This window comes from Notechis scutatus, chromosome 3 (assembly GCF_049901735.1).
Source record: "Notechis scutatus isolate UNSWTSFEM ecotype Mainland chromosome 3, rNotScu1.2, whole genome shotgun sequence".
Lineage (NCBI taxonomy): Eukaryota > Metazoa > Chordata > Lepidosauria > Squamata > Elapidae > Notechis > Notechis scutatus.
Window position 1 is genome coordinate 104804119 of NC_142011.1, and position 144179 is coordinate 104948297.

The following is a 144179-nucleotide window of genomic DNA, read 5'->3' on the forward strand; positions in this document are numbered from 1 at the left end:
ATACATATCTTCCCATTCACTTCCATGGGATTAACTCCTAGATTTGTATTTGTAAAAGTATAATGAGCCATAATTCATTAATTTCTTTGTAAAGAACTTAATATAAAAATTCTGGAGCAGAACACCATGAAGTTCATGGTGGCTATCTAAAAATTTCTCACCTTCACAGTCTTTCTTTGTAGTCTCTGCAGAGCGCCTCTTTCTCGTCACTTAGTTGAATATTTTTGAACGCCAGCATCTCGGTCTGGATTAGAAGCTCTTCTTTCTCTGATATCAGTTTTGACATCACTGCTGTCTTTCTGTAAATTTTGAGGACCAGAGAGATATTAGCCCTCTTATTTTTTTTACTTGAATTAAGCATACCTAACATTCCTAATTATTTTTGCATTCCATTATACCTATTGCTCTTCTTTTATTCACTTATACATACTTAAGAAAGAATGGAATACTTCTTTTATCCAGTGTATCTGGCCTCAGGGCTCTAATAAATAAATTTAAATTTGAAAAAAAAAGTCAAGGTTGCTATCTAAACATTTCTCATCTATAAAGTTCTTCTTTAAGGTCATTATTTTCTCATAGATGCTTGTCAGATTTTGGCAGCACATCCAACCAGCACGCAATTAAGTAATTCTGCAGGATTCATCTACATAAGAAACTTCTTTATATACAATACCATAGAGCACAAGCCAGCATACAAAATCATGAACGCAGAAGCAATATTCATAGAAGCAACTCAAATACAGAGTAGAGTTACAGAGGCCAAACCTGTTCAGCAAGTCTAAGCCACGCCCAGACTCCAAACTGTAAACAAATACTATGTTTCAGTTTCCAAACAGTCCCCATTGGCTGACCTGTTACCATGTCTATACCAGCTCATAATTACTTACTGACAGAGCTCAACTTTTTCTCCAGCGTATTTTTGAATCTTGCAGTTCAGAAAGCTCCTTTTTCTCATATCCGTTAGTTCAAGATTTTTGAATGTCATCATCTCAGTCTTGATTTGAAGCTCTTCTTTCTCTAATGTCATACCTACGTTCCTAATTGTTTTTGCATTGCATTATACCTCTTGCTCTTATACATACTTATATACATATTTACGTATACATACATATGAATGAATGGAATATTTCTTTTATCCAGTGTATCTGGCCTAAGGACTCAAATACATAAATTTGAATTTGAAAAAAATGTCAACATTGCTATTTCAATATTTCTCACCTATAAAGTTCTTCTTTAAGGTCATTATTTTCTCATAGGAGGTCCACTTTTTCTCCAGCGTATTTTTGAACCTTGCAGCTGAGACGCTCATTCTCCCGTCTGAGTTTGTTCAGCTGCCCAGACTCATCGGAGCTACTTTTCCCTGTAAAATATCAAGAGCAGAGCAAAATTAGCCCCCTTAGTGTTTTTTTTATTTGAATCATAAAACTTGTTTAAAATTAACATTTTAATTGAAATAGCTGAGAAAGGAAGAAAAAGTCAGAGTTGCTATCTAAAATTTTCTCACCTGATCAGCTTTTTTTCATACTGTTTGCAGAGTTCCTCTTTTTCTTTGGCCAGTTGGAATTGTTTATTTGTAAGCTCCTGAATTTTTAATTCCAGCTCCTCTTTTTCTGTCAGCAGTTTTTACATTTCCATTGTCTTTCTGCAAATTATGAAGGCCAGAGAGAAATTAGCTGCCTAATTTAAAAAAAAAAAGCTTTTTTACTTGAATTATCAACCTTTTTCTTCAATTAAAACACATTAAAAATATCTTCATGGGTGTGTTTGTGTAAACACACAGGAAATATTCTTTTATCCAGTGTTTCTGGCCTAAGGGCTCTAATAAGTAAATTTATATTTGAAAAAAAAGTCAAGGTTTCATCTAAATATTTCTCACCTATAAAGTTCTTCTTTAAGATGATTATTTTCTCGCAGGAGCTCTGCTTTTTCTCCAGTGAATCTTTGAACCTGGCAGCTGAGATTCTCATTCTCCCGTCTGAGTTTGTCCAGCTGCCCAGACTCAGAGGTATAGGGGATCTCCTATACATATACATATCTCCTATACATATCTTCCCATTCACTTCCATGGGATTAACTCCTAGATTTGTATTTGTAAAAGTATAATGAGCCATAATTCATTAATTTCTTGGTAAAGAACTTAATATAAAAATTCTGGAGCAGAACACCATGAAGTTCATGGTGGCTATCTAAAAATTTCTCACCTTCACAGTCTTTCTTCGTAGTCTCTGCAGAGCGCCTCTTTCTCGTCACTTAGTTGAATATTTTTGAACGCCAGCATCTCGGTCTGGATTAGAAGCTCTTCTTTCTCTGATATCAGTTTTGACATCACTGCTGTCTTTCTGTAAATTTTGAGGACCAGAGAGATATTAGCCCTCTTAACTTTTTACTTGAATTACTAAGCATACCTACATTCCTTATTATTTTTGCATTGCATTATACCTATTGCTCTTCTTTTATTCACGTATACATACTTATGAAAGAATAGAATATTTCTTTTATCCAGCGTATCTGGCCTCAGGGCTCTAATAAATAAATTTGAATTTGAAAAAAAATGTCAAGATTGCTATTTAAATATTTCTGTCCTATAAAGTTCTTCTTTAAGGTCATTATTTTCTTGTAGGAGCTCCGCTTTTTTTACAGTGTAATGTTGAAACTTGCACCTGAGATTCTCATTCTCCCGTCTGAGTTTGTCCAGCTGCCCAGACTCATCGGAGCTACTTTTCCTGTAAAACAGTGAAATTAGCCCCCTTAGATTTTTTTTTAACTTGAATCATAAATTTTTTTAAAAATTAAAACTAATTGAAATAGCTGAGAAAGGAAGAGAAAGTCAGGGTTGCTATCTAAAATTTTCTCACCTGCTCAGCTTTTCTTCATATTCTTCGCAGAGTTGCTCCTTTTCTTTGGTCAGTTGCTCCCTTTCTTTTATATTTATGAGCTCCTAAATTTTCAATTCTAGCTCCTCTTTTTCAGTGAGCAGTTTTGACATTTGCATTGTCTTTCTGCAAATTATGGAGACAGGAGAGAAATTAGCTCCCTTAGTTTAAAAAATTAGCTTTTTTACTTGAATTATCAATCTTTTTCTTCAATTAAAACACATCAAAATACCTTCATATGTGTGTGTGTGTGTGTGTGTGCGTGTGTGTAAAACACACAGGAAATAATGCTTTAAATGTTAAATATTCATGACTAATAAATATTCATGTATTACATATTCATGTGAGTGGGTCTGACGTCAGACTCATTGGAGCAGCCACTGGCGGGAGAAATAATGTCCTGTTAGTGGCTGAAATGTTGGACAGCGCCGGGGCTAAAAGCTGGCGCTGGCTGCCGCTCTGCTGCTTTTTGTTTTGGGATCTTCACAACAAAGGTTTTAAAGGAACTGGTGTGTCCTGCCTCTCCCTCCTGCCTACAAATACAACACTGGCAACGAAGATGGGATATTGAGGAAAGAACAAAGGACAACCTCGTGGCATTCGCAACCATCTTAGCAGACCCCTTGAGGAATCCTGCACCAGCTAAACTAGGATGGCCCACCACCTGACATCTATACCATATGACCTAGCAAAAGAAAAGTAGTCATATGGGCCGCTTTAAGATGCACATGGAAGTAAACTGTCTCCAGGCAGCACCGGATGCCAAGAAAAAAGCACTTTCCTTGACCTACTGCAACTCGGAGCTATACAAATTAACGGAAGCCCGCGTCACTAATGAATTGGAAACTGTCTCTTGAGATGATATACAAAGGGCTTTAAAGGAACACTTTGCATTAAACCAAGAGAGAAAGTGAATGTTTCTATATGAAACTTATTGTATAATGATTTGTTACATCCAGATAAACATCTATGGTAATCTGTTCCCCTCCCCCCATACACACAAAACTTGGTTAAGATTAAATTGTTATTCAAAAACTTTTGACCATGAGCACAACTTTGAACCTCTCGGCATGCACACAAGCATACATTTTCACATATCTTCTTCTTAAAAATAAAGATATAATCAGAAAGGAATGAGATTCAAATCATTTTTGAACCTAGGATATCAGTATCAGTTGCCTAATGATTGCTGAAAAAGTAGTGATATTTTGACCATAACATACATATAGTTGATTTTTTACCTTCAGCAAGAATTTTCCTTATTGCAGCAAACACCCACCTTTTATTTGTTTATTAACAGACTCAAAATATTTGTTTATTGTGGCCTTTTAATTGTTTTACTTGGTTTGTTTTTAGCTGTTTTATATATATAGATATATATGTGTGTGAGAAATTATCACATAATCTAAACATGCTCATTATTCATATGTTCATTATTAACACGAGTGAAGATGGAAATTGGTCCTATTGCCCAAGTGGGAAGTGGCAGATAGTCTGTTGCTTCACTCAGATGAAAGAAAAAGGCACAATAATTTGTGTAAATTTCACTGTAAGGCTTGTTTCTGATACACAGAAGTTGGTAGAATCCTTTCCTAAAACATTTGATTTTGAATCAGCTTTTGATATTCCTTCAAGCTACAGAGGATTGAAAAGTAATTCCTAAATGTTTAAATGCCTTAATGTGTTTGGTGGTACTTTTACTGTCCATTAATGAGTATGGCTAGCAAGCCTTTTAGTAAAAGCTGTTATTTTTATTTTTTTAAATAGTTGATTGAAGGCTTCCTTTCAATAAAATATGCAGCAGCCTGAGAATTTGATCTATTATTCATTTTCTTCATCCTGGAGGAGCTCAGAATCATTTACAACAGAAAAATGAAAATAAATTAGGTTTTTTTGCACTCAATAATGCATACAAAAAATGATGCAAAATTCATTTTAAAAGAAGCAAAGTAATAAGTAAACTAAAAGTTATGCTTATCTGCAATTGTCTTGGTAAACATGCATGTTTTTACTTATTTTTTTTTTAAAATGTGAGTGGGGACAAGGCAGCCAACATATCTTCAGAAGAGTTCTATAATTGGAAAATGTTCTACTGCTGCCAATTGCAGTAAAAGTTGAACCATCTGTGAGATTATGAACAGTTTATTTTACTTTACATTCATAAATCCTAAATCATTTAAGGCAGTGATCCCCAACCTTTTTTATGCCGCGGCCCGGTACCGGCATCAGCTGGGTGCCGCGGCCCGGTGCCGGCATCAACTGGGCGCCGCCATCTTTTTTTGATGAAAAAGTGCTTCGGTGACCTCACCGGAAGCACTTTTCATCAAAAGATGGGCGGCGCCAGCGCTCGGTGAGCTTTTCCGGGTAGAAATGGCTTTCTACCGGAAAAGCTCACCGAGCGCTGCGCCGCCATCTTTTGATGAAAAAGTGCTTCCGGTGAGCTTTCTACCCGGAAAAGCTCACCGGAAGCACTTTTTTATCAAAAAAAGATGGCGGCGCCCAGCAACCAGCAGCCCGGTAAGACTTGTTCCGCGGACAGGTACCGGTCCGTGGACCGGTGGTTGGGGACCCCTGATTTAAGGGGTAATTGATTATCAATGCTTCCATTAAACTTGTACTATAGTGTTTTTAGGAATAGTGTTACGTAGTCTTGTTTAGCTTCCAGTTTAACAGTCTAGCAACTACATCCTGCTGTCAGCTCTGCCATCTTCAGCTGCTACCCTTTGCTGGCATCCTGTCATACACCACCCAGAACCCTGGAAGCTCAGGTGCTAGATTGGATGGTCCTATTGCAGTTCCTGGCCATCCTATCCCTAGAGATGCAGAGCTGAATTTGAGAATGTGGAGCAGAGATCTGTTCCCAGATAGTGTGCCTAGCACAGGGGTGGGCAAACTTTTTGGCTCGGGGGCCGCATTGACTTTTAAAATTTGACAGACAGGCCGGGTCAGCACAAGATTTTTTGGGAATCGCCCCCCCTTCCCCCCTCTACTCCTCCTTCCCTCCCCTCGGAGGCCCCCTGAGTCAGGAGTTGCTACCGCCGGCGCGGCTCCGCGCGGCTCCAGTCCCGCGTTGCCTCGGGAAGGGAAAGGCAAAAATGAAGAGCCACGGCGGTGCTTTGCAACGGGAGCAGCGGCACCGGAGGCTCAGGCTCAGCGGCTCCTGGTTTTGCCTTTTCCTTCCCAAGGCAACGCGACTGGAGCCGCACGGAGCTGCGCCGGCGGTAGCAACTCCTGACAGCCCCAGCCGGACACCTGAGCGGAGCCCGGGCGAAACTGCCTGTTGCTGCTGCCGGAGCACCGCCGGGTCGCCTCCTCCAAGCAGCCTGCCCGCCCGCCAGGCTTCCCCTCTGCCGTGCGGCTCGGGGCCAGGCGCAGCGCCCGCGAGTTAAAAGGAAGCCGAAAGTTGCTGGGAAGTTGCTCGGGTGCTCGGAGCAGGCTTTTAAAGTGCCGCCCGAGCAAAGTTTAAGCCTGGAAGCCCCGGAAATCTGAGCAACTTCCCAGCAACTTTTGGCTTCCTTTTAACTCGCGGGCGCCGCACCTCGCCCCAAGCCGCACGGCAGCCCGCTCCAAGCAGCCCGCCCGCCCGCCGGGTGGAACCCTTCCCGCTCCTCGGCGGGAAGACGCTCCAGCCTGCAAACTTTGCCTTTGCAAAGCCCTGGAAGCCCTGGAAAACCAAGCAACTTCCCAGCAACTTTCGGCTTCGTTTTAACTCGCGGGCGCTCGCGCCTCGCCCCGAGCCGCACGGCGGAGGGGAAGCCCGGAGCGCCGCCGGGTTGCCTCCTCCAAGCAGCCTGCCTGCCCGCCCGCCGGGCTTCCCCTCCGCCGCGCGGCTCGGGGCCAGGCGTGAGCGCCCGCGAGTTAAAACGAAGCCGAAAGTTGCTGGGAAGTTGCTCGGGTGCTGGGAGCAGGCTTTTAAAGTGCCGCCCGAGCAGGACCGCCGAGCCGGGAAACGGGACACCAAGGCAGGGCAAGGCTCCACCAGCAGCGCCCTAGCTTTAGGTGGCTCCAAGCAGCCTGCCCTGCCCGCCGGGTGGAACCCTTCCCGCTCCTCGGTGGGAAGACGCTCCAGCCTGCAAGCTTTGCCTTTGCAAAGTTTAAGCCTGGAAGCCCGGGAAAAAGGGGGATCGGCGGGGACTCACCTTCGGAGAGGTCGCACTCGAAGGTGATTTCGAACTCCCAGCCGAGGCCTTTGCAAATTTCTTTTCTTTCCTACCCCTAGATCGCTCCACACTGTTTTGCAGCTTTGGGGGCCACACGGCACAGGGCAATACGCCACGCCCAGTGATTTTTTTTCAGGGGCGGGCTGGATTGGACAGACCAATGGCAGCTATTTTTTTTCAGGGGCGGGCCGCATTGGACAGACCAACGGGCCGCATGTGGCCCACGGGCCGTAGTTTGCCCACCCCTGGCCTAGCAGAAGACTTCTTCCTCAGCCAGGAAGAGGACAAGGAGCTGGGGGTGAGAGGATTTTGAACAGGCGATAATAGTTTATCAATTGTTATTTTTTTCTGGGTCTAAAAATATAAAGAAAAGATCTATCTTTTCTGAATCTAAGAATGCAAAGAAAAGGTCTCTCTTCCCCTATATTCCTTTGCTTTGCCCAGATGATTTCTCTTCTCCCAGCTTACACACAGCTGGCAAAATGGCAGCAGAGTGAGAGAATTCAGTCCTTATTGTGTGCTGCCTTCTAACTCCTTTTTTTCTTTGCTTCCAAGTGAAGAGCCTGCCAAGGAGGCAAATTGCCCCATTCCTCCCTATCCAAAAATTCACAGCCTCCAAGCACTGTGTAAGCACATGAATAGCATCAGAGGTGGTATTCAGCAGGTTCTGATCAGTTGTGGAGAACCGGTAGCAGAAATTTAGAGTAGTTTGGAGAACTGGCAAATACCCACCTCTGACTGGAGATTTTACAGTATCCTTCCCCTACCACGCCCACCAAGCCATACCCAAAGAACTGGTAGTAAAAAAATTTGAATCCCACCACTGGATAGCATGGTCTGAATGACTAGGGTTTGTTGCTGCTCCTTTTTAATACCAGCAGCAGATGAAATCATTGGGTGAGGTCATTTGGAAGGACGTGGTTTAGTACAGTATTATGTGGTCCTTTGCAAGCTCTTTTCTTTCAGTTTAACCTAGAATGGAAGGAATGGAAGGCTTCTTTTGCTGGTACCCAAATATTAGCTGTCTTTGCTGCAGAATCAGCGAGCCTGCCCAGAATGCCAGTTTTAGAAAAAATACCTTGGGTGAAAGACTTTTCCTGGCATGAAAATGACATGTTCCATTTCATGTGGGGAGAGCAGAATCTTGCCTTAGAGAGGTGGGGTGGCATTGGGCTCATGCCATGCTCCTCTCCAGCCTCTTTGCTCAGCTGGGTAGAAAAGCAAAGCTTTCCACTCTTGGCACATGCCACAGTCTGGTTTGATGGCTTGGTAGTGCTGCAGCCTGCTTTGTTTAGGGGGAAAAAAATGTTTCCGCTTTATAACACATAGAAACAAGAGGTGTGCATCTAAAAAACAAATGTCAGTGCTGACTGTTCTACTTTCTAAACTAATGCTTAAATGCACACCTTCAACCAGATTCTTGGTGGTTGCTTTTCTGACATCTCACTTGATAGGCCATCACTGAGGACTATTTAACTTCGATGATTATGTTCCGGCCCTTAGTCACCCAGCTCTCACTGGCATAATTCACAAGAACCTGCTGTCTAGGTTAGTATAGGTGACAGCCTGTGTGTCATGTGCAGTCTTGGTCTATGTTTATCCTCTGCCTACAATTGTCTATTCATTTTTGGTATTTTGGCATAAATCATATTAGTTGTTTGACCCCTTTCCTTTTCTTCCTGCATACCTATCTTTTTTCTTAATTTTTCCTTCCACCCTTTTTCCCCCCCTCACTCCCACCCAACTTAAAATAGCATCTAGATAATTACAACTGTTGATGACAAGTGTTCATTGATTATGAAGCTCATGTTGTATAGTCTGTCAGGAAAACAGTATGTCACTCGGTCCAAAAAGGCCCAAGAAGTTCTGGAAAACCGCAACAGAAAATACTTGCTGATATGCTTCCACTTGGTTTATTTGGTCAGCTTGAGGCTACTTAACACTAGAAGCAGCAGAAATAAGAGACAAATCTACACCAAGGCAGTCATTGGAAAATTGTATCCACCTCTGATTTAGCCTAAGAATTCAAATTAATTCCATATTTAATTATGACAGTTATTGAAAAAGGAAAGGACATTTTCAACTTTCCACATGAGAAACAGGGTGGAAAATTCGATGTCTTCATTTCTGTTTTTGCCGGATGAGATCCGAAGGAAGAGAATCTCTATCTCTAGGTTGAAATGTGGAGTCCTTGGTGCTCTCTAAGCTTGGTTCTTTGCTTGCTGATGTTTCATTACCCAACATCTTTGATCTTTAACATAATCAGTGCCAGTGCATGAGATTTGCGCCCTATTTATATACAGTACAGTACAATTAGTCTTTGATTTAGTTATTTTTTTTTTAGTGACCATTTGAAGTTACGGCACTGGAAAAAGTGCCAACTGGTAGTTTCAGTTACAACCGGGGTGGGCTTCAAAAATCTTAGCAACGGGTTCTCTGCCCAGTTGCTGGGTGGGTGTGGCCACAGTGGACGTGGCCTAGTCAGCCTCCTGCACCACCGGGGGGGAGGGGGGCATTTTTGCCATCACAGGGCTCAGGTGGCTTTCCTTGAACCTTCGGGAGGGCAAAAACAGCCTCCCCGGGCTCTGGAGGCTCCCTGGAAGCTGGAAATGTGCCAGTTTCCGGCCTTCCCAAACTTTTGGGAGGCCTGTTTTTCACCCTCCCCTAGCCTCCATGCACGCCCTGCACTTACCTGCATCCAAAACGGGCCACGTGGGAACTCCTGGAAGGGGAGAGGCAGGGTGGGTGGGGTCAGCCAGGAGTGGGATTTGGAGGTTCTCCAAACTATGCAGAATCTTAGCTAAAGGATCTCCTGAACCCCCAGCAACCCACCCCTGCTTACAACCATTGCAGCATCCCTATGGATCCCCATTTGCAACGCTCCCTGCTAGCATCTGACAAGTCAATCGGGAAATTCATATTTGGTCATAAAAGGTCATAAAATTGGATATGACTCATTTAACAATTGTCTTGTTTAACAATGGAAATTGTGGTTTCAATTATGGTCATAGGTCAAGGACTATCTGTATTTTGCCTAGCCCTAGCCAGTGTTGGTTGTATAGTTTTCTTCTCGGTAGTGCCTTAGTCAGAGTATTATTTTCTGCTTGATTGCTTATCAGCATGTAGGCTGCTGGAGGGGATGGATTCTGGTCTTTTTGTTTCCTTCTTAGCCTTTTTTATTGTCTCTTTTGAATTGTGTGTAAATGTGGTTTATCTCTATGTTTCTATTGATGGCTGGTTTGTCTGAATGCCAGGCTTCCAGAAGTTCCCTAACACTTTAGGATTTGGCTTGGTCTAGAGCAGCGGTCGCCAACCGGTGGGCTGTGGCCCACTGGTGGGCTGTGAGAAAATTTTGGTGGGCCACAAAGAAATCTCACCCCCAAAGCAATTAATCCAAGCTGAACAGAAACATGAGGCCGCCCACATGGCCCGCGGGAACCTTCCCTGCCCACTCACTCTTTACCCGGAAAACTTGCCTGCTAAATTGCTATTTTTCCTTTTTCGACCATCAGCTGTTCTGCTGTGCCGGGAGATTTAGATTAGCTAGGAAGTAGGAAATGGTTGGATTTCTTGCTTTCTAGCTAGTCTTTAGATCTTCAGCTCTGCTTTTAAGCACAGCCGAACCTCCCTTAGGACTGAAGGTTCTATTATTCAGTGCAGACTCACGGCAAGCAAATTTGAGAGACTGAGCTAGCCGATGGCAAATAGATAGATCACTGATTCTGTGAGCAACTCAATCTGCCTGCCTGCTTTGCCTGATTTTGGGTAAAAGTTGCTCTTTCTTTAATAAAAAAAATTCAACATTTATATAAATATTTATAATATTTACATACAAGCCATGCCCAGCCAGTCACATGACCATCAAGCCACACCCACAAATTAGGCCACACCCACAGAACTGGTTAGTGGTCCCTGGGTTTTAAAATTATGAGTTTGGTGGTCCCTGAGGACCCCTGGTCTAAAAGACTAGAGAAAACTAAAATATTAACTAAAAACGTTACAGAGATACAAAAAAAAAGTTGGTGGAGAAGATATTCGGATAGTTAAGAAAGTTAAATACTTGGGAATTCAGCTAACAGTAAGATGTGCAACTATTAAAGAAGAGAACTATATGAAACTGTTACAGCAAATCAAATTAGACCTGGAGAAATGGAAAAACCTGCAGCTATCATTGATAGGAAGGATAGCCACAATAAAAATGAACATTTTGCTGAGACTGTTATTCCTATTTCAAACAATTCTGATAAAATTAGAAAAAAAATATTTGAAGAACTTAATAAATTGATATTAAAATTTATCTGGCAAGGGGAAAAAGCAAGTATAAGATTGAAACTGCTACAGGACACTAAACTTAAAGGGGGCTTTGGGTTGCCAGATTGGAAGCTATATTACCAGGCCTCTGCACTTGCCTGGGTGAAAGAATGGGTAAATTTGAAGCATAAAAGATTATTAACTTTGGAGAGACATGATCTCCAACTGGGCTGGCATGTTTTTCTATGATATGAGAAAAATAAAATACATGGATACTTTCCAAGACACCTTGTTAGAAATGCACTACTGTTAGTATGGGGGAAAATTAAAGAAAGACATTATATGAAAATATCAGTTTGGCTCTCCACGATGGAGGCACTGATACATCTGAATATAATAAATATGGAAAAAATTGTAAGGTATAAGGACATTTTGAATGATGAAGGGGAACTTCAATCCAAACAAGAACTGACTAATCAAGGGATTGATTTAGCATGGTGGTCACTAGATCAGATATTACTACCCTGTTTCTCCAACAATACGGCCTCCCCCAATAGGAAGTCCCAGCATGTTTTATAGGCATGAAATGAAATTAAGCCCCTCCCCCCAAATTAAGGCCTGTATTAAAACATGCAAAATGGGGGGGAATGGTGGGGGGGCTTGCCGTTAGGAAGTACTTTAGTTGCACACCCGGATATGGTGCTGCCTGCGTTGACCCCAATACAAAGTGCCCCACCAATGCCGAGGTCAACATCCAAGCCGTCGCTGCCCGCCCGCCCGAAGATGCAAGGGGGGGAATTAAGTCACCCCCGAAAAGACGGCCTAGCCATTTTTTCGGGGCTCAAAAAAAAATAACACCCGGCCTTATTATATGAGAAACACGGTAGGGACAGATGAAAAATTAATTAAAAATATATATATAGCTACTTACTGAGAATTAACATGGAAAAACAGCAAGTGAAAGAAACAATAAGATGGGTTAAAAACTTTGGTTATTCAATAGAATTCGATAAATGGCAGAAATTGTGGGATAGAAATTGCAAGCTAACAATGTCAACGACTTACATTATAAGGAAAACTTATACAAAATGTTTTATAGATGGCATTTACCACCAAAGAGGTTGGCAAAGATGTCTGAAAATCTATCAGCTAAATGTTGGAAGTATAACCATATACCAGATAACGTATTATCATATGTGGTGGACATGTCCAAAGGCAAAAAAAATATTGGACTAAAATACATACTTGTTAGAAAAATGATAAAGCAATATACAGATTTGAAACCAGAAATATTCTCTCTGGGTATACTACCAGAACAGTATAATAAAGGGAATACATATTTAATTTTGCATGTAGTAACGGCAGCAAGAATAGCGTTTGCACAACAATGGAAAAATGACAAGGTCCCGACAGATGAAAGTGCAATAAAAAATGATTAGAATGTGCTGAGATGGATAGACACTTAAGATAAAAGGAAGAAACAGAATACTTTTTAACATGGGATTTATTCTACCAATGATTAACAGAAACAGAGAAACTAAACAGAATCTAAAAAGATAATAAAAATTTGTATTGGAAATTTTGCAAGATGGATAAACTAATGGTTTTATTATGTTTAAGATTAGTATGATTTTTGTTATCGTTGTATCTTTACTTAAAATTAATTGTGCCCAGACCACATGCTGTTCAGATAGACATGGAATTTTTTGTTTTTTAAAAGGAAAATGTATCAATAAAACATATATTCAAAATAACCAAACTGATTAAACATGTAGTCCATATTTATGACTATATTAGATTTTTGTTAAAAAATTAAAACTCTTTGAATTGACCAAAGTTTTCATGAAGTGACTCAAACCTATACACTCCACAATCAATGTAGTGTTAATATCTGCAAATATGGTTTTATTATTTATGAAATTTGCCCAACTCTACAAAAAAGTGGCTTCACAAAGGTTAAAGCAATCCATATTTTGTGTTAATATTTGCTATTTATAGCTGCAATTGTAGAAAATCCCAATGTTGCTACCAGTTTGTTTAACAGGAAAAAAATGATCCAGTTTTGACTGTACAGTACGTCATGAGGATTGCTGGACTGCTGTAAGACTGTGCTAGATCTCTGTTGGACCTTACTCCGTGTTTTCCTCTCTGCTTTGCATAAAACCCCACTAGCTGAGCGAATATATACCTGTAACAATGGGAAAGTTGAAGATAATATCACGTCTTATTGTGCTGCATTTTACAGGGACATCAATGTACATACTCCCTCTAATAGAGAGATTTCTAGGGGAATCAAATAATTATTTTGCAAACCATCTTCTTCAGTATTTGAATCCATGCACCACTCAAAATTTTGTGCTGCTGCTACAATGATAAAAAGGAAAAACTAGTTAAAGCGCTACCGGTCCTTACTCTTATCAATACTTTGCTTAGTTATTTTTTGGTAATTTTTAGAGAACACATATTTTAATGTATAGTTTCATTATAAGGTAGTCCTTAACTTATGACAATGGAGCCCAAAATTTATCTTGCTGAGTGAGACATTTGCTAAGTGAGTTTTGCCCCATTTCATGCCTTTTCTTTCCACATTTGTTAAGCGAATCACTGCAGTAGTTAAATTAGTAGCACGGTTGTTAAGTGAATCTGGCTTCCCCATTGACTTCCTTGTCAGAAGGTCGCAAAGGGTGATCATGTGACCACAGGACACTGCAACTGTCATAAATATGGTCAGTTGGCAAGCATCCAAAATTTGATCACATGACCATGGGGATGCTGCAATGGTCATTAAGTGTGAAAAACAATGCCATTTCTTTCAATGCCATTGTAACTTTGAACGGTAAGTAAATGAACTGTTGTAAGTTGAGGACTACCTGTATTACTTTTATCAGTAATAATAAAGGAGAATATTTGTATTTGAAATGAGGGGTCCTTGGTACTCTAGTCCCAGCACTGCTGTTACCTAGTTAAGGTAATGAAACGTCTGCAAGAAAACAAGGAAGTTCAGAGAGCACCAAGGGAATCCCCCCCCCTCTTTATCAGATAAATAAATGGGGTATTATTGTAATTAGATGTTTATGGAGTATACCATATTTGATTTCTTTTATAGAAATCAAATTTTATATATAATGCACTTATCTCTCCTTCTCAATCCTGATTGCATTTCCTATCGCTGTTTTATATAGCCCATTTTATTATTTAATGTTGCTGGTCATTGACCGAATAAAATTCAAATAAAAAAATTCAAATTTCTCATAAATCTGAAGGAAGCCTTTGGTTGTCTAGTACTGATAGTCTAACTGAAGAGGCTTGTGTTTTTAGATTTAGGCAACTATAATTATTTGAAACTATACATATAACATATCTATAGGCTGTTTTCAAATGAGAAAAACAGCCTATCAGTCAACAGGTTTACATCTTACATAATTTTGTAGCCAAAGCAGAAACTTACAGAATATACAGTTACAAGATTTTTTTTTAATGCAGTTTTGGGAAATGGAGTAAGACAGAATTAAATCTTAGACGATAGGAAAACGTGGTCTCAACTTCAAGTTTGCAGTCCATTAAACTTCAAGCAGAAAGATGAAATCTAGTACTATCATTTCTTACCTTGTTGCCCACAATCACAGTAAGGATTTTGATGCTTTAAAAAAATTCATATTACACAAAGTTGGGTGGGCCTGAACAAGATTTCTCCCCCCCTCAGTATATAGAATCTTGATTTCCAATAAACCACTAGAATTGTGTTAAAGATCTAAAAGTTCTTTATAGATTATCAGCTTCCTTATAAAGGAGAAATCTTATTCTGATATTGAATCACCTATAACTTCAGTAATTCTGATTAGTAAATTGCAATTTTCTCATTATATAAACATTCACAGATTTATACAATACATGTTGTGTTGCAACGTATTTTCTTCTTGCTCCCTCTTCTTATTTCATCTGCAAGCATTTCTCTCGAGGGAGGGAATTTTCTGGCCATATAGGTAAGACTAGATGGGCTATGCGACTCCACAAGCCACTCAACTTGTCTGTGTCCATGTGGTTATAAGACTTTGGTGTGTCTGAGTTAGTAAATTTAGCCCAGAGGAAATCTTTCACTCTCTCCTCGACTTCCAACAAGGAAAAGCTCTTGTTTAGGGACTCCCCATCCAGAAGAACGGTTAATAGTAAAGCCACATCTTTAAACGCTGCATTTTCATGATCACAGTACTTGTAAAAAATCAGGGTGGAACCTGCGGGTAATGAGTCAAACCGATGGACTACCGCTGCTTTGTTACCATTCCCAAAACCAGAGCTCAGCTTTTCATCAACAGTAATTTTGACAACGTCACTATCTTGACCTCTTGTGCTGGCCCCATCAATTATTACTGTAAGCGCACCCTGAGAAGATGAGAAAGCATCAGCAATCTGGTTGCTTAAACACTTCAACACATCTTCAGCTTCTTTTGATGCAGTGAGTAATAAAATAGCTGGTTCCAAATGAGGGTGAGAAGAATTTAGACGTTTCTCAAAAGTACCTTGGATTCTGTTCCACACTATTGCATCTTGACTTGGATAGGTGTTCCTGAGCTCTTTCATTTGTTTTTTAAATGTTTGTAGAACTTTAGAATCAATTTCCGAAGCATGGATTGATGAATGCCAAAATATATACCACCCACCAGCAGCAATGCAAGTTGCAATGAATATCACAATTGCTGTAAGTGAGTATCTTCTTTCAGGTTTAGAAACTGGTACATACACGTAAGAAGGGAAAAAACAAAATTTTCAGTAATGCACTCATATTTTATTATAGTAAGTGTATATCTTTATTTACTTGAGTCTTTCTAAACATTTATCCTAAGAACTTAAGAACTCAAGTGTTCCACAAAACAGACTACAAAGAACTCTAACTCATTAGGAAAGTGTCAACTAAACATTTCAGTCAAAATAAAGTATATACTGTAGTTTAAACACTATATTTTAAACACACCCTACACAACTAACCAAACTGATTTAGTTTATTTATCAATATACAGTATATTAGGTTGTTGCTAATATATTGACCAAACAACCTCTTCCATGGAAGTGACTCAAACCTATACCCTCCATAATCAATGTACATTAATATCTGAAAATACAGTTTTATTATTTATTAATTTCTAGATTGCCCAACCCTATAAACAAAGTGGTTTCACAAAGTTAAAATAACAACCCCATAAAAACAACATTAATAAAACAGCTACCCAAGGGAACAAAATAATCTCTCTTTAGTTCAAAAGGACCTACCAATCACTCTTAACCTAAGAAAAAGCTGGGATTTTAAAGAATACTTGAAAATGGGCATGATGGAGATCATGTGGATCTCAGAGGAGGAGAGATGTTATCGCACAGCATAAATGGAGCAACAGTAAAGGTTGTTCTCTGTTTCCTCTTAATGACACTGTTTGGCAGTGACACCTGAAGCAGGTTAATGCTGTAGGAGCACACAAAGCAGATGGACACTACAGGACTCTGGCAACCCCTCCGTTAGGGTCTATGCCATTAAATGACTTTATAGATGATAACTACCCACAGAATTACATCCAGAAGCCTAGTAAGGGCTAACTGTAAATTGTATTTTTTAATGCTCCTTGCTGTCCCATATGTACATCTTATCACTAGTTGCTTGTCTCTGGCAGTTGAAATCTAGTTATTAGATTGTATCCCTAGTCTTCAAAATAAAAAAAGGATGTTAAGACATTCTGCATAACCAAGCACATCTGAATTTGTCTCATTACAGAGAGTTCCAGATTCCTCAGATATCTCAGAAATCAGGGCATATATAGACTATATTGGTTATCACTATATAGTTCTAACAGATTAAAAATGAGTCTTACTTTTTAAAGTAGTTTGTAGATCCTTCTTCTGTACAGCACTGAGCTTCTCACGCTTTGTGATTCTATGATCCCCTAATATTATGTCAGCCTTTGCTAACAATTTGAGCAAGAGATAAATACATCACTTTCAGTAATTACTTTTTAATTTATATAACAAAACAACAATAGAACTTTGCAACTTTATACTGTAAAAGATTTTCATTAGAAACAAGCAATAGTACAATCAAATTTAAAAACAATTTTAATTTGAAGGAATTGGAGTTCATTTTTACATAATTTGTAAAATCTGTGTTTTAATTCTTAGATAACTTCCACTTTTGGGTTCCACATATATTTTGTGTTGATATTTGCTCTTTATAGCAGCAATTGTACAAAATCTAAATTTTGCTGCTACTTTGTCTAGCAGGAAAGAAACTATCCAGTTTTGGCTGTAAATGCCATGAAGGTTGCTGGACTTCTGTAAGACTGTGCTAGATCCCTGTCAGACCTTACCCCATGTTTTCCTCTCTGCTTTGCATAAATAATTGAACAGTCAGCATGATCTGGCTGTGACAGGGTTCCAGCTTGTGAGACAAAGAAGGATCATCAAAGAACTTGCTGCTACCCTGACAAGGTGGTTATCAATTTTTCCAAGCAAAGTGGGGGAAAAAATGATAGATAATAGATAGATATGGTTTGCGCTTTGTTTATCCAGGCAGAGAGGAAAGGGGTAGTGCAAGTGACCTGCTTTGCAGAAGCTAGAGCCCTTTAAGACTATATTCTGAACTTTCCAATTTGCTTAAACAGGTCAATAGCCATTTATCCAAGCATATTAGGAAGTAATCCTGGTAGAGCTCTGGCTTTATGTGCACAGGTAACTCCCACCCTCTCAATCGTGGTCCCTCTCAAATATTTTTGTGTTTCTTAAGGAGTTGAAATGCTAAATATTTTAGCACATGAAAAAGTATTTAAAACATATTCTAATCCAACTATTCTAAAATCAAACCCCATTAGTTTAATTAAAAAGAGGCTTGTTTGAAATGTCATATATCTTAGATCTAGCAGAATAACAAAGAAATACGACAAACCACTGCAAGCCAGCTGGTGCAAAGCTACTGTAGTTCATTCTCTGTGGTGTGCCATGGATGGAGCGCATGTGTGAACAAAACAAACTAGCAATCTTAGACTGCCAGAGTAAAAAGGATTATAGACTTCCCTGGCTATATATACCATACACTAACACACACACACACACCCAAAAAATTATACATCTTTTTAGATATATCAAGGGTAAGACCATAATTTGCTATGATTCAGACAAAATTGATATAACTGAGATTAGATAATCTGATGAATCATGGGAATGCTTAATTTAAGCATTTAACAAATCTGTGAATTTCCTTTATAACAAGAAAAAATCTTTACACTTAAAATAACTTGGGGGCACAGACTTTTGTTTGATTTTGAAAATATCTACTAGAGATGCAAAATATGATTCCCTATCCCTATCCTTGAAACTAGACCAGTACAATGCTAAAGATTTACTTTTGAAGAATTACTTCAAAACATGCAGAAAACCAAGAGAACAATTCATTAAACTGCCACCTCCATTTCCAGGATTGCACAGGTGTTACCTTGGCATTTCAAAGCAACTCTTCCAAAATCAAATCCAACAGTCTATAGTACTTAGAAAATACTATAACCTCTAGAAATGAATGAAAATATTTTAGGTCTGGATCTGCAGATAAGCATTTTATGATAATAAAAAAGAACATTTAAGTTAATACAAAATGGTATTTACATTTTTTAAATTTAAAAAATAAAGCTATAGTCTTAGTTATTCAATTCCAAAAATAAGAAAGACAGAAAAACCAATAGAGGGCCTGTCCTCTATTATCGTTTAAAACCCAGTCAACGTGGCAGTTTAATGATCATTTATAGTGGCAGATCATAAAAAGTACAGTTAATATAGATATGCAAATATTATATATTAAATCAAATAACATAATTCTACATGACAGAGCACAACATTAATAAATACCTTGTTTTCTGTGCTTTAATTCTTCCAAATTCTGCACTGAATCTGAAAAAGAACCTGAATAGGAGAACAAATGATCATATTAGAGATATAATCCAAGAGGTCCCATCTCTTCATTACTACAGTATGTCTAAATGCAAGAACAGATACCGATTAAAAATATTTATTCACCAATTACAAAATTCCATCCAAAATTAATTTGCTAGTTAATTAAACCAGCAAAAAATAAGATAAAACACAGCAACCATGTGTACTTAAAACAGCTTCCTTAAGATTTGATGAAAAATATCCATAATAAAAAAGCAGGTCTTAACCTAGGAATTGCCAAGATTAATGACAGTAGGATGACTAACCATACCCTACAATATTCTACTACTGTAGTTGAATAGTCAGGTATTTAAACCCTTTTTAAAGTTCTTCCCGCTTTAAGGATCTCATTCCTTTAAGAACACAATATGAAGATTGTATTCTTGGAACAGCGAACAGAAAGAAAGCTCTACTCGAAGAAACCTAAAGAGTGAACAGGACTGTAAAGAGACATAAGGACAAATAGATATTTGAAGTTTGTGACTGGATTACTTTAAACACAAGCATCAATAGTTTTAGCTGCTTGTCTAAAAAAAAAAAGGAGTTAATAAAAAAAGCCTGTACTGTGAAACATGAGTATTCACTGGCAGGCCCAAAACAGCACTAAAACCAGGGAACAGAGCGAGGAATTGGGAATAGTTGTCAAAGAGACTATTGACATAATCTAGGCGTGCACAAATAAAACCAGAGATTCCTCTGTCTATCTGTCTCCTAGAACCCACCAATATGTATCAAAGGCAAATTAGCAACCTTTGTTATCACTTGTTATCAATAAGTGACTACAAAGTCACCTGATTTCAATCTGATAAAATACACATTGAGAGTTGCTGGGAGATGCATTATTTCCACATGTACTATTACATGGGCTTGACCGATGACCATAACAGAACCGGCTTAACAACCTCCACTCCCTGATGCTGTTGTTAAATGACTGTGCAAGTCATTAAGCAGGGCATGAGGAGCCTCTGCTCCAGGCCTTCCCCACCCTTTGTGCTTCACTTCCCCCGCCAAGCAAGATCCCTGCAACTCCTGGGCCCGCTCCCCCTCCCACTGGGTTCCTACAGGTCTCAGGCCTGCTTCCCATCCACCAGGCCCTAGAACCTCTTCTTTGCTTACCTCTCAAAGATCTCTTGAGCTCAGGAGTTACGGGCGGGGAAGGAGGATTACCTATATAGTAAGTCACAGTTAGTGCAAGTTCAAAAAACCTGTGACATTTGATTTAATGAGAATTGTAAATTGATACTAAATCACATTTAATGTGATACCAAATTCAGTTAATGGGAATCTAGTGTTTGTGCAATTAAAGCAAGCATGTGCATAGTGAGAGTTTTAGATGCAGCTAATCTTTATTTGAACAAAATGGAGAAAATTCCTGTCAGAGGAAAACATTACACACTTAAAAATAAGAGACTCATTATTACATTAGAGCAAAAATTTGATGTAACCGAATGACATGAATGTGGTCATAAGATTAAAATAGGAGATGTTGGAATGCCTCAATTTACAGATTTTTTTACTTTGTTTTCTATAACTATTCTGTGATTTTGTTAACCACAAACTTTAATTTTAGGTATATTAATTTGTATCCTTTACTGTAACATTTTGTTAATATTCATATAAAAATTATGTTTAAAAAGTTATCATTGTTTATCTTTCTCAAACTGAAACTAATTATCATATTTTCCATAGAAATACCATGAACAGTGTGGATTTGAATAACGTCACCATTTCGTAGAACTTATTAACCTCACTGAAACCTCCTGTATTAGGAAATTGTTATGTATCAGCTGAATAAAGATCAATTAGGTGATGAAAGTTACTTTCATTTTTAAGGTTAATACAATTTTGTTTTGTTTTTCCCACAGATTAACATGGGTAGTCTTTTGAATTAAAATGAAAAATAATTGGATTTATTCATGCAGAGTGTCTTGTCTAATCTTTATGATAATCCTAATAAGGGACTCCGTGTGAACATGGCTGATGGTTGACGCCCCCAGAGTTTTTTCTCTCTGGACTGTTGTTTTTTTTAATTTACTGACAGAAGGATCAGGATTCCTTTTGTTTATACGAATCTCCTGGATTAGAGAGAGTCCTAGAATCACCTCACAAAATCCTCCTTATAGCAAAAGTATTTAGACTTATGTACCACTTCTGAAGGATGGAAGGTTGAGTCCTCAAGGCCTGGTGGGATTTGAACTGCCAAATTGCAGGCAGCTGGCTGCAGAAGTAGCTTGCACTACTGCACACTCTAACCACTACGTCACAGAGGCTCCTTATGGCAGCAGTCTGAAAGAAGCTTTAGAAGCTGAGCTTTGGAGCAACGTGTGAGGCGTTCAGCTGAGGTACAGAGCTGCAATTATTTCATTGTTATAGCAGATGTTTGGGAATTTATTTTTCAAACAGAAAATAAGTTGTGCCTTCATTTCTTAATCAATTTATGGAATTATTATCTGTATTAGCTAAAAGACATTCTTTTTAGTCACAGCCACTCATTCCTTTTTGAAGCTCTGCACCATTTTTGAGACTATATTGTTAAATGACAAGAAAGAGGGTTGCTGGAAGCAAGCTAAAACAAAGAAGCATGGTGTTTGAAGATATGAATATTATAGATCAGGGGTGTCAAACTCAAGGCCCATGGGCTGCATCCAGCCCACAGGGTGCTTAGATCTGGCCCCCAGGACCACCCTCTGCCAGTGAAAATGGAGTTCAGGAGGGCTGTGCACGGCCTTCTTGCGCTCCGTTTTCCCTGGCAGAGGGCTGCAGGAGGATCCCCCCACGCTCACCCGGGCCATCACAGGTGTCTGACAGGGGTGATGTCGAGCTGGCCATGTCCACTCTGGCCACATACACCCCCAGGTCAAACACAACTCTGATGCGGCTTTCAATGCAATTGAGTTTGACACCCCTGTTACAGATGATATAAAACAAGAGCAAGAGATGCAATTATGAATAGAAGGTTATCAAACAATTGAGGCAATTTCACAAATATCTGACAATGCAAAGGATTTAACTGCAATTTTGGAATACAAATCTGATATCAATTTTTATTATGATGATGGATTAAACATAACCCTATCAGCGCAACTGAAACAAGAGCTCCAAACAAATCCACAATTCTCAAGAGGACAAGTTTAGGATTTTTTCTTTATGGATACTAACAAGGTTGAGAATTCTTTGAGAAAAGACTTGATAGACATTCCAGAGAGATGATTTTATGCTATGAAGATAAACTGGAGAGAGTGACTTAAACTTAATGAGGCTACTGGAGTTAGGATGGATTTTTACAAGTCTAATATATGTAATTGAATGAAAGTTCCAATGTAGTTTTCTGTTTATAAAGTGATTTGATTTTTTTCCATTTACAATGCTTGAATGGGTCTTAAAGTTTGTGAAATGAAAATAAATTTGAAAATATGAATGTTAGAAGGAAGTAAAAAAGATGTGCTAGAATTTATTGATTTTAGAAATATTTTCAAAGAAAAGTCTAGACTCGTCTTAAAATGTGTTTTTTTTAAAAATTGATTTTCTCCTTTAAGGTTAAAGAATTTGAATTAGTAAATGTTGTTAATATAATTATGATAGTTTATAAAAATATGTACAAACAGAAATATATATTATTTCTCGCAGGAAGGTGGGGGGAGTGCAGATTGTTAAAGTGATTGCTCTGTTCTAAGTAAAGAACACTTAATGAATGAAACTTTGATTTTGATGATTGATGGGTTTGTTGTTATAGAAATGGCTAGTACTTATTATTGTCTAAAAGTAAAAATTTGAAGCTATAGTATTACTAATCTTCTATTATGCTAAAAAAAGTGGGAGGTCAATGCCTTTTTTTCCTTTTCCCTTTTTCCTCTCCTAGTTTCTCATTATTTTCATTTTCTTTATATTTTACATTTTGATAAGCTAATAAAAATTTTGTAACTGACAATCCTAATAAGAGAGGAAAAGTAGTCCTTGACTTTTGAGCACAATTGAGCCCCAAATTTCTGTTAAGTGAGACGTTTGTGTAAGTGGGTTTTGCTCCATTTTGATCTTTTTTTGTCATAGTTGTTAAATGAATCATTGTAGTTGATAAATTAGTAACACGGTTGTTAAGTGAATCTGGCTTCCCCATTGATTTTGCTTGTCAAAAGTTGCAAAAGGTGATCCCCTGATCTTGTGACACAACAGTCATAGGTATGAACAGGTACCAGGCATCTGAATTTTGATCACATGATCAAAGGTTTTAAGTGTGAAAATGGTCATAAGTCACTTTTTCAATGCTGTTATAACTTTGAATCATTAAATGAACTACTGTAAGTCGAGTACTATCTGTACAGCGTGAGGCAAAAGAAGGCAGACTATGAGGTAAAATCCAGGATCAAGTAAATAGAGGTAGACTGTACTCAAAATGTTACAAGAGGAATCATGTTTGTCTCAAAACTAATGTTTATCTTCATAATCCCTTGGAAGGTGATGAAAGTTACTTGCTGAAAATTAGTTATGTCAGGATCATGAAACTGCTGGTTGAAGAAAAAAACTCTGAAATCTAAAATATTTCAAGGCGCCATTTTAGGGGATTCTGTATCAAGGAGTCAAATGAAAGTCAAATTCTCAAACTATTTAAACAGAGCAATATAAATGGAAACTTGGTGGAAACATGAATCAAAAACGTGGTTAAACATATTTATGCCATGTTTTTCTCCTGTTATACAATATTTTTATTTATTTTTATTTGTACAATTTCTATGCCCACCATCTTGGTCAATGATTCTGGGCAACTTACAATTTATTCAATATAACATATACATTTTAAATACTCCAGAATTACCTGTGGAAACATTTATCAAATCGAAACGGAACCTAAATAATTGTGCCCTTTAAATGACAGAGATTTTTTGTTAAATTGCCACAGGTTTTATTTACCTTCTCTTGAAGTCCTAATAGGCGGTCGAGTGAGAGTGACACCTGACATTTTGATGTTAGTATTTTCTGTCGAAGAAAAGAGGAACAAATGAAATAAAAAATTGTTCCAGCCTAGACCTATCTGACAAAACAACCTACAGTTCTAGTTCCCCCTTGACAAAATGAGAAATAGTATATACATATTTATATATTAAAAAAATCACTAGGTTTTTTAATAATATGCCTTTTTCCTACAAATTTATACATATATAAAATAAAATACATGTTTTTGTGTGCTACATTTTCCTGCAAACTTATTTACATGTACATAAAAGTGCATCTGTTGTGCTATGTGTGTATCTCTCTTTCTGAAGATACACATCCATACACACTATATGATCTTGGCACCAAACACTGCAATACTGATCTCTTGAAAAAAAAAAGATCAGAAATTGTATATGTTTACTTGTTGATACCAAAGCAAAAAGATCAATACAGATAGTTGCTACTTATGACAATTGGGATTGGAATCTTGGCTGGAGAGAGAAGTGGCGTTAAGCAATGACTGTTTTGCTCAGTCTGCACTCCTGGTTTTGCTTGTTAAACAGTCACGGGTAAGGAATACAGTATGCCTCAGGGAAGTGGGGAAAGCCGTAGATGGCCTGATGCAGGATTACATGAGTTGGAAAGGTGCTGCCCACTTGCCCCCTTTGCCATTTTTCTCCAGCTGCTGACAGAAAGGTCCAGTTTGTGTGAGGTGGTGTCTTTACTGTATACCAAGGCCACATAGCACCATCCTTCATGCAGGCTCCATGCTTGCAATCCTTCAGAAGCCTCCTCCAAATTGGATCATTTGAAAGATCACAAAAATGGAGCCGGCTCCTGTGGTGTTTCAAAAGGCCCCTTCTCCAAATTGGCCAATTTGGAAAAAGAAAGCTTCTGAAGCACCATGATAGTGGGCTCTATTCTCATGGTGTTTTAGAAACCTCCTTCTGCCTTGCATAGATTGGGCAACCTATCAGCAGCTGCAGAAAAACGACTAGGATTAAGTGGGGCAGTTTGCTTGCACTCATAAGTTTGCCTTACTTAACCTGGCAGGCTGGATGGCGATGAAACTTCCTGGATCTGGGCATCTTTACTTGGGTTAGCAGGTCCAGTGGGCAGCTGAGATGTGTGTGTGTATGTGGGGGGTGGGAGTGGGGGGTGGGAGAGATATACAGATAAGATTTGCAGTGCCACTTTGTTGTAAATGCAGACAGATTGCCAAACGCCTGAATTTTTAATCACATGGCTGTATGGATAACTGTAACAACCGTATTTTCAGGTTCAGGTCATAAATCCCTTCATTCAGCATCATAACTTTGAGTGGTGGCCTCCATAATTCTCAAATGGAAGAAGTTTGGCACAACCAGGACTCTTCCAAGAGCTGGTTACATGGTCAAAAGGAGCAATCGGGGGAGAAGAGCCTCAGTAAGAGATGACCAAGAACCTGATGTTCACTTGAGAGATCTGTATGGAGGATGGGACAGAGTTCCAGAATGACAAGTATCACTGCAGCTTTCTCCCCACTCCCCCAATCTGGGCTTCATGGCAGAGTGACTAGACAGATGAATGGCCGTAGGTCAAGGATTACCTGTATATTAAGTCCGCTTGTCTAAGAGGAAGAACTACTATGAATGTTTACAATCCTGAATCACTTATAAAGATTTTTTTTTAAAAAAAAAAATATGTAAGAACAATTCAGACTAGGAAAAAAAAATCCAGTATCTTCTACTAGCATTAAACTTGTACCTCTTCCCATCAATAAAAATAGTAAGAAAATAAATCTAAATTACCTCTTTTAAAGGATATGCAACTCATATAAGACAAATAACATTTTTTCAAGATTTTACTCACAATCCATCCTTGTCCTTACAACTCAGTATGTTCAATATTAGATAATGAAATGGAAACTGATCCTTGTACAGGTAATTCTCGAGCTACAACCACATTTGAGCCCAAAATTTCTGTTTTGTGAGACATTTGTTAAGTGAGATATCATTAACAAAATGTTCATTATCATAAAGAAAATCCAATATTACCTGTCTGTATTTGCATTTTGCCACTAAATTTTTTGTTGGACACTCTGTTTTTGGCTTCACTTGAGGAACATTCTTCTAAATATAGAAGGGAAAGTATTTTAAAAATAAAGCATAAACAAACAAATAATATCCAGATATTTATTTGATTTGTGTGCCACCTATCTCTTCTAGAGGTGACTACACTGCTCAAAAAAATAAAGGGAACACAAAAATAAGACGTCCTAGATCTGAATGAATGAAATATTCTTATTAAATACTTTGTTCATTACATAGTTGAATGTGCTGACAACAAATTCACACAAAAATTATCAATGGAAATCAAATTTAGCAACCCATGGAGGTCTGGATTTGAAGTTACACTCAAAATTAAAGTGGGAAAAAACACTACAGGCTGATCCAATTTTGATGTAATGTCCTTAAAACAAGTCAAAATGAGGCTCAGTAGTGTGTGTGGCCTCCATGTGCCTGTATGACCTCCCTACAACGCCTGGGCATGCTCCTGATGAGGTGGCGGATGGTCTCCTGGGGGATCTCCTCCCACACCTGGACTAAAGCATCCCCCAACTCCTGGACAGTCTGTGGTGCAACATGGCGTTGGTGGATGGAGAGAGACATGATGTCCCAGATGTGCTCAATTGGATTCAGGTCTGGGGAACGGGCGGGCCAGTCCATAGCATCAATGCCTTTGTCTTGCAGGAACTGCTGACACACTCCAGCCACAAGGTCTAGCACTGTCTTACATTAGGAGGAACCCAGGGCCAACCGCACCAGCATATGGTCTCACAAAGGGTCTGAGGATCTCATCTTGGTACCTAATGGCAGTCAAGCTACATCTGGCAAGTACATGGAGGGCTGTGCGGCCCCCTAAAGAAATGCCACCCCACACCATTACTGACCCACTGCCAAACCGGTCATGTTGGAGGATGTTACAGGCAGCAGAACATTCTCCATGGCGTCTCCAGACCCTGTCACGTCTGTCACATGTGCTCAGTGTGAACCTGCTTTCATCTGTGAAGAGCAGAGGGCGCCAGTGGCAAATTTGCCAATCTTGGTATTCTCTGGCAAATGCCAAATGTCCTGCACGGTGTTGGGCTGTAAGCACAACCCCCACCTGTGGACGTTGGGCCCTCATACCACCCTCATGGAGTCTGTTTCTGACCGTTTGAGCAGCCACATGCACATTTGTGGCCCGCTGGAGGTCATTTTGCAGGGCTCTGGCAGTGCTCCTCCTGTCCCTCCTTGCACAAAGGCGGAAGTAGCGGTCCTGATGCTGGGTTGTTGCCTTCCTACGGCTTCCTCCATGTCTCCTGATGTACTGGCATGTCTCCTGGTAGCGCCTCTATGCTCTGGACACTACGCTGACAGACACAGCAAACCTTCTTGCCACAGCTCGCATTGATCCTGGATGAGCTGCACTACCTGAGCCACTTGTGTGGGTTGTAGACTCCGTCTCATGCTACCACTAGAGTGAAAGCACCACCAGCATTCAAAAGTGACCAAACCATCAGCCAGAAAGCACAGGAACTGAGAAGTGGTCTGTGGTCACCACCTGCAGAACCACTCCTTTATTGGGGATGTCTTGCTAACTGCCTATGTTTTCCACCTCTTGTCTATTCCATTTGCACAACAGCATGTGAAATTGATTGTCAATCAGTGTTGCTACCTAAGTGGACAGTTTGATTTCACAGAAGTGTGATTGACTTGGAGTTTAAGTGTTTTAAGTGTTCGCTTTATTTTTTTGAGCAGTGTATTATATCATTCTTAGTCCTATAAAATGCTATAGGTGCTAAAGTATCTGTGGACACCTCTTGTGATTTTTACCAGCAAAAATCACTTTTGTCTCATATTTCAGAAATGTTTTTAAAAAACTGCTATTGCTAGCAAGATGTTAAATAATTGCACTGGAAAACAATATACTGGGATTACCAATAGTTTTAAAAAGAATCAAAAACAAAGATATATTACCAATTCATGGTGTCTTTTATTATGTATTCCTACAGAATGTAACTATCAATTCATAAATCACCAGCAGTATAATTTTATTTTTGGAAAGTTATGATGAATAGATTCAATTGGGTATGGCCGAACCAGAGGCAAGCACAGTTCCTGCAAGCTTCTTAGAGCAAATTTCTAAAAAAACAGAACTATTACAGTACATCTCAGTTCTGCAATTAACCGAGTCAGAAGATTTGGCTTGCATTTTCGATTCCCATAAAGGGAGAAGGACAAACTTAACTAAACTGCCCCACAGTTCTCTTTAGCCCACTATGTCACACTGTTAAAATGCAAGCTTTTTTGAAATTTTGAAACTGAGCACCACTGTTTTCAGCAGATGGCAGCATCTGGCCAGGGATGCCTTTTTAAGGCTGTTTGGCCTGCATTACTTGGAGGGGAGGTCACCCAGAAAATACAGGTAGTCCTCAACTTACAACAGTTCATTCATTGACCGTTCAAAGTTACAATAGCATTGAAAAAAGGGACGACCATTTTTCACACTTACAACCATTGCAGCAGTCTTGTAGTCATGCAATCAAAATTCAGATACTTGGCTACTGACTCACATTTATGACAGTTGCAGTGTCCCAGGGTCATGTGGGATCACCTTTTGAAATCTCCTGACTAGCAATTGGGGAGCCAGATTCACTTAACAACCAGTGATTCACTTAACAACTGTCTCACTTAGCAAGAGAAATTTTGGGCTCAACTGTGCCCGTAAGTCGAGGACTACCTGTAGATGGCAATAGACTGAGAAGTCGAAAAATGAGAAATCGAAACATTTCCTAAAAGAAAGACACGGACTGGCATTTAAATTAAACAGTACCAAAATAAAAAGCGAGCGTCGAAGTACCAGCAGACTGGCCTCCGACTGGTATCAGTGAGCGTGGAAAAGCCAGCGCTGATTTCTTACCTTTGAAAGATCCAGCTAGTAGCTCCTCTCTGAGCTGCTGCTGCTGCTCGGTCCTTCCTTCCTTCTCGGCCAGCCATTCCGGTTGGAACCCCATGCTACGTTCTTCTTCCTCTTCAGCCGCCGCCGCCGCCGCCGCCTCTTTTTCATCTTTCGCAGCCTTTCTGGTAAGCCGTCTTTCCGACATCGCAAAGCCTTGCGGGCTCGGCGTAGTCTTCGGGGTCGAGTGCTCGATTACTTCCTCAGAAAACCTCACTTCCCGACGACCACGATGGCTTCCGCCGCTGCCCTGTGGGGTGGAGAAGCACGTTCGAAAGCTGCCGCCGCCGCCGCCATTTTGCGAGTCGGTTTTCCTCAGAGGCGGCCTGGGCGTCACGTGCCACAGGAACAGCCTCTCCTCGTCCCCGCCCGCCTCGCTCTGGCGGGGGGAGTCCGAGGTGGCTGCTAACTTTCCACCGGGCATAGTCGTCTCTCCGGCCCCTTCTAGCCTCCCCAATCCTTTCTGGGTGGTTTTTCTATCGCCGGTGTGCGCGGCCACCCCGGGGACTGACCTGCAGCGTCGCCTTCTTCTTTCTTACTTTTTAATCGATTTCCACCAACCAACTTTCACTTTACGCTGCAGGCTGAAAAGAGAAATGAAGGCCAATATTGTAGTAGTTTAATTCTTTGCACTTGTTCCTTACTTCTCCTCAACTCTTCCACGTTTTTTCTACCCCCTTACTTGTCGTCCTCTTCCCCTGTATCTTCTTACCAGAAGCAAAGCAGTCGATTTAATCCTTTCCCTTGGTGAAAGTTAATTTGATCCTCTTCAAGGTCCTATATTTTTGACGGACAGCCGCTCCTGGCCCGGTCATCTGTGCTTTTTCCTTTTCCGAGGAGAACAACAAACAGGATATCAACAAAAAAAGAGAGTAAGACCAGCTACATTTTATTCTCCTCTTATGGGTTGTCTCGAGAAAAAGGGTTGCCCCGAAAACTAAGCCCAGATAAGTATCTCACATAGTATCTAGTACACAATCAAGTAAGGAGTATTGGCTCAGCCCAGCATCTGCTTAAAAAAGTAAATAGGTCAACAGGAGGTGGCAAATTTTAAAGTAACCTCCCAATTGATTCAGCCAAACCAAATAGATATTTTAATTTTGCATCTTTGTATACCATCTGTTAATAAGGAAAACATTATTTGGAAAACAATATTTTGGAAACTGCAATTTCCAAAGAAGGCTGCTGCAATTCAAATTCAAGGAATAAAGAACTATTGTCTATTCTTGCTACTATATAAACCAGAATGATAATACTGAGATTCTATGGTCTGGACTAGCAACTGGCTAACTTTGTCAAGGCTGATATTCACCACACTTATTAAAGGGAGACAAGCAAGGGAATTGAACAAGAACCCCAGAAAAAGGTAATGACAAAAAACTTGGGCATTTAGGAGCCAAAAAGACCTGCATCAACGTGTCTAATAGTCTCCAGGAGCCAATATCAACTTAACTGGACTTTTTTTAAACTCTTATGTACATTTAACTTCAATAGGTTTATTATGCAGCAATCCTTGCATGCTCAAGGTCTCAGTATTTTTTGAAGTTCACAGATGTGTGCTGGACAATGCAATCATTTTTCTAAAATAAATAATAGATAAGACATCCATCTCAGATCCTGCTATACACACTGAAATGATAGCTTTATTCAATAGTACCTGTTTTGATTACTATGAGATTCAACATACCAAGCTAAATATTTAGCATGTTATGGTAGTTATTTCTTGCCTTTTAAATTTCTACCAGGGCACATTTATCTATCAATTTCTATGCACAACTGTGATTCCAAATCAGTGTGCACAAGACTATATATGTAGGAGTGCAGAATTAATACTTTTCTGTATTTAATAATATATTCTTTTCATGCTTTGCTGTCATTATTGTATTGTATCTTAATTTTCTCAAGTATAATTCTTCATGGTCAAGAGTTTATTTAGCCTGGACATAGCCTTAAATCTATTTGCAATTCCAAAATTCCTGTAAACTCAGTTTGAATGTAACTGTTCTTAAATAAATTCTTATATGTACAAAAGTTTATTTTATCCCCAAAAACCTGAATTATTCAAAAAATTTACCCCCTCAAAAGGCTACCTAGAAATATGTAATTGAAGTCAATTTTATTACTGTCACAAACCAACATTACAAATAAAGCATTAAAAATAGTAGAAAATAAATGACAAAATAATATATTGCGATGGTGGTGGGTTATCAGTGGACAGTTAGAGTCTGCATTCAGCATAACAGAAGTAGTCACATTCAGAAAAACTTCATATTGATATGATAACAGCAGTTGCACATAAAAGTGATCAGTATTCTCTGGATATTTTATTAGGTATGGTATTATAAATGGAGTCCATGAATCCTTATAGAATGTACAGTACAATAGCAGGATGTGAGCTATCGTTTCAATGGCCCCTTGTCCACAGGAGCACAATCCCAGCTGCTAGGAGTTTTGGTTTTTTTTGTATTGGCCCTCCAAAAGTGCTGTGGAAAGTGCTGTTGCAGCATGGTAAGGTTAATGCCCATTGAATGTTGGGAAGGTTATTTGATATAAATATCCCACTGCTTTAAAAGGAAAAGTTTGATTGCTCAAATAAAGATTCTTGGGAAGGATAGTCCAATCTTGTTGGATTTCCAGATCTTTAGTGTGTTGCTTAAGTGTACAAAATGGTTATCTTTTTCCATACCTCAAAGGTGATAATTTGATGATAAGTTAAGACAATAAAATCATAATGAATATAAAATAATGGAAAATAGAGAAGGGAGCAACCGCAAAGGCAATAATTTCTATAGGAAAGGTTCTGCTATCTTGTATTAAATACAATAAATGTAAATTTGCACCAAAAGGGATAAAGGTAGTCAACCAATGTAAACATCAACCTTTGGGGGGGGGGGGAAATCACATAGATGTACATGTATGTACATGTACACATAGATGTACAAAGAAATGTTTTGTATAATGATCTGAGCTGCCTTTTACTTACAGCATTTAATTTGAACCTCTGTCCCAAGAATGAAAGAAATAGCTGAAAGTTTCCTTCCTTGTTCCAGCATCATTTATTGGCTATTTGCACCAGTAAGAACAAAGTCCAGTTTAGGCTCAGGCCAACAACTACATATCATACATCCTGATACAGTTCTTGTAAACAAATTCAGAGAGGAACAAAAACTCCATAGTGCAACCCTCTTCTATTGGGACAATTTCTTGCAGTTTTGAAGAAATGGCTGAGAAAGGAACAAAGCTTGGAAAATATGGCCTGTTTCATCTATCCCTGTTTACCAAAACTCTGCAGAAAGATTGAAATTAAGACAAGCATGATAATTTCTCCTTTCAGTAATTCTCATCTGCCATTCATCCCCAATCTTCCATTTTATTTGGTATTTGACTTCCGAAGGAAGTCAGACAAGAGTATTGGTCTTTGTGAGACCCAGCTGTCTTTACATATTTGCATATTCCTACTTTCATGTGAGCTATGATCCATCATAGCTGAGTGCAAAGACCCATAATTCAGAATTCTATATCAAAAGTTTATTTCACTGTCTCTTTTGCAAACACACCTCCTTTATGAACAGCAATCACCTTGGGACAAAGAATCAACAATGCATTTGCTTTCAAAACTCTACAGTTCTAATTTACCCAAAAGCAGCAACATTTCGATTGTTTTCATCCATATGTACATAACTATTAAAAAAGCAGAAGCCCTGTTTTACTTATCATTTTAAGTCAATATTTTGTCCTTCCAAAGACAGCTATCAGCACTCTATATAGCTATGCCGTCTTTGCTCAAGAGATAAGGCATAACACTCGGCGCTGCTGAGTGAGGAAAAAAATCCTCCATAAAACAGAATGAACATTGGCCGAGGAGACAACCTTACAACGAAACGTCATCGAATCGGCTATTGAAAAGGCGGCTCCCATGAATTGCTTTCTCTCATAGTCATGGAAGAACGGAGGGAAAAACTACACTTCCCAGCATCCCTCTGCAAGGCCTTGTACTGCGGAACAAATCATTCGGACGATAGTAGGAATTAAGGATTCTGGGATAGTTGTATGTTCGGATTCAAGGAAGTTATCTAAAGTTTCAGTTTAGTTTTAGGAAGATAGGATCTGAATATAATCTTTGTCTCCTTTCACACGACGAAGGACGGAGCAACGTGCATGACTAACTTTCTGCGGAAAGGTAAGTCTCGGTTTTCCCCCTTTCATTTTTTTTTGGGTGGGGGAGGGAGGGGAGGGGAGGAGAAGGAAATTCCAAATTCCAAATTCCCACAACTGTTCAGAGAGAGATATACTTGCGCTTATCTAACGATCCGTTGCAGTTCTTCTGCATAAGGATGGCCTTTGCCGTGATGCCTTTCTGTTCCAGCCTTAGGCTACGAGTAAGGACTAAGCTCGAGGTAGTTAAAAGCTGAAAAAGTAGCACCGAAAGTACCACTGGAACCCTCTGCAGATCAGCCAAGGGGATCCTTTCAGTCTCTTGATAGAAATGTGGGTTCACGGATTGGAGGAAGAGGACAGTAAGAGGCGTTTTGGACTTAGTTCCCGCCGAAGGGTAACGAGCTAACGTGGCCAGGGCGAGTTTAAGGTGAGAATTGGAGGCAATTTCCTGGAGGCTTCCTGGGTCAATACACGTGAAAGGCTCTTTAGATAATTCCCCCCCGCCCCGTTTTAGGGTTAATTCCCAAAACTAAGAAAAGACCATTCTCTTTTCGATTCAAGTACTTCTCACCGGCTTGGACAATTATGAATGTAGTAACTGGACAAACCTAAAATACTGTTTCCAACTATGTTGCTCTTGCTTTCCGTAATAGTTACCCTGTTTTAGTTCTCCTGTCTTCCGTGGTGCATCCGTGTCTAGAGATAAACCACACCCCAACTTCAAATATGTGTGACTTCTGCATAAATCAGGGAATAAGGCTTCCTGCATCCTAGGGCAAAGAATTGAGGGGGAACTGCCTGGTCAGGATCTCCCATTAACTTTATTATTCTCTATATTATGGTCATTCAGGGATCTTCAAACTTGACAGCTTTAAGACTTGTGGACTTCAACTTCCAGAATTCTTCCTCCAGTCATGTTAGCTCAAGAATTCTGGGAGCTGAAGTCCACAAGTCTTAAAGCTGTCAAGTTTGAAGACCCTTGACTAGTTCATAGTTTTCTAACCTTTGGCTTACATGGGCTGCATTGACTGAAGAGAAATTGTCTTGGGCTGCCCATAAACTATAATATAATTAATATATATAGCTAACAAACTTTTTTGTTACATTTTTTGTTTTGTGAGGAGCATTACTAGCTATCCAGGGCCACAAAAGGGCTATGTGTTGGACACAGCTGATCTAATTCATCCATCCGGATCTACCTTTTTTTAACGAGGTGAGACATGATCTGAGTCACTTGCAATACAAAATATTTGGGCATCAGCTAAAGGTACTTTAACAGTGTGTGGTAGGTGCCTGTTTTATAAATCTGGACATTTCCACTATGAAGTGGTTTTTTTTTTCCTGTCTAAATGTGAGGCAAATTGATAGCTGCAAGCTGGAGGAATTGTGCTTAGATCATTTATTCAACGAGTCAGTAAAAAATGTCTAGTTTGAAGTAACTGGAGAGTCATAAGTGAAATCAACTCTATCTTTAAAATCCTAAGACAATTGATTTTTTCTTAAAAGTTTAAAAGAAGTTTTACAGCTTTGAAATCCTTGACAGAAAGGTAGGATATAAATATAGAGAAAGCATTGATTGGCAAAAACAGATTTTTTTACTGTTATAAAATATTTGTTAAGCTGTGTTCAGGCAAAAGTTTCCCACTGGCCTCTGAAGAATAACAATGTGAAAATTAAAATTATTAAAACGCTTAAAGAAAACTAGAAACCAGTGAAAAATAATCATTTATAATAATTCACTGGAAATACAGTGCTTTGCTTCCTTTATGCTGGGAAACAAATAGTTTTGAGCACATAACAACTTAAAAGTTACTGAAACCATATTTTGTATGTTGCCTCATACAGACTTCCCTGAAGAAGAAAAAGAAGTCTATGTCAGAGAGGCAGATGACTCTTCAGCCCCCCAATGTAGAAAATATCTCAGCCAGTCTTCAACAGGATGAGGCAGAAGAAACGAAAGAGGATTCTTTGGGAGAAAAACTGTCAAATTCTGATAAACTCCTACTCGGAACAGAGGATAGTGATGCTACAGAGTGCACTGTAAGACTTCCATATGATTTTGCTGATTTACCTGATAGTTGTGTAGATACAGATTTGTTGTGTTCTACCCATACTGACCACCTAGATTCTCAGAAAGAGGAAAAATCTTTAACAGAGACTGCTCCAGAAGATAAAATCAATTCACAGGGCCAGCAAAGCCAGCACTCTCCGAAACATACTGAAGAAACAAAAGAAGATGGTTTGGACAAGGAAAATGAAACAATTCAAAATCTTAAAGACATAGAGAAGACATACCCAGGTAAAACAATTAATGAGAAAATACAACAACATATTCTATTAAATGTATCAAATATATTTTAACTGCAAACATAAGACAAACGGGGTTGACAGACTCCCATGTAAAATTAGACAAGTGGAATAAAATATTTGACATTGGTCAAAGTTTCATAAACATGATGCTAATTACATTTTTCTAGTTGCAGTTAGTGCTAATAAGTAAACTTGTTGCAGTGCTTCTTCAGATAAGAACTTTGCTAAGATTTATAAACTATAAAGAGTAAAGCTTGCTAAAAATCCCTTTTTAAGGTAGTACATGTTTTAAGGAAAGATATCACTGCCCAATAGACTGAGTGTCCTATTTAGTTCTGTACACTTACTATAAAATCAAAACAAAGCTGATCAAATAAGCCATGCAGTAATTAATTAAATTCAAGTCTTGATAATATAATTTGTAGTAGTCATAACTGTTCATTTACTGTGTAAAACAAAGGGTGTTACACCTAAATCAAGTAAAATGAAAAAAAAATCTTGCTATAACTAGGGACCATGAAATCTTCATTTAAAAATGGTATTTTAATAGAGACCTTGCAGTCCAGGAAATGTCTAAATTGAACTATTGTGAAACACCATAAGATTTCATTTACATCTGCTGTTTCAATAGAATTGCAGATGTTGGGCTTCTTAACTGCTGCATATCTATAGAAAACAGTAAGACTGGGACACTGAGATAATTTGCTAAGCTGTGACTTGCTAAATAAATTATGGTGACTGGGTTCACACAACAAACTAGGAGCAAATCCAAAGAAATTATCAAATGGTTTGGTATGATGTTTCAACTAGGAACATAGAATGGCCACAAGACGTGAGAAGGTTGAACTATTGCTGAATTTTCACCGATTACTTAGAGATTAGGGCAGGGGACCCCAACTACCAGGCCGTGGCCCACTACTGGGCAATGAGCTGTTAAGAACCAGGCCACAGAAGCAGCTGGCAAGTGTGGATTTGCGCATCCCCACTTGCACAAGCAGTAGGTAAGCCCGTATGTGCTCCCATTTGTGCGAGTGACGTGCGCATGCCCACTGCTCGCACAAATGGAGTTGCATGCGTGTGCTTGCTGACCACTCACACAGAACCATCTCTTCCCCCCCATCTGAAAGGTTGGGGAACTCTGGATTAGGGCAGGTTTCTGGACTTTGGCTCCTCAGTTATTAGACTGTAATATTCATAACTCATATCCATTGACATACTAGTGAGGAGATCTGGGACCAATGGTTGAAAAATCTTGCTGTACTGATTATTAAAATTACATAATTAGATTTATAACTGGACAGGTTGTTTGTCATAATACTGCTATGCTTTTTTTTCTTAAAAGATGTCCAACATACGACATCCAAACTAACGTCTGAAGTCTATTCTTGGGAGACAATTGAATGCCTTACACCAGAAGTAAATCAACAGAACTCAGTTAAAAAGCTGGTAATAAATAATTCCCAGTCTCATCAAGATAATGGTAAGTATATTCTTGATTTTTTACAAAGCTGATCAAATAAGCCATACAATAATTAATGAAATTCAAGTCCCGATAATATTTGTGGTAACCCTTGCTCTTTTATTTTATTTTATTTATAGACTTATTTTCCTGGGTAAAAAAGGATGTTACAGCTAAATCAAGTAAAATGAAAAAAGCAATATCTTGCTCTAACAAGGGACCATGAAATCTTCACTTAAACATGATATTCTAATACATTAGAAGCTTTGCAGTCCAAATGTATAAAGAAATTCTTTGTCTATGCATGTGGAATTTCATAAAACAAAGGAATACTTCATTTATTCTGCTGTTTTGATGAAATTGTACATATTGTGTTTTAACTGCTCCTTGCTTATAGAAGATAGTATGACATAGTTGTTAAGCTGTGATTTGCCTGGGTTCACATAAAAACTAAGGGGTTTGGTGGGAAAAATTCTCTTGAAGCCAAACAAAAGATATTAATACTAAAAGGGGGAATTGAACCTGAACTGTTTGGGGGTGAGAATTAGTTACTACTACTGTCTCGAGATTGTCTCCTTGTCTTTGAGATATTTCCATTAACAATAAATTACTTAAGTCTTAAAAAGTCTTAAGCATGTGACTTATGTCCTTGTTTTCTGATTGGTTTTCTGTGTCTTCACTCTCCGTTCCCTGCCCTTAATTATTAGGCTTTCTCGGCTATGGAGTTTTTCTGGCAATAATGGTGGCGTTGATTGCTATTTTAATAAGTTGCCGTTGTTACTACACTTTACACCCTCCAAATATACCGAAAAATCCAGTGGTGGAAGTCTTCCTATCAAAGTTCAATCCACTGAAAGATATCTTCCCAGGTCAGAGTCCTCAGCTGTGGGGACGAGTACGGAAAATATTGCAGAAACACCTTAATACATCCTACCACACTGAACCAGCTATCTTAATCTTTACTGCTGCCCAGGAAGCTAAATCAACTCTGAAGTGCCTGAGCACCCAGATTGCTGGTGCCTATTCATCATCCCTGGGAGGCAGCACAGTCCACGTAGATGGAATTTCTAAATCCACTCTAAGCAATGATCTTGCAAAGCTAGCAGTTGATGAGGAGCTGAGTGTTGGTTTCCACGGAGAAGGAAAGGCAGCAGTAGTACATCATTTTGAATCCTTGCCTGCAAGTTCCACCTTAATCTTTTACAAATACTGTGACCATGAGAGTGCTGCTTTCAAAGATGTGGCACTGATTTTGACAGTTTTGCTGGAGAATGAGAAGTTGGATCCTAGCATTAGCCTACAGACTGTGGAGGAAAATGTGCGGGATTTCCTCTGGGCCAAATTCACAAACTCTGATTCACCCAGTTCTTATGACTTTATGGATACTGATAAGCTAAGTGGGCTCTGGAGCCGCATATCCCACTTAGTCGTGCCTGTTTGTCCTGTGCCATTTATAGAAGATAATGGCTGCTTTCAACAAGTGGGGAATAAAGAAGACTTCACTTTTAAAAATTAAAGGAAAAAGAAGAACCAACTTTCCATCTGCAGTCTTCTGAAAAATTTGCACAAATCAGATTTTTTTTTGATTGCCTGAAAGGACTAGAGGTATTAAGATAAAACAAACTAATTTTAAATAAATCATGGATTGTGATGTTGATTTTGATTATGGCTTTCATAACAAACCAGAAAAGAAATTACTGAATTATTTTTATTGTTGAGTTGGCATTTGCAATGTAATTTAATGCAATATCTTTAACGAGTATAGTTTGCACATTTATATATTCAGAACAAGCTTGCCATTGGAGAAAAATGGAAAGCCTGCTCTTAAAATTTTTCCTCAGTGTCTTATGAATAGAATGGATAGCTTAACCTAGAACTACTAATTGGCATGTGAGAATTCTAGTAATTAACTAGTGATTATGTGAACTCCTCCTCCTAAGCCAGGGCTGTCAAACTCTCGGGCCGTGGGCCAGAAGCATTATGTGCTGGTCATGCCCACCCCCGGTTTAGCGAAGGGGAAAAAAGTCACGATATGTCACATGACTCGGCCATGACGACATGAGTTTGACACCCCTGTCGTAAGCAAACACCAAAGTTCAGCATATTTGCACAAGATCTCCTTATTCAGTCAACTTACTGAAAATTAGAAGTTGATATTAAGCTAATTGCAAAATAACTAGGTAATTTTCTGAATTTATGCAGTTAATATATTGAATTTATAAAAAGGTTTTTTAATACAGACTCCACGGATTGAGATGTCAAATAAGTCAAATGCACTGTATTTGTGCATCTAAGCAAATTTTCTAAATGGTAATTCTAAAATTAGCTTTTACTATAATGTGATATACTACAGTATTTCTATATATAAAGAAGCTGTTATATATTGATTTCGTCTCAGTTTTGGTGATTTTCAATTTATGATGTAAACTGCAATTCCTTCCAAAGATACAATATAAGTATCCTATTGGGAACAGAATATGATGTCAGTATACCATTTCATCTAGTTTAGTATTTTTTTCAGCCATTGATTAGGACTGTTCTACTTATCTGGCTATATTGACACTGAAGGTGACTAAGAATTCTTACAACTACTATTGTAAAAAAAAATGACGGGTATAGTTGGAAAAGCTACCTTAGAAATTACATAAGTATAATACAATTCCTTTCTAGTAATAAATTGGGACTATCTAGTTAGTGACTACAAAGTTCAGAGAGTTAGGAAAATTATGTAGTTGCTTCACTGAAGTGATACTGGGTTAACAAACACAGATGCCTGTAAAGAATTGACAGCAAACATATGGTAGCTGCAGTACATAGAAATTATTTTCATTTTATTTAACTTTATTGAAAATGAAATTGGAATCTTCCCTTGCAAACCATGCCACATATATTTCTATACTTTGTGACAGTTACAATCTATATGAGAATCTCCATTCTATTTTAGTAAATATTTCTCCTGGACAAACAAACTGAATCTATTTTCATTTGAAGATCCAGTTTTAGCACAGATTGGTGCTGGGTAGAGCTCTTCAAATTCCAGTTGACTAAATTGATGAGCAATGTGAAAGTAGGACAACTCACGCAAGCATCTATTGATGCCAGTCTGCACTGAAATTAAAATTTCTGTTCTCAAATTAATAGGACCACAAAAACTTGGAATAAGGCAGTAGCATACCACTTCCAAAGTAGTGCCAAAACCCCTTGCATGAATAGATCTGGGTAATTACCAGGGGTAAAATTCAATTCAAGACAATTTTTATCTTTTTAATAAATGTACATAATAAACCACTATACAAGATAAAATCGGTTCTAACTTAATGTTAGTGATGTGCTTGACCCATTGAATTCAACAAGGCTAAAGCTGGTCAACACTGTCTTGTCTCATTGGTTTCAATGGAACTAAAGTGGGATGTGGTTCAAGTCTAATGTAGCAGATAGGAAGTAAGTAAGTACAGCTCTCTTTCAACAGCAGTCTTCAAATATATACTGAGAACTCATTCCCTACCCAAGATATTCTGAATATATTTTCTAACAAACTTCATTGCAAGTTATTTTCTACTGCATGGTTTTGGTTGAAAAATTGCCATCACCCTTTAATCTAACAACTCATGAAAAGCAAATTTACCAAGATTTTTCTGAAAGATTGAAATTCTTAAAAGCTCATAAAATAGCAGAATAGTTATCTAATCAAATCAGCTAAAAATCACCGCATATAGAGAAATTGGTTTAAATGACTAACTTGGAAATGAGTGATCTAGAAAATTTTCCATGCTACAAAATCAAACTTTAAGTGATATGTGTCTTTTAACTGGGCTGCAGAAGTGATGTACAAGCCCATTCATGAAGCTGCATTTGTGAAAGCGTGCACACAAAACCATCCTCCCTGCTACCGTTTCCACTAATCCGCCAAGCCAGAAAGGTTGGATACTGCTGTTTTAAAGAGCATTTGTGAGGGAATTACTGCATGCCATTCATGGTGTATTTGATTTGTATCTGGCAATATTAACAGTTGCTAGGATATGTTCTCATTAAATACCAGGGAGGGAGGGAGGGAGGGAGGGAGAGAGAGAGAGAGAGAGAGAGAGAGTTGCTCTTCATGTTTAGAAAGGCTGGATTTGAAACAATATAATGCCATCTAGTGGTTGTATTATGGCAAAGGTGTGTCTTTGTGTAACTGTGGAGTCGATCTATAGCTAGTCCTATGACCCTTCATGTAACAAGAGCCCTTGAAAAGTGATTGATGTCTAGTCCTCACATGAATGGCTGTTGCAGTGTCCCTGCAGTTCACATGATCAAAATTAAGAATTTGGCAATTGACATGCATTTATGGTTATTGCAACTGGTATCACATGATTCGCTTTACTGTGTGATTCACTTAACAAATGCAGCAATAAAGGTCGTAAAATCAGGCACAACTCACTTAATCGGCATTGCTTAGTGACAGAAGATCTGGTCCCGACTGTTTTCTTAAATTGAGGGTTGCCTGTATTTTTCTGTGGGTGGATTATGGATATCTTACATGGCTGGTAATGCATCAATGTTTTTTCATATAACTTCAAAACATGAATCTCACACTATAATTAAGTGGCTGCCATTCATTCATTCTATTTATATATTGCCAAATCATCATAGAATTCCTGTTAACTGCAACATGAAAGCATCGATTTTAAGTTTAAACCCCTCCAGTTACATTAAAGTGACAGGATACATATTCCAATTTTTAAATGTTTAAATATGGTTTTTATATGGAAGAGAATATATTTTTCTTATTAGCTGATTAATTAGCTGAGAGCCAGTTTCGTGTAGTTATTAAGGTGCTATACTAGAAACTAGGAGATTGTGCATTCTAGACTTCCTTTAGGCATGAAAGCTGGCTGGGTGATTTGGGGCCAATTGTTTTCTCTCTCAGCCGACACACCTCACAAAGTTGTTGCTTACAGGGAAAACATAGTAGTCAGGAATACAGATAGCAATAGCACTTAGACTTATATACTACTTCACAATTCTTTACAGCCCTCTCTAAGCGATTTACAGAGTCAGCCTATTGCCCCCAACAATCTGGGTCCTCATTTTACCGCCCTCGGAAGGATGGAAGCCTGAATCAACCTTGAGCCTGGTGAGAATCAAACTCCTCCTGGCAGTCAGCAAAATTAGCCTGCAATACTACGTTCTAACCACGGTGCCACCACAGATAGTCCTTGCTAACTGACTGCTTATTCAGTTATGGTTAGAAGTAACGGCAGAGCTGAAAAAGATTATGACCAGTCCTCAAAGTTGCATCACTTCATCCCCATGGTCATCTGATGATGATTCAGGCGCTTTGCAACCAGTACACATGTGGAGCCATGGTAGGGGAGATAAAATCAGAGAACAAGATCGGACCTCTCTGGCTTTAGTCAAATCCAAGCCTAAAATAGGATGGGATTTCTTCACAGCCAAGAATTACCCTTTCAATTGCCATAATTGAGACATTCAGCTGAGGTTCAAAATGTAAGATAAAATCTCAAATACGGTCGTCTATTTTTGTTGGTACTTCTCTTCCCTTCCTTTTTCTTCCCTGAAAAAGTTGTCTCATTCTCTGGTTTTCATCTTTCAGTATTTACTGGTACATTTCAAGGTTCTGGGTAGGTCTACAGAGAACAGCACTGGGTTTTTTTTTGTGCTCTTTGATTTTTGCTTTGACATCTAAAGTTGGTTTTTGATGGTAGTATTGTTGTTACACAAGCCCTAGCTTTAAAATTGCCTTTCTAACCAGAGCTGTATTGTCATTTCATCAAGAGTAAAATATATTTTGCTGTTCAAATAAAGTAATATATCTTTATTTTTTTTTCTCAATGAACACTTTAGGGTTATGACTTTTAACTTGATCAAGGCTTTGGAAAGTTCTTTACTTGATTGAAGTTGTACACCCCTAAATTATATGCTGTCCTATACATGAGTACATTCAAATATCTTGGACAGCTCAAAATGGCAAAGTAGCATAAGTATTTTTCTTCCCATATTTTATAAATAATGAATGTAAAACCCACTTCAACTGGAATAATTTCACAAAGTTTAATATACATAAAATCATGAATTTTATTTTTAAATTCACTTTAATATTAACATATAACATACATAAGGGAATGCAGAAAAAGAAATCCAAATATTGTGCAATCCATGGTAATTATAAAGGACCAAAACCCAAGGAAAAATTGCAAAAGTTAATGTATACAAGGCGGCAAAAACCACACGGGGAGACAGAAATGATGAATTCTAGGTTTCTCACCAGAGTTAATGGCAATAATTATAGACAATTGTTTTTGTGGGATGCAGGGAACTATAAGTTATGGCCAATCAGCTAAAAGAAGCTTTCTCATTTGGTCCTGAGGTTTCTCCTGAGAATTATTGGATAAACATAGACCACTGTTTATAACTAACCTTATAATGCAACAATATCTGCTCTGATTCATAAGATCAGAGCATTTTTCAAATATCAACATAATTAACTAAAGGGATTGAAATCCAAGAAAAAAAAATCTTCTGCATGAAAGAAGTTTCTGACTGTTTCAAGTTACAATTTCCTATATTCATCACTGATAAGGAATTATCCTATGTTTGGTTATATAGATCGTTCCTTGAACTACTTATCATGAAACAATAATGCAAAAGATTCAGACCCAGGACTGACAAGCCAAGATGCTAATTCTTATTCCCAGAGCTATTTTACTACAAGATTTATTAACTTCATCCACTTGTCTATAGACTTCTATATACCAACCTGCTAAACTCCATTGAGCAAACTATCCTTATTCTAGAAGAGTGAGTCTCAGTTGGTAACATGCATTTCTGGATGATTCTCATTATGCTGGAATTAATTTGGAAGTTGAAATAAATTTTGAAGAATTAAGACTTATCTGCTAATTAGCTCACCAACACAAGATTGTCTTGTGAATAACCAGTCTCTGCTTATTTGTCTTTTTATGTATTTTTAAGAAAAATTCTAGATATACAAAGATGAGATTCATATATTTTCTGATTTCTGCCAAAACAATTATACTGATTTTTAAAAACTGAAATATTATTATTTAGAAATTTATTGACGTTACATTATAGACTATAGGTCCTTAAGCCATTTATAACAGATCATTTAAACTTTCCAAATATCTGATGGGTATTTATTTTGTAATTTATACATTTAACAAACAAATATATACATTTATAAAACAGATAAAACAAAGGGAAAAAACAGGCTTCTATTGTTTTTAAGCATGTGAATTTGTATTAAAGTCCTTCTCAAGCAATCAACAAAATCTCATGAAACCATTTTTAAAATAAAAGATCATCTACTGTAGATATTCCTGTTGGTGGATAATAATTGACTTTGTTGCTCAATGAGTAATTGTACATTATTATATGCCAACTATTTGTAAATATGTAAGTAGTCCTTGACTTACAACAGTTCATTTAGTTGTCCATTTGAAGTCACGTTACTGAAAAAAGTGACATATGACCGTTTTTCACACTTATGACCGTTGCGGCATTCCCATGATTATGTGATCATAATTCACATGTTTGGCAACTGACTCATATTTATGATGGTTGCAATGTCCTGGGGCTCATGTGATCCCCTTTTATGACCTTCTGACAAGCAAAATCAATGGGGAAGCCAAATTCAACCCTAACTTAACAATTGCAGCAATTAATTTAACAACTCTGGCAAGAAAGGTCGTGAAATGGGGCAAAACTCACTTAACAAATGTCTCACTTAGCAACATAAATTTTGGGCTCAATTGTGATTGTAAGTCGAGGATTACCTGTGCAGGGGTATCAATTGTTGAGAGATACATGCCGGTCTACATCCTGATTTTCAGCCAAGCCTTATTATATCAATAAGTTGTTATGAACAGTGGACTATGACAACAACTTGAAAGCAGCAAATAAGTTTATTCACGTATTTGCAAACACGGGTACAATGAAAGTGGACACAGAACAAAGCATTTATCAGCTTTTATCCCCTTACACAAGTTCATTTCCCCCTCCCCTTTTTGACACAGCATCCTACTCAATTCTCCTAAAAGTCCCCTCCATCTTTATTCAAAGAATTTTAACAAGTTCACTATAACCTTTTTCCTTGCTAGCATAAGCTCTAGTGTTATTTTTGAATTTCCTCTGCTTGCTGTTTCGCCTGGCATTCAGGCTCACTAAGGCTTGTGGTTTCATACTGTTACCTGTTACATAAAAGTAGTTTTGAAACAGCTTACCATTGTTCGACATATCAAGCACCCACTTTTTAGAAACAATACCAAACCCCATTTTCTTACACAAAATATTAATACATGATTATTATTATTTTAAATGATCATTTTCCTTATATGTGTCAGTTTCTTTCTTTTAAGCCACAGAAATCCACACCTTTATGATGAAAATAGGGTTTCCACTGGCTCCCCGTGAATTCCCTTTAAATTCCTGAGAGAAGCAGGCCAAAAAGGCTTTCATCTTCACTGGAGCAAACTAGTGTACTTCAAAGGTTAAGTAGCAGGATCCCATGGGAGGCATTGGGAGGGGCCCTATGATGCAAAAACATTGTTTATGTAGTACACTCAACAATAATCAACTGTTAATGGTCAGCAGAAAGGAAAAACCTGGAAAAGGATGCCTGTCCTGTTTGACAATAGGTCCCTGACACAGCTCAAGCTATATTAACAACTTCACTTTCCCTATGACAGCCATTTGGTTAATACTAACAACACACCCATATATGCCCACGCTCCTCTCAAGGTTTGGCCAAGACCTCTTTATTGTGGAATCCAACACTGCCCCCACCCCACCCCACCCTCTAATAAAAGATTTAATCTCTGTCCCAGCATCTATCTGCAACTCTTGGGTGCAAGAAAACATGGTTCCAAAGAGTTCAGCCCTCCTTGGAACCTTGCCTACTTTTCCCGCCCCGCTGCCTAATCCGGCAGCTCTTGCTGAAGGGCCTCTTTGACAGTCAAGCAGGAGAGGATGTGGGGCCCTCCCGCCTTCCTTTCCTCGGCCAGCAGCGGGCAAAAGGCTGCCGGAGGAAGGCTCCCGCTGCGTCGGGATCCTTTGTCTCTCTTTGAAGAGGGAGGAAGGGGGCAGACAGGAACACCCCCACTCCTTCCTTCCTTCCTTCCCTTCCTTCCGTCCCACTGGCGGCGTCTTTGGGTGGCTCTCGGGTCGCCTTGTCAATCACCGCTGCCCAGAAGCCACAGGGTTGCCCCGCACTCCCGCAGACCCCCCATCAGATTGGAAAGTCATTATTTTACTTACTCGGCCATGCCGGTTTGGGTTCAGGCAGCTGCTCCTGCTGCCGCCAGGACTTCGCTGCCGCCTTTTGGCCGCTCATGGAGCGCTAGCGAGCACGATGGCCGCGCCTCCCGCCTTCTCCGCCCGCCGGCTCCCTATACTGCAGTCCGTACTTCTGCTGTTCGCCTGGGCACTCCGCGCTAAGGTAAGGGGCCAGAGGCGGCGAATGTGGGGCAAGGTGTGGCGGTGCCCGATTTTCAACCGCCGCTGCACTTGGGCGGATTTTGTGCGCCCTTCCCTAAGGATTTCTGAAAGGCGCTTTTGCAATGTGCTCCCGCCGCTGGACTTGCATTTAGGACAAGTAATAGCCCTGACTGAGTAATAATCCGTTCTTGAGGAAGGTTTCATGGCTGTCCCAGCCACCGTCGCTCAGATCTGTCGCGAATCTCGATTCCAAATCGACCTCTTTGCTAGGGCGTTTTCCCGCCCCATTCCTTTTAAAATGTTGTGATCGGTGCTGAGCAAGGAGAGAAATGTGTGAAACGACGGCGCTGGTTTTAGCCTGCGTCTTGCCCTCTGGAAAGTTCCCGCGGCGTCTGCTTTCTAATTCAGGCTGGGATTTTATTTTATTTTATTTTTTGCTTGGTATTTTTGCCCGTTGCAACTAGTTTCTCTCTATATCTCAAGGCATTGTCACTAGTGGCTTTAAAAGCGTCTCGAATTGGAACCCTTACTAATGCAGGGCAGAAAATGGATAGGCGTAGGTGATTTGTGGTTTCTCAAGTAAAGGGTTGAATCACCGAAATACTGTCCTGCATGAAAATTCAGAATTTGGTTGCTGTTTTTGTTTAAAGAAATGTTTATTATTGAATCTTAAACCTTACTCCGGTGTTATACAGATACTCAAGGTGGCTTGCAGCAGTAAAAATAAGACCAAGGAAAAAATAATAATTTGGTTAAAATCAAAATTAATTAAAATCATTCAGAAGTTAAAGCTTGTCAAAGAAGTGCCATCATTTAACCATCTTCCTAAATAATGGGAGAGCAAGAGCCAAGTTCTTTTCTTTAAAAAGTGCATTGTATAGCTTGGAGATACTCAATGGAAGACCCTTGACCCCGATTGTCCATCTTCTGGCAACAGGGGCATTTTCAAAGGATCTCTTCTAGTTACATCAGCAGCTGGCCAGATTAATGCTGGAACAGGTAATCCAGCAAATAAGCCCTGTGCCAATAGCTATGATAACCTGTGCAAGTGTTTCTAGTTTCTATCATCATATGATCCCAGAGCCATGCAGTAATCAATAATTTGGTCCCTGCACCTTGCATCTTCTGGACATTTTTCATGAGTAGCTAAATATGTTAAAAGATGTTGCTTTCTGGAGAAATCAATTATATGCTGTTTGTTTCAGAAGAATAGGTCTTTTCCCTGTTTCCTTTCTTCTTAGCTTTTGGATTGCTTATCCTCAGAACATTTTTGAGAAGAACTGCCAACCCATTTTAGATGGGGAAGCATGGTGTATTCATTTGGCCTTTTTTGAGGCATACAAAACCATACCTTCTGACCTGACCAACCTGAAGTTCCAATTAGAGCCCCGTGCTCTTTAAATAATTCTTGTCTCCCCACCATTGTTAAAAGCCGTCCATCACACCCTTTCATTATTGCAAAACACCTATAGAGAATCCAGGCCACCAAGCACTACCTCTGCCATTAGGTGGAGGAGGCAAGCCCTCCCCACTTTAGTCCACTTGCTTTAGCTGCCCTAGATTTCATGGATCACTGAACCCATTGTAGCCCTGCTTTTCAGAAACCCCACAGGAAACCCTCCTCCAGTCTTTGAATAAGAAAGAGTCACCTCTTTTTCTATCCTGGGGTGGGGAACACTGCTGCTCCTTTCAAATGCGTCTCAGTGATTTTCTTATGCAAGAACTCCAAACTTCTACTAGTTGGAAAGAAAGTTCCAGCTCTGGGGGTTCAAAATAGATGCACACTTGTCATTAGGCAAGCTTTACTTTCTTCATCACCTTGCCTCCTTCAGATGCTCACAACTTTCCTGAAAATACAGAAAAACAGAAGCAGCATGTAGTGCCAATGTCATCATCATTGTTCATGGATAGAAATGTCATCAATAAGTAACTGTGCCACTTCTTTGTACTCCTGTAGCAACTACAAACATTCCAGGAGATACAACAGCTCCTCTCTATTTTCTACTTCTTTCCACACTTACTGCCACTCTCTGGACAGTGTGACTCATAGAGATATGCAGCAGACAGTATTCATAGCTTACAGTATCTGTGTGACCTATGTGGATAGATAATTCTGCCAGGAACTGATTGCAGAGGCTCACATGAAGCCTAGTTTATTTCTCTGTAGCATCTCAATCAATTCTGTTTTCTCTGTATTTTTCACATATATATCTAACCATCCAGAGTGATGCCGGAAAATTGTATTATGGCTGCAGGGGATATAAGAGAAATTCAGGTAGTCCTAGCTAAAAGGCAGTAATTGGGACTAGACGTTCTGTCACTAAATGATGTCCTTAAGCGTGATGTCATATACCTGCACTGCTCAGTGGCAGCAGTTCCATTAGTCCTCAGTTATTAGGTGAATCGCTGCGGGTCATTAAGTGAGGACCTCACATAATCAGAGCTTCCCACTTCTTGCCAGCTTCCCCATTGACTTAGTGGAAAGCCAGCAGGGAAGGTTGCAAATTGCAATCATGTGACCATGTGATATAGTGACGGTCAGAAATTCGGGTTGGTTGCTGAGCACCTGGAGTACCATCATGTTGCTGCAAAGCACTGCAATGATCAAAACTTCAAGGACTGCTAGTAAGTACCACTCATTCAGTGCTATTGTAGCTTTGAATAGCTGCTGCACAACTTTTGTTTACCAATGACTATCTGTGCCATCTTTGGCAATCCTCCCAACCAGGCAAATTGATGGGCAATATGGCTCATGCTACTGGGAATTTTGGGGGAGTAGAGGAAATCTCACTCAAAGCCCCATAAGCTGGATGGATCAACCTGATGGCACGAATTAGCCCAGTGGATTAGAGGTTCCTCATCCCTGTTCCTCAGTAGTAGAGAGATGTGAGTTTCGATGTTTAAAAATGAAAAAAAACAAACCCATGAGTTTGAGATAAAAGTTTTAAAGTAAATACTATGGAGGAAGGAGAAGAGAGCCGAAAAAATAACTTATCAATCCCAAGTATTGGGCCTGGAAAGCATACTCAGGACATGGAGGCATCCAATAATGAACAAATATATACAGGAAAGTACAAATTATTATATATTTCATACATTATTTCAGTCTGCAACAGTCTACATCAGAAGAACCAAAACATTGTCATACAGCAAAATATGAACCTAGGAATAGCTTGTGAGGTTAGAAAAATGGAGATACTGGGAGTTACTCTGGAGTTCTTAAGGTAACCTTTCCCTGTTTGTGTCAGGACAGTAGTGAGGCAGCAGAAGAAGCTGGTACCTGGAATGAAGAGGTCACCAAATGGTGGGGAGAATGGAGCTCCTGGTCTACATGTTCCCGCACCTGTGGAGGAGGAGTAATGTCAAGAGAGAGGCACTGCTTATGGCAGCGGTAAGTAGTTGACCAAGGCCACTTGACAGAAATGCAAGACCTTTAGTTGGATAAGCCAATTTTACTATCACAGTACATTTGGCATTTAAAAAAAATATATTGAGATGTGACAGAGCAATTCACTAAATCACTTTTTCTCTGAGTGGCTCAATTTCTCTAACTTCCTCTTCATAGGATAATTTTCATAATCCCCACTGTTTTCTCTATTTTCTTGAGGTTCAGGAACTAACATCCTGAGCTGATTCCCTGATTAAAGTGCAGGGAAGATACAGTTTGTATAAGGTGATGATAGATTTCTTTCTGAGGAATCCAATACTCTCAGCCTTAGCCAGGTTGCTCAAATTTCCAGCTAGCTAACCATGCTGAACTTCAACCTGCACTCAAGAGTTGAATAAGCTCCAGAGAAGCACCTCTTTTAACCTGCTGCTCCACATCCCTGGATCCTAATGAGAACAGGCATTGGAGACTTCTATCAACCAAGCTTATCCACATTTCTTCTTCCTATTCTACATAAACATACTTCTGAGGGGTGAAACCGTTTCTCTTTCCTGCTGTCAAAATTGTGTGAGTTTATGTGTGTGCCTTTATGTGGTGTGCCTGCATAATTGAGGTCTGGATAAGCTGAGGTTCTTTCTGTTTGGAAATAACCCTGATTCTCAATGTAGGTAGAAATCAGCTTTACTTTTGGCAAGGCTCTCCTTTTAAGTACCAACTAGCAGGATCATCTGCAACCTACAGTTTGTCTCTCCAACTTAAAAAAAAACCCATGTTGTGGCAAAACAGGTCATAAAATCAGGTCTGACTCATTTAACAACAACTTAACAATGGAAATTCTGGTACCAGTTGTGGTTGTAAGTCAAGGACTACCTATGTTAGCTAAATTAAGGGCAAGAGTTTGTGCTCTAGTCCCACTAAAAGAAGGAGCCACCTGTCTTCCTAACTGGTTGAAGTTCTAACATCCTTTTATTCAGGATGAGCAAGCAGATTACTCACTTTAGGATCAAAGTTAGGCAGGGAAGTAAGCTTCTTTGACAGAACTCCAGCTTGTTCCAATATGTAGAATTTGATATTGTGAGAAAATTAAGCTTGGACATGCTTAAAGTCCAATCCTATATTTTGTTTCTGGGAGTAAATTCTATTTACCTTGAGCTGGCTTTATTTCACTATTAGCTCTGAAAAAAATTGTGATGCTATTCAGCTTTGGAAGTATGGGATTCAGAAATGCTGGAGTAGAATATTAGTTAATGCTGAGGAAATCACAGTTAACTATTTGGAAATATTCTGAATATTTTTCTGGATGCAATAGGTTTCAATGCAGCGTTCTTGCTCATATTTAAGCTAAAGAAGGAAATTGCAGCATAGAGGGAAGTAGCAAAAGTTATTATGGATGTTGTAATGGCATAACCTAAATGAATCTTTGGTGGATCTTTAGATGGTGTTGGATCTAGTTAGCAAAACTGTGCAGTGTTTGGATTTGAAGAAGCAATGTGATCTGGAGTGTGCATGGGATTTGAACTTCTTTGTTCAATAACATTTTAAAGCACGTGTCTCCTTTTTCTGGATTGTAAAGGAGCTGTAAAGGCCAACTGTGTAAGCCCAAGAAAAGACATGGCTGCTTTAATGCAGTGTGTGCATTAACAAATTCTTCAAACTTTAAATTCTGCTTTCCCATTAAAATATGAAACTTTGCACAACCATACCAGGTAGTACTGAACTTGGATAGAAGACCAGACTTATAGACTACACCATGTGCACAATTATTAGACAAGTGAGTATTTTGACCATATCGTCTTTTGTATGCATATGTTCCACCTCCAAGCTGTATAAATTTAAATGCTTAGTGTATATAAGCAGATCAGGTGATGTGTATTTGTGTAATGAGGGAGGATGTGGCCTAAGGAGGTCAACACCCTATATCAAGGTGTGCATAATTATTAGGCAGCTTCTTTTCCTCAGGCAAAATGGGCCAAAAAGATTTAACTGACTCTGAAAAGAAAAAAAAATGTAAAAAGTCTTTCAGAAGGATGCAGCACTCTTGAAATTGCTAAGATATTGGGGCGTGATCACAGAACCATCAAACATTTTGTTGTAAATAGTCATCAGGTTCGCAAGAAACGTATTGAGAAAAAAAAGGCACACCTTAACTGCCAAAGATTTGAGAAGAATCAAACATGAAGCTACCAGGAACCCATTACCTTTCAGAAGAACATGATTTTTATGCAGGACAATGCTCCATCTCATGTATCGAAGTACTCCACTGCATGGCTAGCCAGTAAAGAGGCCTTAAAGATGAAAGAATAATGACATGGCCTCCTTCCTCACCTGACCCTATTGACCCTAAACCAGGGGTGGGCAAACTTTTTGGCTCGGGGGCCTCATTGACTTTTAAAATTTGACAGATGGGCCGCCACCTGGTGTCAAAATGCCTGTCATTACAAGTCAAAATCAAATGAATGCAATCATTCAATCATTCACATCAAACCTTAATTCTGTACCAATCTTTGGCGGGCCGGATTAAAAAGACCAACGGGCCGGATGTGGCCCGCGGGCCGTAGTTTGCCCACCCCTGCCCTAAACCCTATTGAGAACTTGTGGGCACTTCTTAAATGGGAAAATTATGGTGAAGGAAAAGTTTTCCTCTCTGAAAAGTGACTGGGAGGCTGTGGTTGCTGTTGCACAAACAGTTGATTGTCAACAGATTAAGAAACTGACAAACTCCATGAATGGAAAGCTTCTGACTGTTATTGAAAAGAAGGGAGGCTATATTGCTCATTGGTTGTTGTTTTTTTGAATTGTCAGAAATGTTTATTTGTAAATTTTGAGTTGTTTGTTTATTATTCTCACTTTAACAGATGAAAATGAATGAGTGAAATGGGAATATTTTCATTTTTCATTTAGTTGCATAATCATTCTGCACACTAATAGTTGCCCAATAATTGTGCACATATAGATATTCTCCTAAGAAAGCCACAACCTCACCTTTACATCCTTAAATATTCAGGTTTGAGGTTTATTAACATTTTGGATTGACCAAGAGCACTATAGTTGTTCAATAAAAAAATTAATCATTCAAAATACAGCTTGCCTAATTGTGCACACAGTGTAGACTGGGAACCTGAAAAATCATCCGGAATGAAGGGAGTAGCGCACTACTACCATATATATGAAACTCAGTTTCAGAAAGACTTTTCAAATGGTGTTTCATACTCTAAACCAGAATCTCTCTTGAAGTCAACATTTTCAGTTCTTTTGAAGAAGGATTCTGTTTTTATTGCAGGCTACACGTATCTCAAGGGACGAATAGTAGCATGTGCCTGGGTCAGTCGAAGCGCTATCAGTTATGCCAACAGCAGGTAAGGTTATCTTTTATAGATACTCTATTTGATCTTCAAGAATGAATTTGATTCTTTGTGTGCTGCAGAGCCCAGCTAGCAGTTAAACAAGTATGAAGGCAAATGATTTTACATGTTGACAGCAGCAAAATTACTTTGTAAACAAAAATGGAAGGACACTGAGAATCCCACAATGGTAGAATGGCTGTGAAAGTTGATGGAGTTAGCAAATATGGCTAAATTAACTGCTTTGGTTAAAGAAAAGAGCACAATTAATTTTGGTTCTACTTCAAAACTGCTTTTGGACTTTTTGCTTGAAGTGGGAAAAAATGAAACTTTGATTTTGGCTGATTCGGTAGGTTTGGTGTTATATAAATGGCTGTTATATATTATTATAGAAAAGTAAAAAGGTGAAGTTTCATGTTATTACCTTTTTGTACTGTACCAAAAGGAGTCGGAAGTCAATGTTTTTTTTTTTCTTTTCCCCCTCTATCCTACACTTTTCTCTCTTCCCCCTTTCCTCTCTATTTTACCTTTATTTTCATTTTTCTTTATATTTTTGTTTTGACAAACAAATAACGTTTTGAACTGTGAAGTACGGGGGCAAATGGGAAGAGGTTTTTGTTTTCTCAGTATTTACACTTTATTGTTAACTAAACCTGCAGTGCTTCCTAGCATTTCAAAATAAAAGAACAGAAAACACGGTTCCTTCAAAAAACAAATGGTTTTGTATAATTTATCTCATTCTTCATATTTCTTGATCATTGTAAGAGCATATAGACTTCCTTAAATGTTCAGTAATTCAGTATTTTTCCATCTCAAGCTTTTGTCCTTATCTGAAGAATAAGTAAGTGACTTAGCATGGAGAATTTGCTTGGTGAGTTTATTTTTACTCCTACCTATACCTGTCAAGTTTGCCTGGTGGAATTCTCCCCCAAAAATGTGTTATATTTCAAAAATCAATTGAAATAGAGATACTGGGTAGAAAAACAACTTACAGATGCAGCTGAAGGAAATGACAGAGTCTCCTGATGATGACAGAATAGAATATCCTACTACTGGTCAGCAATTGGATTAGTTTTTTTTTAATAAGCTTGCTGTCCCAATGAAAAGTTCTTTATCAGAAGAACATTAGCTTAGGAAAAAGAATGAGTTTAATGTAATTCAACCCTTTTCCTATGTCAGTTTTCTTTACTCCTTAAGGGTTGTAAATATACAATGAATCTTTATTTCAAACTCTTGTTCTATACCACAGAAAAAATCCCACTGTAGTTGGACAGGATTTTAAGTATAGTAACTAATGCAAACATAGTTGCTGTGAAAGGTATTGTCTAAATCTCAGGAGGAGAAATGTAACGTATTATGCAGATCCATATGACCACAGGCCAATTAACTCAAGTTCTTCTGAAAAGCAAAAGATAGGAGATGTTGTAGCCAGACCATCTTTATGGTCTGCTCCAGTGCAGGGGTCGCCAACCTTTTGGATCTCAGGGACCACCAAACTCATACTTTTAAATCCCAAGGACCACTAATACGAATTTTTTAAAAAAGCTAATATATTTAATATAATTTTTTTTATGTTAAATATAAATTTATATATATGTTTTCTTAAGTTTTCACGGGTACTTACATGTATGGTATTTAGCTTTGTTCGGGTATTTTCCCATGTCATTATAGTTGTGCTTTTAAAGTTGTAGCAATGTTTTGGCAGAATCTCATCTGCCATCATCAGGCTTCTGTATTGTGTTGTCTGTGAGTCAGACTTTCACAGCCATTTCAGTTTTAAATTTGGGGCTAGCCTATTGCTGTGCCAGAATGGTTTTTTCTTCATCCTGATTGGTTGGGAGTCTTGGTCTGTGTTTATTGGTCTTGGAGTTTGCTGTGTTCTGTGTTCCAAGACCAATAAACACAGACCAAGACTCCCAACCAATCAGGATGAAGAAAAAACCATTCTGGCACAGCAGTAGGCTAGCCCCAAATTTAAAACTGAAACGGCTGTGAAAGTCTGACTCATAGACGAAAACTATACAGAAGCCTGATGATGGCAGATGAGATTCTGCCGAAACACACACACATACACACATACACGGAGTATTCACAAAACTAGCTTTGTTCTGCAGCCACGCACTTTCCCATTACCAACATATCTCTTTCAGAGCAATCATTCCTCTTCAGGTATTGTAAATTCTCTTTAATGAATAAAATTTGAAAAGGCATGTCTGTTCCAGCCAATATCCAGCTTTTAAATGTTAACAGGGTAACAGGAATGCATGTCTCCTATTAAGAACCTTCAAGATGGGTACATTAAAACACACAGGTTGCAGATAGAAAGCACCTCTTTGTGAATCATTAGAACAGCCATGCCTTTTTGATATTGGCATGGCTGCTTAAAAAGCTGCTCCAAGTAGGCTCCCTGTGTATGTTTTTTCACCACTCATTTATTCATCTAACTTCTTTGTTTCTGGTGGAAATTAAAATCCCATTTAATATAATAAGTGGAAAGAAGAGAAACAAAGGACTAATGAAGAGACACATACATGCCATTTACTTTCAAACAATTTATTTGGTTGTTAATGATATGGGTGGCCTCTTTTGTCTAAACCATTACATTTTTATATTGTCTTTTTGTCCTAAACCATTACATTTCTCTGAAAACTTCAAAATCTTCATACAATGAAATAATACTATTCAGATTGTCCACTCCATTATTTTTCAACCTTTTCCAGCTGGCTGAGGAATTCTGGGAGTTGTAGTCTACGGATCTTAAACATTGATTAATGTTATATTTGGACATAATTCCATGTCAATCTAGTATAGAGAGGCAATGGAACAAGCACCAGTTTATGTTTCTTTTCTCCCCAGCTTTGCCCTGCCAACACAGCCAGTTTCAAGCAACATCAGTGTGCCAGTTTCAATGCCAAGGCCTTTGGAAAACACTATTATCATTGGATGCCACTCTATCCAGGTTTGCCTTTGCTAAATTATTAAGCAGAAGCTATAGATCAAAAGACAAGGAGGTAAGAGGGTTTGCAAGACTTTGTGAAGATTGAAGACTGCAAATATTTATTCCCAGAAAACCAGAAAATATCCCCATTTTAAATAGCAAGATATATTGTAGCATGGGCTTTTATTGACTAAATCATACTGAGATGCAGCAAGCATTATATTTAGTGTGTAGATAACATAGATATAGAGGGGGGTGGGAGGAAATGATGTAAGAGAAAAGCTACTTATTTTGTATTCCTGTTTCCTAAAAATAGGAGAAGGTTTCATTTGCAACAGCAGTTATACCTGGCAACATTATTTTTCTATCTCAACTACAGTATTTCAGTTTAGTATACTAGCCTTCTTCAATCTGGAGACTCTCCAGATGTCTGAAGTTCAACTACTAAAATTCTCAATTATGACAGTGGTGTTAAGGGATTCCAAGAAGTCACAAATCAAGGAGACATCTGGATTGGGGAAGACAGCACTGTATTTGATTGAGAATTCTCGAGCCAGGTAGTGTTATCAAGTAACTGCTGTTAAAATTAATTTTCATGCGGTCAAAAGTAAATGATCTGATGCTAGTTCTGGCCATTATGCAAACAAACAAACAAACAAACAAACAAAAAAAGAGATGGAAGCAATATCTCCCACTCAAAGGAGAATTTATTCTAGCTCTTTACAAAGAGCAGACACCCAAGAAAGAAAGAAACCCAAGAAAAGTGAACATTGATAAATAGAGCTTGCATTTAATACACAGCAATCACTGGAATGATTCTTTCAATGTTCATTAGGTTTGCTACAGTAACATCTGCTTGCCGCAATGGCTGAATTCTTGTGTGCCTATTTAATTGACTTTATTTTAGCCTACTCGAAAGAAGCCTGACAATTGCTGCTATAGAATTAAGGAGGGCCACGGAATTGAGAGCCATAAGGAAGCCATATAGACCTTAAGAGCACCAAGTTTCCTTCTAACAGGAAGGGGCAACTCTCTGGTCATTTCCTCCCACGGCCAGTCATTTTGTTACTGCAATTCAGTAGCCAGATGGCCAATTTTCAGCAGCATGGCTTTTCTATGATCTCATTCCCATTAAGAGGGAAAAGAGAAGCAAGTTACATCTGAAAGGCAAACTTAGCATTTCAGTTTTAAGCCGTTCCCCCAAACAGTCTGAAATGTTACACAGGTACTCCTCAACTTATAACAGTACATTTAGCGAGCGTTCAGAGTTATAGTGGCACTGAAAAAAATGTGACTTATGACCATTTTTCACAGTTATGACCATTACAGCCTCCTCATGGTCAAAATTCAGAAGCTTGACAACTGGTTCATATTTATGATGATTGAAGGTCACCTTTTATGACCTTCTGACGAGCAAAGTCAATGGGGAAATCAGATTTACTTAACAACCAGGTTACTAACTTATCAACTGCAGTGATTCACCTAACAACTGTGGCAAGAAAGGTCGCAAAATGGGGCAAAGCCCTCTTAACAAATGTCTCGCTTAACAACAGAAATTTTGGGCTCAATTGTGGTCGTACATCAAGGATTGCCTGTAGATCTTTGGCCATTTTACTGGCAAACTTTAGTGACCTAACTTCAAACCTTACTTTAGGTTTTTAGAAAGATTGTTAAATATGGAAATAGGCGATGTTTGTTTCCAGCTCACTCTTACCTACACCAAAGAGTTAAAAAAAATGAGGATGTAGGTTTGTTCTCTGAGCTTGAGGGTTAGTTTCTGAACATTTTGTTACCAGGCTATATGACATCTTCATCAGAGTTTAAGGGATGTCAGTGTACCTCTGTTTATAAGGGCTTCATGTGGTCAGTAGGTCTTGTGATGGGGAGGTCACACCAGGTGAGGGTCTTGTGATGGGTCAGGTGGGAGTCACATCAGGTGGGAGTCTTGTGACGGGGAGGACATGCCAAGTGAAGGTTATTGGGAAGTGAAGTGCTGATTGGGTGGGGGGTTGGGTGGATTAATTGAGGAAAGGTACAGAAAAGAAATCTAAAGAAAATTGGTCCTCCCCAGTCAATGACATCGTACATCATTGCTGTGTGTTTAAAGTAGTAATTTTAGTCAGGGTTCACATTGGAAGATAAATACAATGTATATGCTTTTACCCAGCAAGATATCTCAGGTAAGATTTTTTAAAAATAGCAATGATTTTTTAGAATGATTTAAATCTGAATTGGAAAAAAAATGTGATTCACTAGATGTTGCTGAATAACCCAAAGATAGTTTTCAAAAGGCAACTTGACTTTGTTTTTGTTTTTTTCATTGAAAGACATTTTGCTTCTTCATCAGTTCTGGCTGAATTGTGGGGAAAGAAAGGATTCATATTCTTAGCAGTTATCTAGTTGTTAGCACCTGGAAGAATTTGTTGTTAGCTCTCTAAGAGTTGAGAGTTGATCTGTACCCTCAGAATCACCTGAATCAGGGTGCAAATGATTGTGGAAACTTCTTGGTACTGCTGAAAGGACTGTGTTGTAGACAGGGGGCGTCATATTCCTCCCCCCCCCCCTCCAGTTAAAAGAAGGTGGTTCAATTTTAATATAAATGGCCTCTTTGATCCCTTTTCAAACCAAGGGTCCTCTCTGTTCAGAATGTGGATTTTGCTATCTTCAAAAGAGTGACCTTTGTCTTTCAAATGCCAATGGCCTGCTGAATCTTTTCCTGATGGGTTTGTTCTTCTGTGTTGTGCCATGTATTTGTGAAGTGGTTGTTTTATTTCTCTAAAAAAGGCCATTTATATTAAAATTGAACAGCCCTCTCTCAACAGATGACAGCTAAGAATATAAATCTTTCCATTCATTCCTCCCCATTCAGCCTGAAGAAGCTTCTTGGATGAGGGGTGAAACATTTTTTCAAGGAAAAAACAGTTGCCTTTTGAAAAGCATCTTTGGCTTGATGATTGAGAATCATCCATGGACATGTTGCTGAATAACACCTCCTAAAAGTCACAATAAGAATAGACAATGGTGATGATTGCTATAAAACAGGGGTCCCCAACCACCGGGCCGCGGACCGGTACCGGTCCGTGGAACATTTCCTACCAGGCCGCCGGTTTGCTGGGCGCCGCCATCTTGTTTGACGAGAAAGTGCTTCCAGGTGAGCTTTTCCGGTTGGAAAGCGGTGTTTGGGTCCTGAAGGAATCCTCGCACCTTAGTTTCATCGAACAGTGGGGGGCTTCGAACGAAACTAAGGTGCGAGGATTCTTTCAGCACCCAAGGCAAGGCGAGCCGAGCGACCGTCCCGCGAAGCCCATCGACAAAGGTACAAAGGAGGAGTTGAAGGTGGCGGGAGAAGCGGGGACAGCTGGCTGGCCGGTCGCTCGGCTCGCCTTGCCTTGTCATGCGTGCTGATGCCGGTACCGGGCCATGGATCATTTTATGATGCCGGTACCGGGCCGTGGCACAAAAAAGGTTGGGGGCCACTGCTATAAAGGTTCAAAATTTCCATTTTTTATTTAATTGATTTTAACATCTTCTTGTATGTAAGTCTCTTGACCCAAATTTGCACGCCCTCCCTGTTTCCTTTTCTCCTGTGCTTTTCTGTAGATGATTACACCAGCATTTCTAACAAGCCCTGTGATCTCCAATGCACTTCAAGGAATGGGGAGAGACAACTCATGACACAAGCCCAGGATGGCACATCGTGCAAGGATAGGGCTTACCAAGGAGTCTGTATCAGTGGGAAGTGTGAGGTACAACTTTGATGAAAGGAACTGCTCTCTAGATTCATATATGATCCAAAGAAATATTTTCCTAGATGCCTACTGCGGTAGGATGACTCTTAGCTTTGGGATGTATGAGTTCAGCTGGCCAGATCTATGGGCTAAGACTGGGACATAACCAGGGGCGGGCTTCAAAAATTTCAGCAACCAGTTCTCTGCCCAGTTGCTGGGTGGGCGTGGCCATGGTGGGCGTGGCCTAGTCAGCCTCCTGCACCATGGCGGGGTGGGGGATTTTCGCCCTCCCCAGTCTCCGGAGGCTTTCCTTGAGCCTCTGGAAGTGGGAAAACGGACTCTGCATGGGCCCTGCACTTACCTCACATCCAAAATGGGCCATGTGGAGACTCCTGGGAGGAGCAGGGCAGGGTGGGAGGGGTGGGTGAGGCCAGCCAGGGGTGGAATTTGGCGGTTGTCTGAACCGGCCATAACATTAGCTATGGGTTTTCCTGAACCCAGGCAAACTCATAGCAGCCCACCCTTGGACATAACAAGAGTACACTGGGACATTCCACTGGAACAGACCAAAAGCCTCCTATTTTAACATCCTGTTTTAAGCTAGAGGCCTTAGGGAAATCAAGAAAAGTAATATAGAGTTCCCTAACCTCTCAGTAGGTCTAATATTTATCACATCAATACTTTTCTTTGTCTGATGATGTTTTCATCTAGTTCTAGTCCAACAAATCACCGAATTGTTTTCTGATGTTTTCTCAGTCTGTGCATAATTTTATAGCTCCCTTTTGTGCCATTGTAAAAATCTCTAAATGAAGAAAGATTAAATTTTTAAGATCTGTTTCATGAAATGTATATGCAATTGAAGTGAGAGAAGAAGAGCTATGGAGCGTTACGTTGTGCTAAATCCGCACTCCAAAATGTAATGGTGAGAATCTAAATTTTGAGCAAGGGAGATGGAGCAGAGAAAAGAACCAAGCTTTCAAACAGAGGTCCCCAAACTTGGCAACTCTAAGATTTGTGGACTTCAACTTCCAGAATTCTGGGAGTTGAAGTCCACAAATTTTCAAGTTGCCAAGTTGGGGACTCCTGCTTTTAAAAAATAGATATAAGAAATAGATCTATAAACATCAGTTGTGGGGAAAAAAACAAAGAGCTTGATCCAAAACCTGAAGAATCAAGGTGGGCTTTTAGGCATGGATTTCAAACTGGCCTTTCCTTTTCCCCCCCTAGCCAATAGGGTGTGATGGCAGCCTCTACTCTTCCCAGGTGATGGATCGATGCCGGGTATGTGGAGGTGATGGAAGCACTTGCTACCGAGTCTCAGGCAGTTTCCGAAAGGGGATCTCACAGTTAGGTACACTTTGCTAACAGAACTGAGCTATTTTGTATTACGCTTTGTGACTTTCTTGCTTCTGGTTAGACAATTCTGGTGTGTGGTGAAAGTGCTTGCTTAGGAATTCTAATCCTGCCTTAGGCATGAAAACTGGCTGGGTGACTTTGGGCCAGTCATCCTCTCTCAGCCCAACCCACCTCACAGGGTTATTGTAGGAAAAAGAGGAAGAAGAATACTTGCCATCTTGAGTTGTTTGTAAAAATAATAAAGGTGGAATGAAGATGTAGTAAATGAATAAATTTAGCCTGGGGCTAAAGCAAGAAAAAAAAAACCCTCAAGTATATACTTTGGAGGATATTGATCCCGTCTGATGCCTATTTATGTTAGAGTCTGAATCGGGCATCTTTTTAGAGCAGAATGATAATATGCAGTACATTGCCATAGCCACATGATATGGCATTATTGAATTCCATTTCCATACTTATCCTTTCATACTGCACCTAAAACCTATCATGGGCAAAAGCATATGGAATACTCCAATGAAAAAGCAGGAGACAGGGAAAAGTTCAGTCCCTTGTGAGGTTATTTTCTTTCACAAAAAGCTGATGCCATTTTGTAATGGGGGATATTTCAGATAAATAACTTTCTAAATATTGCTGAATAACAATTTCTGGCATTTCATTGTCATTAGCCGTAAATAATGAAGTTACAGGGAACTGTGGCTCAACATTCTTTGGAGGCCCCAAACTCTCCATGTTATAAATATTTTCAATTGAGGAAGTCTAGTTCTATTCTTAAATTGAGATTATACTGTGCACGTGGGCAGCTTTATTCTGCATTTTTAAAAGCAAGTAATGAATTAGTTGAATGAGGGATTATGAAATAAGCTATAAAAGAGAATGAACTGAAGAAGATAAACAAGGAAGATGGACCAGAAAGCAATGCATACATTTGAAGCAGTATTATTGCAGTCCCAGGATCTTCTATGCATTTCTTTCTGAGAAGAAAGGAAAAATGTGAAATTGGAGAATCTATATTCTGTAGGACAGGGGTGTCAAACTCGATTTCATTGAGGGTTGCATCAGGGTTTTGTTTGACCTAGAGGGCCCGGGTGGGCGTGGCCAGCTCGATGTCACTCATTGAGGCTCTGTTTTCGGCCGCGACTGCCTCCTGCAGCCCTCTGCTGGCAAAAACTGGGCTTGGGGAGGCAGCACATGGCTTCCCTGACTCTGTTTTCGCTGGCAGAGGCATAGCGGGGCGGTCCTTCGCTGTATCCAGGGTGGCCCCACAGGACAGATCTAAGCACCCCACAGGCCGGATCTGCCCCGTGGGCCTTGAGGTTGATGTCCCTGCTGTAGGAGATGTCAGGCTGTGCACAAAATATCCCACATGCAGAGTCACAGATACTTGATAATCTTGCAACAGTTCTTTCAGAGAACTGAAAAGAGCTGCTTTTCAGAATAAGATGTGTGGCATATAAATTTAATGACAAATAGTTCTTTCCTTTGGTGAAGCCAAGCAACTGGAGCTCTTGATTGAGTCAAATAACAGCCCCCAAAACTCTGGTTCCACCAAATATTATCAAAATACGGGATTGGGATTGAGCACCATATTTGATTAAAAGAAATAAAACCGTTCACTGTTATATCAGCCCACAAATTCCCACAGTGTTTCATTATATCATTATTGTTCTCACAATGGCTTTGATTTAGATCATGTTCTGCCTTGGCTGATCAAAGTTGGCTGTGTTGTTCAAAGCAGCCTTAATAACTGCTGTATCTGAGGGAAAGTAGCAATGTCTGCCCAATTCCTGGTGTTTGTACTTCAAGCTCTCATATAGTTGGAAAAACAGAGCTGTGTTTAGCATGTGTCCTGACTCCAGGGTTGAAAGGAAATGCAACTATCAATCCTTTGGATTACTGAAAGTGGAGAAACGAGCTAGATGTCCTCCTTCACCCAGGCAGTCCACATGTCTTGGGCCAGTCCTTGGAAGTCTTGTGGATTGAGCTGACTCTGAACTGCAATTACTAGTGTTTTCTTGAGAAAATGCATGCTAATGTTCATTGTCATCAAGCATTCAACACAGAGCACAGGTGGGGAACGATGGCCTTTTTATGACTTGTGGACTTCAACTCCCAGAATTCTGCCTCAGGAATTCTGCTAGCTCAGGTATGTTGGAAGTTGAAGTCCACAAGTCATAAAGGAGCCAGCGTTTCCCACCTCCGACATTGATGGATGTGTCTATCTGGTGTAGAGGGAGGGTTGCAACTCCATCACACAGAAGCTGCAAGGGTTTCAGTTTACCTTCTGATAAACCTGCTACAGAGAAGACATTTTATAATAGCATGGAGTAACATCAAAATAATCTCTCGGCATATTTTTATGATAAAATCTAACATAATGATAACAGCATTATCCTGTGTTTTTTTTAAAAAAAATACAATCGAGGCTGTGCATAATTAAAAGCTCTTACACATTGTATATTTTGCAGGTATATAAAATGTTTTGAATGAAACAAGCCTGTTTATCATAAATAGACCTGATGCCCTCCAGATACATTACAACTGTAATTCCCCAAAGGCCAGGCTCTGTAAGAATGCAGAGAATCTCATTCCCAGTACATCTGGAGATAAACTGAAGAGATTATCTGTAGCTCTCTGCTGAGTGTAATGCATGGAGTGGCGCAGGCATTCTCTACATTCTCAGTGAGTTAGCTGCTGTGGCAAAACAGAAAGAACAAAAGTTCTTTGTAGAAAAAGATCTGTTCATCTGATTTTAGTTGTCCTGATTTTTCTATATTTCTCACTTCCCAGGATATGTGTTTATCACCAACATTCCTGCTGGTGCTACAGATATACTCATTATTGAACGAAGGAAGACAGAGAATATACTGGGTAAGCAATCTATATCAGTATTACACTGATTGACTTATAGAAAATGTGGGTAAGCAATGAAATAGCAATGTTCTAATGCCAAGTTATCTGTCATGCCCCTGGTGGAGACTGACTCTGAGGGAGAGGAGGAACAGCTGACAGGGAGTGGAAATGTGGCTCCGGAGGTTGTGGAGGAGGCTGGGGAAGAGCAGAGGCCGGCTGAGCAGTCAGAGGAGGACCCAGGCCTATCCCCTATCCATCCTAGGACACGCGGGGAGGAAAGGATAAGAGAGAGACATGGTCTCCTCGGGAGGAGAGGATCTTGATCATGGGCTGCAGGTGTGATAACTGAATAAGAGTTTGGACCTGCGTACTGGCAAATGCTGGAAACAAAGCGTGTAAATATCTCTAGTTTATAGCTCCTCTCTGAGTTTGGAGTCCTTCCCAGTGTGTGTTATCTGTGGACATCCTCCAGCCCTTATCTTGCCTGGTTTGTGTTGCTTTTTTCCTTCTTCGTGTAACTGTGTGGGAGTGATTTTGTCTTCCGTCAAAGATATTCGGAGCTTGAAAAAAAACTGAAGGAATAAAAGGGGCTTCACCTGTTTTCTGTGACTATGTTTGTTTTGTATCCCACCCTGGGTCATCACATTATCTAACAGGTCAAAAAAAAGTATACTTAAAGGATTTCATGTTTTATTTATTTACTTATTTAATTAATGTATGAGACTTCCAATTGTATGCAATGTAACAATGAAATGGAATGTTCTTTTAGTGCCAGGTTACCTAACAGGTTAACAAAAACCCTACAACATAACCCTGAGCTACTCACTAACAACAGCAAGACCAATAAAACCAATAAAGATAAAAACTAACAAAGAAACTCCTAGTGCCCCTAACTACACCCCCATACATCCATAACTAAGTTTTCTGAGCTTCCACTTCATACATCGGATGCTCAATGGTTCTGGAAAAAGCCAGGTCATTGAAGTTTTTTGGGAAGGGTAGTACTGTCAGGGGCCTGTTGAATCTCAGAGGGAACCAAAACTGGCAAGGAGTGGTTATCAAGAAGGCACACTTCTGGGTCCCTGTGGATAGCAACATTGAGCGAAAGGACCTGGATTGTTCCCACCTTATCAAGCATAGCAGAATGGGCAGATTACCTTGGAGAGGCTCTGTGCATTCTGCTTTTAAAGGTAATAATCACTTTAAATCACACCTAGAAACAAAAGGGAAAGCCCTTGTAATGGTATAACGTACATCATCTAAGAGCTACCCCGAATGCCGCTTCATTCCAGACCCGTTGTAATTTCTTCAAGGAGAAGCCCCATGGAGAACGGATGGCAGTAATCTTTATTGTCTCTTAAAACAGCATTTCGCAGTCTCAGCATTGTTAAGACATGTGGGCTTCAACTCCCAAAATGCCCCAGCTAGCATAAAGCTCACACATCCTAAAGTTGTTAGGTTGAGAAACACTGCCTTCAGGGATTTTCGACCCAAAGTACATAAATATAACTTTCCAATCTTCAAAAGTATAATAGAGGATTGAAGCAATGCAATTATAGATTTTTTTTATGGACATGTTTTCACTTCATAAATAAGCTGCTTTTGAATTTGACTTGGCTAGCTTTTTATTCAAGATAGCACCTTTTTTCAAGCTCCTGTAGTCTGTATCAACATTTTACATCCCAAAGTTAACCTAGACATGTGATATTTCTTGATGATATTTATGGGAGAAAAGTGAAGGAGGAGAAGTATACAAGTAGGATACTATTAGGTACTATGCTCACTCTGTACTCCCAAAATGTTTTGGGACCCTACTTGGCAATATATCAAATGTTGGTTGGGTGTATTTAGCAGAATTTTAGCAATAACAACATATGTGCCAGCAGTTTGGCAGTTCAAGTCTCACCAGGTCAGGGTTAACTCAGCCTTCCATCCTTCCGAGGTCAGTAAAATGAGAACCCAGATTGTTGGGGTCAATATGCTGACTCTGTAAACCACTTTTACAGAGGGCTGTAAAGCACTGTGAAGCAGTATATAAATCTAAGTGCTGCTGCTATTAATACAGAGAATAATTCAGAAGTAACATACATTCCATATATATAGAAAATTTGGAGTGCTGTTTCCAACATCTGGCAATACTTTTGCTTGATTCATTGGCAGACTATATATTTATTGGCCTGGCACCAACTTGCAAGACTGCAGAACTTATGTAGGTACTCTTTCTTCTTCTGAGGTGGTGATGGGCATCCCTTTATTGACAGACTATAGGAGTTCCATGGTCCTTCTTTGGTGTCCCCTCCTTGTGCTTTTACTTGCTGGCAATGAGAACCATTACATTGTGCAAGCTATTGTGGGGTTTTTGCAATATGGTCTTTTCTTGAAATTCCACTCGTGGATTAAACTACATCCACATGCCCCAAGCTCTATGAGTCCACTTCTTCATGGCTGTAAATATCACAGGGAAGAGGTCAGGATATAAACCCTAATATGCATCTTAAGGAAGACAAACAAATAGGCTAAGAGTCATTGTGGAACTACTAGAACTTGGATGTAAACATCTCGATCACCACTAAGTAGCAGCAGGGAGTGGCAGTAAACTCATTGTTTTTGCTGGCATCTAGTGGTTTTTACAACTCAGATCTGTTAAATTTGAACCAGTGGAAATCCTGTTCGGATGGATTGAGTCACTTGGTTTCCAGTTATGCATATCTAAATTAATATTTGCACAATAGATGTGTTTCATTCTCGTTTTGTTTTTGTTTTCCTGGTAGCTCTGGCTGATGATTTGGGTCATTTCTTCTTCAATGGAAATTCTGCTATTGACAATCCACAGAATTTTAGAGTGGCTGGCACCGTCTTCAAATACCGCCGTCCTTCCAATCTACATTCTGATGGTCTGGAATACATTATTGCACAAGGGCCCACTAATCAGTCTCTCAACGTCATGGTAAATAAGGCAAACTACAGTTCAACTATTTCTTACTACATTTTGCAACCATCTGGCAGTTAAATATAGCCAGATATCTAATCTAAAATGCAAGATCATTAAACATTTCAAAATTGAATTAACTTCAGACAGGCTAAATCTGTTTTAATCTAAAATAATTTGGTTTTTAGACTAGGTTTTCACAGCAGTTACACCCAGGGGTTGGATTCTACCAGTTCGCACCTATTCGCTAGAACCGGTTGTTAACATTCTAAGCAGTTCAGACAACCGGTTGTTAGAAGAAATTACTGGCCTAATCCTGTAAGGAAGGCAAGAAGGAAACATTCTGGTGTTGCTTATAGAAACTGCCTCTCCGTTAACCCTTATTACATTCTTGGCAGGACTAGACTTCCTGTCTCAGAAACATCTCTGGAGTTTTTCCCCCCTCCTTTGCTGGTACTTTGCTTGTGTGGAGTGGCCATTCAAAGATACAATGGCACTGAAAAAAGTGACATGACAATTTTTCACACTTACGACTGTTGCAGCATCCCTACGGTCATGAGAGGCCAGGCGAGGAGATGCATGCCTCGATGTGAGTGATATTGAGTTGGTCATGCCCAGCCAATAACATGAACACCAAGCCACGCCCACCACCTAAGCCACGCCCACAGAACCGGTTGTTAAAAATTTGAATCCCACCCCTGGTTACATCATGTCAGAGTATATTTCAACAGATCTAATAAAGAATCAGTGCCTTGTCTCTAAATTAGCATCTGCAAAGATTTTTTTTATTTCTGGATTTCAGCCTCTCTGAAGCTTAGCGTGTTTATCTCCTCCTGGCTTATTTCAGACTATGAGGGCTGAAAAGAGAAAGGGCCAGGGGCTAGGAGAGGAAAAAGCGAGGAACAATAATGGATAGAGAATAAAACTGTTTTATTTTAATTGATTATGTGCCATCAAGTCTTTTTCAACTCCTAGCAACCACATAGATAGATTTTCTCCATGATGACCTGTCCTTAACCTGTTCTTTCAAGTCTCTCAACAGTGCACGTATCACCATTGCAGTGGAGTCCATTCGTATTTTCTTCTCTTTCCTTCCACCTCGCTCAGCCTTAGAGTCTTTTCCAGGGAACTGGGTTTTTGCATAATGTGTCTGAAATAAGGTAACTCATTGGTTATTTTTAGGGGTTTATCAGTGGCTACACTTTTTTTTTAGAAAGTTCACTACTGCTTTCTCCTACATCATGTCGTCGTGGCAGCATCACGTGACGTATCGGGACTTTTTTCCCCTTTGCTAAACCGGGCGTGGCCAGCACATGATGCATCTGGCCTACGGGCCAGGAGTTTGACAGCCCTGTCCTACATAGTCCCATCTGAAATCAGGTGTACGAGAATCTGCACATTTTCTTCATATTTTAAGAGCATTTTGTTCCATCCCATTTCTGTCACAAATTCTTAATTTGCCCAAAAATGTATACATAACTGGAGGGGGGAAAAAAGTGTCAAGCGGCACAATTAAATACTTCTCAGGTAAATTTAGGATAATTTATTTGTCTGCTTTAAACTAATTCTCTTACACTTAGTTTTTCAATCAAGAATAGATAGTAGGTATGTTTAAAGGGCTAACTCTTGTCCCTTTCATGATTTCAAATTTTTCAGCGCACAAACTTTTATTTCAAACAAACCAATCTTGCTGTCAGATGATTATAAATCTTCTACTGCATGTCATAAATGCTTTTTAGGCTCCCAGAAATTGGCTCAATAGCCACTATACCGCACATCATAACCTCCCCCCCCCTTTTTTTTTAATTAGCAGAACAAGACAAGCTTTTAGTGTCATTTTCAGGATTTCTCTATGGCAGCCAAGAAAGCTGGACTTATTTTGCCCATTCTCCTGATTCAGATTAACAGAGTTAGAAGGGACCTTGTAGGTCATCCAGTTCAACCTCCCACTCAAGCAGGAGACCCTACACCATTTTTGACAGATGACAGTCCAGTCTCTTGAAAGCTTCCAGTGATGAAGCTGCCACAACTTCTGAAGGCAAACTGTTCCATTGGTTGATTGTTTTCACTGTCAGAAAATTTCTCCTTATTTCCAGGTTGAATCTCTCCTTGTTCAGTTTCCATCCATTATTCCTTGTCTGGACTTCAGGTGCTTTTGAAAATAGCTTGACCCTTTCTTCTCTGTGGCAGCCCCTCAAATATTGGAACACTGCTATAATGTCTCCCCTGATCCTTCTCTTTACTAGACTAGCCATGCCTAGTTGCTGCAACTTTTCATCACCTCCAGTCCCCTAATCAACTTTGGTTGCTCTTCTCTGCACGCTTTCTGGAGTCTCAACATCTTTTTTATAGTATGGTGACCAAAACTGGATGTAGTATTCTAGGTGTGGTCTTACTAAGGCTTTATAGAATGGTATTTGATCTTGATTGTATCCCTCTGTTAATGCAATTTAGGATTACACTGGCTTTTTTGGCTGCCGCCACACATTGTTAGCTCATATTTAATTGGTTGTCCACTAAGACTCCAAGATTCCTCTCACAGTTATCGCTATTAAGCCTGGTTTGACCCAGTCTATATGTGTACATTCAATTTTACTTGACTAAGTGAAGACTTTACTTTTCTTTACATTGAATTTAATTTTTTAGATAGGGTCCAGTGTTCAAATCTATCAAGATCCATCTGGATCCTGAGCATATCATCTAGGCTGTTGGCTATTGCTGCCAGCTTAGTATCATCCACAGATTTGTTAAGTTCCTCTTCTAGGTCATTTATGAAGCTATTGAAGAGTACTGAGCCTAAGATAGAACCCTGTGGTACCCCACTGCTTACTTCCCTCCATGTAGGTGTAATACCATTAAGGACTACTCGTTGAGTGCAGTTTGTCAGCCAGTTACAAATCTATCTGATGGTGATGCTATCTATCCCACTTTTTTCTAGCTAACCAAGAAGTAGATTGTGGTCTATTTTGTCAAATGCCTATTACAATCTGTTTGTAAAATAAGGGGAAAGTAATGATACAAATGCTTGGTTTATGCACAACTGCCAAGTATTTTAAAGTTAGCAATGTTCAGCCTACAGTAACCTAATAGTACTGTAATTTCTAAGTTCCTACCTAGAATTAAAGAAAGGGGATAATTATACTGGCTGGCTGGCATTCTCTCTCAGGCTGGCAGGACCTGATCCATTTCTCCATGTCTTGTTCCATGTCTTCCTGATCCATATAAGACGTCTATTTTGAGTAGGAATATTCCTTCGGCACCTCTTCTTCTGATCTTTGGGCCAGTGTTCAAGTAATTCAAAACTCCTAGTCCATCTTAGGATCAACAGCCATTGCTTTTTTTTTTTCTTTCCCCCAGAAATTTCTCTTTAGCTCTCTAAATACAGGGAGTCCCCACATTTAAGACCACAATTGAGTCCAAAATTTCTTTCATTAAATGAAGCATTTGTTAAGTGAGTTTGCCCCATTTTAGGACTTCTCTTGCCAAAGCTGTTAAGCAAATCACTGTGGTTATTAAATTAGTCAAACTGTTGCTATATGAATCCATTGAATTTGCTTGTTAGAAGGTCGCAAAAGGGGATTACATGACCCCAGGACACTGCAACCATCATAAATATGAGCAAATTGCCAAGCATCTGAATTTTGAGCACATGGCCATGGGGATGCTACAATGGTCATAAGTATGAAAACTGGTCAGAAGTTACTTTTTTCAGTGCCATAGTAACATTGAACAGTCACTAAACAAACTGTTGTAAATTGAGGACTACCTGTATAACAGTACCCCACTTACCTGCTTTTTCTATGGGAATTTTTCATATTTGTGAGAAAGCATATTCTTTCCTCTATTCCCCGCTTCTACTGTTATTCACAAGAAGTTCCAGTAACAGGAGTTACCTCCTCAGCTCCCAGTTTCTACTAATATTTCAAGTTTGTGTGAAGAATCTTAGGCTGTGACATGTCGTAGTTTCGATCAGGAGTAGGCAGTTTTAATTTGATGGACACATTTGGATTTTAAAGCATGGCTTCTTCATGTTCATCTAATCAGAAGTAATTTCAGCTCAACCTATCCAAGGGTAAAATTGTAATAATCAGATGGAGAACAAAACCTAGAGAAAATGTTTAGAGGGAATCATGCTGTTTTTCGATAGAAAATGCAAAGGGCCAGCTATAAAAGGATGCTTCTATGTCTGGCTAAAGTTTGAAATTCACTTCATTATATCCAAACAAACCTTGATGACTACCAGAGATTCCTCTCTCAGATATTGTTTCAGGGAATTTAAGAGGGTGGTTACCTGGCTTGGAAAGAGGACTTATCGCATTCCCAGATTTGTTCCTGATTTCTTCTTTCATGAGGATTTTTAGGAAAGCAAAATTTGGGAGAGCAAATAGAAATGATAAAAAGTGGTATCTTCAAAGTGGTACTCTGGGAGCTCACTCTTAGATTTCAAATTAGCAGATTTGGGGGCTATGAGTCCTTCTGAGCAGATGTGCAAAATGTTTCAAGCTTGAAATACCTTTGGTTATTTAAAAACCTTATTTTACTAGAAATGTTGTTCCAAACTTTGTGCGAAATGTTCCAGACCCACAACAACATTTTGAATGAAAATTTGGACTTCCAGTCATTTTGCACACTGCCACATCTGATTACTGTATACAGTTGCTTATGTGAAGCGTCTTTCTCGAAGTTCTTTGGACTGTAGTAGAATCTTGCATAATTTAAAAGTGAGAGTAAGCTTGGTTATTTTTTTTTCTTTTTGTTAAAAGTACTACAATTTCAATGGAAAAATGCCACATGTAACATATGACTACACTGTGCCTAGAGCATTGTCACCAGTTGTTCAGACAGTTCCGCCATCCATCAAGATGCCTCTCTATCTTCACTTACCAGAACCTAGCCAAAATTACCAAGATGCAGTTTCATCCATTTCCCAAGATTTCAATGCTTCTTGGGTTTCTGTCACAGAGATGACAGATGAGACAGAAGAAGAACCTGGGGGCATGTCTTTCAATAGCCAGAACTTCTTCCCAAATAACTCCACTCCCCAAGGCAAAGAATGGGGCTGGAAACATGGGGCACAGGAGGAAAATCTCAGCTTTCAATTCCAACAACTTTATCATACACATGAAACAAGTGAAGATCTGACAGCTGACAAAGAAGCAGATCTGGGTCAGTATCCTTTCATACGCTTATTTACTCAATCATCTACAGTACAAAGTTGGTTCCAAAGTTGGAAATGGTTGGTGTTTCAAGTGCTCCTCAGAAACTAAAGTGTTGCTCGCTTTGTACGTGTCTGTAATTATGTAACCCTTTCCATATTCAAGGTTCTTATATGGAAATGGAAAACTGAAGGGTGGGATTCTTTTTGATAGTCCCATTTTTGACTGGCAAAAAACAAACATTATGTGGAATAATGACATTTTCAAAAATTTACTACTGAAATTTAGCTCTTATCATGACTTCATCAATTAACATTGATCTAAATCAATGTTAATAGTGATGTATATTCAAAATATATCAAATACTGACTTAAATCAACATTGATTTTCTCCACACACACATGCATGCACGCACATATATAGACTGCAATATTTAACAATGTTACTCAAATCCTGAATAATAACACCTCATAATTTTAACATTGAACTTTATCAAAGTGTAATATCTCTCTTCATTGAAGCAGTCTATCTTTTTCATATATTTCCACATATGTCTGAATAAACAGATACAGCTGATGTATTGAATAACAAAGAGGTTCTATCATTGCCTAAGGATCAAAGTCCTTTTGTCAAAGAAAGCAATACATGCAAGTTGTATATTCAGATAGTATATTCCAAATTAAATTTCATGTATTTCTGGAACATTTTCGATAGTATGTTAGTTTGCATTTTTTTCTTTATAGTCATGAAAGACAGGAAATCATTTTCAAATGCTGAAAGAAGGATGAGCATACCTAAACAGATACAGAAACTATTGTAGATTATTCATGGTCAAATAAGAGTATTTCCAAATATTTAGGGGGACAGAAGCCTTTTTAATTGTAGAAAGTAAACTGAATTTTGTGGGCCTCTTGGTTCATTTTCATTCTTCTTAAGCCCTCAGACTCAATAATATTATGATCAGCACAGCCACGCCACATGGCGCAGCAAGATTTGAACTCCATGAAGCCAATAAGATTGGTCCATCCAGACAGCATCTCTTCAGATCATTGTGTCTCCAGGATCCACAAAATGCCGCTTTTTGTAGGGCATTGCATTACATGACAGTCAAGGTTGGGAGAAATAATTCAACAGTCGGGTTGTGGGGTCATGCAACTATCAAATGGCCGGAAGGACTGCCCAAGCAACCTACAAAAAACTTTCCAGACAAAGTGAATGTCGACCCTTTTGTAATGAATGAAGCAACAAATGATACTCTCATGGCAATTTCTTCCAACCCTAGCTCCAGCTCCAGGCTTCCAATCAGCTTTGGGAACCAGCAGCTGTCAGAGCCTCTTCAAGGTCCAGGTGCTGAAAGGTGAGAAAGAAAATAGATTGGGAGAAAAGGGTTGAATGTTCTAAGAAAAAAAAAAGTGATGTAATGTAAAAAGAAAGTATTCAGGAGGAACCTTGGCAACGGAGCAAGCTTGGCTTCCTTTCAAATTCTCCATTTGAAGGAGAGCAAACTAAATCCAGTCTTCCCTCAGCCCCAGGATTAAGATGCACTGCGTACTTGTTTAGCTTTAGAAAAAAACTCTCTCGACTGACTTCATCATAATTTTCCCAGCATATTTAAGATGACAGTCCCTTTTTAAAAATAAATTACTTTGGAGAAAATGTAGATTTTATGTAAATGCAGTATTAAAAAATTAATTACATGTGGTTCTTCAAATGATTCTAGTTTTAAATGGCCTAAAGCCATTATCCTTGGGAAATCTGAGGGAATCTTCATTCTTGAATTCAATTCAGTTAGTATATTGGATTGTTTTGATGTATGTGGATATCATAATTATCAGCTGTTCCACTACTTTGATTGGAAGAGGTTGTAGTTAGATGAAAAGGGTAGCCTTCTCTATCACTGGATAATTGCGTCAGCTGTGATGTGCTGGTCATTTCATTGGTGGAGGCTAATTGGAACGTTGCACGCGGAGGCAGTAAATCATAAAGACACGATGGGAAGCCTTCACTGGGAAGACTCTATTAGTATTTAAACTGCATATTTTTTGATGCAGTCTAGTGTGCCCTTTGCTTGAAGAACGTTGCTCTTAGATGATTAAATTCTCTACAATCCCTACAATTGTGACAGACTGTGTAGATAAGCAAACTATGAAGAAATAATGTGTTGCCATCTGGGGATTCCTTTTAGCCTCTGTGGAAACCAGGGAAGGACAACATATTTTCCTTCCTGTAGTAAATCCTCCATCCAGAAACTTATACTGAGGGTTTTTTTCCCCCTGCAGCAATGACTTTGAACTGAGTCCCCTTGGCCGTGAGGACATCAGCTTGGCTGACATGTATCGCTGGAAGATATCAGCCTATGCTCCTTGCAGCTCCACATGCACATCAGGTGAAATAACATGTAATTTTGGATAGTAATATGGCAGGTTTTTAGTCTTGCAAAGGATTCTTTGTGGTCAGTTTCTAGTATATAGAAGGGCCCACATGAGAACTTCTTCAGAAATGGACAGCAGTATATAATGTATTAAATTCTGTTTGCTGTATATTTGTGTTTGTTCTGCATCTGAACGTATTCTTCTTTTAATATTGCAAAAAACACCTTTCCTTGATGTTACTTTATTATTATATCAGGGGAAACTTGTGAACAGGTGTAGACTCCATGCATATGCATAATAGAATTGTGTTATTTGTTTGCTTGTTTGTATCTTGCCTTTATTATTTTTATAAATAACTCAAGAAAGTGAACCTATCCAGTGCACCTTCCTCCTCCTATTTTCCCCTGTGAGGTAAGTTGGGCTAAGAGAGTGACTGGCCCAAGGTCACCCATCTGGCTTTCCTGCCTAAGGTGGGACTAGAAGTCTTGTTCTCCTGCTTTCTAGCCTAGTGCCTTAACCACTTTTGTGTTTCTGTTTAGCTTTTCAGTGTAGTCTCCAACAACTCAGGAGCTGTAATGCAGATGGGTTTAATTAGGACTAACATTGTTCTTGTTAATTTTGATGTCTTTTTTCCTGCATGAATTTTTAATAAGTCTGCACGAAGTAATTTGTTTCCCCAAGGCACTTCTGACTGTGAACATGATGTGATTTTCTCTCGTGCGCACACATTCCCTCTTGCTCTCTCTTGCTTCTTCTTTTACTCTCTCTTTCTCTAGATTTTATTTTAAAAAAAATTCAAACAGTAAAGGACAAAACTAAAACAAAAAGTAGCAGAAAATATATAAAAATAGAGATACGAAAAAGAAAGTACAGAAAGCAAAGGGGGGAAAAAAAGAAAGCCAGGGAAAAAAGACTAAGAGGACTGAAGTCAGAAAAATAAGTGATCTCTGACCTTCTTTACAACAGAAATTAACAATCGTATTACCCAATCTCCCTCCTTAATATTATAAAAATCCCTTCATCTTTAGTGTAGTTCTTTTTTTATTTATCATTTTCTCTGTTTTCAGCAAAAAGTCCATAAAAGTTTTCCCATCTTTTAAAAATGTATTTATTGTTTTATCTCTCACCACAAAAGGTCGGGCTTCACCATTTCTGACAACTCCAACTTCTTCACAATCCACTTGTTCATTGTGGGAATTTCAGTATTCCTCCATTATTGTGTATACTGTATTGCTATATATATATATATATATAGCCTTGTGCTGTTACCATGTATGAAGTCAATCTTGCATGATTTTTTTTCCTCAGTGGGCTATCCAAAAGCCCCACTAAGTAAGTCCCATGACGTGATTATTATCTTCATTAAGCATCAAGGCTGTATGATCTGCCTTAATGAAGCATGTTGTGCTGTCCTGAAGCTTCTCATAGTATCCTTGTGAAAGAAGCTGGAAGAGGCTTCTCTGCAACTGTCTACTTACACAGGAGTCCTTTCTAGCTTTAGTTAGGCAAGGTAATGAGGCTCCTTTTCACAACACAGTTTGCCATCATTTAAGTACCAAAGGTGAGCACTTCACCTTCCACCATCAAAGCAGAATTAAGCAGCACATCATCACCTGGCACCCCTGACCAAGGACTTGGCAAGTGGTACCTGAGAAGAATAGCAGCACCTTCTCTTGCGACGCTTGCTAAAACTTGGCTAATTATATCAGAGATGCTTTCAGGGGCTACAAAGCTGTAAAGAGTGCTCATAGAGTTGGATGGCTAATAAATTCAAATAAATAAAATAAATAAATAAATAAAATAATAGAAACAAAGTGGTCAGTTTGTTTTGCAAAGAAGTCTTGAAGGGATGAATAGCTTGAAGTTTTGAAGAACTGTACAGTTCTAATTCTCAGCAGTGCAGTGATTAGGGTGCAGTATTGCAGCTCACTTCTGCTAACTACCTGCAATTTGGTAGTTCAAATCCCACCAGGCTCAAGGTTGACTCAGCATTCCATCCTTCCGAGGTGGGTAAAATGAGGACCCAGATTGAGGGGGCAATATGCTGATTCTATAAACTGCTTAGAGAGGGCTGCAAAGCACTGAAGTAGTATATAAGTCTAAGTGCTATTGCTAATGCTATTTTCCCAACCTTAAGGACTTGAGCATTGTGGGACTTCCAGTTTGGGCTTCTTCAGTGACGGACCGAAATCGCGATTGTCCACGGTTTTGATCCGTGCTTGCTGCTGGAGCGTCCCGAGCCACCCGGATTCGGGGATGAAGCCACCCCATAGAGGTGGTGAAGAAGGGGGAGCCGTCAGCGGGGTTGAGGAGAGCTTTATCTCTCCTCCTCGGCTGGCCATTACTCCCTTTCCCAAAGGCGGTTGCAGCGGTGGTCAGAAATGGCCACCTCAAAGAAGAACCCAACCGGACAAGATTGTGCAGGAGGAAGTTTAAAGGAGAAAGTTTGACTGATTGGGTTGAATGGAGAACATCTATTTAAGGTACCTGGAACCTGAATTTTAAAGACTAATACTATTCCTAAAAAAGATTTTAAGCTGCGAAAGAGAAAGGGAAAGGAAACGGAATTGGCGTTTTTCCTCTAACATTGACATTTTTACTGACTTGGAACATTAATAAGAGATTCGAATAAGAAATTGATAATAATCCACTTTGACATTAATAGGCTACTTTTAGCTGAAAATAAAGTGTCAAAGGGATAAAGATTCTTAGATAATTTAAAAACTTTCTTTAAAAAAAAGAAAGAAAGCGGAGGAAAAAAGGAAAAAAGGAAAAAAGAGGGTGGAATCTGGAAAATGGAGGAGACCACCTGGAACTTTTAAAAAAAATTGATAGTGGAATTTTAACAAGACTTGTAAAAGATATGTTGTAGCTGAAACTTTGTTACAAGAGAACAAAGCCCCTGGAAAAGAAGTAAGAAACAGTTTTGGATTATTGAATGATTCCTGGAACTTTGGATGGAGGATCCTAATGAAATAAAATAAAATCAATTGGGGGTTGTTTAAATTTTTTTAAAATGGCATCACTCCTTGAAGAATTAAAAATGAGACTTAAAGAACAAAAAGAAGAAGCACAAGACGGAAGAGGATCTTTTGGCTTCGTATTTCAATTTTTAGAAATGGAGATCTTGAACTATGAAAAACAACAAGAAACGCTGGCAGAACAAGAAGGGCGGGACAACGAAGAAGCCATCTTTAATGACCAAGTAATTTTAAGCAGGGTAAAGAAGGGAAAGGGGGGAAAGGGAGTTAAAAACTTAAGCACTGAAGCAACAACCAAAAAAAAAGAGTAATTTGAAAAGTAATCATAATATCAGGAAGAAGCAGAAGGGAGGATCACAGAAGGGAGAATCAGATAGAAAAGGGAATAAAAAGGGGAGGGAGAAGAAGAAAGGGAAGAGGGAAAGGAAAAGAAGCTACAAAAGACAGAAACAAGATATAGAGGTACAGGAAAAACATATAAGAATTAAAGGTATAAACCTATTTAAAAGACACAGAGACAATGGTTAAAATTTAACTTAAGGAGACGATTCTGCAAGGGTATATGGGATAGCATTGTTATATAATATGTTAGATCAGGCTTGTCCAACCCGCGGCCCATGGGCCGCATGCGGCCCAGGTCGCCTCGTAATGCGGCCCAACGCCCACCCAAACCTTCATGAAAGATCCAGCGAGGAGGAGGAGGAGAGGCAGGCGCGAGGCGAGCAACAGAAAAGGCGGGCAGCCGCAGCCCAAAAGTCCTACCCCACCACCTCCTGCTGTTGCCACCGCCACCGCTGCTGCTTCTGCCCCCATCGCCGCTGCCGCCGCTGCTTCTGCCCCCGCCACCGCCGCCGCCGCTGCTGCTTCTGCCCCCGCCACCGCCGCCACCGCTGCTGCATTTGCAGGAGGAGAGGTAGGCGCGAGGCGGGCGAGCTTTCTTCCCCCCCTCCCCCCCACCCCGCAAAATTTGGCCAGAAAATTAATAAAAAATAAATAATTTGCAGGAGGAGAGGTAGGCGCGAGGCAGGCGAGCTTTCTCCCCCCCCCCCCTCCCCGCAAAATTTGGCCGGAAAATTATAAAATAAAAAATAAATAATTTTTAATTAATAATTAATAATTAATAATAAAGATTTTTTTATTTTATTTTATTATTAATTTAATTTAATTTAATTTAATTTATTATTTAATTTAATTTAATTAATTATTTAATTTAATTATGTGCGGCCCAAGCCAAATTTTCATCTTCTAATGTGGCCCAGGGAAGGTGAAAGGTTGGACACCCCTGTATTAGATGATTAAAGTGATAGAAAAAATTTCTATTGATGTGTAGTGGAATATTTGTTTGTAAAGAGAATAAGGCTCTCAATGGTTTAAAAAGAACATTTAAAAAAACTGAAAAGAAACATGGAAGATTTTTATCAGTTGACAAGATGAACTTGAATAAGAATAATAACTTTATTGACTACTGTTAATAACTATTGTTTGGTTTTTTATTTAAAAACAGTAATAAGTAAAATATGAAATATAGATGATTGAAGTAAAAGGCAACTGATATTACTAGGTAATGTTTGTTAAAAGAAATAGAAATGTAAAAGATTGTTATTAATATTAATGGCAGAGCTGTACTTGAATAGAATAATTATTCCATTTACTATTGTTATACATATATACACAGATATATATAGGATCTTTGGTTATTCGGGTTTCTCCACGTAAGATTGGAAGTATCTAGCAACGTTTGATGAAGTCTCATTCATCATCTTCAGGCTTCTGTCTTCAGCTCTGTGCTTCTCACTCTGAGAAGCACAGAGCTGAAGACAGAAGCCTGAAGATGATGAATGAGACTTCATCGAAACGCTGCCTAGATACTTCCAATCTTACGCGGGAGAAAACCCGAATAACCAAAGATCCACATACAAATACCCGCGAGAACCTCAGAAAACAGATATATATACATATATACTTTTTTCTTTTAAGAATTTAGTGTGTATTTTAAGGGAATGTACCAAGCAGAATTCGATTGAAAATAGGTATGTGTTATAAAATAGAGGTTAGAAAATGAATGTTATAACTGTAAAGATGTAACTTAAATTTTTAAATAAGATTTGAAAAAAGATACAACGGTGTTACACTCCAGTCTAGTAATTACAGGGGAAAATTTGTTTTATGAGAAAAGGTAATATGAAATTGTAAACAGGACAGACTAAAGTATAAAAACATTGATTAGAAAGATTTGAAAAATTAGAAAAAGATATATAATTGAATTAAGAAAGGAATGAGATAATTTAAAATAAGGCTATAGGAAGTAAAGGGAAAAGCTATTGAAAAAATTGTGAAAATAGTTATAAGATATGGATTAGAATGTATAAGATAAATATGTATTGATTTTATGTCTGTATGGAGAAGTGATAACCCGGGGCCACGCTGTTCTCAAAAAAAGATATTTTATTTGTATGTTTTGTGAAAACTTAAATAAAACTTTTATTTTTTAAAAAAAAGGACTTGAGCATTGTGTATCCGTGACTGAACAACTTTATTTATTATATATTTCTGGGTTTCCTTTAAAAAGTTGGGAAAATAATACGTACAGTATATTCCTGTCAGCCATCCAATGTAGACCAGACTGGGAAACAAAAGTCACCAATTTAATCCTGCTTTAATTATTAGGTTATACTGACAGACTCTCACAAATCTGAAAATGCTTCTGCTTCCCCCCCTTTTTTAAAAAAAAAATTGTGAGAACTAGGGACGGTCTTTTCTGATATGCTTTCTCAGATTACAGTTCTGGCCTGGCTCTGGTTTCTTTTCATCTCACCATTGTCTTAATAAAGGCTCTTCCTACTGTTCCTCAAGGTTATTCTTTCTGTCCATTTCATCTCTTTATGGAAAAAAAGGTTGTGCTTTTTCACACAGCAGGGGGAAATTATCTTTCTCCCTTCTGAGGAAATCCCAACTTTCTCTCTTTTCCTGATATCTAAGGTATAGGAAGAAACAGTCGCTTGCTGCTACTTTGGACCATAGTTGTTAGTGAAGCACTTAATCCTGTAAGGCAGCTAATGATGATTCAGCTTTGCTGTGTATGCAGGGATCAGCACCTCCTATGCTATGTGTGTCCGCTATGATGGGGTGGAAGTGGAAGAAACCTACTGTGATGCATTGACTCGTCCTGAACCCACCCATGAATTCTGCGCAGGCAGAGAGTGCCAGCCTAGGTGAGTGAAAAGAGCCAGCTCTTGGGAAGGCATTCTGGAACCTGTGTGATATGTGTGCAGTTGGAACACTGAAATTAAACCTTATCGCTTAAGCTAGCAGAAGATAATGTGAAATATTTTTTCTGTCCCTTTTGTTTCTTGTGCAGATGCAAATGTATGAAAATTGCTATGGAAGTTTTAAAGGTTTTGAATTTTGGGGGAAAAGTTCCTTACAGAGCAGACAGAATTGCTCCTTCAAAGAGAAAAATGAGAGGCAACTATAATAGATCTTTATGGAAGGATCTTTGATTTAGGAGTTTGTATAGAACCTTAGCCAGTTTTATTATTTTTTCCCCCTTTGCATTAAACTATGCCCAAATTGCTTTTTCTTTCTCTTGCCATTGTTTCCTATGTGGAGGTGGGAGACCAGCCAGTGGAGTGAGTGCTCAAGAACTTGTGGTGAAGGTTATCAGTACCGAATTGTGCGCTGTTGGAAGATGCTGGCTCCAGGCTTTGATAGTTCAGTCTACGATGACATGTGTGAGTCAGCTGGGCTAACCAGGCCTATGGAACGGAAATCATGCAAGAACAAAGTTTGTGGGCCGCAGTGGGAGTTGTCAGAATGGTCTGAGGTATGTTGCTCTTGGGTAGGTTTTTCACACACACACATACACACACATACCAAAGAACTTGCACAAAATTAAGATAGTGCTTTGCAGATGTTTTGAACTCTACCAATCCTTTGCCATTAATCAGGTTGGCAAAGGTTGATGGCAGCTGATGTCCAAAACGTATTGAGAACATGAAGATGCTTATCCCTGATGTTCAACATGGGTTTAAGGAAACAGTTAAGTGTGAATCTCCTCAGAGATGCAATTGAATGTCTCTTTTAGACACCTGAGTTTAGAAGCAAGTGCAGATAGGGTGACTAGATGCACAAAAGGACAGAGCACCAGCATCCTTCCTTGCAGAAAAAGACATGTTAATAGGTATAATTTATCATGAAATTTTCATCTGATAGTAAAAGTGCAAGTGCTCTCTTGTATTTGGCCCCTTTTTCTCTTCCTTAATGGAAATGGAACAGCCTCTTCCTTAATAGACTAAAATCTATTTTACAGAAGGATACCAGTGGTTAGCCGTTAAATTAAACAGTTGTATAATATTGGCCCACATGATGGTCTCAATGTTTTGCAGAGGTGGTCCTAATCCTGGGTCCACACAAGTTGTGGCAAGGCAGGATGAACTACAAGTGTGAGGACCAAGTTATTACTATTCATTACTATTCATATCTTAGCTAACATTCGGTATAAAATATTGATCTGGCAGGAATGTTGATTTAAAGAAAGAAAAAATGCAAGTGACTAATCCTTCTCCAGTAGCTTCAGAAAGCAGTTTCATTTTTGGGAAAAACAATGCTACCAATGACTATGAAGATATGTTATTGAAATTTGCTAGTAAAAATATGTTTGATCCAATATGAACTTCAAATATCACAATTCACGGCACTGATATAAACTGTTCAGGAATCTAGAGCTAGAAAAACTACTAGCTACTCTCACCCAGCTCTTGTTCTTTGTATTTTACTCTCCATTTCATATTACCCCAAAAAGCAGTGAAGAATTGGAAAAAATCAGGGACATGAAATATCGACTCTGTTTAGACAAAAAATTATCATATAAAAATGAACTAGCATGGTTCAAGAGGACTGCACTACTCCAGGAAAAGGACTACCCCAAATTCCATTTTGATAGTAAAGTCCACTGTAATTGAATTATGGGTGCTGAAAATCTGCTGCCTGAGGCACCTTCTTCATTTTGCCTTTGTCAGGAAGGCATGTATAATTGTTAGCATTTATTACTTGAGTAATAGTTCCATAATATGTAAGTATAGCAGGGCAAAAGAAGATGTGATGGGTAAATTTGGCGATAATGTGATTTTATAACTTTTATCTTCATCATTGCTGGCACATGCCATGATCTTTTGTCTCCTCTGGTTCCCACTTCTTTACAGTGTTCTGCTCGGTGTGGCAGTCAAGGGACAATGAGAAGAGAAGTGCGCTGTTCAGTCGAACCCAAACTCTGCAATCAATCTACAAAGCCTGTCAATGAGAAGGAGTGTTTAGGTCCTCCCTGTGACAGGCATTGGGCGGCTTCTGACTGGGGGCCGGTGAGTCAAGACTGGTGTGTGTGTTGTGTGTGTGTGTGTTTTATTGGAATCTTCATGGAAGGGTTGGGAATGGGAAATATTCTAATTGAGTTTAGGGAGGCATAAAGATGGCCTTTAAGAAAATATTCAGAAAATGCCTAGGTCTGGGAGGGAAGATAGTATTAAGAAAAGACTGCAGAAGACTCCTTCCTGTCTCACTAGGGTAAAAGAGAGAAGGAAGGAGAGACATAATCAAACTTGCAAGAGTCTATTACTGTAGCCTGTCTCCATTCATTCTAGTCGTCCTGTGGAATCAGTTTCCTGATCTGGCTGATACTAATTCTAGTCTAGAATAGAAAGTGCCTGTATGTTTTCTGAAATTATTGTAGAAGTCATGAGGTTAGAGGCATCCTTTCAAAAGTAAGCGAAGGCCTCTGTGAAGACCAGTTCTACTACTAATCCCAGTTACCTTGAAAAGTCTCATTATTTCTTCAAGTGCTCAGGTTTGTGTGGTGAGGGACGGATGAATCGCTTGGTCACCTGCCGCAGTGTGGAAGGGAAGTTGATCTCGGAGTCCCAGTGCAATCCCAACACTAAACCCCTGGCAACCTACCCCTGTGGAGATAAGAACTGCCCTGCCCATTGGGTCGAGCAAGAATGGGACCATGTGAGTTTGCATCGGATCACACCTCTCTGTTCATAAAGGAAGACACTTGAAGTTATGGCTGCCGGCCCAAAATCAAATTAAAAATTGCGATTCCTGTTAGTGAGAATGTCTGTTGTTTAATTTAGATGCTCTTCAGAGCTTTGTTTTTATCTATACTTCCATCATGCAGTTTCAAAGCAGGGTTTCTACTAGTGGGTTCTCCTTTTGCCATTCTGTCAGCTGGGAGTGGTTGGGGGATGATTTTGGATTGTGTCAGCTCCCTGGCCACAGATGGCCTGGCAGATAGTGTAGCAAACTAAACACCGATTGGGAGATATAAAGATGCTCTGTAAAACTCATATGCTTATCTGGTCCCTTTGAGCTATTCCTAGATTTGACATTCAGCATTAAGTCACTTATCTGCTTCTAAACCATCAACCTGACATATAAAAGGAACAGCCAGTAACATATGCAAAGAGTTTTTAGAAAGATCATGATTCTTCTCTCTTTCACCGTTTGCCGGCTTAAATCGTTTCTGCCTCCCTTTCTTCTTTTTCTTATTAGCCTACCCATCAGATGGTAGCTTAGAAGAAACAAACCTCTTTTGCACTGGAGCTACTCTTTATTCTGCATTTATTTTACCTAGTTTAGTTTTTCCTTTCCAGAGTAAAGCAAACATCTAAACATGAAAAATAAACAAGAAAATAAAAACGTAGCTTCTTGAATGGCATGAAGAGGTAAATATTCTTTCAAGGAAGAGGTTTATTTTTTTCCTTTTGCAATATCAGATATCTGCGTTAAACATAATTTCAAGATACATATATACCCCCCAAACTATAGAAAATACAAAAAAACCCTACTGCTGTGTAAATAAAAGGTCAGGTACCATACACGTGAAAATTTGTCATAAATAAGCAGTACACCAAGTTATAATTCATTGCTATTCAGGTAAATTATAAAATTCAACCAAGTTTGATGAAAGTGTGCTTCCTGCTTCTGAAATCTCATTACTTTAATTTTGATGTCATTTTTTTTTCTAATGGAGAGGCTTTACTAATTCACAACTCAGTTTATATATTATTTCCAGTTTTCCTTAAAGAATCCTCTGTACCAGAGTTCTCCAAACTTTCTGGCTTTGTGGACCACCAGGTTGGGGTGGGGAGGAAGGTTCTGCGCGAGCGGCAGGCTAGAACACATGCGCAACCTTATTTCCACAAAGGGGGGGGCACGCGTACTTGACGCTTGTGCAAAGGGAGCGCGCACAACATGTGCTCCCCTACTTGCACAAATGAGGATGCACTCGCTCTCCCGTCACTTCTGTGGCCCGGTTTCGAACTGCTCAAGGCCCGGTAGCAGGATGCGACCCTGGGAATTGGGGATCCCTGCTCTATTCAGTCTAAAGGGAGGGGGTTATCTTAACCGAGATTTTCCTTCTTCCCCTCATCAGTCTATAAACAGGGGTCTCCAACCTTGGCCACTTTAAGCCTGGAGGACTTCAACTCCCAGAATTCCCCAGCCAGCTTTGCTGGCTGGGGAATTCTGGGAGTTGAAGTCCTCCAGGCTTAAAGTGGCCAAGGTTGGAGACCCCTGGTCTATAAGGTCCCAATTTTAATTACAATAATTCCTTAAGTATAGTTTTGCCAGTGTTAGTATTTGATATAGTTGTTTTCTCTTATTTATTTAACTCTCTTCTTTTTTCCCTTTACTCTAAACCTGAACATTTTAAAAAAGGAAAACAGTCTATATAATTTCTACTGCTTCATAACTGAATGCAGTGTTCTTATTTAGTCTTCCACTTGTAGTTCAACCTACTTTCCACGGTTCCAAGGACAAACCATAGAAAGCTTTCATCCTCTCTTCTTGGAAAGCTTTGTCAATAAACTCTGCATCTCAACTGAAATTGAAATAACTTTCTATCCTTGTAATATAAAAACAATCCATTTGAGAGGAGAGTCCCATTTGTATTGAACCTCATTCTGCATAGGCTTTTCTCTATCTAATAGGTTTTAATTCCTTCCCTTGCAGCAGTGTAGCTAAACTGATATTTTGGAAAAAGAATATTCCCCCGTCCACATATTTTTCTCATAATTTTATCGTTTAAATTTGGGTTCACCCAAAAAATGTCTCTAGATTTTCTTCTGTGTGTTCCTTGGAGAGTAAACCTGATGAGCACATTCAATATCTTTAACCATTAAGTTCATATTAGAGCTCTGGTAATTAATTTTAGAGATGAAATAAGTAGTCAAATTTGTTTGTTCCGCTTTTCTCCACCATTCCTTTAATCCTTCAATTACTTCTCTTGTCACGATCCCGTAAATCTGCCAACTCAATCTTTATTTCAGAAATACCCTTTGTAGCCTTGTCGATCTCAAAGAGTATTATTTGTAGCCTTATCATAATGGCTACCGTCCTACCGTGCCTACCGTCCCTGTCCTGTTGTCCCCAATTATTTGTTCCTATTTCATGTATTTAAACTTATGTTTATTCTTATTTCTATTATATTGTAAGCGCTTGACAAAATAAATAAATAAAATAAATAAACATTGCTACCTTTCAGAGCAATATCTGCTATTTGCATGTTCTTAAATTATTTATTTATTTGCTCTGACATATCTGCCAAGACTTTAGATATTCCTACAGTGTCTTAGTCCCATTCCGGCTTCAATTCTTCTTTTAAGTTGTTTTATTAACCGTCCAGTGATGTCCATATTAGACATCCGTCCTTGACCATGTAGTGTTTTCTCCCATTGCTTCTTCGTGGCAGAGAACCATCTCAACCACCTTCAGGTCTTCCATGGAAGCTTTAAACCCCTTTCCGTTGAGCAGATGGAACACTTTGATTTCCTTATCTCTCTATCTGATAAAATAAGGGAATGTGGCTACATTTAAGAAAATAGCTGGATCAGGGGAAGAGAGGAAATCTCAGCATGCCATCCTGGTCAGTGGTTAGCCGCGCCCAGATGTATAGTAAATATAACTCTTGGTCTAACGGTGTTGGAATTTGGACTATACAGGTAGTCCTCGACTTACAACAATTTATGTAGTGGCCATTCAAAGTTACAACAGCACTGAAAAAAGTGATCACGACCATTTTTCACACTTATGACCATTGCAGCATCCCCAAGGTCACAGGATTTACATTTGGATGCTTGGTAACTGACTCATATTTATGACGGTTACGGCGTCCCGTCTTTTGCGACCTTCCAACAGGCAAAAGTCAATGGGGAAGCCAAATTCATTTAACAGCCGTGTTCCTAATTTAACACCTGCATCGATTCACTTAGCGAACGCGGCAAGAAAAGTCATAAAATGGGCAAAACTCACTGAACAAATTTCTCACATAGCAACATGAATTCAGTTGTGGTCGTAAGTCAAGGACTGCCTGTATTAAGGTTATGGTTGCCATTTATCTATTTAAAACATTAACTCTCTTCAGCAAAACTCTTGCATTGTTGAGCCCAAACCCACTCGACTGTATTCATTACTGGCAGCCTTCCAAACGAAAAGAATGAGCCCACTATGGATGGGTCATGCGGAGGCTTTTGCCTTTTTAACGCAGATGGAAAACGGTGTCTTGCTTTCTCCGTTGCAGTGCAATGCGACCTGTGGACGAGGTGTCAAGATGCGGACAGTGCTGTGTGTGGGATTAGAAAATGGCCTGTACAAGGAGTATCCTGAGAGGCACTGCGAGGCTTTTCGAAAGCCAGAAACACAAGCCCCGTGTTTCCAGAGACCCTGTTCCACGTGGTTTTCAACCTCATGGTCTCAGGTAGATGGAGAAGCTACGGCAACCTGGAGACGGGGAGAGAGAGCTGCTGGAGGTTGGAACAGGATTGGAGGGAAAGGGCAGGGAAGATTCCCCTTGGCTTTTCTGTAAAAACAATCTTGTATGTCTTAAGTATTGCAGCCAAAAACAAAGAAACAAAAACAAAAATCTGGGGGATGCTTTAGAGATTGTATTATTGGTACCTGTACAAAAAATGAACAAATAGTTTTCCCCGTATTTAAAAAAGGCATATGAATCCAGGATACGTGGAAGGTGTGTTTGTATCATGAGAAGGAAAGACTTGGTCCAACTGAGTCCAATCCCTGGTAATGACACGGGCCCCATGTGGCTCTCTTGGCAAGAGCTGGGTTGCCATTGGCGGAAGGAGCTGGCCATCATTGCCTTCCTTTGAGCTCTTTTGCTCAACGCTAGATGAACCTAGAACTTGGATTTGACCTCCTACTCAAGAATCAACCTTGCCTGACCTTTCTCTTTAATAGGAGAAAATAAGGGGAGGGGGGGGAGTTGTCTCTGTTTCATCCATTGAGATTCCCAGCATTGCTTTCCAAAGCCCTGTTTATTTTGAGTTTGTAGATACCACCTTTCTGAAAACCACCATGGCAGTGCGCAACATTCAAAAAGATGATCATAGAACTTTTTTTCAAAAAAAAAAAAAACCCACAACAAAATACAATAAACATTTATAGAACTCCCAAGATTCAACAATGTTTGCTTTATGCTTTTGTAAAAGCACCGGGGGCTCGACTGCAACTGTAAAAGGGGGCACGCCCTCTCATTGGGTTGTGAGGCACAAGGCGGCCCTTTCATTTGCGCCTGGCAAATTGTATTGTGCTCTGATTAAATGAACTGAAGGGCATCTGTATCCAGAGCCCAATGCAATCATCTAAAGTGGTAACCAAGACAGAAGTTAACCCTTGCTGGATCGGGAAAGATGAAACATAATTGGACAAACCTATAACTTGCTACTGCTGCTACTTGGAAATGCAGCGATCAGACAAAAGTAGCTGTGCAAACATTCCTGACCTTGCTCAATCTAGAGATGTTTAAATGTGGTCCCAGTATTAGAGTAGTAAATGAATTTAATTCCTCTGGCTTCATTTCATTTCGTTGCACTTTCAATCTTTTGTCTTTATTTTTTTTCTTTATTGATTTTAATGTAACGTCTTTCTTTGTTGTGAGCCACCCAAAGCCATTGAGTGTTGGGTGGCATACACAATTAATAAATTATTATTAAAATTAAAATTTAAAAGAAAGAAATCACACTGGCAAATGAAGCATTGCTACCATTTTCTAGTTTAACTTGGGTATCCATGCTTGCCCAAAGTGACCCAGTTCTTGAGGTTAATTATGAAGCAGCCCTGTGGGATTTCTTTTCATGGCCATCTCCTTTTGGTTGAGCTATACATCCATACTTTGTGCCGTAGGAGAACACTTTTTTTTCTCCCATCCCTTGCAGTGCAGCAAGACCTGTGGTACTGGCCTGCGTTTCCGTGAAGTGAAGTGCTACCAAGGAGAAACCTTAGGCCAAGGCTGTGAGTCAACATCCAAACCTGAAGCCAGGCAAGCTTGCCAACTGCAGCCGTGTCCCACTGATGCTCCAGGTAAAAAAGCAACATGCCAGGGGCTCTAGCTTAAGGAAGCAGAGAGTCTGGCAGCTCTTGAGCCAATCTAGCGCTCGGTTGTGAAGAGGTGGACAGGGCCATAAACCCAAGCAATCAGTGTTAGGATCACTTGGGATGTTAAGGCATATCTGGTTATTGGTTTGAAACTTAGTGAGATGGGGGGAACCCAGTTTTGTGAATAATAGATATATGGTGGCCAAGCAGAAGACATTGGAGCTGCCAATGTCTGGATCCAGAAGGACTGGCAGGCACATAGAAAGAGATAGCAAAGACCACCATGCCAAGAGGCTTAAAGAAGAGGCTAACTCTCACAGGAGGAAGATAAAAGGAGGACGTGGAGAAAGAGAGAAGATGAAAGAGTATGGAACTGCAGGCATAAGAAAAGTTGCATGCACCCAATCATCTGAAGCCAGCAGTGTTTTTGAAATACAAATATTCTGGGTGAGGTAGGTAGCCCAATCTCAAGAGGATTCAGGTGACTCACCCTCTATCTAACCTATGTTTTCCCCTCTATAGATGAAGACTGTGATGACAAAGCAACAGCTAACTGTGTGTTGGTCCTGAAAGTAAAGCTCTGTTCACACTGGTATTATAGAAAGGCTTGCTGCAGGTCTTGTACGGGCAAAACACTGTGATTCGGCCCTTGCTTCTTCCACTTCAGAATGAAAAGCATCAAGAGAGAAACTTGAGGGAGGCCTGCCTTCTTGACCAGGAAGTGCCTGATGCTGATGGACAGTCCAGAACATCGGTCCACTTATTAGAATGTTGCTGTAAAAATGACTCCGATCACAGCCCTTTTCACGAGGAGGCCTGCTCCTATATATTGCGCAGGTGATCTAATAATCAGGCTCCATGGTGCTATTCACAGGCATTTTGTCATGCTAAGTAATAATATTAAAACCTCTGCTTCTCACTTCCTTGAATTCCTGGGACTTGGATGCATCCCTGATTGAGTCTGACTTTCAGTGGCATCCTCTGAGACCATTTGGAAGCTACACACCGTTTGGGATGGGCAAGTCGCCAGTGTTGCTCTAGCAGCCCCCAAATGATGCTGCCCTTTCATCCTTATGTATCTAGGTCAGGAGTCCCCAAACTTGGCAACTTTAAGACTTGTGGACTCCAACTCTCAGAATTCCTCAGCCAGCTATGCTGCCTGAGGAATTCTGGGAGTTCAAGTCCACAAGTTTTAAAGTTGCCAAATTTGGAGGCTTCTGATCTAGGTGAAATCCACTCTTAACAGATACATCATGTTTTAGAGAGTGTTTCTCATCCTTGGCGGCTTTAAGAGGAGAATCCCATAGCCAGCATGGAGTTGAAGTCTACATATCTTAAAAGTTGCTGAGGTTGAAAAACACTGTTGTATTTCCTTTTATGGACTTGCTGCTTTTGGTTGAGCTTTACATCCACACTTTGTATCAGAAGGTCCATACATAATCTTAGAACATTCACTTGCATTAAGACATAACATGAAATCCAGCAGTGGGCAATCTAATCTGGTCCAAACTAGCTTCTGACTGTGCAATCAAATGGCTGTAGGGGAGCCCCATGTCAAATATAAAGACAATAAAAGGTAAAATGTTCTTTTGTTTCCTCTTGACTTCATGGACGGTGGGTTTAACACTGTCTTTTTTTTTTGAGAAGTTTTCCAATTTCTCAGTCTCTCCTATAGCCTTAAGTACTCCTTGATAGTCTTCTATCCAAGAATTGACCGGGGCCAGTATCTTTTCTATATTGGCTAGTTGGGTAGATTGCCCCTACACAATCTATTTCCAGAGATAGTCTTCCTTATTTAAAAAAAAACAAAAACACAAAGTGGATTTCAAGTGACAAAGAGGCTGACATTAGAATTTCAGAGGAAAAATTTCCAACGTCCTTCTGAAATCAGAATAAGATATTAGTTTAGGATGATAATCTGAGCCATCTAAAAACATGTACCCCTGCTTCAGCAGCAGACATAACGTCACTTATCTTGCTTCCCAAAGAAAACTCTCTAGCTGGGTGGTAGTTGGCAAACAGCCTTTGCCTTCATGATAACAGGTGGGTCCTTGCCTCCTTTAAGATCGGTAGGACCACTGCATTGTACAAAGTCATTTTTGCCACTTTTTGGATAACTCAGAGGTCGGGCAGTTTCAGCTTGCCAATGTTCTTAGCTAAAAAGTTGCAAAAGATTTTATGTAATTAGATCAGAGGATACACAGCCTTCTTGGGATTCTCTTGTGTCAAAAGCAGTCAAACATACAAGTGGCCTTCTTTCGTACTTTACATGTCACAGCTCTTTATTGTGAAACCATATCTGGTTGAAAGCTCTAAAGAACTCTGAGAGGAGACAGTAGGGACCTTCAACTGACATATCAAGAACAGACTGAGTAGCATACCCATTAACTGTTCGTAGTTTTCTCCACTATGGAGGAAGCTTTTTTTTTAAAAAAAACATTTCACCTATGGTTCATTCTAAAATTGCAGTAGGCACGTTTCATGAAAACCTGTGCTGGCTTTTTGTAATACCGTATTTGCTGGCGTATAAGACGACTTTTTTGCCCCGAAAAACATGCCTCCAAGTGGGGGGGTCGTCTTATACGCCGGTATATCCACTGCCGGCTTTCGGATGCTTGTTGGACGCAGCGAAGGCGCCTCTGGCTTCCTGGATCCCCTGCGTCGCTTCCGCTTCATCCCGCTCGCCTCGCTCTGCCCGAGGCTGCAGCCTTCCTGCTCTTCCCACGGCCCCTGGCACTCCGCCCTGCCGCTGCAGCCCCGGGGATTTCTGGAGGGCGTTTCTGGTGGTGGTGGGGGGTCGTCTTATACGCCGGGTCGTCTTATACGCCGGCAAATACGGTACATGTCTTGGGTTTGGGTTTGGGATGATTTTTTTTGACAGTGAAAAAATTTACCACAAGAGTGGTTATTGTATTATAGTGGAGTCTCCCTGGGGCCTCCGTTTTCTGTTCTGGCTTGCCTGTGGCATTAGCATTAGATCTCTGGGAATTGGAGTAATAATAATGGGAAAACCTGCTTTGGGTATTCCTGTATGAGTTTTGGTGTAAAACTGAACTTAGGAATAGGGAAGGAATGAGTGCCATTAAGGAGGGGCCTGAAGAAAAGATTGCAGAGTCTTGAGAAAGGGAAGTGCAAGAAAGAAACTCAAAATAGATTCACATACACACACACACACATATATTTGAATTTGTATAGTATAAGACAAAGAAACAAAGAGAAACTTGGGCATACTTTCTGTCACCCTACCTTGACTCCAATAAAGAGCTTTCATTAAATTCCTGCCCTGTTTCTTGATCCGACCAATCATGAAGTTCCTCATGGTATCCCAACAGCTGCAGCAATTTTCCTGACCTTGCCGTGATGCCATTTCCAGAGTCAATAACTGAGTAGCCTTAAAAAAATCGATGGTTGGACGGAGGAGATACCAGGGTTATAGGGAGAGACATCCAGAAAGTTCTATTCAGTTTTTCCCCAGATTAAATAAAAAACACCAAGGGAGTTTGGGGGGTGGGGTGGCAAGATGTGGGAAAAATCTGTTTTGCAGATTTTTGAAAGGTTGGACGAGACGCGGAAGGATGATCAATAAAAAGTTATTATCTGGGGATTTGAGAGGCTTTCTAACCGGACAGCCTCTTTGCTAATAGGTTATCGTTGTGCAAATCAATGTATTTAGAACCACTGGAATAATAAATATAAGAATGTCTGGAATAATTTAAAAAAAACCCACCAACTTTATGTACTAAATAAATGTACCACGGAAAAGGACTATGTTAAATCTTTTTTCTTAATTGGTTAGGTTAAGAGAAGTGAAAGCACTATAAGAATTCAAGGCAACTAGTGTATCATAACATTAGGCATCAGAAAAACAGAGGAATAAGCTAAAAGTAATTATAACAATGGCAAAAAAGTAAAAATAATGTTTTATTTTTCTGTCTATTGACTAAATGTTAATTTGCACTTCCTTTTCACCTCGTGCCACAAAAACACTACTGAGAAAGCCAGACCCTCCTTGCCATTCACCACCTTTTAAAAAAATAAAAGCATTTAGAGCAAAACCACCCATTCTGATGTGGCAAACTGGATTGTATGGGAAAAGGCAACGCTTTATCCCCTTTGGTCCCCGACCATTTGTAGCTGGGGAGTAGGAGAATTTAAAGATTTTGAGCTACGCCTGGAATCAGTTGGTTGCCAGTGTGCAAGTGGTTCAAAAAATGCTCCTCCTGCTGCAGTCTAAAGGAAAATGGTCCAGAATTTTTCCAGCTTGCTTTCCATTCAGGGTCATCTCTGGAAAGGCTGTCAGTCCCTTTCCATCATTTTGAAGTGACCTAGGCTGAATCTAAGATGCAGAAGAGGAGGTTACATACTCCAAACTGAAGGTGGGAAGTAAGTTTTCCCACTTGTACAAAAAAACCCCACCCTCATTAAATGAATAAACAGCACAATAGACACGATGAAACACAAGTCTGTTTTCTTGCTATCTTAATCTCCCCCTCCTAATAAATATGGGGTCTCATAGAAAACCATAGGTGTAAAATAAGCTTAAACAACTACTATGTAGAAAGGTATAATTTGGGTGAAAACATCTATATAGGAAACAGTGCATTCCTAGAATGCTTATAAGCAACAACATCTAAAACCGTATGTTGACTATAATTCTATCATATGGCCAGGTGTCATTAGCAAAATTAAGAAGTTTGTTTGGCAAATAGCCACTTGCTAGAAAGGAGTAGAAGTGAGCCAGTGTGGTGGTGTGGTTAAGGCATCAGGCTACAAACTGGGAGGCAGATCCAATCCCATTTTAGGTATAAAGCCAACTGGGTAACCTTTAGCCAGGCCCTCTCTCTGAGCCCTAGAAAGTAGGGAAGGGCAAACATCTTCTGAAAGACCTTGCCAAGAAAAATGTAGGACTGAGCCAAAAACTGACTCAAAGGCACAAAAAAACAAGAGAAGAAAGACAGGAGTTTTCATTGCATTGGATTGAAATGCTACCTCCTAAATTAAGGATTTCCAGTGTCATCTCAACCCCAGAGAATTAAACAGCACATCTCGGCAAAAGAACTAAGGTGTTCAAAGAAGGGCCCAACTGAAAGGTGTGGCAATATCACACACACAAATGACAATCTGTCATTTAGGAACACCAACAAAACAGTTCTAAGAAACACAAAACAAGGCATAAACCTTGTACTGAATTAACAGGATTTTTTTTCCAGCTTGGAAAACAACGAAATTTACACGAAGTGTAAATCATGGGCTGCTAACCTAAGCAGAGAAGAAGCATGCAGGCTATGTGAATATGGAATTAGGGATGTGCTTCAGGGCTATGGCAACCATTTTGTGTAAAACTTTAAAACTAGTTGTGTGTATGCTTGCAGCCCCAAATTCCAGGTCTTCCTCTGATAATAATCTGGAATTTTCTGACAGCTTGATTTACTGCATCTTAGTGACTTCTAAGAATTTTTCTATGCCCAACAAAGTTTTTCTCCTTTCTCTAAGATTTGTCACTGGAAATCTGCCCCTTCCAAATGTATATAAGAAAATAAGCATATAATACTTTTTATCCCTATGGGGTGGTTGTGTTCCTGTTCTCTGAGCTCGGTTATTTGAAATGTTTGCAAGAAAACAACTAATCTCAAAGAGCACCAAGGACTTCACAGTTCAACTCTGAGCTACATATATTCTCTTCTATTAATACCATTTATTCCTCCATCTTTCAAATGCCCGGTGTAATCTCCTTAGGTTGGTCCCCCCCCACCTTTTTAAAAAAAATAATGGTTTGAAAAACCAATCTTGTAACCTGTATTGCTTTCACTGCTGATCACACAGGCAGCTTTCACAGCAACTGATGAAACTGTCTGTTAGATTTTTCATATTTTTTTAAAACGGAAAGTCTTTTTGAGTTTAATTTGGTGGCGCTATAGACCTTATAAGGCACTTTGTTAGTTACCATGATTAAATGACCTGAAGCGCATACACGCACGTACACACACACTGCTTTCTCGTGGACTGGAAGGTTGTGATAGCTTTGGGACCCTTCTTAACATTGCCACCCTTGGCTGCTAAAACTCACTTGTCCAGTCAATTCATCTCATGAAAATGGGAAAAGGGAGCATTATGTATACTGTCTTGAGCATCTGAAAGAAGGCAGGATTAGAGAGAGAGAGAGCCAGGGGGGTGAAGGGGGAGGAAGGGAGGAAAGCTTCATATGAGAAATAGTTATCTGCACACATTTGACTTAACTTCATCCTGTTCATTGACCCCAAACATTTTATTCCCTGAATACTGAGAGTTTCCAGGCATATACAGGACCAAGAAGCTGGACGTATAGTTTTTGTGTGTGCTCACAGTTATTCATGAACATGAGAAGGATGGTGCCGTCAATATACAACTCTATTGTTGCCTGTTCTGCCTCAAAGAACTGCAGGCACACATTGGTCACATCTCTTCCAGATTAGGGATATATGTTACCCCTGTGTGCAAGAGTACATTAGGTCTCTCCTCCACTGCAACCCAGAAAAGTCTCATCATAGTCTATGGGTTAAGGGGAACTGTTGCAACTCTGGCCTGTTGGTTCTCCACAGATTTTTCAACTCTACAAAACTAGGTTTCCATTGTGGAGGGAACTAGGTTTTACTCAGATGTCAGCTCTACTGGAACTGTGGACTGGGATAAATGGTCACAATCCAGATTAACCCCCAAATTGTTCAAAATATAATTGAAATGAATTGAGTCTGTATTCCTGTACATACATGGATTCCTTTATCACATCAGCATCCTTGTGTTCTTGAGACGATTACCATTTTAGGCGAAGGTCTTAAATTTCGTCTCTAATAAACATTCAGTTCATATAAATAAAGACCAGTATGCAAGACTGACTGCTTACTGATACTTCAGAGAATGACCCTTGTGCTTGTTCAAAAGAATAGACCAAATAGTTTCCAAAATAGCCTTATGTACCATTCTTAGAAGATCAAACCATCAGAATTTCAAACACAGGAGCAACATTTCATACATAGCAAAGTTTGCAGGCTTGCAGAAGTTATCAATCGAAATTTGAAACCAATCCAGTACATTTTTTTTGGTTGTCTGGCCAGTTCTATTTAAAAGGGTATTACCTTACAAAAGTCGTAGAACTGTTGAATTTGACACGGACCATTGTATTCAATCCTTCCTCACCATAGCTTGATAATAAAAATATTACCTTTTGCAGTTCTACCAGCTTTAAGTACACGAAGATGGGAAGTTAGAAAAAAGACTTGACCAAGCTTCAGTTGGGGTTGCAGGGGAGTGGCCTTTAGGTGTCAGGATGAATTGTTCTTAAGAAAACCTGTTCAGAATTGAGAATTTGGGGAGAACAGGATGTTTTTGCCATTAAAAAATAATCAGATTTCAGAAGAAATTTGGTAATTTCTCCAATTCTTCAACTCCCAGTTTCTTACCATTAGTAAATGTATGTGCTTGTGTATGCGTGTTCATGTGTGTAATAAATACATTTTGACTGGCCTATTTTACATTCTAGTACAAATAAAGCATTCAGTTCATAAACTAATGGGTTACAGAAATAATCAAAACATTTCATTTCTTGTTTGTTCTTGTTTCACTTCAAATGAACCCTAATTCAGCAAACATGTTGTTACCTTTCCACTGGTTGTCTATATCCTGGTTGGGAATTATAATGTTCCCTAAAAAGTTCTGGAACTGATCGTCGTGAGCTTACTCTATTAATCAAGGGAAGTGAGTGGGTATTGCATTGAAGAGAGACAAATGGGTATGCCTAATGGCAGATCCCAAATCTCTTAGTGGTGGGGTGGAATTGTAAAGTGGATTCCATAAACCTTGAAATGCAAGATAGCCCTCATTAGACAAGAACCCTCAGTGGAAACAACTAGCACTTTGCAGGTTGAAATTTGCACAACTCTCCCGTCCTCCCCTCCTTGGTTAGAGAGTTATAAATCTTTTGCTGCAAAGATCAGGAACAATGGTGGGTCTTGGACACATGTTCCATATTGGCAGAAACGCATCACCTTAAAATCCCCACCCAACCAGAGGATCATACTGAAGCACCCGTGATAGTGATAGACAGTGATCACACTTCTGTACTGAAAGCCCTCAGATTTGGAAAAGTCCCGTGGATGGCGCAGTGATGGATCACCGGGTAATTTTGGTGGGTTGCCAGTTTGGCAGGCAGCCCCATATCCTTGCAGCATATGGGTGTGTAGGTGACACTCTCGCCCCCATTCCGTACCATGTCAGCCGTCTGTATATAAAAGGGAGCCCTGCAGGGGGAACAGACTGGGCCATAGTTCCGGTTACTCTGTTTGTTAAGCTCACAGGATGGAAAAGAGGAGCTGCCCTGCCCATCCACGATACGACAGTTGCAAGCATTGCACATAATGTAGTGTGAGTGCAGGGGAAGATTGACTTCTTCCTCCTCCTCTTCCTCCTCCTCTTCCTCCTCTTCGGCTTCTTCAGGTTCATCTTTCTTGCAGCAGTAATACTAAAGCAGGAGAGGAATATTTTTATTAGCGCACAAAAAGTTTGTTGCATAGAGTAATGCTCTGAGAGTTCAGAATATTGACACACATTAAATTCAGCAATATTCACATCAGGTTATGAGGTACATGAGATACATCAGTATTTCTGAATATTGCTGTCTGGAATTCTGGGAGTTGAAGCCAATTCCAATTTGCCAGCAGCATGAAGAAGAAGACACTGGGGTGGGATTCTACCAGTTCGCACCTATTTGCTAGAACCGGTTGTTAACATTCTAAGCAGTTTGGAGAACCGGTTGTTAGAAGAAATTACTGTCCTAATCCTGTAAGGAAGGCAGGAAGGAAACATTCTGGTGTTGCTTACAGAAACTGCCTCTACGTTAACTCTTACTACATTCTTGGCAGGACTAGACTTTCTGTCTCAGGAACTTCTCAGGATATTTTTTTCTCCTTTGCTGGTACCTTGCTTGTGTGGAGTGACCATTTAAAGTTAAAATGGCACTGAAAAAAAGTGACTTATAACCATTTTTCACACTTACAACTGTTGCAGCATCCCCCCAGTCACGAGAGGCCAGGCGAGGAGATGCGTTGAGTTGGCCACGCCCACCCAGTCACATGACCACCAAGCCGCTCCCACCAACTAAGCCATGCCCACAGAACCAGTTGTTTAAAAATGTGAATCCCACTCCTGGAAGACACCAATGGTCAACTGAGGCTCATGGGGGCACCAGGCTCAGGATGGCCAAAAGGGCGGAGAGGAGGGGCAGACTGGCAGGTGAGAGAGGTTGAAGCAGAGGGGAGCCCAGCAGGGCAGGAGAAACATGAAGTCCTTCATTAACAACCATAATTGAGATTATCAGAACTTCTGTCGCTAAGCAGTATGATTACATGATATATTGCCGGAATGACCGCTTTGCTTAGAGATGGAAATTCTGGTCCCAGTTAGTGTTAAACAAGGACTACCTGTAGTTGGGATAAGAAGAAAAAGTTGACAGTAGAACAGGAACTTTTAAAAATGCAGTGCATGAGTAACAAGAGCATTGTGCCAACCAACTTCAGAATGCTTTTCATGAGATGGCTGATATTGGGCAAGGCTGAAATTTCAGTATTATACATTTTTTTTGTTTTTAGTCTTTACTCTTATCGCATTCCATTTTATCTTTTATTGATTTTATCTTATTTTATTCCTATATAACAGATGAACTCACAACTCTGCCCTTTAGCTTAAAAGTTCTCAGTGCTGTGGGCAAGCAAAGGAGACATGGAATCAGCCCAAAAAACACTGAAACTAGCCGGGGTAGCAAAACAATTTTTATGACCTCCTCATGCCAAAGGCTTCTCCAGAGAATCTAACATTCTCGAATCTGATGAATGCAGTGAACATAGCTGAGATACTCTACCAACAATCTGATTAAGCACTGAGCTCCTCTTTTTTAAATAAAGATGATTCTCTTATGGAAGGAAGACTTTCTGATAAACACTCAGTCTGTTTAGCGTGTTATCCATCATGAAGTTAGCTTTTGTGCTTATGTCCTTAATGAGGATGATGAACTAAGTGAGGATGTAATTATAAAATCTTTTTCAGATTTTTTTTTTGGCTAATTATTGTCTTTTAACAGCTCACACTGTTGTAAGTCTATTTGAGGAACAACAGCTATCTCTGTTAATACAGGTTTTTTTGTCTTTTAATGACCCCCGTAATCCCTTGCATCAGGGCAACTGAATGGAGCTGAGTGTTTACTGGCCGGATGCCCTTCCTGTCACCAATGCAGAGTTTGCATTTGATATTTACTCATTGTGCCCAGAGAGAGAAATACCTGCCACTACCTAGGATCGAACTCAAAGCCTCCTGATTGTGAGGCAAGAGCTCCACCTTTAGGCCACTGCACCACTATCTCTTGTTAAACTAGTGGGCCAGTGACTATTGGTGGTCCATGAGAAAATTTTGGTGGTCCACAGAGAAATGTCACCCCCAAAGCACCCCCCAAAGCAATTAATCCAGGGAACACAAGGCTGTGCTGCCCACATGGCCCGTGGGAACACAAGGCTTGTGTCACTTGCATTGCGAACAACATGAGGTAGTGAGGGGAAGGGGAAAAGGGCAGGGGGAGAACTTGCCCCACTCACCCCACGCGCCTGGCCTGGCCACCAGGCTACTTCTTTCCGCTTCTTTCTTCTTCTGCTTTTGCTGCACGCAAGGAAAGCAGCAAAAGTCTTTCTTTCTCTCCCCCAAACTCCGCCAGAAATGAGTTTTTGGGACTCTGCAAGACATCCTGCTCCAAGAGACTGCGCCGGTGCACAAGTCTCACAAAGACTCATTTCTGGCAGAGTTTGGGGGAGAGAAAGAAAGACTTCTGCTGCTTCTGCTGCTTTCCTTGCATGAAGCCAAAAGTCTCTCTCTTTCCCCCTGAGAACGGAGCTGGAGACGGTATCCTGCGATCTCGAATAAAGAATGATCTATCAGTAGGAAAACAGGGTGGGGAATTTTCCTGCAGACTTTTTTTGGATTTTCCCAGGGTGTCTGGTCCGCAAGATTTAAAATTATGAGTTTGGTGGTCCCTGATGTCCAAAAGGTTGGTGTCCCCGATCTAAGGAAAACATTTGATGCTCCCATTATTGTATCTTAGTGAGTTTCCTTGATAGACAGACTGTCTGACAGCTGCAAACACACAAGCCCAGACAAAAGAGAGGGGGAGTGGGAGGGAGGGAGAGGGAGAGGGAGAGAGAGGGATTTTTCAATCACTTATCAGTGCAATCAATTAGTTCCATCTACTCTTAATGCTATTAATGCAAGAAGATGAGTTGCCAAAGGTTCTGGTCATTTTTCTTTCAGCCAACTGCTGCACTGCTAGCATTATACATTGATCCTGTCCATATTAACTGGCTCCTCCATATGCATGAAAAGGATCCAATTGTTTTTCAGCAGTTCATTAAGTCCATCGGTGCTACTAAAAATGAGGTTCTTTCTGGAACGTTTTGGAATTTATCCCGTTTGAGTGTTCAATGATTTAATCATTGAGACCCCTTTTAAACAATGTTGCATCAGCTCATTCAATCTGAAATGCTGTCCAACTTGGACAGTCGTCATACTTAATCTAAACTTATTGCTAACCTTGACAGCAAGGGCTGTATTTAAATGCGTCGCTAACACAAGGGAAACATTTTTTGGCCCATTTCATAATGAACTGATTAACTTGTACAATGCATTCGCCAAAGAGATAATTCCCTTTAAAAGGGACGGGCTACCAAACCTAGGACACAGCAAACCTTCTTGCCGTTTAAATGAAGACTTTAATTCTATCCACACTATGAAACACTAATCAAAACAACAGATATGAGACCAAAGACAATTATGACTTTTTTAAATCTACACCAGGAATCTTGAAGCAGATGCCCTAATGCAGTGGTCCCCAACCTTTTTTGTACCAGGGACCAGTTTCAAGCACAAACACTTTTTCAAGGACCGGGGGAGAAGAGTCGAGTTTGGTGGTTTGCTTGCAGACGCTTCATTACCTGACTAGGTAACATCTGATGTTGTTACCTAGTCGGGTAATAAAACGCCTGCCAGCAAACCACCAAGTTCAGGGAGCGCCTTGGCCCTGCCTCCCTCAGCCCCATCCCTCAGGTGTCTCCTCCCTCCCTCAGGTGTCTGCCTGTTCCTCTCTCAGTCGCTCTCTCGCTGCTCCACCAGCCCAGAAGAAACTGCTTCAAAGAGCGGGGGTGGCTTTTCCTGTCGTCGCAGCTCCTCCGGGCACCCGTTTACCCCACCCGCCACTGCCCGCCCGCCCAGCCGGTTCAATCCACAGTGCTCCGTTCTGCCTGCCTGCCTGCCTTCTTCGTTTTGGAGCAGCTTCGGCTGATAAAAAGAGGCGAATAGTTATTATTCTCACCAGAAACGAAGAAGGCAGGCAGGCAGGCAGAACGGAGCACTGTGGATTGAACCGCGCGCGGGCGGGCGGGGTGGGGGTGAATGGGCGCTTCGGAGGCGCTGCGGAGACAGGAAAAGCCACCCCCCCCCCGGCTTCTTTGAAGCAGTTTCTTCCTGGGCTGGTGGAGCAGCGAGAGAGCGACTGAGAGAGGAACGAGGTGGGAGGAAACCGAAGCCGCTGAGCCAGAGAGCAGGACAGGCTTCAGTTGCTTCCTCCCTCCCCTTCTCTCATTTGTGTCCTTGATCCCCGATCCCAGCAGCATTCACCGAAGGCGAAGAAAGCCGCCATTTTTTTTCTTTGCGGCCCGGTACAGAGTGCTCCACGGACCGGTGGTTGAGGACCCCTGCCCTAATGGACATTCTATCTAACTCCTGTACACAAGTTGCCTGCCACTCTCTTCTTTAAGCCCTTGAAAAGCAAGACCAAGTAGCCCCTGGCACCCATCAATGGTACAAATGTGTCTCTCTGTGAGTATGTAAAAAGTACTGGTAATCATCTACAGTTCAGCATGATGGAATGACACATCTGTCATATATAAGGCATCCCTCACAGTACAATGATTTGCAACTCCAAACAAAGTGATACCAGCCTCAATCTTCAACCTGACTTTTACTGAGAATCCTCCAGGTAACAGTCTGTCAGTCCTTCAAGGCTGATCAAACTAGAAATCCAATGTCATGTACACCAGTAATAGTTTTGTCATAAAGCTTGAGTGACAGAATCTTGCAAGCCTGTAGAATTGTAATTGCAGGAATGTTCCAATCTCGGCTGGCAAACCTCAGATAAAGAATGTTTCCAAGCAAATACAGGTAAACAAAGTCACTAATCTAAAGGAGGATTAGAGAGAGGAAGTAAACATATGTTAGACTTTAACTAGAGATAATTAATTGTATGGATTACTGTGCTAAACAATAACAAAAGTTAAGCAGTAACCAAAGTTAACCAGTGATGGAGGATAACTAAAAATGTGTATAAATGCAAGACTACTAGACTCCAATAAAGATCATCATGATTCAGTTGTTCATGATCAAACAACTCGACTGCCTCGACATTACAACACAAGCCAGAAAGAAGTTCCCCCATACCTCTCTTTTCCTTAATTTATTTTGATTACACTCCTAACTTGACAACAGTTTTCTTTTATATGAACATTGTCTTGGTAGCAACACTTTCTCTTCACCCTCAAGGCCATTTCCTCTGCCTTCTACACCAAATTACCATGGCCATTGAGATGTGGATCAGTATTTCTTTTAAACTGCAGTGAAAAAATCAGCACATTGAGTCTGAGCATTATCTATATCATCTAATCTGACCTAATGATTCCATCTTCTGGTTTCTCAGGGGACATGTCATGACATTGGTCCACCTATAATACTGCTTCCTTTGTCCGAACCCCGTCTTATTACTAGGAATTGATTTCTAGATCTTAAAAGAAGTTACAGGATAAACACTCAATAAAAAGGAAGAAACATATCTGGGAACAATTTTTCCAAGCCACAAGAGATAAAATCTCTACAGCAGAGAATCAGGGAAATAGATGGAAGTAAGCAAACAGGACTGAAACATTCCTTAAGGGCTGAGAAATAAGCATCAGAAGAAACTCAGGCAGTTTCTCCCTGATTCATTGCGAAGATGAAGCAGTCAAGCTTGCAAGATTCTATAATTACAGCCTATCTCAATTAAGTATCTTTCTAGTCTTCTTCCTCTAGAGCAGGGGTGGGCAAAGTATGGCCCGTGGGCCACATCCGGCCCATTGGCCTGTCCAATCCGGCCCGCCCCTGAAAAAAAATTGCTGGGCGTGGTGTATTGCCCTGCGCCGCGTGGCCCCCAAAGCTGCAAAACAGTGCGGAGCGCTCTCGGGGTAGGAAAGAAAATAAGAACTTTGTAAAGGCCTCGGCTGGGAGTTCAAAATCACCTTCGAGTGCGACCTCTCCGAAGGTGAGTCCCCGAAGATCCCCCTTTTTTTTCTGGGGCTTCCAGGCTTAAACTTTGCAAAGGCAAAGTTTGCAGGCGGGAGTGTCTTCCGGACGAGAAGCGGGAAGGGTTCCGCCCGGCGGGCGGGCGGGCTGCTTGGAGCGGGCTGCTTGGAGCCACCTAAAGCTAGGTCGCTGCTGGTGGAGCCTTGCCCTGCCTTGGTGCCCCGTTTCCCGGCTCAGCGGTCCTGCTCGGGTGACACTTTAAAAGCCTGCTCCCAGCACCCGAGCAACTTCCCAGCAACTTGCGGCTTCCTTTTTCCTCGTGGGCGCTCGCGCCTGGCCCCGAGCCATGCGGCGGAGGGGAAACCCGGAGCACCACCGGGTCGCCTCCTCCAAGCAGCCCACCCGCCCACCGGGCGGAAACCTTCCCGCTCCTCGGCAGGAAGACGCTCCCGCCTGCAAATTTTGCCTGTGCAAAGTTTAAGCCTGGAAGCCCCGGAAACCCGAGCAACTTCCCAGCAACTTTCGGCTTCCTTTTAACTCGCAGGCGCTTGCGCCTGGCTCGATCCGGGCGGCGGAGGGGAAGCCCGGCGGGCGGGCAGGCTGCTTGGAGGAGGCGACCCGGCGGTGCTCCGGCAGCAGCAACAGGCAGTTCCGCCCAGGCTCTGCTCAGGTGTCTGGCTGGGGCTGTCAGGAGCTGCTACCGCTGGCGCAGCTCCGTGCGGCTCCAGTCCCGTGTTGCCTTGGGAAGGAAAAGGCAAAACCAGGAGCCGCTGAGCCTGAGACTCCGGTGCCGCTGCTGCCATTGCAAAGCACCGCCGCGGCTCTTCCTTTTTGCCTTTCCTTCCCGAGGCAACGCGGACTGGAGCTGCGCGGAGCCACGCCGGCGGTAGCAACTCCTGACTCAGGGGGCCTCCGAGGGGAGGAGAAGGAGGAGAAGAGGGGGGGAGAAAGGGTGGGGGGGCGATTCCCAAAAAATCTTGTGCTGACCCGGCCCGTCTGTCAAATTTTAAAAGTCAATGCGTCCCCCGAGCCAAAAAGTTTGCCCACTCCTGCTCTAGAGTCTGTTTCCTGATCTGGTCTGCCCAGAAGGACTGACCTTTATTCTAGTTTAGAAGATAATCACAAGCACCTTAGCCAAGAAGTTGGACTGTCTTAAAGCTAAGATTTTAGCAAAGATGTGGAAAAAGTTTTATAGCCAATTATACCGTCCTCAGCTCACCAGTCTTTCATCTCAGTTAAGGCCATCCCCCCAATAATATTCTCACTTGGCCATCAGCCTTCTGGCTGGAAACTGTTGAATCGATCAATATTTTTTTAAAAAAAACCATGATAGTAATTTGGTACCTGCTGAATTGTTAAAAAGTAATGTTGATTGGTGGATCTTTCTACTGACCTCCTTATTCACCCACATCAATAATACTTTCCATATGCCTAAAGAATGAAATTGTTCTACTACTGTTCCCCTCTTTAAAAAAGCTAATAGCATGGGCCCATCTAATTTTTGCTCTATTAGTTTCCTCAGCTTTTCTAGTAAACTATTTCATTTCTTATTTCATAAGCTTCTAAACTAGTTAGACTAGGAGAAATTTCTCACTAACTTTAGGAAAGGTACCCCAACTAGGGATATATATGCTCTCCTGCAGTTTAGGGTAAAGAAATAAATGTTGCCCATGCACTCTCTATATACGTTGCCTTTATTGATCTAAAGTCAGCATTCAATTCTATATCTGGAGAAAGGCTTTGGGTGAAGATGTAATAATCACACTGGACAACACAGTTTTTCAAAAATTTTGCTTCCTGAAAAATCTTTGGTGATTATGATAGACTCCTTCAAACTGAACACAAATATAATTTCAGAGTACCACATAGGAATCTTGAGAAATATGAAATTAACTTTTAATGAGTATAATATATTTATTCACATGATCAGGGGTGGGATTCAAAATTTTTAACAAATTTTACCAAATCTGTGGGCATGGCTTAGGTGGTGGGCATGGCTTGGTGGTCATGTTATTGGCTGGGTGTGGCCAACTCAATATCACATCAAGGCACGCATCTCCTTGCCTGGCCTCTCACGACTGTGGGGATGCTGCAACAGTCGTAAGTGTGAAAAATGGTCATAAGTCACTTTTGTCAGTGCCATTGTAACTTTGAATGGTCACTCCACACAAGCAAAGTACCAGCAAAGGAGGGGAAAAAATATCCTGAGAAGTTCCTGAGACAGGAAGTCTAGTCCTGCCAAGAATGTAATAAGAGTTAATGGAGAGGCAGTTTCTGTAAGCAACACCAGAATGTTTCCTTCCTGCCTTCCTTACAGGATTAGGCCAGTAATTTCTTCTAACAACTGGTTCTCCGAACTGCTTAGAATGTTAACAACCAGTTCTAGTGAATAGGTGCGAACTGGTAGAATCCCACCCCTGCACATGATTTTTCCAACATGCTGTGTGAGTTCACAAGGCTGAAAGTGTTTTGCTATTCATTTTCATTTGTACTCAGTGTCCAATGCCTCTCACAGCAATGTGCAACAATAGTCAGTCAGCATTAATGGATTCCAGTTGCCACTGTGGCAACGTCCCGGTGAAACCTTTCACCATGTTCGCAACCAATTCCATCTAGATTTTTGGGAAAGAAGTCCAAGTGTGAATGCAGAAATGACTCCTCAGGGTCTTATTGCACTTCATGGTCTTATACACTGTGAGAAATTTGTCAACCAGCTGGATGTAGTTTAGATACTTTGTAGTTAGCAAGAAAATTCTCAAGGACCTCCTTGAATGCTTTCCAGACAATTTTCTCTGGCCCCAGTAACAGATCTTTTTAATCACTTGTCACTGATGGTATATAGCTCAGGGCTGCCAAACTCACATCATCATCGTGGTGTCTCATGACATATCGGGACTTTTCCCCCCTTTGCTAAACCAGGCTGGGTGTGGCCAGCACGTGATGCATCTGGCCCATGGGCTAGGAGTTTGACAGCTCTGGTATAGCTGATCTGTGGGCCCACAAAAATGCCTTCCTTAACCTTATTCATTGCTTTCACAAAATTTTTCATAAGTCTAAGTTTTATGTGAAGCGGATGCAACCATTTTTTTGGTCACATTAACAAATGGTTCATGTACCATGTTTTCCTGCACACCAAACTGAATGTAGCCCTTCCTCTTTATACTGGATATTTAATAAAGTCTGCATTGTCATTGCTAACCTAGAAGGAACAGACGTGGAACAATATTTCAAACCGCACTCTAATTAAAACAAGTGCATTCTGCCTATCGTTAAAAGGATGTCTGGAGATAGCAAACCAACAACCTCATAAGGTCAGGTTGAGAAATAGTGAATTAACTCACACAATGACAAATATTGAATTTCTTTCCTGTGTGAATTAGCCTTGTGTTTACATGGTCCTCCTCCCTCTCTTTCTTTTATCCTGTGGATGTGATCAAAACAGTGAAGTGGTGACTACAATGGTGCACCTACAAAACAGGTGGAGCTTCAAACGTATTCATTGCAGTCACCATGCCAACTTTTTGGACCAAACTATGAGAGACACATCTACTGCCTGCAAAGAATTCCACCACTACCATCCCCTTCATTTTTAATCTAGCTCTAGTTAAGGACAAAACAAGCCTTGAATTTGAAACCACAGTTTGATTAAAACACTCTAGCAAACCAAGTGTAACAAAACCAAATTATGCCATTTCTTTTTAATATAGAGTATATATTTAATATAACACAACTCTCTTGCATGGCTGTCCCATTCATATATGTAGCGATAGTATATCTGAGCTGCATTCCAAACAGCAAAATCACTACTTTTAGGTCTCCACAGATATTCCAGGTGTACTTGGTGTACTGGCTGAGCTTCAACAATAGTTGCATGTTTTTGTATGTTTCTTTCAAGTATGCAAGCATAGCCAACAGATACTAAAGGATGTACATTGCCATTGTGTAAAAAAAAAAAAAAGGTTAAATTATGGTTAAACTGAGATACACCCCAAAGTGTTCAGGAAGCAAAATCTTTATTGCCCAATGTCATCTATCGGGCAGATGTTATTCTGCCAAATTAGAATGCTGACACACAATAGAGTATAGTATAGTACTGTACAGTACGGTATGGCGTGGTGTGGTGTGGTGTGGCATAGCGTGGCATGTGGTGTGTAGAGTATAGAGCAGAGCAGAACAGAAAACAGAACAGAACAAAACAGAACAGAACAGAACAACAGAGTTGGAAGGGACCTTGGAAAGTCTTCTAATCCAACCCTCTGCTAAGGTAGGAAACCCTATACCAGGGGTGTCCAACTTTGGTAACGTTAAGCCTGGAGGACTTCAACTCCCAGAATTCCCCAGCCAGCTTTGCTGGCTGATGAGTTGAAGTCCTCCAGGCTTAACGTTACCAAGGTTGGACACCCCTGCCCTATACCATTTCAGACAAAAGATTGTCCACTCTCTTCTTAAAAACAGGACCACCTCAGAAGTGAGACGTGGCAATAAAGGTCAGCTTTCTGCAGATATTTCCATTTAGAAAGGAGAGAAATGGTTGCCACTTTAATGAAAGCAGAATTTCATCTCCTTATATTTAAAAATGGGCCGTTGGGTCTGCTTTTGTAAACAGATGATGCAATCCTTGCAGTTTACTGAAGAGAAGAATTGCTTACAATTAACCACACCAAAACTATGTTTTTCCCACCGAAGGACTGATATGTCACAAACAATGATAGCAGCTAAATTATAATATTATAGATCAAGTTTAATCTTTTAGGTATCTCAGCAGAAGATTTTAACACTCAGGCAACTGCTGGGAACAAATTAAACCTATTTGTGAAAAGGCCGATAATAGTGCTAAGGCCATGCTTAATATCTGAACAGGGAAGAACATACCTGTTACCCTAAGATCTTCTAAAGTTAATGTACTTCCCAAATATTATATGGGTCACTATATAACTTACTCACTCACCCATAATAACTTAAAGTCTCTAAATATAGAATATAGACCAAATTCTTAAGAGGGCTGTTTGAAGCACCTTGCTGTATTCCAAAAGCAGCATTTTGTTATATATATATATATTGGCTCTACTTATGGCTTAATTAATGTTGCCATTTTGGTTTTAACACTTAGGTTCTAGTTTTAATGTTCTGCTATTCATCTTCACTATAGTGTACTAAACGCCATACACAGTCCTGGTGATATCTTAGAAATGTTTTAAACTCCAAGGCATTTTATTGCTCTTTCTAGATAATATCTGTACTTTCTTTGCTATGTGAGGGCTCCTTGCACTTTGTTTTTTAATTTCTTTTTATAATGGTTGACTATTCAATTTGCTAAGATATCTAAGAACAACAATTAGATTTGTGGCCTAGATAGTATTTTACCTGAGCTTACCATCCTCATAGCTCTCATTTGTTATTTCTGTCCCAGAGCTGTCCGTGCATTAAGTTGTTCTTATTTTATAGAAGAGAAGTGTTACATCTGAGGAACATGAAGCAAAAATGCTTGTTGCATACAATGTTCTATTGTCCTTGAATGCAAAAGGAAGTATATGTTTTATACACTGGAAGGAGTCTTACCTGTAACCTACAATAGCAAAGAACTGCAATGATACACAATAAGATGACAGTTGCTAGTATTCCGCCAGTGATGACAACAGTTCCTGCTGTCATCCGACCGATTCTCCATCAAATTCTAGAAATGGAGGAAAGACAGGAGAGCTTTATAAAGCTATAAAAACAACAGGACAAATAGGGATCTCAGGGCTGGAGCGATTTTGACTCCTTATAACTAGTTTTATTTTTATTTAATTTTTTATTTTATTTATTTATTTATTTATTTATTTATTTAGGCAAATCAAATAAATAAATAAATAAATAAAATAAATAAATAAAAATAAAACTAGTTATAAGGAGTCAAAATCGCTCCAGCCCTGAGATCCCTATTTGTCCTGTTGTTTTTATAGCTTTATAAACATAGCTTTAAAAATAATCTAAATAAGATTTTCATAAAGCATCTTGCTTAACTAGTTGGTCAACAACTGAGTTGGTTTTTACCATTAAAACTTTTCAGCTAAATATTAGGGGTATGTTTATTTGGTTGCACAACTACATTGATCGTTTTATTATAAGGAGGAATATTGTTATCTCTGACAGTTATTGAATACATTTATAATGTATGTTTCCTTCAGTATTTTCAACATTGGCCTATCTCTTTCTACCAAATTACCATGGCCATTGAGATGTGGATCAGTATTTCTTTTAAACTGCAGTGAAAAAATCAGCACATTGAGTCTGAGCATTATCTATATCAGTAGTAGGTACAACATACTCAAGGGCAGGGATGGGGAATTGAATCTGATTCAAGTTGGGTTGGATAAATTTGGGTTGAATCCAATTCAAGTTGGCTTCACAAGGAAAAAAACTCTTCTTTGGAAGGTCCAGCCATACTTCCTTTGCTCAGACAGAGGAGTTCTTCACAATACATCTGCTGTTAGAGTGCAGAAAGGAAGTTATCCCTCTAAGCTTTCTATCAAATGGAAGAAGTATCCCTTATTTCTAAGTGAGTAAAAGAAGATTTTTGTCGACCTCCTCTTGCACACAAAAAAGGGGATGATTTGGATGCCCTTGCTTTGTGCAACTCATTTATTTGTGTGGGTAGGTAAAACAAATCATGACATTTGGACAAGCCAGGGTTTTAATTCAGGAAGCAATTAGCTTTTGTCGTTGGTTTCTTACTTGCATTTACAAACTGAATTAAGATTAAAGAATGCATCAAGTTAAATGTCATTGTATGAAGCTAGACTCAGGAGCTTCTAGGAAGCAACAAAAAACAAGAACTCTTCCTTGGTTGAGTTAATTCTAGCAATTTGTATTCTGACGTATATTCCTTTGAACATTGAAATGCCATTTCACTATCAGGGACAACAAACTTATCAAGAAGACAGATTTCTTTTCAAGCTACTTCATTTTGTTCTTTTTTCTTTCCACTTTCCACTTAATATATGTTGAGTGAAACATAGAAAACATAGAAAACTGGCAGCAAAAAAAAACAAAACCTAGTGGTCCATCAAGTCTACCCTTTAGGTTTTCTTTCTTTTTTTAATTAGTTTATTCATTATTTTAATTCTTATTTTTATTTATTTCATTTTGATTTTTTGTCAGATGATGGACATGTATTTATTCCAAGCATGCTTAAGTTCCCTTATTGATGATTGATTCACAATCTCTGCTGGAAATTGGTACCAAGCTTCCCTACTCTATGTGAAGTAATACTTTCTAATATTAATTTTGAACTTCCTTTCTGCCAGTGAGGTTACACCCCCATGTTTTTGAAACAGGCTTGTGTTTCTTCCCCTCTCTCAAATATTATTTTCCTACCTCTGCAAAACATTTCAGTCTGCTAATAGCTCCTATGTGGATGTCACTTGGCTGCATGCTGAGCCATTTCCACATAATCACTTTTCTGCCCATAATTAGACTATGAATCGAATGATATAACTGCAGCAAGCTTATCTCCAGTGAATCCAATTTTTAACAGAAACTATTAGTGCTTACTTTCATTTGTAGATTTGTTTGTACATTTATTTTCTTAAGTTTTCACGGGTACTTACATGTATGGTATTCAGCTTTGTTCGGGTATTTTCCCATGTCATTGTAGTTGTGCTTTTAAAGTTGTAGCAACGTTTCGGCAGAATCTCATCTGCCATCATCAGGCTTCTGTATTGTGTTCGTCTGTGAGTCAGACTTTCACAGCCGTTTCAGTTTTACATTTGGGGCTAGCCTACTGCTGTGCTAGAATGGTTTTTTCTTCATCCTGATTGGTTGGGAGTCTTGGTCTGTGTTTATTGGTCTTGGAGTTTGCTGTGTTCTGCTTGATTGGTGTTTTGAATATCTTCTGTCTGTTTTGTGGCTTTTTTTTGTGTGTCTTGATTGGCTGGCAACATTGTGTTCCTGTATTGGAGGCTTTTAGTGCAGCTTGGCTCCGAGTAAACGGACGGCTATCATTTATTAGGAAGCTAGGTTTCATCTGGGTGCCTGGTTGGGGTGTGTTTGAGCTGGAGGTATCAGGGGGATCTGTTTGTGCCCAGGTGTTTGGCTGGCTTGTGGTGTGGAGATTTTTTTGTTTGTGAGTGCAGGCTTCCAATTAATTGACAGTCTGGTGGAATCATCTCTTCTATTCATGCTTTCAGGTCTTTTTTCAATCTCTATGGCTTCTCTGATAATTCTGTGACTGGGGTTTTCTATAGTGGCTAGGGTTTTGGTGCCATTGAAGTTGATGCCATGACCTGTTGCTTTCATGTGTTGGACTAGTGAGGAAGTATGTTCCAGCTTTTTTACTGCATTTTTATGTTTATCCAGGTGGGTACTTATTCTTCTATTGGTCTGTCCAATGTATGTGGCAGGGCATGATGCACAGGGGACTTCATATATGCCTTGGTTTTCCAGGTCAATTTTATCTTTGGGGTTTCTTAGGATGGCTATTTTTCTGTCTGTTTTGAAGGCAGTCTTGATGTGATGCCTGTGTAGTATCTTACTGATTTTGTCTGTAATACCTCTTATGTAGGGCAGGACAGCTGTTCCATAGGTCTGTTCATCTTCTAGGTCTCCATTATGTCTCAGTGTGTTTTTGTGGATCAAGCCGGTGATTTTGCTTTTGTGGAAGCCATTTGTACATTTATTTCTGTGTGTGGTTTAGGAGTTGTACAGAGGCGGAGAAAAGGGCACTCCAAAGAGTGATAAAAAGGGCACAAAAGATCAGCGGATGTTCTCTTCCCTCATTGGAGGATTTGTATAACATGGGATGTAGAAGGAAGATACAAAAAATCTTGAGAGACCCTTCACATCCAGGCCACTCGTTGTTTGAGATCCTACCATCAGGAGGACGATATAGAGTGCTGAAAGCTAGGACAAGTAGATTTAAATATAGCTTTTACCCAAGTGCTGTGATCAGGTTAAATGCAGAGTTATGAATCTGATGGTCTTAACATATATATATATCCTGGTTGTATAGTTTTTAACTGTTAATTGTTTTAATTTGTTTTACATTGTTATTTGTATATGTCTTTTGGTGTTGTTTAGTTGTATGTTGTGAAAGAGCACCTTATTTCGTTGTTCTCAGGTTCTGAGTACAATGACAATAAATTTATCTTATCTAAATTTATCTTATCTATTTCACATTTTCTGGAAACTCTCAAGCAAACATGTTTACATAGAAAGTGAATCAACACACACATAAAATAGTTAAAAATACTTACATTGTGAAGGGTGTATTGGACCTGCAAAATAAAATAAAGAAGGAAAGTGATTAAATTGTTCACATTCTTGTTCTCAACTCCCCAATTGGTTTAAAACATTTTTTTCCACTCCTAATACAAATTTGCAATATTTCCAGTGGACATAATTTGTTCCATCCCAGTCATATAATCTTATAACTTTAGCTAGACATGAAAGCTTGATGGATGGATGCATGAACTACATATTTATTTACATATTTTTTGGTCTGAAAATCCTTCTAATGTCTGGAATCAGCACTTCTGATTATTGTGATATTTATTGTCTTCTACCAAGTATTCTTCTATCCTGGTTATTCAAAGAAAACCCAGGGTAACATTAAACATAGAATGTATAAATTGTTACTCTACACTATATATTAATGGGGATGAGAAGTCATAGCAGAGAGATAAAAAGCAATCCATTTAATTTGAGATAAGAAATATATGCCTTTCTCCTTACCTGGGAATAAACATAACAATAGAATATATTTCATATTTATTCATAGGAATAAGAAGAGACAGGTTTAGGATTTTCTGCCTTCAGTTCCTAAATTGTCTAGATCTGCATTACTGTAGACATCTGAAATTAGTTCCCTGTGGTAGTTGTCTTATCCTGCTTAGGAGGATAAGTAGTAGGTGTCCTGATATTTTTTGCTGGTTCTTGAGCAACTCACTATATGCCTTCAGTTCAAACAGGTTCAGTAAAGAATGGTCAGGCTTTCTATAGGCATATTGTCTTTGTTTAGTATTTACTTAGTTTGGAATATGACCATCTGGGCCATAGCACATTTTCTTACCTGCCATAGTTGGATTTAAAAACAATAGCAATCATGTCTAACAAAGATTTGTCAAGTATTAACATTTGCTCAGGATTTCTGGGGGAGGTATGGTGAACAGAAGATATCCCCATGAAAGAGGACTTGACAACTGCAGCAAAGACCTAGTGAGTAAATCAGTTCCTTGGAAACTCTCTAGATAAGAAAAGGACAGGAGATTGGCACATGTGCTCCAAAAATCTGCTCCTTGCAATGTGAAGCAAATCACCTGCAGTTGTTAAGTGGGACATAACATGACTGCAACCTGAGATTTTATTGCTGGCTTCTCCATTGACTTTGCTTGTTGGAAGCCAGCTACAAAGCTTACAAATAATGATGATGTAATTCTGATACAATACAACAGTCACAAGTTCAAGGACCAATTTTAAAGTTGCTTTTTCAGTGCCACTATAACTTTGAATGGCCACTAAACATGGCAGTTGTTAACCTGGGAGGATCTCTTTCTTTGCCAGGACATGAGAAAGTTGCATTAAGTTTAATATAATAGAATCTGTCAGCTTTTCAGTGATCTTTCCCAATGATTAATTTACACATAATGGTGTAATTGACACATCACACTAAATTGCAAAGTTTGATGTTTAGCTTAGCATGCTGAATAAACCCAGAGAAGTACAGTTTCAGCAAAGTACAGTTAAGTAGACCATGGCTTAGTACAGGGTAGAAACTCAGTCAAAATCAAGATATAAGTATTGCAGGCTAACTCTACCCACAGCCAGGAGTTTGATTCAAGGTTTCCATCCTTCCAAGTTAGGTCAAATGAGGATCCAGATTGTTGGGGGCAATATGCTGATTCTGTAAACCACTTAGAGAGGGATGTAAAGCACTATGAAGTGGTATATAAGCCTAAGTGCTATTGCTATTGCTACAACTATAACTTTTCTTGTGAGTTTTTTTCTAAAAGCCACTGTTCTCCCAAACTGATATAATTCCCACTCATTTACATGGAGTTTGTCCAAAAGTTCAATGTAAGCCCTATTCAAGTCAATCAGATCTTGGCTTTCTTCTTTTTGTAAGCTCTACTTACATTAAGACTCATTAAGAAATGGGAAGCTTCACCTCCTACGGAGATTAGGTTGATGTGTATTTCAGACACTCCATAAGGGATCCTCTAAAGCAGGGGTCTCAGCTGGCTGAGGAATTCTGGGAGTTGAGGTTCACAAGTCTTAAAGTTGCCAAGGTTGGAGAACCCTGCTCTAAAAGGAAGCCTCAGAAAAGCTATCAAGAGTTGGAGAAGAGGCTGATCTGCATGCTAGAGTTAGTCCCTATGAAGAATGGTTACAAAAAGTGGGGAGAAGATCTTGTTTGATTAGAGAAGGATCAGTATGTTTATTATGGACTGGAGATGGCTTATGAACTTTTTGCTGAAAAAAGAAAAAAATGAACTTGTGATTTATAGGTCTGAAGATTAGAAAGACTAGCTTATGGTAAGAAGGAAATTATGAGACGGTAAAATGTAAATGCAGTTATAACTGCATTTACATTTTACCCTCTCATAATTTCAGAACTATTCAGAAGATTCTTTAGAACTTTTCTTTTTCCCTTTTCTATTTTTTTTCTATATATTTTTTCACCTTGTTATGACTTTTCCTTATTCTTCTTTAATTCAAAATTTGTACTGTTTTTAATTATGTTGAATTCTTCAATATACATTATTTTTTTAAAGGGTGGGCCGAAGGTGAGAAAAACAGAGGAGAAAGCGGGATGCACCGAGCAGTTAAAATAACTCGATCAGCTGACTGCAGAGAGATTCAGGAGACAGATTGTGTAGTTCTATTTCCTAGGGCACATTGTTCAACTTCCACGGAGCCTTGCAAAAGATCGTCACTATGTGCAATTTTCAAGAGGGAGAAGTTGAATCTGTTAAGGAGAAACCTACAATGGATTTTGATCATTGTATTTTTTTATACTCTATCCCTTAGTTCCAAATTAATATTTAAGCCTAACATTTTTATCATAATTCATTGCGGTGACCAGTGACCAGACTCAAGTTTACAACTGTTTTTATGCTCATAAAGCAAGTCACTGAGGTCATTAATTGAATCACATGGTCGTTAAGTGACCCATTTGATCATTAAGGAAATTCAGTGTATCCAATGGGCATTTTTTTTTGGTCATTTTCTGCTGGAAAATGGCAAAAAAGTCACAAATCACAGTCATGTGACTGTGGGATAGTGCAATTGGTTGTAAATACAAGCTGGTTGCCAAGCACCTGAAATGCAATCACATGAGTGGGAGAGAGGGGTGACAGATGTAACTTTGAGGATGGGTCCGAAGTAGCATTTTAAAAAACCGTTGTAACTTTGAATAGGTTTTAAGTGGGTACTACCTGTATGGATTTCCACTGTCCAAAGAGGTTTTGGCTTAACCAGCCAATTGAGTGGACTGATCTACAGTGCTACACAAATATTATAAAAGGTTGATTCACATACAAGTTTTGTTTTAACTGCCATGGTGAATAACTAAGTACTAGACTATGAACTTATTCAATCTTTAAAAAAATGCTGTCCCTAGGCCAGTTATAGCCCCTTGGAATAAGATTTTTCTCTAGCTGAATTAATGCCCAGTCAAGATCATATGATGATTCTCCCTTGTCCTATTATGACCCATCAGAAAATAATAAAACCCCAACCTGTCTTTTTCCTGGTCATTCCATAATACTGTCCCTAACAGAAGGAGGAGCACTTGAAATCTCCTCTTAGTTATCATAGCAACTTAAGCCCCCAAACTTCCCAAATTAGCTCCCGTGCACTAGAGGGCCACTTCTTTCAAGAAACCAGAGCTGAAGTATCTGGAGACAGTTTTATTCTTATCTTCCTTTCCAACGAGGAGTTGACCTGCATGTTTTGCTGCCAAAGAAGCTTTGTTCAGAGAAGAGTCTGTTCCTTTTGCTTTAGATTTCTGTTTCCCTAAAAGAAAGAAGACGCTTCTACTGAGGAATGGGTAAGACAAATGCAAACTAGACATCTTAGGGGAGCAACAGAGTCATTTCTCTAGTCAGAAGAGAAAGAAGCAAATATGTTGAGGTGCAGCAAGACAAAAATAGCCACCAATGCCCTACCCCGCAGAACCCATGTGGACCCACTTCCAGATTGATTGTTACATCTCCTCAAGAGCCAGAATAAAACCAACCAGCAGCCATGTGGTGTCAGGAAAACATGGGAGATTAAATATAAACCTAAAACAGCAATAAATGTTCTCACAATCCTAATTCTCTTTGCCACTCATGATATTCTAGCAGCCATCGAAGGAGTTCACACGTTTCTATTTCCAAATATTACTTTTCTCCCTACTCCCCTGCTCAGCCTACTCACTCCTATTTCTACTTCTTCAGATTTCTAGCCTGAATTTGGAAATTCATCTTAATATGTGCCACCATCTGGAATAATTTATGACCTATCCTTACTTTTTAAAAAACCTCTTTCTCCAAAGATCACTTTTTCAATTTTTGTTGTTTGCAGTTATTTTACTCCCAGTTCCCATTCTTCATACAACATAGCTTTACAAATAAGGTTATTTAGCATACTTTGTAAGTGCTCCCATTCTTGCCATAAGCATACCTTAAACTTCAGTCACTTGCCATAAACATATCTTATACTTCAGTACTTCATGAGAAATAAATCTGCTCATACCCTAATTCTTTGATCAGGTAGTGCATTTCTTAATGCTTTGCAAGCCTACTTCTTTCAATCAATCAGGTGGAAATGTAGTTCTTACAGGAATACATACCTTATATTGGTCTATTAAGGGCATACATTTCTAAGCCTGCAAAGGTTCAATTTGAGACTTGTGCATAGCCATCCTTACCATATAAGCTTTTCCTGTTCTGTGTTCATACTAGTTTGACTCAAAATTGGAGTAAGGAAATCCTGTGTAAACTGAGACACTTGGACAACAGCTTGTATAATATCCAGTTCAGGCTTTAGTCTATTATGTTCTCCCACTAGACAGTTCCTCAGCTGTTCTGACCTCCCTCCTTTCTGTTCTGCAAAAGCAATTGACAATCTTCCTGGACAAATTTACTCTTAACTTTTATATGTGTTTATGTTACTGTTTTGTGCATAGGTGTGAGGGTATATACAGAAGATCACAAAACACACACACATGCATGCACACAGACAGAGAGATACACATATATAAAGTTAAATGTCAAAATGCAAAATATATACAAGCAGAATAAGCAGCTTTAAAATAAAAAGTCCTTTTTTCCCCTCTCTATAACATGAATCTATCTATCTACAACTATCCTATTGTGATTCTGACACCTATTATATTTTATCATGGTTTTGTCCACAAAGAGACTTAAACAAAATGGATCGATTACATCAGCAAGTATTGTGGTCCAATTGGCAAAGGAAAGCTCAGGACCACATGACTTGGAAAGATGCAGAAGTGGCTTTCATCTTGTAGTTGATAGACAATAGGTAAATATAATATATCCACTGTCGTGTCCGTCGCAGGAAAGGAAGCTCGGAGTCAGTTACTGGTTTCAGCTCTTTATTTGGCTCCGGGTACAGCTTAAACTAGGAGGAAAAAACTGCGGCTTTTTATTCCCAAGCCGCCGCGGCTGCGGCCAATGGCACCGCTTGAATCTCCTGCGATTAGTTTCCACCAATCGCGGGGATTCGCAACGGGCCAATCAGTGCGGCTCGCTCGACCAATCCGGTCGCCGCGCGCTAGCCAATTGCAACGCGGGCTTGCAGTATGTAAATGACTGTACAGAACACCCTCCCTCTTGGTTCGGTCCTACGTAACGTAGTCCCGTAGGTAGGCGGGGCTTCGTACTTGCCTACTGGACCTGCGCAGGTTAGTTGTTGTTTGGCTCTCGGCCGGTTCAGTCGGGACCTCTGTTTCTCTTGGCCTCGTCGATGGAACCGCCTGGAAGGTGTCGCCGGGCCTCTTGTTGCAGCTCCTCCCGGTCTACCGGGTTGGTCGAGCTGCGACTCTCGCCGCTCCCGCCTAGTCTTTCCGGGCTGGTTGAGCTGGCCTGGCTGTTTCTTCCTGGTGAGGCTTGAGCTGGCTGTTAACCGGTGAGTATTGCTGGTTATTTTCTATTCTTTCTTGATCCCCTGTATATTCCCTCCTCTTGGTTTGTGTTAATGGGGTCGTCTGTGTTTGATTGCGTGTCGGTTGTGTTTCTTGTCCTTGATCTTAATTGATCGATGTGGCGTTTCCATGTTTGTCCGTCGGTTGTCTGCAGCTGGTAGGAGTGAGGGCCTGTCAGTTGGGTTATAGTCGCCGGTACCCATAGTGGGTCTCCGGTAAGGTTCTTTGCATAGACTGCGTCGCCTGGTGCAAAAACCGGTGCTTGCTTGATGAGTCTGGGGGTTTTCCGGGTTGTATGTGGGGTGTAGTCTGTCAAGTGGGGACCTTAGTTTCCTCCCCATCAGTAATTCTGCCGGGCTTTTGTTTGTCGTTGTGTTTGGGGTTATATGTTGTATTAGGAGCATTTTATTTATTTTTTCTTGTATGTCCCCGTGTTCGATTTTTGGAGGGTTTTCTTTGTAAATTGAACCATCCGTTCCGCCTACCATTGGCCGCTGGATGTGCCGTCGCTGTCAGTGCGTGTCGTATGCCCGTTCCGCTAGGAATTTTTCGAATTCTAGCGAGGTGAATTGGGGCCCGTTGTCTGACACGATGACATCAGGGAGGCCGTGGGTTGCGAAGAGCTTGTTGAGTACCTTGGTGACAGCTTCTGTTGTGGTGGTTTTCATGTTGCTTACCTCCAGCCAATTGGAGTAAGCATCCACCGTGATGAGGAATGTGTTTCCTTTTTGTGGGCCCGGCAAAGTCTATATGGATCCTGGACCATGGCCCCCTGGGGGTTTCCCATTCTAGGATTGGTGCGGCGGGAGGATTTGGTCTGGTTTCTTGGCAGCGTGAGCACTTGGCCACCCAAGCCTCGATCTCCTTGTCCATGCCTGGCCACCAAGCGTAACTTCTGGCCAAGGCTTTTGTCCGCACGATGCCGGGTGCCCTTCGTGCAACAATTTTAATACTTTCCCTTGCAATTTTTCTGGTATGACCACCCTGTCTCCCCATAACAGACAACCTTTCTGTAATGACAGTTCTGTTTGCCGGTTTCGGAATGTCCTGAATGATTCATCGTTGTCTTTTTCCGGCCACCCTTTTTCTACCCAATGTAATACCCGCGCCAGACGTTTGTCTTTATTAGTCTCTCGGGCAATGTCTGACGCGGTTATGGGTAGGTCGGGCAATGCCTCTATGCTGAGGGTGGTCGTCGTGGGGGCTTGGTCGGCGTCTAGGTCGGGTAGTGGCGAGCGGCTCAGCGCGTCTGCATGGGTGATCGTCTTACCGGGTTGGTGTGTGAGCCGGTAGTCGTAGGCGGCGAGGAACTCGAACACCTTGTCATCCTGGGGGATAGGATGTTCGGGTGGCCCTGTTCCCAGCCAGGATTCCCAGCAGCGGCTTGTGGTCTGTGATAATGGTGAATCGGCGGCCGTAGAGGTACTTGTGGAACTTCTTTACTGCTGCAACGATGGCCAGGGCCTCCTTGTCTAACTGGCTGTAGTTCCTTTCTGGTTTGCTGAGTGTTCTTGAAAAGAAAGCGATGGGTGCTTCTTTTCCGTCCGGAAGTGTATGGCTGAGGACGGCGCCGACGGCCAAGGGTGAGGCGTCGCATATGACGGTGAGGGTAGGGTCTCATTATATTGTATGAGGGCGGCATCCGAGGTGAGCAGGTCCTTGGTGTTCCTGAATGCGGTGTCCTCACGTTTCCCCAGGTCCATTTGGCCGTCTTATCCAGGAGCCTATGCAATGGCTCCGCCGTGGTCGCTTTTGGGGCAAGAACACATTGTAAAAATTGAGCAGTCCCAGAATTGCCTGCAGCTCTGTTTTGTTCTTGGGTTTGGGGGCTCCTTGATGGCTTTGATTTTGTCTCCGGTTGGGTGGATGCCATGTCGGTCTAGGAGGTACCCTAGGAACTCGACTTGCTCTGTGCATAGCTGGCATTTCTCTCTCTTCACTTTTAGCCCAGCCCCTTGAATTTTTCTAGTACCTCCCTTAGGCGACCTTCTAGTTCTTCCCGGTTGGCTGCCGACACTAGTATGTCGTCAAAATAGGGGACCACCCTTTTATTCCTCGCAGCAGTCTCTCCATGAGGCTCTGGAAAATTCCGGGCCACGCTGACTCCAAACTGGAGTCGGTTACAACAAACGCTCCCGGTGGGTGACTATTGTTTGCGCTTCGGCGGTTTCTTCATCAACCGGCAGCTGCTGATAGGCTTGCGCCAGGTCGAGCTTCGCAAAGACCTTGCCCCCCAGCGAGTGTAGTAGGTGTTGCACTACTGGGACGGGGTGGCGCTTTGTTGCAGGGCGCAATTGAGGGTGGCCTTATAGTCCCCGCAGATTCTTACTGACCCATCTGGCTTAACTGGGGTGACTATTGGGGTCTCCCATCGGGCGTGGTCGATTGGTTGCAAGACCCCCTGTTTGACGAGCTTGTCAATCTGCTCGTCAATTTTTTCCGGAGTGCAAAAGGCACCTGTCTCGGTTTTAGGCGTATGGGGCGATGTTGGGGTCTAGACTGAAGGAGATAGGGGGCCCTCGGTACTTGCCTAGGGTGCCGTCGAACACTTCTTGGAAGTTCTTTGCCAGTTGCTGTTCCCAGTCGGCTTCCGCGATATGGTTTATGCCCGTAACCTCGATGCCGAGTGGTGTGAACCATTGGAGTCCTAAGAGGCTGGGTCGGTTTCGGTCCATGATTGTCAGGGGAAGTTTTGCGGTGCGGCCCTTGAAGGTCACTTCGAACTGTCCGGTCCCGATGACGGGATGCGGTTCCCTGGTAGTCCTTGATCACCAACTTCTGGTTCTCCAGTCCTCCTTTCTGGATGGTTGGCACCAGCCGCTTGATTTCTTTCAGGCGACCATGGAGAGATAGGACCCGGAGTCCACCTCCATCCAGCATGGCTCGCCCTCGATGTCCACTTCTACGTAGACTTTTCGGGCATCGGTGGTTTCGGCGTGGCGATTGTGACCGTCTGGTGGGTTTCCTCCCTCTGGCGGCCTTCCCGCTTTGTCGCCCCGGTGTCTCTGTTCCAGCGATTTTCGGCTTGGCGGTCTCTGGGTCTGGGGGTGTCGTCTCGCCTCCGGTTGCTCTGGTCTTGGCGGCGGGGCTGTATGTTTTTCGAGTCGGCAGACTCGGGCGATGTGGCCCCTCTTGTTGCAATGCCGGCAGGTCGCGTCAATGAAATGGCATTCTGATCGAGGGTGGCTGCCCCCGCACCCGGCGCACTGGGGCCCCGACTTATGACCTCGTTGATCTCGTCGGTCTCGTCCTGCCTGGAGCCGATGGATGTCTTCCTCTTCTTCCGTGGTGTCTGAGGCGGAGTCCAGGTCCCCTTGGTGTGTGGTTGTCTCTCGTCGGCTCGCCTCGGGGTTTTTGGTGCGGTCCCCGTTTTCTGCCTTCCGAAGCCGGGCTGCTGACTTTCGGGTGGCTTCAGCCGCGGAGGCTTCTGCCAGGGCATCTGCGAGGTCGATGTTGCCCTTTGCCCTCAGTCGGCTCTTCAGAGCCTGGTCCCGAGGCCTAGGACCACGCGGTCTCGGAGGGCATCGTCCAAGTCCCGGAACTCACACATGCCCCTAGGTCCGGCAGGTCAGCTATGAAATCGCTGATGCTCTCGTCCTGCCGCTGGTTCCGCCGGTAGAATTCGTCCCGCCGGAAGAGGATGGGCACGGCGGGGCGTAGTGGTTTTGAAGTAATGGCTCGAGGTCGCCCCAGTCCATCATCTTCACATCCGCGGGTTTTGCGAGGCTTTGGCCATCTTGAACACTGCGGGCCCGCAGTGCGTCAGGAAGACGGCTCTTTTCTTCTGTCCGTTCGCATCCTTCAAGTTGCTACTCTCGAGGAACATTAGGAATCGGTCCGTGTACGATTCCCAATCCTCAGTAGCCGGGTTGAACGGCGCGGGCGAGGTGATGCTGGCCATCTAGTCGGTCTTTTGTCTTCCTCGGGACACATGCTCGGTGGTTATTCCCTGGATCCCACCTTTGTCGCCAGTGTCGTGTCCGTCGCAGGAAAGGAAGCTTGGAGTCAGTTACTGGTTTCAGCTCTTTATTTGGCTCCGGGTACAGCTTAAACTAGGAGGGAAAAACTGCGGCTTTTTATTCCCAAGCCGCGGCGGCCGCGGCCAATGGCACCGCTTAATCTCCCGCGATTAGTTTCCACCAATCGCGGGGGATTATAACGGCCAATCAGTGCGACTCGTTCGACCAATCCAGTCGCCGCGCTTTATGTGTCATCGCAGCGGGGCTTGCGAGTATGTAAATGACTGTACAGAACATCCACCATCCTAAGAAACCCTAAAGACAGAATCGAGTTAGAAAACCAAGGAGTATACAAAATCCCATGCACCGCCTGTCCCACCACATACATAGGACAAACCAACAGAAGAATAAGTGCACACATTGAAGAACACAAGAACTCAATCAAAAAAGAAGAACCGACCTCTTCCCTGGCCCAACACCTCAAAGCCACAGGACATGAGATTGACTTTAAAAATACCAGAACTATCACCAAAACTGAACACTTCAACAACAGAATAATCAGAGAAGCCATAGAGATAGAAAAACGCCCACACAGCATGAATAAACGAGATGATACCTCCCGCCAACCAACCATTTGGAAACCCATCCTCACTTACAAACGAGTACCTAACATGAAGAATGACACCAGACCCACACCCACGAGGACCACACAAGATGCTACCACCACACCTCCACATAGAAAGCAGACTCATACCCACACAGATGATGTGACACGACCACGGACCAGAAGCTATACCACAGCTGCATCGCTACCTGCTTCAAACCCCTCCGACCCATACATGAAGCGAACGGATGCCCACCATGAAGATGTGGCATGACCATGAACGTGAAGCCAAACAACAGGATCACAGCTCACCAGCTCAAATCCCCAGTAACTAAGACTAACCTGAGCACAACCAAGCCCCCACCTGAACAGAACACACCCCCAGCCAATCAGAACACAGCCAAACCCCCAACCAATGAGAACACACCCCCACCCAATCAGAACACAGCCAAGCCCCCACCCAATCAAGTCACACCCCCACTAGAAGTTAAAAGAAAGAAGCAGCTGCAAGCTCACATTACTCCGAGAAGCACAAAGCCGAAGACACAAGCCTGAAGATGACGAATGAGATTTCATTGAAACGTTGCCAAGATACTTCCAGTTTTACGTGGGAGAAAACCTGAATAACCAAAGATCCACGTACAAATACCCGTGAAAACCTCAGAAAACACTATATATATATATGGTATTCAGCTTTGTTTGGGTATTTTCCCACGTCATTATAGTTGTGCTTTTAAAGTTGTAGCAACATTTCGGCAGAATCTCATCCGCCACCATCAGGCTTATGTATTGTGTTCATCCGTGAGTCAGACTTTCACTTTTTACAGAAGCCTGATGATGGCAGATGAGATTCTGCCGAAACGTTGCTACAACTTTAAAAGCACAACTATAATGACGTGGGAAAATATCCGAACAAAGCTGAATACCATACATGTAAGTACCAGAAACATATATAAATGTGTGTGTGTGTGTGTGTGTGTGTATATATATGTATATGTATATGTATATGTGTGTATATGTATATGTATATGTATGTATATATATATGTGTGTGTGTGTGTGTGTGTACACATACATGTGCACACACACACACATACACACACACACACACACACACAAGGTGGTATTCAGCAGGTTCAGTAGCAGACATTTTGAGTAGTTTGGAGAACTGGCAAATCCCACCTCTGACTTGCCCCGCCCTCATCTATTCTCTGCCTCCTGAACCCCAGCTGATCGGCTGGGTCTTCTTTTGTTGCCCTGCACAGGAGGACGGAGCTGGAAAGCAGGTTAGTGGGGTGGGGAGGGAATGGAGATTTTGCAGTACCCTTCCCCTGCCACACCCACCAAGCCATACCTACAGAATTGGTAGTAAAAAAATATTGAACCCCACCACTGCCATACACATATATACTGACGCTTTACTTAAACTTGTATTTGTGTTTGTATGTATAATGTCTTTATCAGTGTTGTATATCAGTTAGTGCATGACCTCTGTAGGTGCAATATGCTAAATAAATAAATAAATAAAATTGCCACTCTATTGTATTGTAATTGGTTCTGTACTGTTCCTTTTTTCTCATCACAACTGAAACAGCCTAGTATATATTCCCTTTGCTTAGTGTAGAGAAGGCTGCCAGTTTGAAACTGTGTCATAATGTTTCTTTTTAATAATATATATATTTTCTTTTCCAGAGTATTTATTTTTCTTCCTCAGCTCTTTCAACACCCAGGAATGCACTGTTTTACTGTTTTTCCAGTTACCGGTACCTGACATTAAAGGTTCTAGGTGTCATTTTAAAGCAGGGGTGAAGCTCCTTTATGTCACATGACTGGTAAAACTAGGCAACTTGGAAAGTTTTTTTAAAATAAAACACCGGAGAGAAAACTAGTTACTTAGGAAAAGAAAATGTGTAATTTAAAAAAGGCCAGGGTTTCAAACCAATAACCTTTTCTGTATTAAGGGACAATCATGGCCACTGAGCCAGGGGTCTCCAACCTTGACAACTTTAAGATTTGTGGACTTCAACTCCCAGAACTCCCAGATTTCCTCAGCCAGAATTCTGGGAGTTGAAGTCCACAAGTCTTAAAGTGGCCAAGGTTGGAGATTCCTGCACTGAACTATCTCAACTCTGCTGATAATACAAATCTGGGATGATACAAATCCACTTGTGGTGGCAGAACACGACTCAGGTGAAGGGACATGCCATGTAGCCGATGAAGAGTTGAGATTAACTTGCAACTAACTGCTCTAGCTCAAATAGAGAGGAGTACTCAAGGAGTTGTAACACAGAGAAGTATTCTTTGGAAATGAATCAGAAAAATACACCCTGAAGTCACTTTAAAGGTGAGAAGAGGACACTGCTTATACCCTCCAGAAAGGGTTGCGTGCCTATTCTGATGATTGGGCGATTGGTCTTCTTATGTACTAGAAGACACAATAGCACCTGTGCCTCAGTATACCAAATGATTTGCACTGGAAGCAGTTAGCAACAGATATAACAGAATGACAAAATGATAGAGTTGAAAGGGACCTTGGAGGTCTTCTAGTCCAACCCCCTGCTCAGGTAGACAAATCGTTGTCTGATCTCTTCTTTAAAATATCTTCTTAAAAACTTCCAATGTTGGAGCATTCACAAACTTCTGGATGCAAGTTGTTCCACTGATTAATTGTTCTAACTGTCAGGAAATTTCTCCTTAGTTCTAGGTTGCTTCTCTCCTTGATTAGTTTCTATCCATTGCTTCTTGTCCTGCCCTCAGGTGCTTTGGAGAATAGCTTGACTCCCTCTTCTTTGTGGCAGCCCCTTAGATATTGGAACACTGCTATCATGTCACCCCTAGTCCTTCTTTTCATTAAACTACCCAATTCCAGCAACCGGTCTTTATAGATTTTAGCCTCCAGTCCCTTAATCGTCTTTGTTGCTCTTCTCTGCACTCTTTGTAGTCTCAACACTAACATATAATGAGTCTTTTTAAATGCTAGCTCCAGAAAAATATCACAACTTAGATTCTGAAACAAAACAGGCTGATGGAAGCTCTGCAAGCTAATCTTTCTTACCAAGACCTTCCTGCAAAGTTATAGGCATTTTCAGAAGCACATTTTATGCTTCTGCAATTATGGCCAGGAACCTGTATGAATGAATTCAGATTCACATGTTGCTTCCAGCTTGATCATGGGTTGATGTTGTGTGATGGGGCCGCCTCAGCTGCCTCAGGTTCAAGCTAATCTGATGCCAATGTTAATTAAATCCCAGGGCAAAACCCAGAAAGATATCTATAGCAGGCAAACAAAGCCATCAGATAAGATAGGATTTGAGTGAGAAGATGCCAAATTGTCCTTTCAGTTAATTACATTGAAAGGGCTTTGTTCCCTCTTTGTCTTGGCTTCAATGAATGCTTGGTCTTGTGGCATACTCTGCAAAGAATGCAGCTGTACCCATTCGGATCCAGTCTGAGATGAATTGTATTAAGGAAAGAGCATTTCTTCCTTGGCATTCACAGCTGCCTCGTAAAAGGCTGAAGCTTTGGGCTACAGCCTCTATTTTCATTACTCCTCTTGCACATCTTTCTTTAAATACTACTCCAAATGCCACCTCCTCTTCTTGCACCTAGAGAGAAAAAGATAGCTCCAGATGGATTTTGTCAACGACAGATTTGCATCATTGTGCCCAAGGTCTCTAAAAAGATATATATTAGGTTCATTTCAGGTGAAGACAGAAAAGGGAGGGGAAAGCAGGAAGTAATATTTTCAAAAGCATGGAATACAGATTAAATGGAATAGGGTAGGTGAGTGTTTTTCAGCCTTGACTATTGAAGATAGGGTTACTTCAACTCCCAGAATTCCCCAGCCAGCCATTTCCTATGCTGGCTGGAGAATTCTGGGAGTTGAAGTCCACTCATCTACAAGTGGTCAAGGTTGGGAAACACTGCTGTACATTATATGGATTATTTTAAAATAAGTTTCTCTAGATCGTCTGCTCTCTCCCCCTTGGCTGGAAGTATTTCTACAGGAATTATCTTTCGCTGGAAGGGAAGAAACTAAGCACACTCCACAACTGAACAAATAATTAGCTTGACTAAATTATATATTGCTTTTTGGAATTGTTCATACTTTGTCCTTTCTTTGACTTCTCTCTTTGTGTGTGTGCCTCTCTCTCTTTTTGCAGCCTCTACCAGAATTTCATACGACTGTGATGCTCTCTATTTTAATACACAGGACTAGAATATACTTCTATAAATAATATCCACAGGGATAAACAAACAGTCCAATCAGTGCATACAGTGATTAAAGGGACAGTCCAATGTAAGAAACTTTATACAAAATAATCTTTTTTAAAAGTTGATTATTATTTGGGATATTAATGTTCTTTTTTTCCTTTTCGGAAAGTGATTGTGCAGCAACACATTAAAGACCTTTGATAATTGTACTTAAATAAGAAGACTCTTCCACTGAGGATGGGGTGAAGGGAACGCAAACTGGGCATGTGTTGGGAGCAACAGAGGCCTTTCTCCAGTCAGAGAGGAAAGAAGCAAAGATGCTGAGGGGCAATAACATAGAAGTATACACCAATGCCCATGGGCCCACTTCAAAATTCATTGTTACATCTTCCCAAGAACCAGAATAAAGTGAATTAAGCAACCAGCAGCCATTTGGCGTCAGGAAAGCATGCATGGGAGCAGGGAATTCGGTCCAAAGGTGGAATATAAATCTAATACATCAATAAATGTTCTACCAGTTTTCTTTGCCACTGGTATTCTAGCAACCACCGAAGGACTTAACACTAGTTAAAGAGCCATGGTGTCACAGTGGTTAGAATGCAGTATAGCAGGCTACTTCTGCCGACTGCCAGCAGTTCGATCCTGACTGGCTCAAGATTGAGTCAGCCTTCCATCCTTCTGAGGTTGGTAAAATGAGGAGCCAGATTGTTGGGGGCAAGATGCTGACTCTGTATACTGCTTATACAGGGCTGTAGATCACAATGAATTGGTATATAAGTTTAAGCGCTATTGCTATGGCTAGTTTCTACTGCCAAATATTAAATCTCTTCCCAATCCCCCGCTCTGCCTGTTCTATCCTCTGTCTATTTTGCACAAGAGATGCTTTTGCAATCTGACAGATTTGGAGTACTTTTCAAGGAAGAATGGGTAAAGATTTCCAAGGCAAGATGTAAATTCCAAAATACTAAATGCAGTCATAAAATGAAAATGGGTTTCAATAAAGTTTCAGTTTGTACACTATGGGGGGCCACATTATCCTAGTTTTTTTTTATTTATATTTCCCCCCCTAAAAGTTTTCAATTTGTTTTTCAAAGGACCTGTAGAGCTTATATCACATATTATGGGCCATATCCAGCCCATGGGTAGTCCCAGTTTGGCCCATGGCATTGTCAACAGGGAAGCAGGGCATCAGCATAATTGAAGGTGGGATGCTGGCATCAGGGGGAGTGGCATCAATGGCAGAGGGCAGGGTGTTGGTGCAGTGGCAACATTGGGGGAAGAACAACAGTGTTGGCGGGCAAGGCGACAGTCCTCCACAACCTACCGGTTTCTCAGGGCACCTGGCAAGATTAATTCCTCACCCCTGACTTATATATTATATTAAAGATGGGGAAAAAATTGAAGTCATTTATCTGACTTTTTTTTTTTTTTTTGCATCTCAAAAACCTGGCATTTTAACAGAGGTGTGTAAACTTTTTATTCCACTACAGATAAACAGATGTGAATTAATTTTAAATGGATGTGAATTACAGACTGCATTTCTGAAAAATAAAGACCTAAAAGTATTAATATTTTTCTCCCGACCTCTCTTTCTCTTTCCATATTATAATCATTTTTAAGTAGATTAAAAAAAGAATCTCCCACTGTATGTTTTTCACCATCATGCTTGGTCCCATGTGTTTTGTGTTGTTTTGTATTCTTTTAGCTTTTTTTTAATCTCACTGTTATTATTTTTATAAATAACTCAAGGCAGCAAACATACTAGAGGGGGTATTCAGCAGGTTCTGACCAGCTCTGGAGAACTGGTAGCAGAAATTTTGAGTAGTTCAGAGAACTGGCAAATACCAGCTCTGACTGGAGATTTTACAGTAACCTTCCCTGCCACGCCCACCAGCCACGCCCACAGAACCGGTAGTAAAAAAAAATGAATCCCACCACTGAAACATACCTAATATTTCTTTCTCCTCCTATTTTCTGCACAAGAAGAATCCTGTGAGATGAGTTGGATTAAGAGAGAATGTCTAGTCCAAAAGCACCCAGACAGCTTTCATGCCTAAGGCAGAACTAGAACTCACAGTCTCCCAGTTTATAGCCTGGTGCCTTAACCATTAGACCAAACTGATTCTCTAGTTCGTTTTGAATCTATGTAAAAAAAAAATTCAAAAAAGACCTCCAAGCAGTTCAAGCAAAATATTTATAATGGGATCAACTACCAGATCAGCATGCCAGACAATGAGATATCACCCTTGCTTTTAACCAGAAGCCAAAGTGGATTCATGGTGTCTTGTTTTGACCCCTCTCACCCAGGGGTGGGATTCTACCAGTTCGCACCTATTCGCTAGAACCAGTTGTTAACATTCTAAGCAGTTCAGAGAACCAGTTGTTAGAAGAAATTACTGGCCTAATCCTGTAAGGAAGGCAGGAAGGAAACATTCTGGTGTTGCTTACAGAAACTGCCTCTCCGTTAACCCTTATTACATTCTTGGCAGGACTAGACTTCCTCTCTCTGGAACTTCTCTGGAGTTTTTTCCTCCCTCCTTTGCTGGTACTTTGTTTGTGTGGAGTGACCATTCAAAGTTATAATGGCACTGAAAAAAGTGACTTATGACCATTTTTCACACTTACGACTGTTGCAGCATCCCCACAGTCATGAGAGGCCAGGCGAGGAGATGGTGCCTTGATGTGAGTGATATTGAGTTGGCCACACCCAGCCAATAAGATGACTGCCAAGCTACGCCCTTTGCCTAAGCCACGCCCACAGAACCGGTTGTTAAAAATTTGAATCCCACCCCTGCTCTCACCTCTTCTTTATCCTTTTTTGGGGGAGTCAGTGAAATGAAAAGCGCATATGACAAGTTTTTATTACAGTGAGATCAATCAACTATGCTCATTTAGAACAATTTAAAAGGAAAATCTAGTCAAGCGGAAACCGAAAAAAGAAGTAAAACCTTTTTGCTACTGCTCTTAGTAACTGGTTTGGATCCTTTCACCTCTTGTGTCATACACATTAAAATTGCTTAGAATGCGCATGACAGAAGAGGTTAAAAAGACCCTCACTTCTGATGTGCCAAAAAGGATAGAAAAGGGAGGATGGAGAACTTAAATGCCATTTTTCTTGTATATCTGATTGCATATCATTTATTTGTAGTGGCCACATTCACTTTAAGGAAGGATACTTTGCAGGCACATGTGAGATATGGATAACGTGACAAAAAATGATCACGAGCATCCCAATTTTCTCTTTTCCCTCTCACAAAACAAGCATTTAACACATCCTTATTACTCCTACATTTATTGACAGTGTGATGAAGGATAGTATGATTTTTCCCACTGAACCTGCCAGCTCAGTCCAACAGAACAAGATGCTCTTCATGATGGACTCAAACTTAACTGCTCCCCCCTTCCTTTCTGTTGGCGACTCTTAAAAAACCATAGAAATATTTTATGAGTTGACAACAGCTTTACTTGGTCCTTGTCAATTGCCCAGAAAAAAGTGTGGGACAGTACCATACTTAGCATATATGACACCCAGAGTGAATCATTTAAAAAAAGAAATACCACCCTCTTTCATTGCTGAGAGTCATTTAAGGCTAGAAATCAGGAGAATATGGGTTCTAGTTCTGCTTTAATCATTCTCTTAGCTCCAGGAAGAAGGCAGTCACAAACCACTTCTGAAAATTGCAAGTACTGTGAAGGGGGCAATTGCCAGGAATGAAAACGGATTTGAAAGCACACATTTTTTTTTCTGCAATGTCAAACAGCTGATTGACATGCAGGGACCAGCTGTGATGACCCATAGTGTCAAGCAGTGCTCCATTCAAAATCCAAGAAAGAAATACTTAGACTCTTTTAAATAGAGAAAAGGTATCTTTTACTGGAAATGAAGCGGTAGCAACAATAGAATTCTGAATCTGAGGAATTAGGCGCGTAAACCACATATACAAAGTGATGGAAATGTTCCCACCCCCAATAGTTCAGATGAGTCTTCCAATTACAGGTTGTGAATATGATCATGTGGACATCCTCAGGTGGTGATGAGGCTTCTGTCCGTTGACCTTGGCATACTTTGATAAAAGTTTGCAGTTGCGCAGAGGAAAGAAAGCTAAGCAAGAAATAGAAACCTAAGCAAGAATGTCCTCTCCCCCCTCCTCATTTTATACAACACTAGAATGTAACACTTCCAGCTTGCTTCCCAGACATTACCCCCTCCTCCCCCCGTTACTTATGACAGCCGAAAGATGCAAAGCAATAGTAGAAGATCTTGAAGGCTGACAAAATAACCCAAAACATATATTAAAGTCTGGTAAAGCCTTCAACTTAACTTCACTGTTTTATTAGGCACAGTTTAAAGTCACAAAAGTAAATAATGAGGCAAACAGAAAACCAAAACAAACCACATTGATGAGAGTTCCGAAGGAAGCCAAGATAACTAATTATAAACTCCAGGAAAATAACCAAGAAAAGTCCATGGGAAGAGCGCCAGCAAAGATAAGCCTCTTTCAAGATAAACACTAACTGACTTGAACAATTCTAAGTGCGCAGTTGCAAACATATACATAGCTCCCACCTGCAAGTCAGGGGGAGGATCATGGTAATCTCCTCTTGAGTAGACCGCATTTTACCCCGATCCTCTCCTCCCTGTGTGACCTAGGATGGATGGGGGATGGGCCTGGATCCTCCTCTGACTGCTCAGACGGCCTCTGCCCTTTCCCAGCCTCCTCCACCACCTCTGGAGCCACACTCCCACTCCCTGTTGGCTGTTCCTCCTCTTCCTCAGAGTCAGACTCCACCAGGGGCAGGACACCAGCAACCCAACTCCTTAGGCGCTGATAGCATCCCTGTCTTGGTAGGCTGCACAGAGGGTAGACTGCCCTCCTGTCTCTTTCCATTGGTGTGAGAAATCAAGTTTGGGCAAAAATTGTCCAAATTCCTTTGGTTCAAAAAGAGAGAGAAGAGGCTTAAGTTTTAAACCCTGAGGCTGGTCTATATAGGCCTTGTTTCCTGAATGCAGATCTTTTCTGTCGGCAATAAGGCAGCTTCTCTAGCTATTCTGAATCTGTGAAGTTTCTACTGCAAGGGTGTCAAGCTCGCAGCCCGCGGGCCAGATGTATCATGCACTGGCCATGCCCACCCCTGGTTTAGCAAAGGGAGGGGAAATGTGTGACGCATCACGTGACGACAATGTCGTGACGAGTTTGACACCCCTGTTCTACTGCTCCTGAACGTGATTCTGACTTTCTTTTGAGTTAATATTTATTGCCAAACTTAATGTGATAGTTAACAGTTACTTTGCTACCAAATCAGAATGCCCTCTTCAGTAATTTCCCACTATTTATTGAGAATATTGTTCAGCCACTAATTCAATCAAACAGATTTGGCAAACTCTGACCAGTTCAGGTTTTGAATGGCCCGGGGAATGTGAGAACGAGTATAAATAAAAAGTAAAGCACTCTTCATAGCGAAGGGACTGATTATTTGTCTCCCTACAGTTTCTACCCTCTGAGATTATTGGACACAATTGGCATGTTCTAGGTCCCACTGATTGAACAGTTTCATCTGGTGGAATTATAGGTAGTCCTTGATTTACAACCACAATTGGGCCCAAAATTTCTCTTGTGGAGCAAGGTGGTTGTTAAGTGCGTTATACCCAATTTTATGATCCTTTTTGCCATGATTGTTAAGTGAATCATGAAGTCATTAAGTATATCTGGCTTCTCCTTGTTGACTTTGCTTAACAGTAGCTGGCTGGGAAGGTTGCAAAAGCCAATCACATGATCCCAGGATGTTGCAATAGTCATAAATACATGCCAGGATGTTGCAATAGTCATAAATACATGCCAGTTGCCAAGTGCCCAGAATTTGAACATGTTTGTGTGGGGATGCAGCAATGGTATGAGAACCAGTCATAAGTCACTTTTTTCAGTACCATTGTAACTTTGAATGGTCACTAAACAAATAGTTGTAAGTTGAGAATTACCTATACACAGGTGTTGCATTATCTACCCTCTGGTACTATATCTCCACAGAGTTTCATATGCACACCCCCCTGACTTTATTTAAACAAGATTTTAAAATAGGATTCCCCTCCCCACCAGTTATCGTTTGTGTCTTTTATTCCAGGTATATGTTTTTCTTTGTATGGATATTGTGTGGTTTAAAATTGTCTTCTAAATTGGTCAGAGTTGTGATGGAGCTGGACTGCCTATAAATAAAATCAACCATTAAATAAATAAACGAGAAACATTAATAAAATAGCAGTGCTCCACCTCCCGTGTTCAGGAGGTTCCCTAGCAAATATTTGTGAATAGTTGTCCCTTGTTTTGTGATTAAGTCCCAGAAACAATTTGAGGGGAACCTTTTAAAGAGAAATGGTTGGTTTTTTAAAAAAAATATGAAGAAATACACTTACAATTCCCAATAACTGCTTAAGTCATCCAATTGGAAAACTCTGCAGTCTTTTAAACTCCCAATGCTGGCAAACAGACAATTCTGCATTTGGACTCCTTTTCCCAGCAATGCCATTCCCATGGGAGTCCACAAGCCAAGGAATTTCTTTATTTGGAGCCTAATCACTCTCCAAGGCAGTGTGATACATTGCAACGATTGCTACTTTGAAACTGCATTTCTCTGACCATGGATACAGAGCTCTCCAAAAAATAGATCAGAATTGCCCCTAACTGCAAGCCCCAAATGGAAATGACTAATGTGGGGTTTTTTATTAACCCTACGAACAGGGTGTACCTTCAGTTGGCCACCTGAAAATCATTTATTTTATTTATTTATTTTATTTTGTCAAGCGATTATAAGATAACAGGTATAAGTATAAACATAGTTATGAATACATGAAATGGATACATATAAGAAAAATAAAGAAACAATAGGATAGGGACGGTAGGCAGGTTGGTGCGCTTATACACACCCCCTACAGACCTCTTAGGAAAGGGGTGAGGTCAATAGTAGACAGTCTAAGGTTAAAGTTTTTGGAGTTTGGGGAAGAAAGCACAGAGTCAGGTGGAATATTCCAGACATTGACCACTCTGTTGCTGAAGTTGTATTTCCTGCAATCAAGTTTGGTGCAGTTTACCTTGAGTTTGTATCTATTGTGTGCTCTTGTATTGTTATGGTTGAAGCTGAAGGTACATATACATATACACATACATACATACATATACATATACACATTGACAGGTAGGACATTGCAATATATAATTTTATGTACTATACTTAGATCAGACAGAAGGCAGCATAGTTCTAGATTTTCTAGGTCTAGAATTTCAAGCCTGGTGGCATAAGGCAGTGGTCCCCAACCTTTTTTGTACCAGGGACCAGTTTCACGCAGAAACACTTTTTCAAGGACCGGGGGGGGGAGTCCGAGTTTGGTGGTTTGCTTGCAGACGTTTCATTACCTGACTAGGTAACATCTGATGTTGTTACCTATTCGGGTAATAAAACGTCTGCCAGCAAACCAACAAGTTCAGGGAGCGCCAATGCCTCCTCATTGCAACCATGAGCGACAGATATTCTCTTCTATTGGGACATTTAAAATGGAGGGTTTCAGCTGCAGATTCAGGAACTGCGCTTGACTGAGGAACGCCTTCGAAACTGAGCGCTGGGCGGTGGTGGCCCACGGCTGTCTCCGTGGCTCAGGACAAGTCCCTGCAGGACGGCTGAGAAGCCCCGCCTCTCAGCCCTGCCTCCCTCAGCCTCATCCCTCAGGTGTCTGCCTCGTTCCTCTCTCAGTCGCTCTCTCGCTCCTCCACCAGCCCAGGAAGAAACTGCTTCAAAGAAGCCGGCAGGGTGGTTTCCTGTCGGCGCAGCTCCTCCGAAGCGCCCGTTCACCCCCACAAAGCTGCCCGCGGTTCAATCCAGTGCTCCGTTCTGCCTGCCTGCCTTCATTTCTGGTTGTTTCGGAGCAGCTTCGGCTGAGAAAAAGAGGCGAATAGTTATTATTCTCAGCCAAAGCTGCTCCGAAACAACCAGAAACGAAGGCAGGCAGGCAGGCAGAACGGAGCACTGGATTAAACCACGGGCGGCTGGGTGGGGGTGAACGGGCGCTTCGGAGGAGCTGCGCCGACAGGAAGCCACCCTGCCGGCTTCTTTGAAGCAGTTTCTTCCTGGGCTGGTGGAGGAGCGAGAGAGCAACTGAGAGAAGAACGAGGTGGGAGGAAACCGAAGTCGCTGAGCCGGAGAGCAGGACAGGCTTTGGTTGCTTCCTCCCTCCCCTTCTCTCCTTTGTGTTCTTGATCCCTGATCCCAGCAGCATTCACCGAAGGCGAAGAAAGCCGCCATATTTTTTATTTTTTTATTTTTATTTCTTTGCAGCCCGGTACAAAGTGATCCACGGACCGGGACCGGTCCGGGGCCCGGTGGTTGGGGACCCCTGGCATAAGGTATTCTTCAATAAGTAGAGGAGTGGAAAACTCTACTTGTGAAATATTTCTGGACTTTCTCAACTGTGTTAATATCTCATATCATAGCCAAATATAACCAAAATAGGCACTGCTTCTTTTGCATGAATGGATATAAAACAAACAAAAAAGCAGAGAAATGTCCAACGTTTGGAAAGTCTGGGTTGTATTCAGCTTTACATCAAATATGTTCCTTTGTGTTTATGAAGAAGGGCAGGGTAGGAGAAATATCGATTAGCTTCGCAGCCTTAAATGGCTTTGATAATAAGGAACGGTAATTGCAAGCTGTTGGGAGGAGGTTGGGGGGGGGCGAGAGAGAGAGAGAGAGACCTTTGGCAACTTCTCTCGATTGAGCAATGTCCAAGAACAGGCCATGATTTATGAAACCAAGAGCTCTTTGCATCCAGAAAACTTCATTTTACAGTGGCCATGATTTGATTTAGAGTTCTGAGAACAGTATGCAATTATCCTAACCCTCAGAGCAAGCCAGCAGCCAGGCAGTAGAGAAATTACAGGGAGTGAGAGAGAAGGAGCAGCAGATTGTGAGATCACATGAAATATCCTGGGCAGAAAAGTAACAAAATTCACAGGCATTTACTAGTTAGCTGTCCCACTTTTTGAGGGGATTTTTTGCGCTGGTTAATCTGCTGATATATCATGTTTTACAAACTGTGGGGAGATTGCTAAACTTAGCATCCCTGTGTTCATTCTCCTACAGAGGAGTGGGATGTGATGTTTATTTTATTCCTCTCACACCATCCTCATTGCATATATTTGATTTGTAAAGGTGTGGAAAGATAGAATGTGGTAATGTCCCAGGGGGGCGCATCATTACATTACCACCCTATGTAGAAACAGGTACCAGTAGACCAGTGGTCCCCAACCCCTGGGCCGCAGCCCACTACCAGGCTGTGGCCTATTTGGAACTGGATCATGTGAGTCGTAGGCTGACACATGTGCACTCAGCTCAACTTGTGCAAGTTGAGCTGCGTGGGCGCAGGTGCACTGGCCTACTGTTCGTACGAGTTGAGCTGTACACACACGTGTGCCAGGCCACCACTTGTGCAGCCCAGTTCCCCTTCCCCTGCTCAGTCAGGTCACCAAAAAAGCACTACAGAGAATCATTAAAACTGCATCGGGTTCCAGCTACCAGCTCTGGATGATATCGTCACATCTCGCTATTTGAGGAAGTTGCACAATATTCTAAGAGACTCTTCTCATCCTGCTTACAATCTTTTGTTGCCTTCTGGCAGAAGATACAGAACAATTAAAACTTGGACCACACATTTTCTGATCAGTTTTATCCCAGAATTATAATTATATTATTTAGAATTGAAATATAATTGCACTTAACAATGAACTTAAGGATCACCATTGGTGAGCTGTTGGACAATATTACTGGTCTGTTGTGTGGATGCTTGTGAATTTTTAGGGGACAGGGAATTTTTGAGGGTGGGGGGTTGCTTGGGGATTGTCATGTGCGTGTGCGTGTTGGGTCTGGTCTCTGGATGTAATGTGAATTTTGTTGCATGTACACTGGGTATGTACGTACAATGACAATAAAGAATTCAAATTCAAATTCAAGCCACAAAAGCTGGGGACAGCTGAGGTAGACAACCAATAATGTAGGACCAGGACTGGAAAATATTGCATGATTTTAGAATACAATGTGAGAACTCTATGTATGGGAAAAAAAAATGAAGATCAAGATACTATTTCTATGACATCTCCATCCCATTAAATACAGTACATTAGAAATCTTGGCTTCTAATGTTAAAAAACAAACAAGAGACTTTGATCTATTCCAGACATACTGAACATATGTTTTTTTAAAAAAATCATAAAATAAAGTTGGAAGAGGTCCAATATTTCTGTTTTATGCAGGAATCTGAATTAAAGCATCCCTGCCTGGCTGAGCAACATCTGACTACAAGCAGACTGCTGTAAATTTGACGAAAGCAATTGCATTTCAATATTTCTTAAACTTTTGGAGATAACACACAGCTGGCACTGTGATAGTTAAACTAATGAAGATAGTCCTTGATTATGACTGGTTCCCCACCACAAACCCCTGCAAGTCATGTGATTACATTTTGGGTGTTCAGCAACCTCCGTTTACAGCTGTTTGCAGTATCCCATGTACGTTTGCCAGAAATTGGCCTGGTTTCTGGCAAAAATGCTCATTGAAGATGAATAGAATAGAATAGAATAGAATAGAATAGAAGAGAAGAGAAGAGAAGAGAAGAGAAGAGAAGAGAAGAGAAGAACAGAGTTGAAAGGGATCTTGGAGGCCTTCTAGTCCAACCCTTTGCTTAGGCAGGAAACCCTTTCAGACAAATGGTTATCCAATCTCATCTTAAAAACTTCCAGTGTTGGAGCATTCACAACTTCTGGAGGCAAGTTGTTCCACTGATTAATTGTTCTGTCAGGAAATTTCTCCAGTTCACTTAACAACCATTGATTCACTTAATAACGCCACAAAAATATTACAGAATTGGATTAGTCACATGATGACCCCCTTAATGACCAACATGACTTATGACCATAATTACAGGTTTAATTATGGTTGTAAGTAGAGGACTACTTGTGAAGGCCAGTGATACGTAATTTTTTGTATTTCCTAGGGATAGAAGAATGGGGTCTTACACCTAAATACATGATAAGGTCAAACATAGAATCATGGAACTGGTAAGTAATTCATTAAGATCAGATTGCAAAAACAGAAGACGACCACAACTAGAAAAGAGAACATTAATTATTAACAATAAATCACATTTGATTCAGCAACCTAACAGGTCAATGAAAGGCTGAGAAGAACTCTGTGACAAATGCTGCTGGTAAAGACTAAAAGAACAAACGCTTTGGGATTCTGTTGGAAGACTTCACTGTATTCAAGACTTACATACTTTCTTTTCCAATAACCCAGGCTGAGGTTGGCCAACTCAACAATATAAATGGTATTGTATAATTGAGTGAAGGTATGTGAATGTTTTGTTTAAATGTTTGAAATCAATAAAGCTTTATTTGTTTTCTGAGGTTTTCGTGGGTATTTGTATGTGGTTATTCATACATACATACATACATACATACATACATACATACATACATACATACATACATCTGCGGTACAGGTTCTTCCGTTATTTGGTTATTCGGGTTTTCTCCCGTGTAAAGTTGGAAGTATCTAGGTGACGTTTCGATGAAGTCTCATTCATCATCTTCAGGCTTGTGTCTTCGGCTTTGTGCTTCTAATGTAATGTGAGCTTGCAGCTGCTTCTTCCTTTTAACTGCTAGTGGGGGGGGGTGACTTGATTGGGTGGGGGCTTGGCTGTGTTCTGATTGGCTGGGGATGTGTTCTCATTGGTTGGGGGTTTGGCTGTGTTCTGATTGGTTGGGGGTTTGGCTGTGTTCTGATTGGCTGGGGGTGTGTTCTGTTCAGGTGGGGGCTTGGTTGTGCTCAGGTTAGTCTTAGTTGCTGGGGGATTTGAGCTGGTGATCCTGCTGTTTGGCTTCGCGTTCGTGGTCGTGCCACATCTTCATGGTGGGCATCAGTTCGCTTCATGTATGGGTCGGAGGGATTTGAAGCGGGTAGTGATGCAGCTGCGGTATGGCTTCTGGTTCGTGGTCGTGTCTCATCTTCTGGACAAACGCCCTCATGGACAAACGAGTACCTAACATGAAGAATGACACCAGACCCACACACACGAGGGCCACACAAGATGCTACTACCACACTTCCACGTAGAATGCATACTCACACCCACACAGAAGATGAGACACGACCACGGACCAGAAGCTGTACCGCAGCTGTATGTATGTATGTATGTATGTATGTATGTATGTATGTATGAATGAATGAATGAATGAATGAATGAATGTAGGTATGGTATTCAGCTTTGTTCAGGTATTTTCCCACGTCATTATAGTTGTGCTTTTAAAGTTGTAGCAACGTTTCGGCAGAATCTCATCTGCCATCCTCAGGCTTCTGTATTGTGTTCGTCTGTGAGTCAGACTTTTACAGTTGTTTCAGTTTTAAATTTGGGGCTAGCCTATTGCTGTGCCAGAATGGTTTTTTCTTCATCCTGATTGGTTGGGAGTCTTGGTCTGTGTTTATTGGTCTTGGAGTTTGCTGTGTTCTGCTTGATTGGTGTTTCTAATATCTTCTGTCTGTTTTGTGGCTTTTTGTGTGTGTCTTGATTGGCTGGCAACATTGTGTTCCTGTATTGGAGGCTTTTTTTTTTTTAACAAATTTTATTAATTTTAAAGACAAATAAACCATCATTAACCATTAAGTACATGAACCTCTTTCCATTATAAATTTTACAAGTCAAATAAAACATTATTTTATACAACATAATTCTATTTTAGACCATTTCCATATGAGCATACAAATATCTCTTATCCAATTTCTCCTTATTTCTCTTTACTCTTATTCAATTTCACTATTATTATTTTTCTCTATATTTATCCAATTTATAATTATCATCTGTTTCTCTCTGACTTGGTTACCATTATTCTCATTCTATATTCCTGCAAGGTTTTATTAATTCTCCCACATACATAAACACACAAAACACAAAAATATAAGAGATCTTTTAGGAAAGTAACTTGGCCCCAGATACCTCTCTCTACATGGACTTCAATTATATTCATGCTCATCTTACATGCCATTACCTATTTTATTTACCATTCTATATCTTCTATATTAGCTTCTCCACACATTTCACTCTTCTTAATTCTATCTTATTTAATTCATTTTAATTTAAGTCATTATATTTATATCTTTTGTCCATTCTTTATTATCCATTTGTCTCATTCCCTATAGTAAAAAGGAAAAAGAATTTCTCCTGAAATCACTAATCAGAGTATGATGCCTTTCTATCATCCCCTAAATTAACATTTAAAATAACACCTAATACCCAATCTGATTCTGCTTGGTACATTCTATCTACTAATTTTTAAAAAGAAAAATAATAAATCCAAAATGATTAAATACATAGTTAAATAATAAATCTAAATATTGAATCTTATAACATTCCAATTATCTTTTCCAAAAACAAATGCTACAATAATAAGTTTATAATAACATCAACACCATAGTCAATTAGACTCTTTAATTAAAACTCAATATTCTAAACATTCCCTTTAATATTTTATTAGGTTTTAAAATCAATCATTACTAAACATTTCAATATTTTAATCTCTTATTAATTCTTATACCATTCTAATTTTCTATTTCTAATACAAATGCTACAGTACCATCTTATGTACCTTGCAGAATCTTTTTTAAAGAAATTATACATTACCCTTTGTCCCTAAAAAATTCCTCTTTTCCCATCTTGTTTCAAAGCTTTGTGGCTTTTCTCCACCTTTTCCCTTTCTTTCTTCTCCCACCAGGCCTTTCTACCCCCCTTCTCCTAGCCTCTGCCTTGTTAGCTTCCCTTCTCTGTTGTGTTCCTTTTTTCTTTTGTTTTCTAACATTATATTGATTTTGCATCTTATTTTTCTCTTTTTGGGTGTTTTTTTAAGTCTTAAGTCCTTCATTTTCCTTCCTCTCTTTCTCCTTTCTTTCTTAATTAAATTTTGAGATTCCTTAAAGATGGCTTCTTCTTCTTCTTCTTCTTCTTCTTCTTCTTCTTCTTCTTCTTCTTCTTCTTCTTCTTCTTCTTCTTCTTCTCCTCCTCCTCCTCCTCCTCCTCCTCCTCCTCCCTCCTCCTCCTCCTCCTCCTCCTCCTCCTCCTCCCTCCTCCTCCTCCTCCTCCTCCTCCTCCTCCTCCTCCTTCTTCTTCTTCTTCTTCTTCTTCTTCTTCTTCTTCTTCTTCTTCTTCTTCTTCTTCTTCTTCTTCTTCTTCTTCTTCTTCTTCTTCTTCTGCTGTCTCCATCTGTTGTTGTGTTTGTTGATAGATAGCAAGCACCATTTCTAAAAAGAGAAAAGCTTCTTTCACAGCGTCCTTGCCATCTTTTTTTGTTTGTTCATATTCTTTTCTCAGTTCCTCAACAGAAAAAGCCATTATAAATCTTTTCTTTTCTTTTTTTCCTCTTTCTTCTTAAAACAACCAAGGTGTTTTAAAAGTTAGAACAGTCCCAAAATCCCAAAGTCATCAATCAGTCCAAGCCAAAACAAAGTTCTCACTTTCTCTTCCTGGGGTAATATCAATCAAAAAAAGAAAAACCAAATCTGTATTTTAAAGCCTTATTGCAGTCTTCAAATATATATATTGTCCTCTCCCTTCCCACTTATCACAGAAAGCAAGTTTTTATCTTCTATAAAAAAAATTCCATAGGGAAGGAGAGTAAACTTTCCTTTTCAGCACCTCAAAATTGCCGCTTATAATTCTCTTCTGGAAAGTATCATTCAGAAAGCCATAATTTTCAGGATGTTAAATGTGTCTTAAAGTCCTGGGTCAGCCAAGAAAAACTTTCACTTTAAAAAAACCTTTCTCCTCTTCCTCCTGCACATTCTTACCCAGCTGCCGGCTTCTTTGTGGCGGCCATTACGGACCGCCGCTGCACTGTCTTGAGAAAAGGGGTTTTGCCGGCCGGGGAGGGGTCTGCAACACCCCAAACCCCTCTCCGGATCCCCCCTATCTTCAGCCACCCCTGCAGGGCAGCCTTAGCCTCCAAACCCGTCCGGATCGGAGGCACCAAAACAGCTAGTGCCGCAGGGATCGCGCAGTCATCGCGAATCCCTGCCGCTAGTGAAAGCCAACAAACCGGAAGTCCTGTATTGGAGGCTTTTAGTGCAGCTTGGCTCCGAGTAAATGGACGGCTATCATTTGTTAGGAAGCTAGGTTTCATCTGGGTGCCTGGTTGGGGTGTGTTTGAGCTGGAAGTATCAGGGGGGGATCTGTTTGTGCCCAGGTGTTTGCCTGGCTAGTGGTGTGGAGACTTTTTTATTTGTGAGTGCAGGCTTCCAAATAATTGACAGTCTGGTGGAATCATCTCTTCTATTCATGCTTTCAGGTCTTTTTTCAATCTCTATGGCTTCTCTGATAATTCTGTGGCTGGGGTTTTCTATAGTGGCTAGGGTTTTGGTGCCATTGAAGTTGATGCTATGACCTGTGCCTTTCATGTGTTGGACTAGTGAGGAAGTGTGTTCCAGCTTTTTTTACTGCATTTTTGTGTTCATCCAGGTGGGTACTTATTCTTCTATTGATCTGTCCAATGTATGTGGCCGGGCATGATGCACAGGGGACTTTATATATGCCTTGGTTTTTCAGGTCAATTTTATCTTTGGGGTTTCTAAGGATGGCTGCTATTTTTCTGTCTGTTTTGAAGGCAGTCTTGATGTGATGCCTATGTAGTATCTTACTGATTTTGTCTGTAGAACCTCTTATGTAGGGCAGGACAGCTGTTTCATAGGTCTGTTCATCTTCTAGGTCTCCATTATATCTCAGTGTGTTTTTGTGGATCAAGCCGGTGATTTTGCTTTTGTGGAAGCCGTTAGCTGTCAGTACTTTAGTCAGGGTGCATAGTTCAGTCTTTATGTGTGTCTTGTCAGCCAGGCGTTTGGTTCTAGCAATTAGTGTTTTGGCCACAGAGTTTATCTGTGCTGGGTGGTGGTGGGATTGGGTGTTGAGGTAACGGTTGGTGTGTGTTTTCTTCTGGTATATGGTGTGTCCTAGTGTGCCATCTGTTTTTTTGTAGATTAGTACATCTAGGAATGGTAATTGTTTGTTTGTTTCCGTTTCCATGGTGAACTCGATTTTGGGGTGTGTGCTCTTTAGGTGTGTTAGGAAATTGTTTAGGTTTTCTTTTCCATGGGGCCAAATCACAAATGTGTCATCGATGTATCTTAACCATAGTTTGGGTGGCATTAGCCAGGGCTCTGGATTCGAATTCTTCCACGAACAGGTTTGCAATGACGGGTGACAGTGGTGATCCCATAGGGGCTCCTTCAATTTGCTTGTATGTTTGTCCTTTGTATATGAAATATGTGTTGGTTAAGCAGTGTTCTGTTAGTTCCATGAGGTGTTTAGCTGGTTGGTATTTATTTTTGATGATTTTTGATGATGATATGTGTGTGTGTGTGTGTGTGTAAGATTCAAATCAGAATCCGTCTCACTGTAACTTATTATTTACCCTCTCTCAGATCATACAGATTTTATCATTCCCTTTGTCATTCTTTCAAGTATATGAAGAGTGCTATCAAATCTCTTTCCCACCCTTTTCAGAGATATACATTCCTAGTTCCTTTAATTTCTTTTTTTATACTTAGTTTCCAGTTCTCTGAACATCCTTGTTGTCTTTCTATGAACTTATTCTAAATTTGTCTGATTTTCTTAGAAAAGTGATGTGCCCATTACTCTACTATTGTCCAGACTCCTTCTGTTTGATGTCTTTGTCTTTGAACACAGTTGCCTGGACAGTTCTGTATCCACTGTTATACCATCCAGTTAATGGATCCAACTCATGCTTAATTAGCTTATTAATTAAAATGGCATGTGGTAGCTTCTCAAACACTTTGCTGAATCAAGATATATTATGTCTATAGTGTTTGCACACTTTATTAACATTCAAGACATGTTTCCCTGCTGAATTTTGATAATCAGGAATTGTTTTTGAG

The 144179-nt window shown here is 40.4% G+C and overlaps 4 protein-coding genes and 1 long non-coding RNA gene across 18 annotated transcripts; 3 read left to right on the forward strand and 2 right to left on the reverse strand.

Moving 5' to 3' along the window:
* The first annotated feature begins 12771 nt into the window (after nt 1–12771).
* On the forward strand, nt 12772–15379 carry LOC148131316 (uncharacterized). The gene is made up of 2 exons (XR_015748722.1): nt 12772–13755; nt 14587–15379. It is a non-coding gene; the product is annotated as an uncharacterized LOC148131316 (long non-coding RNA).
* On the reverse strand, nt 14739–33587 carry LOC113413157 (torsin-1A-interacting protein 1). Of its 8 annotated transcripts, XM_087960878.1 has the most exons (11): nt 33449–33587; nt 30632–30732; nt 29865–29979; nt 29665–29736; nt 29117–29402; nt 26209–26283; nt 24149–24214; nt 20360–20410; nt 19160–19213; nt 17140–17232; nt 14739–16011 (listed from the first exon to the last, which is right to left on the reverse strand). In XM_087960878.1, exons 5-11 carry the CDS (start codon nt 29298–29300, stop codon nt 15215–15217), a joined length of 1320 nt encoding a protein of 439 aa, XP_087817004.1. In that variant the 5' UTR covers nt 29301–29402; nt 29665–29736; nt 29865–29979; nt 30632–30732; nt 33449–33587; the 3' UTR covers nt 14739–15214. The 8 variants fall into 8 exon arrangements, with proteins under 8 accessions (XP_087817004.1, XP_087817003.1, XP_087817005.1 ...); XM_087960877.1 differs by lacking the exon at nt 30632–30732 and having other exon boundaries at nt 33445–33580; XM_087960879.1 differs by lacking the exon at nt 30632–30732 and having other exon boundaries at nt 29835–29979; nt 33445–33580.
* On the forward strand, nt 33209–39466 carry TOR1AIP2 (torsin 1A interacting protein 2). 5 transcript variants are annotated; one of them, XM_087960880.1, is made up of 6 exons: nt 33209–33332; nt 33519–33737; nt 34432–34523; nt 35156–35609; nt 36963–37100; nt 37787–39466. In XM_087960880.1, the coding sequence occupies exons 4-6, from the start codon at nt 35183–35185 to the stop codon at nt 38593–38595; spliced, it is 1374 nt and encodes a 457-aa protein (XP_087817006.1). In that variant the 5' UTR covers nt 33209–33332; nt 33519–33737; nt 34432–34523; nt 35156–35182; the 3' UTR covers nt 38596–39466. The 5 variants fall into 5 exon arrangements, with proteins under 5 accessions (XP_087817006.1, XP_087817007.1, XP_026525013.1 ...); XM_087960881.1 differs by having other exon boundaries at nt 34435–34523; XM_026669228.2 differs by lacking the exon at nt 33519–33737.
* A 6615-nt stretch (nt 39467–46081) lies between these two features.
* LOC113413099 (ADAMTS-like protein 2) lies at nt 46082–90544 on the forward strand. 3 transcript variants are annotated; one of them, XM_087960876.1, is made up of 18 exons: nt 46082–46536; nt 49784–49926; nt 53204–53279; nt 56121–56223; nt 59803–59948; nt 61158–61281; nt 64074–64154; nt 66908–67083; nt 71829–72231; nt 73158–73578; nt 74501–74607; nt 80660–80786; nt 81184–81397; nt 82776–82931; nt 83407–83577; nt 87149–87325; nt 88800–88944; nt 89482–90544. In XM_087960876.1, the coding sequence occupies exons 1-18, from the start codon at nt 46450–46452 to the stop codon at nt 89598–89600; spliced, it is 2976 nt and encodes a 991-aa protein (XP_087817002.1). In that variant the 5' UTR covers nt 46082–46449; the 3' UTR covers nt 89601–90544. The 3 variants fall into 3 exon arrangements, 2 of the variants coding, with proteins under 2 accessions (XP_087817002.1, XP_087817001.1); XR_015748721.1 differs by having other exon boundaries at nt 46302–46536; nt 83414–83577; XM_087960875.1 differs by having other exon boundaries at nt 46415–46536; nt 49789–49926.
* A 5507-nt stretch (nt 90545–96051) lies between these two features.
* Nucleotides 96052–108970, reverse strand: LOC113413118 (protein FAM163A). Its single transcript, XM_026669154.2, has 2 exons — nt 108856–108970; nt 96052–97453 (listed from the first exon to the last, which is right to left on the reverse strand). The coding sequence occupies exons 1-2, from the start codon at nt 108946–108948 to the stop codon at nt 97043–97045; spliced, it is 504 nt and encodes a 167-aa protein (XP_026524939.2). The 5' UTR covers nt 108949–108970; the 3' UTR covers nt 96052–97042.
* Nucleotides 108971–144179: the final 35209 nt, after the last annotated feature.

Coding starts and splice junctions, on each gene's coding strand:
- LOC113413157 (XM_026669219.2), bottom strand. CDS start 29,576: ATGCCCGGTGGAAAGTTAGCAGCCACCTCGGACTCCCCCCGCCAGAGC. Junction 26,284..29,116: donor ACTAGCTGGATCTTTCAAAG/GTAAGAAATCAG, acceptor TTCTATATTTAG/AAGAATGTTCCTCAAGTGAA. Junction 24,215..26,208: donor CAAAATGCAAATACAGACAG/GTAATATTGGAT, acceptor TTTCTTCGACAG/AAAATACTAACATCAAAATG.
- TOR1AIP2 (XM_087960880.1), top strand. CDS start 35,183: ATGTCAGAGAGGCAGATGACTCTTCAGCCCCCCAATGTAGAAAATATC. Junction 35,610..36,962: donor CATAGAGAAGACATACCCAG/GTAAAACAATTA, acceptor TTTTCTTAAAAG/ATGTCCAACATACGACATCC. Junction 37,101..37,786: donor CCAGTCTCATCAAGATAATG/GTAAGTATATTC, acceptor CTTAATTATTAG/GCTTTCTCGGCTATGGAGTT.
- LOC113413099 (XM_087960876.1), top strand. CDS start 46,450: ATGGCCGCGCCTCCCGCCTTCTCCGCCCGCCGGCTCCCTATACTGCAG. Junction 46,537..49,783: donor CCTGGGCACTCCGCGCTAAG/GTAAGGGGCCAG, acceptor TGTTTGTGTCAG/GACAGTAGTGAGGCAGCAGA. Junction 61,282..64,073: donor AAAGGGGATCTCACAGTTAG/GTACACTTTGCT, acceptor CTCACTTCCCAG/GATATGTGTTTATCACCAAC.
- LOC113413118 (XM_026669154.2), bottom strand. CDS start 108,948: ATGACAGCAGGAACTGTTGTCATCACTGGCGGAATACTAGCAACTGTC. Junction 97,454..108,855: donor TTTGCTATTGTAGGTTACAG/GTAAGACTCCTT, acceptor CTCCTGCTTTAG/TATTACTGCTGCAAGAAAGA.